The sequence below is a fragment of the Hylobates moloch genome, unplaced genomic scaffold, assembly GCF_009828535.3.
Source record: "Hylobates moloch isolate HMO894 unplaced genomic scaffold, HMol_V3 SCAFFOLD_11, whole genome shotgun sequence".
In the NCBI taxonomy this organism is placed as follows: domain Eukaryota; kingdom Metazoa; phylum Chordata; class Mammalia; order Primates; family Hylobatidae; genus Hylobates; species Hylobates moloch.
Genome location: NW_026652286.1, coordinates 11,199,449 through 11,343,627, shown reverse-complemented (window position 1 = coordinate 11,343,627; position 144,179 = coordinate 11,199,449). Strand labels below are relative to the sequence as shown.

The following is a 144,179-nucleotide window of genomic DNA, read 5'->3' as shown; positions in this document are numbered from 1 at the left end:
ATCCTCAGCTTATTTGCCCTTGTTGCCCATCTGTAAGTAATAAACCCAATTCATGTAACGGGTGTGTGCGTGAGGCATATTGGTAAGCAGTGCACAGTGCACCTACTTAACATTCAGGGGCATTAATTTTATATGCACTTTACTAAACTTTTATGAATTCAAAGACTTTTCAGTTTATTCATAAAATGTCTAAATAGGCAACCATATGGAAGAAGAATGGTAATTTTGTCTCTTCCTTTTCATGGAGTATTTTTTAGTTCTGTTTCATGTCATGATCTCAGCTAAATGTTTAGACAATGTTGAATAATGGTGAATGTGTTTTCTTTCCCTTATCTCCCTCTGTTTTTAAATGGGGATGCCTCTATTCTTTCCTTGTTAAGTAGTATTCTGGCTGATGTTTGATTTGCGATAGTAATCATTATTATTGATATTGAGATAAGCACCCTTCACTTTTGATTAAGGTGATCATATGTATGATATTAATTATATTTAATTATTTATTAGTTTCTAACAGATGTCCTAATATCCATCCAACCATCCAGATAAAATTTCCACTTTTTTAAGTAATATTACTTTTTTCAGGTTTTGGTAAAGGTTTACACTTGATTCCTGAAGGTATTTTTAGCTCTTTAAATAACCTAAATCAAATTAATGTATCATTATAATTAGTTTTTTCTTAGAATTTTGAAAAACTCATTGGTTAAAAAAAAATTGATCCCTGAAGACTTTTTGGAGGTAATTTTTAAATATTTATATCTATTTCATATTTATAATTATTCCATAATTGCTCTCTTCAGATAGGCTACTTCTTAAGCAATTTAAATTATAAGCAATTCAAATTATAGTCTTAGAAATTTTCCTACATTAATAAAATTTTCAGATTCATTACCAAATAATTTTGTATGATACAGCAGGAACAGGCAAGATCCTTGCTTTCACGAAAAGTATGCTCTAGTGGAGAAAGAGAAAAAAAAGCGACAAGAAACAAAGATTATTTCATACAATAATAAACACTGTTTTGCTCACCAAATGTTTCTAGTTTTCCTTCTGACCATGGGAAGGCTGTACTGTCCTGCCCCCTTGGAGTTAGGTGTGGTCACATGACTTGTTTTCCCAGTGAAACATGAGCAGAAGTCACATGTGTCACTTTAGGATGTACAATTTGCCATAATGGATATTTTCCACTGCCATGGCAATCCTCACTTCTGCCACATTTTATTGACCAAAGCATGTCAGAAGGCCAGTCTAGAATCAAGGAGTGGGGAAATAGATTCTACTTCTTGTTGAGAGGACGTGCAAAGTTACATTGCAAACGATGTAGGGAAGGGTGAAGAATTGTGACTGTTTTGTAATCAATGTGTCTACCACATTTATTTTCTCCTTTCATTTTTCTTTCCTTTTTAAAATTTATTTAATTTTTAAGCCTTTAAAAATTTTCAGTTGCATGCCTATTTCATTTATATTTTAAAAACTTATACATTTAGGTCTATCAATGTACATTTTAGTACAGCTTTTGGAGTATCCTACCAGTTCTAACATGTGGTAGTGTTGCCCTGTAAATGGACTAAAATTGTAATTTTACTTCTTTCTTTGACCTAATAGCCATTTAGGGTTATGTTTTAAAACATTCAGATCATCAGAATTTTCTCTTTACCTTTGACTACATTATATTACATTTTGACTGGAGGACTCTTCCATAGAATTGTGTCATTTTGGAATACATCAAGGTCTATGATGTGATCAATTTTTGTAAATATTTTTACAATTTTTGTAAATATTCCATGGATTCCTGAAAGAAGTTGTTGGCATTTTTAAAAAATAGGGTGTAAAGTCTGAAATATATCTATTTCAAGTTCAACAATTCCATGGATTCCTGAAAGAAGTTGTCAGCATTTTTTAAGAATAGGATGTAAAGTCTGAGATATATCTATTTCAAGTTCAACACATTAATTATAAAATATGCATTGTTTAAATATATACACGCATATAGGCCAGATGTGATAATCCCAGCACTTTGCGCGGCTGAGGTGGGCAAATCACCTGAGCTCAGGAGTTCGAGACCAGCCTGGCCAACATGGTGAAACCTTGTCTTTACTAAAAATTCAAAAATTAGCCAGGCATGGTGGCCTGTGCCTGTAATCCCAGCTACTCGGGAGGCTGAGGCAGAAGAATTCACCTGAACCTGGGAGGCAGAGGTTGCAGTGAGCCAAGATAGAGCCACTGTACTCTAGCCTGGGCAATAGAGTAAGACTCCCTCTCAAATAAATAAATAAATAAATAAATAAATAAATAAATAAAATAGATACACACATATAATTTATTATATAGTAGTGTGTTTTCTTATTACAAGTGAATTTCTGTCCATTTATAGTCTTTTTTTTGTTTTAAATATTTCAATGCTATGTCACTAACCCATGAAAGATAATTATTGTTATCTCATCATTGTGGATTATGTATAATTTAATTTCTGGTCCTTATCAGGCATTCATCTCTTTCAGATCTGCTAGACCAGGTGGATATCTATCAAGTTCTCTTTCTCTCCTACAGCGTTAACTAGGTGAATCTTTCACTTCTTAGGGAAGCTAACGTAATAAAAAATAGAAACAAGTGAATCATTTGTAATAATAAATATAAATGGATGGAAGTCACCTATTACAAGGGAAGGATAGGATTAAAACATCAAATCCAATTGTAAACAACTTACAAAAAACCTAATGAAATGAAGTACTATTAGTTAAAACTGGAAACAATTCAAATGGCTACCCACTGTAAAATGCTTAAGTAAATTTTGATATATTATACAATAGAATATGGCAATGAAACCGAGTAAAATAGACCTGTACACAACAAATGGGCTGAATCTTAAACATCATGTTGAATGAAAGAAGCCAGAAAAAAACACTTATTGCTCTTTTATTTACACAAACTTCAAAAATCTTGCTCTTAGGGAGGTATTTCTAGGTATTAAAAGTCTAAAATAAAACCAAGAAGCATTTACTCTAAGATGTGAGTAAAAAGGAGCATCTAAGGTGCTGGTAAGATACTATTTCTTGATTTGTGTGGTAGTTCTATGGGTATTTGCTTTATAAACATTCATCATATGGTGCATAAAAACATTTTGTATGTGTAATATATTTCAAAGTTTTTTAAAAAGACAAATAAATTAAGAAGAAAAATAGCATAGGTAGGTGAAAGGAGGAGGATATATAAAGTAAATGAAATATTTATATTTTATAAAGTAAATAAAAAATTTATATTTATACTACATATATAAAGTAAATTAATTAATTAATTAATTTATTTATTTATTTATTTATTTTTTGAGACGGAGTCTCGCTCTGTCACCCAGGCTGGAGTGCAGTGGTGCAATCTCAGCTCACTGCAAGCTCCGCCTCCCAGGTTCACCCCATTCTCCTGCCTCAGCCTCCCGAGTAGCTGGGACTACAAGCGCCCGCCACCACACCCGGCTAATTTTTTCTATTTTTAGTAGAGACAGGGTTTCACCGTGTTAGCCAGGATGGTCTCGATCTCCTGACCTTGTGATCCACCCACCTTGGCCTCCCAAAGTGCTGGGATTACAGGAGTGAGCCACCGTGCCTGGCCAATGTATTTATTTTAAATACAAAACAAACAACAACAACAACAATAAAACAATTCAGAGGCAGAAATCATTTTCCTAACTTTAGTAGAAATAAAAAATCTTTATACCTATTGAGCCTCAGTTATGTAAGATGAGTAAGTTCTAGAGATCTGTTGTACAATCTAGTATCTATAGTTAACAATATGGTATTGTGTACTTTAAAATATGTTTAAATAAATATGTTTAGGCCTCATGTGAAGTGTTCTTCACACAAAAGCAAAACAAAACAAAATGTAAAAGAACATAAGAAAATTTTCGGAGTCGATAAGCATTTCTAGGGTCTTGATTGTGGTGATGGTATCATGGGTGTATATACATGTCAAAACTCATCAAATGTATACATTTTTGTGCATCAATCTGTATATCAATTTATATATTTTTAAATTATCAGTTATACCTCAGTAAAGCTTAAACAGAAGAAATCAAATGTCAAATAGCATAGAAAAAGTCATTTTATATTATCATACTTCCTTATCTTTGTGCTTCAAAAGTATTTTTCTTTGAAAAAGATTTTTTCAAGATCCCTAGTTATTCTTTAAATTTTAAAATTTTAATAGCTTATGCCTTGAGGAGATCTCTGTTCATTATCTTTATGAGAGTATGGTGATAAGCCCTGAAAAGCTAAAGCTTTGTTTTAGCTCTGGAAAACTGACTTTAATTACATCTTGAATAATAATTGCATTCCATTTCATTTGATTTGATTCAGTTATTTTTGGGGGAACACCCACCATTTCTTGGATGTCTTTTCACCATTTCACTTATCCTATAGCATCTGTCTCCATTTTTTCCCTGATTATTTTCATCTCTTTATTCATTTCTTATGCGATCCTAGATTGTTCCTCCAGTTTGTCTTCTCCATTAGAAAGCTGTAAAATTGTCTTTTAAAGCATAAATTTATTTTACCCCTTCTGCTTGGGAGTTAGTTTCATTGTACTTTCTTCTTGGCTGATCTTACCAAGGCCCTTACTTGTTCAATGGAGGCAAGTCCTTATAGGAACAAAAGTAAAAGTGTTGCAATTTTTCTTCTGTTTTAGAAAAAGCCTTTTCTACCAAAGTATTTGGTCATTAAAAATGTTTTTCCATGTACTGTAGAATTTCTTCATAGATATCACATTGATTTTGTTCTATTATTGATCCTTGAAAGAGGAGAATTCTATGTAGAGCTAGTAGTGTTAAAGAACAGTATGCTGCCTATTTCTCCTGTCACCATTCAGGGTGCCGTCCAGGGGCCAGCTGCAGTCCCAAATGCTAGCTGCAGCTCCTGCTCAGGTGTAAAGCCCGAATCTACCACATATAGGAAAGGCAATGCTAGCTTTCCTTCCAAATGCAAAGGCAAATAAACTCACATTGAAATTGTTCTTGCTCTATTCAATAGGTTATTATTTGGAAGAATAAGAGCAAATGGGGTAGGTTTTTGGTTTGTTGTACATTTCGCAGGTTCCTTTTAGTTTCACGCGTTTTCTTTTAGATGGTAAAACAAATACATGTTCATTGAACTCAGCATAAATCTTACATGTGTCTAAAGGTGCAGTTGCAAAAAGGCACAGTGAAGTTTTAGAGCGGTTTTTTGAGGGGGTCTTTAGCCTTTTTCCTCTGGCTGATTTCTTGGTTAGTGCAGTGATGCGTGGCTGAAATAAATTTTTATTCTTGCCTTTGAAGTCTGCTTCTCAAATACTTGTGACAGCTTCTTATCTGAGGCGGATTTTCAATTCAGCTTCATGCTCCAAAGCCTTTTTGCTCTGGGCTGCCCGGTTCATCAGGGTCACCTCCCTTCCCACCCATCTCCAAGCTGGAACCTGTCCATGGGGCTGTCCTGTCGCTCAGGAAGAGGCCTCAATTCAATCATTAATGCACTTTCTCTTTTCTCCCTCCCCTTCCTTCTCAGTCTTTTTCTTCTGTTTTTCTTCCAGGCAATTTTCTCTGCAAAAATTGATGAATGGATTGAGACTCTTGTGGATTGAATTGTGTACCCCTCACATTTGTATGTTGAAGCCCAACCCCAGTGTTATTGTATTTAGAGATAAGGCTTTTAGAAGGTAATCAAGATTAAAGGCGGTCATAACCCAATATTGGGGTCTTAACCCAATAAGACTGGTATCCTTATAAGGAAAGAGAGACACTACCAGGGATGCATGCACAGAGAAAGGGCTATGGAAGAACGCAGCGAGAAGGCAGTCATCTGCAACCCAAGGAGAGAGGCCTCAAGAGAAACCAGGCCTGCTGACACTTTCGTCTTTGTCTTCCAGCCTCTGGAAGTGTCAGAAATAAATGCTTGTTTAAGCCATCCAGTCTGTGGTGTTTTGTTATGGCAGCCCTAGGTGACTAATATAGACTCTGTCTACCCATCATCTGCTAATCTTTAGAGACTTCTTCTGGGGATCTTGCCATATGTCCAGTTTTTTTTTGTTTTTATTTTTTTTGAGACAGAGTCTTGCTCTGTTGCCCAGGCTGGAGTGCAGTGGCGCCATCTCATCTCACTGAAACCTCCACCTCCCAGGTTCAAGCGATTCTCCTGCCTCAGCCTCTGGAGTGGCTGGGACTATAGGCACCTGCCACCACGCCCGGCGAATTTTGATATTTTTAGTAGAGATAGAGTTTCACTACGTTGGCCAGGCTGGCCTTGAACTCCTAACCTCAGGTGATCTGCCCACCTTGGCCTCCCAAAATATTGGGGTTACAGGCGTAAGCCATTGTGCCCAGCCCCAGTTTTTATTACTAATATCAAGTACTGCTGAAATTTTCTCTCCTTTTGAATGTAAATCACAGGTATTTTAAAGGGACATTTGAGAAAGAAGAATTCATTTGGTCTTCTATGAATCTCCTCTGAAACATTTCTTTTAGTTTCTGTTATGTCACTTAGCAGTTATGTTCTATTTTGTTCCATCCATTAATAGCAATAGCTTTAATATCATCTGCCAAATTAACCTGTAGCTTGCAAGCAGCAGGTTATTGTGTTCTATAATTCCTGTCTAGCACAATGTTTATGCTTAAAAGTGCTAGAGGGCTGGTTGTGTGAACATTGATCCTACAAATTGAGTCATTCTTGTTATACCTAACTCAAACAGTCGAGAAGCCGGGGGGAGAAGTAGTCAGAACACATAACATTGCTCCAAGAATGTAATTCTCTGCAAACCTGCCTACTGAAATTGCCTGCTGTAATCTTCAACCAGTTTTGTCTAATGGTTTCTGAGACAACCTGCTGCAGCTCTAAGATTACTTTTACTCACCGATGTCACTCACCAATTGAAGCTTGCCAGCCCCCCAGAGCCTTACTAGTGCCAGTGAACTTTTCAAAGAGCAATGCTTAACATTTCTTTTCTTTATTGTATTTATTTATTTATTTTTGAGACGGAGCCTCGCTCTGTCGCCCAGGCTGCAGTGCAGTGGTGCAATCTTGGCTCACTGCAAGCTCCGCCTTGCGGGTTCACGCCATTCTCCTGCCTCAGCCTCCCGAGTAGCTGGGACTACAGGCGCCCGCCACCACGCCTGGCTATTTTTTTTTTGTATTTTTAGTAGAGACGGGATTTCACCGTGTTAGCCAGGATGGTCTCGATCTCCTGGCCTCGTGATCTGCCCTCCTCGGCCTCCCAAAGTGCTGGGATTACAGGCGTGAGCCACCGCGCCCGGCCTCTTTTCTTCATTTTTTAAAATGAAACCTCCAATCTCCTCTGTTGTTTGGACATACCAAAGACTGCCCAGTCTCCGTGTATGGTCCGAACTGCAATTCTTTCTTCCCAAATAAAATATTACATTTCAGAGATTCGTCTCTCCATTTTATATTTTGACTTTGACAGTTCATTGGTTTAAATCCTCAAATTGGACTCAGGGGCACAATGATCTTGATCCTTTCTGTTTCCTACCTAGGTTTAAACGTGAATTCAGATTCCACAAGGTGTGAGGGCAGAGGGGCTGGGGCCCTCTCCCAACAAACATGAGTATTTAGGAGTCCCCAGTTCCGGTTTCCATATGACATGATATGCTGGTCTGTTGTTTTCCTCAGGGACCTAGAGGCAGATGTAGACAAATAGCAGGTGAGGAGGAAGGGTGGTGCTGAGCTGTAAACAACAGCTGCGGGCTGTAAACAATGGAGCTATATTAAGAAAGTCCTGCATCTGCAGCATTCGGTTCAATCCTGCCACCCACTGGGCGTACTCCTGAATTGACTTTCCATTGTCAGCTGATCAGTGATAGATGTGAAATGACTTGTTACACACACAGGTCACATTGGGAGGATTCTTAGACATCATATTCTTTGGTGCTTCACAAGGTCTTCTTGTGGCACATGAAATGATTTCAGATGGTGCACAAGATGATTTTACATGGACACATATTAATGTTGAACACACATTAACACTGAATTGCATTTCCAATATTCTTTCCATCTTTTTGGTTTGGGGATGGAGAAAGTATCTGTTTAGTGCTGGTAGGCCTTTTGACACTTCTGTTTATATTCACTAAAAGAAATAATGTATACAGTGGTCCATATCCAAGACAAAGTGCCTTGAATTGGCTTAGGTCAGCAAACGACATAAGAAACAGGCAATATAGGCCTCTGCTTGGATAGCCAATGCCTGCTTGTTGGCCTCTCCCTTCTCCCTCTTGCCCCCCACTCTTAGTTGCCCTCACCTGAACCAAAAGTTTAGTCTAATATAAAAGTGTACTAGCCTGCAAAGTAGCTCGTTCCGTCTGTTCTTAATCAGCCTGCCCAGCTACTTAGGTCATAAATCAAATACTTGAAGAGCTTCTGAGCTAACTAGGACTGCAATGCATTGTGGGCTTCAAAAACATGCAGCAAGACAACCCTAAAAAAAACCCACCTACCACTCCTACCTAACAATCAATAGGCAACATCTGGGAAGATTGTGACCCCATAGTACTAAGCCTATGAGGAACAGTGGGAGGGACCTGTGCACTAGGGGATAAATTGCTTGTTGAAACTGTGCTGGGTGTGCCTGCCTATCAGACACCCGATCTTGCAAGACTGTCATTAAAAGTCTCAGTTTCACTGGTCTTGAGGCCTCTGAGTTCATTGTTTGGGTTTGGATGGCTGAGTTTGTTTCTCACATTCACTATCTTCCCTCTCTTTATTAGAGAGCATTTTCACTCCTACATTGCATTTCTGCTACTACCATTTGATATCATATAAAAGTCCTTCTTTATATAAATTAATTTAGCTGAACAAAGTGAGTCTCTTTAAAGACAAATATTAAACACATAACGCTGCAGGTGATATCTGGATAAGGGAATGATTGTGAAGGTGGTACACAGGGTAACATAGAGATGCTGGCATAGTTTATTATCGACCTCTATCCTCTCCCCTTTCCTTCTACACACAAAGAAACTGAGGCCTCTTTTGGAATGTTTTGCTGAGAGGCTGAGTTGGGAAAGTTGGGATAGACAGTGAACTAGTGGCCTCTGTTATGACCAAGATGCCCAGTTTTGACTTTGACTGTAATCTTCAACCAGTTTTGTCTAATGGTTTCTGAGACAACCTGCTGCAGCTCTAAGATTACTTTTACTCACCGATGTCACTCACCAATTGAAGCTTGCCAGCCCCCCAGAGCCTTACTAGTGCCAGTGAACTTTTCAAAGAGCAATACTTAACATTTATTTTCTTTATTGTATTTATTTATTTATTTTTGAGATGGAGCCTCGCTCTGTCGCCCAGAGGAAGAGGGGCTGCCCCAGAAGTAACCAGAGGTTGGCACCTCTATGGATCTGGATCATGCCTGCTGCACAGAAAAGGTCTCTGACCAGCCACTCCTTTGCTTGTTCCCAGAAGACAGGGAGAAGAACAGTGAGAGGAGAATTGGGAGTGTGGCCTCCATGGCATTGAATGGTACAGAAAACAGGGGACTTTCAGTCATATGACCTAGCAGTGCCACATGAAGGCAATGAAGCTTGGTGTCAGTGGTTGTTGAGCTTGGGGCCATGAACCATGTTTTGAATTTTTTCATTTTAATCAATCACATAATTATTGCTCTATACGTTATATACCTCCAGTGTAAAAAAAAATAGAAAAAAACCTTATAGATAAAATTCACATGCAAAATATTTACAGATCTCAGTTGTGCAAATAAGTCCATTTCTTTATTTTCCTAAGCCATCTGAATCTCCATTAGGAATACCCATCAACTCAAAGGCAGGAAAAATGAATCTAATCAATGCCTCGTTTTCTCTGTCACTTCAGATTTGAACTAGTCACTGCTGGATCTTTCTTCTTCCCCCATCTCCTTCTTCCTTGGTGACTCCTACATTTCGGACATTATGGCTCAGGGATGGCAGATAGGGAACTGGCTAACATCCTCTCAGGGTCTCAGACCCTTGCCGACCCTCTCAGGGTCTTAGGTATAGCCTTGATTAGACCCCAGTCTCTGTGGACATCACCCTGGTCATCTGACTGTACCTCTGCCTCCTCCTCCTCTTTGGAAGTGTGAGGTTGCCTCTCAACTACTTCTGTGTCCTTTTCACCAGTCCAGCATCAGAGAACCCACGGTATGCTTGCCTCATCCCTCTGATGCCCTGTACCCCACACAGCTTTACTGCCTCTGCTGCTGCCAGGCCACATGCTCACTTTTCCAGGCTCTACCCAAGAAGTCAGACCCTCCCCGCCCTCAGATCCCAAAACTTATTGGGAGGTGGTTCTGTTGTGGCACTTACCTGCACTTGACTGAGTTAGAAGTGCAGCTTGGGCACAGGGGCCCCTTTTGGAGGCTCTTACCAACCTCTCTCTTGTTTGGCCTCTCCCTTCCATCTCTCCTTCTAAACCTCCTTCTCTAGCTCAAGAAATATTGATCACATGTGGGAATAAAACGACTTACCTCTTGGTCCAAATTTATTATTTATGGAATACACTAAATTCAGAAGGCCTAGGTTAAGGCAAATCAAGCTTTTTTGGGGGGGAACTTCTTCTTTTCTGTGTAACGAGTGTCAACAGACTAATTAGAAGATGCTATAAAGATTTGTGGACAAGTTTTTATGTGGACATAGTATTCATTTCTCTGGGATAAATGGCCAGAAGCGCAATTCCTTGGTTTTATGGTAGTTGCATGTTTGGTGTTTTCCAATTTAATAGACATTAAAAAAGAGTTTCAAAGATACAGAGAAATTGAGAAGATAGTACAGAGAATTCTCTCATAGCCCTACCTGGTTTCCTTTATTACCAAAGTATAGTCATATGGAACATTTTCCACAATTCATGAACCAGTAAACTTCCTTTAGCCATTTTTTTAGGGTAGGTACAATTGGCTGAATAATGGCCCTCAGAGATATCAGGGCTTAATCCCTGGGACCTATAAATGTGGCAGAGACTGCAGATGTGATCGAGTTAAAGATTTTAAGTTAAGGAGGTTCTCCTGCATCATCCAGATGGACCCCAAATACAATCCTAAGTGTTCTTCTCAGAGAAGAAGGGGGATTATTAACATAGAAGGGTCGACAAGGAGACCACTGAGGCAGAGATTGGAGTGATGTGGCCACTTTGATAGAACACAAAGAAAGCAGCTCTAGGGGCTGGAGGTAAGGAACGAATTCCACCCTAGAACCTTTCAAAATTGAAATGGTACCAGAGGAATCCAAGAATTTCTCTCTAGTCTAGTTCCCCTTTCTGAAGACAGCCAGTGTTAACAGGTCCTTGTGCATCTTTCCAGAGATATCTGATGCATATATAAGCAAAATATATGTTTATATATTTTCCCTCTCTTTTCACCCAAATGATGTCATGTACATTGTTCTGTATCCTGCTTTGTCCCACTAACAATAACTCTTGAAGACCATTCCATTTAAGTAGTTTTCTTTTCCTTTTTAATGGTTGATATGGTCTGGCTATGTGTCCTCACCCAAATCTCATCTAGAATTGTAACCTCATGTGTAGAGGGAGGGACCCAGTGGGAGGTGATTGGATCATGGTGGGGCTTCCCCCATTCTGTTCTCATGATTGTGAATGAGTTCTCATGAGATCTGATGGTTTAAAAGTGTATGGCAGATCCCCCCTCGCTCTCTCTTTTCTGCAACCGTGCTTCCCCTTTGCCTTCTGCCATGATTGTAAGTTTCCTGAGGCCTCTTCAGCCATGTGGAACTGTGAGTCAATTAAACCTCTTCTCTTTGTAAATTACCCAGTCTCAGGTAGTTCTTTATAGCAGTGTGAGAATGGACTAATACAATGGTTGCATTACATTCCGTTGAAAAGATAGATTAGAATTTATTTATCCAGTGACAACTTTAGCTGTTCTCAGTATTTTATTATTACAAACAGAACTTCAATAAATAATTTTTTACACATATCTTGTTTTTGGAATAAAGTATATCTGAATACTCAGGATAAATTAAATAGGTGTGGAATTTGTAGATCAAACGGTAAGTGCATGGGCTGAATTGTGTCCCCCCAAAATTCACATGTTAAAGCTCTAACCTCCAATGTGTCTGTATTTAAAGATAGGATCTATGAAGAGGGAGTTAAGATTAAGGGAGGTCATAAGGGTGGGCTTGAATTCAATGTGACTGGTGTCACGTTTGTAAGAAGAGAAAGAGACACCAAGAAAGTGAGTCATAGAGAAAAGACCATATGAGGGCACAGAAAGATGGTCATCAGCAAGCCAAGGAGAGAGGTCTCACCAGAAACCAATTCTCCTGACACCTTGACCTCCAGAACTGTGAGAAAATAAATTTCTGTTATTTAGGCCACCCAGACTGTGATATTTTGTCACAAAGCCCTAGAAGACAAACAGTGCATATGTAATTTTGACAATTATTGCCAAATTGCTGTCCATACAAGTTGGATCACTTTGTACTTTTTCCAGCTTCTGTTCTTCTATTGGCAGACATTTAGGCTATTTTCAATAGATTATAACAAATCATGCTGCAATTAACATTATAAACTTTAAAAAATAAGGTTTAAGCTGTGTCTTAGAGATTCTGGTACGTTATGTCTTTGTTCTCACTGGTTTCAAAGAACTTATGCTTTAATTTCATTATTTATCCAGTAGTCATTCAGAAGCAGGTTGCTCAGTTTCCATGTAGTTGTGCAGTTTCAAATGAGTTTCTTAATCCTGAGTTCTAATTTGATTGCACTGTGGTCTGAGAGACTGTTTGTTGTGATTTCCATTCTTTTGCATTTGCTGAGGAGTGTTTTACTACCAATTATGTGGTCAATTTTAGAATAGGTGCTAAGAAGAATGTATATTCTGTTGATTTGGGATGGAGAGTTCCGTAGATGTCTATTAGGTCCACTTGGTCCAGAGCTGAGTTCAAATTGTGAATATCCTTGTTAATTTTCTGTCTTGTTGATCTAATATTGACAGTGGGGTGTTAAAGTCTCCCACTATTATTGTGTGGGAGTCTAAGCCTCTTTGTAGCTATCTAAGAACTTGCTTATGAATCTGGGTGCTTCTCTATTGGCTGCATATATATTTAGGATAGTTAGCTCTTCTTGTTGCATTGATCCCTTTACCATAATGTAATGCTCTTCTTTGTATTTTTTGATCTTCGTCGGTTTAAAGTCAGTTTTATTAGAGACTAGGAATGCAACCCCTGCTTTCTTTTTGTTTTCCATTTGCTTGGTAAATCTTCCTCCATCCCTTTATTTTGAGTCTATGTGTGTCTTTACACATGAGATGGGTCTCCTGAATATAGCACATTGATGGATCTTTACTCTTTATCCAATTTGCCAGTCTGTGTCTTTTGATTGGGGGCATTTAGCCTGTTTATATTTAAGGTTAATATTGTTATGTGTGAAATCATGCTGCTATAAAGACACATGCACACGTATGTTTATTGCAGCACTATTCACAATAGCAAAGAGTTGGAACCAACCCAAATGTCCAACAACGATAGACTGGATTAAGAAAATGTGGCACATATACACCATGGAATACTATGCAGCCATAAAAAATGATGAGTTCGTGTCCTTTGTAGGGACATGGATGAAACTGGAAAACATCATTCTCAGTAAACTGTCGCAAGGACAAAAAACCAAACACCGCATGTTCTCACTCATAGGTGGGAATTGAACAATGAGAACTCATGGACACAGGAAGGGGAACATCACACTCCGGGGACTGTTGTGGGGTGGGGGGAGGGGGGAGGGACAGCATTAGGAGATACACCTAATGCTAAATGACGAGTTAATGGGTGCAGGAAATCAACATGGCACATGGATACATATGTAACAAACCTGCACATTGTGCACATGTACCCTAAAACCCTAAAGTATAATAAAAAAAAAAATTATGGAAAAAAACAAAAACAAAAACAAAACAAAACAAAAAAACAAATACTGTACTCTGCAGTGTACTGTATTCAATAAATTACATGAGATATTAAAAAATATATTGTTATGTGTGAATTTGATCCTGTCATTTTGATGCTAGCTAGTTATTTTGCTCATTTGTTGATGCAGTTTCTTCATAGTGGCAATGGACTTTACAATTTGGTATGTTTTTGCAGTGGCTGGTACCGGTTTTTCCTTTCCATATTTAGTGCTTCCTTCAGGAGCTCTTGTAAGGCAGGCCTGGTGGTGACAAAATCACTCAGCATTTGCTTGTCTGTAAAGGATTTTATTTCTCCTTCACGTATGAAGCTTAGTTTGGCCGATTTGAAAATTCTTTTCTTTAAGAATGTTGAATATTGGCCCCCACTCTCTTCAGGCTTGGAGGGTTTCTGTAGAGAGATCCACTCTTAGTCTGATGGCGTTCCCATTTGTGGGTAATCCGACCTTTATCTCTGGCTGCCCTTAACATTTTTTCCTTCATTTCAACCTTGGTGAATCTGACGATTATGTGTCTTGGGGTTGCTCTTCTCGAGGAGTATCTTTGTGGTGTTCTCCATAGTTCCTGAGTTTGAATGTTGGCCTGTCATGCTAGGTTGGAGCTAAAGCAGTGTTTAGAGGGAAATTAATAACACTAAATGTCCACAGGAGAAAGTGAGGAAGATCTGAAATCGACACCATAGCATCACAATAAGAAGAACTAGAGAAGCAAGAACAAACAAATTCAAAAGTTAGCAGAAGACAAGAAATAACTAAGATCAGAGCAGAACTCAAGGAGATAGAGACACACAAAACTCTTCAAAAAATCAATGAATCCAGCAGGTGGGTTTTTGAAAAGATCAACAAAATAGATAGACTGCTAGCCAGACTAATAAAGAAGAAAAGAGAGAAGAATCAAATAGACACAATAAAAAATGATAAAGTGGATATCACCACTGATCCCACAGAAATACAACTACCATCAGAGAATACTATAAACACCTCTATGCAAATAAACTAGAAAATCTAGACGAAATGGATAAATTCATGGACACATATACCCTCCCAAGACTAAACCAGGAAGAAGCCAAATCCCTGAATAGACCAATAACAAATTCTGAAATTGAGGCAGTAATTTATAGCCTACCAACCAAAAAAAGTCCAGGACCAGATGGATTCACAGCCAAATTCTACCAGAGGTACAAAGAGGAGCTGGTGTCATTCCTTCTGAAACTATTCCAACAATAGAAAAAGAGGGAATCCTCCCTAACTCATTTTATGAGGCCTGGTCATCATCCTGACACCAAAACCTGACAGAGACACAACAAAAAAGGAAAACTTCAGGCCAATACCCCTGATGAACATTGATGTGAAAATCCTCAATAAAATACTGGCAAACCTAATACAGCAGCACATCAAAAAGCTTATTCACCATGATCAAGTCAGCTTCATCCCTGGGATACAAGCCTGGTTCAACATACGCAGATCAATACACGTAATCCATCATATAAACAGAACCAATGGCAAAAACTACATGATTATATCAATAGATGCAGAAAAGGCCTTTCATAAAATTCAACACCCCTTCATGCTAAAAACTCTCAATAAACTAGGTATTGATGGAATGTATCTCAAAATAATAAGAGCTATTTATGACAAACTCACAGCCAATATCATACTGAATGGACAAAAGCTAGAAGCATTTCCTTTGAAAACTGTCACAAGACAAGGATGCCCTCTGTCACCACTCCTATTCAACATAGTATTGGAAGTTCTGGCCAAGGCAATCAGGCAAGAGAAAGAAATAAAGCATATTCAAATGGGAAGAGAGGAAGTCAAATTGTCTCTGTTTGCAGATGACATGATTGTATATTTAGAAAACTCCATCGTCTCAGCCCAAATCTCCTTAAGCTGATAAGCAACTTCAGCAAAGTCTCAGGATACAAAATCAATGTGCAAAAATCACAAGCACTCCTATACAGCAATAATAGACAAACAGAGAGCCAAGTCATGAGTGAACTCCCATTCACAATTGCTACAAAAAAAATAAAATACCTAGGAATCCAACTTACAAGAAATGTGAAGGACCTTTTCAAGGAGAACTACAAACCACTGCTCAAGGAAATAAAGGAGGACATAAACAAATGGAAAAATGTTCCATGCTCATGGATAGGAAGAATCAATGTCGTGAAAATGGCCATACGGCCCAAAATAATTTATAGATTCAATGCCATCCCCATCAAGCTACCACTGACTTTCTTCACAGAATTGGAAAAAACTATTTTAAATTTCATATGGAACCAAAAAAGAGCCCATATAGTCAAGACAATTCTAAACAAAAAAACAAAGCTGGAGGCATCACGCTACCTGACTTCAAACTATACTACAAGGCTACAGTAACCAAAACAGCATGGTACCGGTACCAAAACAGGTATATAGACCCATGGAACCAAACGGAGGCCTTAGAAATAATGCCACAGATCTACAACCATCTGATCTTTGACAAACCTGACAAAAACAAGCAATGGGGAAAGGATTCCCTATTTAATAAATGGTGTCAGAAAAACTGGCTAGCCATATGCAGAAAACTAAATCTGGACCCCTTCCTTACACCTTATACAAAAATTAACTCAAGATGGATTAAAGACTTAAATGTAAGACCTAAAACCATAAAAACCCTAGAAGAAAACCTAGGCAATACCATTCAGGATATAGGCATGGGCAAAGACTTCATGACTAAAACACCAAAAGCAATGGCAACAAAAGCCAAAATTGACAAATGGGATCTAAGTAAACTAGAGCGCTTCTGCACAGCAAAAGAAACTGTCATCAGAGTGAACAGGCAACCTACAGAATGGGAGAAAATGTTTGCAATCTATCCATCTGACAAAGGGCAAATATCCAGAAGCTACAAAGAACTTAAACAACTTTAAAAGAAAAATACAAACAACCCTATCAAAAAGTGGGTGAAGGATATGAACAGACATTTCTCAAAAGACATTTATGCAGCCGACAAACAAAAGCTCATCATCACTGTCATTAGAGAAATGCAAATGAAAACCACAATAAGATACCATCTCACACCAGTTAGAATGGCGATCATTAAAAAGTCAGGAAACAACAGATGATGGAGAGGATGTGGAGAATAGGAACTCTTTTACACGGTTGGTGGGAGAGTAAATTAGTTCAACCATTGTGGAAGACAGTGTGGTGATTCCTCAAGGATCTAGAACCAGAAATACCATTTGACCCAGCAATCTCATTACTGAGTATATGCCCAAAGGATTTATAAATCATGCTACTATAAAGACACATGCACATGTATGTTTATTGCAGCACTGTTCACAATAGCAAAGACTTGGAACCAACCCAAAAGCCCATCAATGATAGACTGGATAAAGAAAATATGGCACATGTACACCATGGAATACTATGCAGCCACAGAAATGGATGAGTTCATGTCATTTGCAGAGACATAGATAAAGCTGGAAACCATCATTCTCAGCAAACTAACACAGGAACAGCAAACCAAACACTACATGTTCTCACTCATATGTGGGAGTTGAACAATAAGAACACATGGACACAGGGAGGGGAACATCACATACTGGGGCCTGCTGGGGATTGGGGAGCTGGGGAGGGATAGCATTAGGAGAAATACCTAATGTAGATGATGGCTTGATGGGTGCAGCAAACCACCATGGCAAGTGTATACCTATGCAACAAACTTGGATGTCCTGCACATGTATCCCAGAACTTAAAAGTATAATAATAATAAAAAAAGGTTTTTGGTTTTCCAGTAAACAATTGTATACCAAATCAAAAGATTGTCAGGTAATTGCTTTAATCAGGAATCCAAATTTGACCTACCATAAGAGAAAAAAAGAGACTTATTTAGAACATCAGAGAGGCTCTAAAATTCCAAACATACCATGGATTGACCTGAATTTTTCCTTATGAGGCGACCCCACATTTTTAGAAAGGCATAGCTTCTAAGGACTGTTCACAATGGCAGAAGAAAAGATCTTCACATATATTAGTTAGGACTTACGGTTTTGAGGATTAGATGACCCAAATTCAACTTGGGTTAAACGGGAAATGGAATTGCTTGACTCTTATTACAGAGAAGCCTGTGAAGTTGGTGTTTATTTCAGGCATAGCTGCGTCCAAGAGTTTAAATGATGTCATCAGTCTTTTCTCAGTGCCTTTTTCCTTCTCTTGCCTAGTTGGACTTCATTCTCATGTAGGATTTTCTCATAAGATAGCATGATGGACTTTGGCAGCTCCAGGCATATGAGACCCTTTGGTATCACAGACCAAGAGAGAAAAGTGTCCTTTCTCGCTGTTGTTCATATCAATCCCACAGAAGTACTCTGCCTACTTGGGTCATGTGACTAACCCTAGATCCATCACTTTATCTAAGGAATTGGGAACTTTTGATTGGCTGGCCTTGGTTCAGTGAAGGAGGCAGGGCCAGATGACTGATAGCAATGTCAGATTTACTATGAAAGAAGAGGTTGTTCTCAGTTGGCAAAAGTATTGGACAGATGGGAAAGTAACTGATAGCAACTCTCCCACAGAATATCAAATTGTAGTCAGAATGTTGCTTGGTGAGAATGCAGTCAAAGCAAAAGGATTTAGTTGGATGATTAAAAAGTGCAGTAAATTCAGACAATGATAGTTTTAGGTATTCTTCTAGCTGTATGTGCCTCAATGATAAGAAAGTGGCAGTTTTTGGATTTATGACTCCCTTCCTTTGGCATGTGTATGTGTGTATCATAGGTCTTTCTGATTATAATTTTCTAAGTTTCCACTAATGGCTATATTAGTTTTCTAGGGCTACCATAACAAAGTATCATAGAGTAGGTAGCTTAAACAACCAACATTTATTTTCTCACAATTTTGGAGGCTAGAAGTTTGAGATTAAGGTGTAAATGGAATTGGTTGCTCTGAGGTCTCTCCTTGGCTGGTATGTGGTCATATTTTCTCTTTGTTTTCACATTGTCTTCCCTCTGTGTGTGTCTGTGTTCTAATCTCTTTTTCTAAGATCGCCAGTCATATTGAATTAGGTCTCACCTAATGACCTCATTTTAACTTAATTACTTCTTTAAAGAGTTGAAATGCAGTCACATTCTGAGATACTGGTGGTTAGAAATTCAACATATGAATTTACAGGAAGGGGATACAATTCAACTCATAACAATAATGAACCCTCTCACTTTGGTTAATATCTTTGTTTCATATTTTAGTATGTATCCTCAAGTTCTGTTCAAGTTGGAAACCACTGCATTTTGTCTTTTTAATATGACCTTTCATGTGTCTGTTCTGATCTATTATGGATCAAACTTTATAGTATATTGATCTTATAGTGTAAGTCTCAGGAGGTGAACTTAATTCCAATATTTTTAGGGGAAGGGTACCTTTTCATGACTTCCATGTAACACTTAATGTTTATTAAATACCTACAAATCCCAGAGGCTTTGGTATGTTGTGTTTCTATTTTCATTTCTTTCAATAACATTTAAAATTTTCAGTTTCCAAATTTCTCTTATTACTAATTTCCAGTTTTATTCCATTGTGGTCAGAAAAGATACTTGATATGATTTCAGTTTTAAAAAATTTGTTGAGACTTGTTTTGTGGCATAACATATAATCTATCCTGGAGAATGTTTCATGTGCTGATGAGAAGGATGTGTATTCTGGAGGTATTGGATAAAACATTCTGTAAGTGTCTGTTAGGTCCATTTGGTCTATATTGCAGTTTAAATCCATTTTTGGTTGATTTTCTATTGTGATAATCTGTTAAATGCTGATACAGTAGGCTGCTGGTGTTTCCAACTATTACTGTATTGGAGTCTGTCTCTCCCTTTAGATCTAATACTTGCTTTACATATCTGAGTCTCTGGTGTTGGGTGCATGTAAATTTATAATTGTTGTATCCTCTTACTGAATTGATTCACTTGTCATTATATAATGGTGCCACCTCTTTTTACATTTTGGATTTAAAAGTCTATTTTATCTAATATAAGCATAGTTACTCCTGCTTACTTTTGGTTTCCATTTGCATGGAATATCTTTTTCTATCCCTTCACTTTTCGTCAATGTGTGTCTTTGTAGCTGAATGAGTTTCTTGTAGATAGCACATGGTTATGTCCTGTTTGTTTTTGTCCATTCAACAGTCTATATCTCTTAATTGAGGAACTTAATTCATTCATTTTCAATGTTATTATTGATAGGTGAGGACTTACTTCTGTCATTTTATTGTTTTCTGGTTGTTTTGCATTTCTCTTCCTCGTTTCTTTATCTCTTACTGTTTATCTTTGTGTGGTTTGCTTGGTGACAAAGTTTAGTTACTTTCTCATTCTCATCTGTGTATCTGCCCTACTAGTGAGTTCTATACTTTTGTTTGTTCTCCTGATGGTAGTTATTGCCCTTTGGCTTCCAGATATAGGGCTCCCTTAATCATTTCTTGTAATACCAGTCTAGTGGTGATAAATGTCCTCAGTTTTTGCTTCTCTGGGAAAGACTTTGTTTCTCCTTCATTTCTGAGGGATAGTTTTGCTGGGCATAGTATTCTTGACTGACAGTTTTTTTTAATTTACTTTTAGCACTTTGACTATATTATCACATTGTTTCCTTGCCCACAAGATTTCTGCTGATAAATATGCTGTTAGTATAATGAAGATTCCCTTATATTTGAGTTGACACTCTTCTCTTGCTGTTTTTACACTTCTCTCTTGCTGTTTTTACACTTCTCTCTTTGCCTTTGAATTTTGACAGTTTGACTATAAAGTGCTTCAGAGAGAACATTTTGAAGTTGAATCTGTTTAGGGGCATTTGAGGTTCTTGAATTTATATGTGTACATATTTCCTAAGACTTGAAAAGTTTCCAGCTAATATTTTATTAGAGTTTCTCTGCCTTTTCCCTCTCTTCTTCTTGAACTCCCATAATTAAACATTAGTTCACATAATGGTATTTTATAAAGTACATAGGCGTTCTTCATTCTTTTTTATTTTTCATACTCTCTCTCTCTCTTTTTGTCTGATTGGGTTGTTTCAAAAGACTTGTTTTCAAGTTCAGAAGTTCTTTCTTTTGCTTGATCTAGTCTGTTGTTGAAGCTGTTGATGATATTTTTTATTCAATTTATAGAATTCTTCACCTCCAAGATTTCTGTTTTTTAATGGTATCTATCTCTTTGTTGAATTTCTCACTAAGATCATGAATTGTTTTTCTGATTTTGTTAAATTGTCTATCTGTATTTGCTTGTATCTTGCTGAGTTTTCTTATACTCATTATTTTGAATTCCTTTTCAGGCATTTCATAGAGTTTCTTCTTTAGGGTCTGTTACAGGAGAATTCCTTTGGAGGTGTTATATTTCCCTGCTTTTTCATTTTTCTTGTGTTCCTTTATTAGCATCTGTGCATCTGCTGGAGCAGTTGCCTCTTCCAATTTTATGGACTAGCTTTTGTAGAAAAAGACTTTTTCCTGTGAGTCTGTCCTATAGTGTTGATTGGGTAAAGTGGTTTGGATTTGGTTACCGGTGGCTGCAGCAGTGTAGCATCCATGTGATTTCTTTGGCTGTAATCAATATCAATGGTGTTTGTAGAGACAGTGATGTGGCTTTGCTGGGGTTGGGGAATGATAGGTAGACTGGTTCTCAGGCCCTGGTAGGGTATGTGTTGGGCATGGTAGCTCTGCTGGTCATCAGTACAGTATTGCCAGTGGTGGCAAGCATTGGGTGATCAGTCCTTGGGCAATGGGGGCATACATGGCAGTGACCCTGGTCTTGGGGGAGGTTTATTTCCTATTCTAGACTACCTGTTTCTTGGGGTACAGGGCAATGTGTGGGCTTAGGTTCAGGGTTTACAGCTGAACCACTGAATCTAGATGGAGTCTTGGATTCCTGGCTTTGTAATCTTTTGTCTGGTGATGGTGGAATGATGGCAGGGCTCCAGGTATGTGGATATGCCAGGACACTGGCTTCCAGAACAGAATTTACTTTATCAGTGGCTCTGTTCTCAGCATGATGCAGTTCCATAGTAGCTTGGGTCCTGGGGAGTGAAGAACCCAGCATGATTTCCTACTCTGGAGCAATGGAGCTGTGTGGACTCCAGGCAGCTTTTGTATACTGGGCTTAGGGACTGTGAGGACTGTGGGGACTGTGGGAGTCTTTTGTAGCTAGGATTTCAGGCATCTGCAGTGATAATTAGGACTGCTAGGAATCTCCTGACTACCTTTCCCCCTTTTCCCCACTACAGGGAATCCGTCTTGGCTCTGAGCTGATCTTGGCTGGGTGCTTCATTTCCTTCTCTATACTGCCATCTTGAATCTCTGTGATTCAGAGGGTTTCATCACTTCCTTGCTGAATTCCAGTGTTCTGCATTAGACACTCTACTCAAAGTGTAGTTATTTGTTTGTTGTTTTGTCCTTCTTTGTGGAGGAGGTGAGCTTTGACACTTCTAGGCAGCCATCTTGTTGACAACATCTCCCATGTGCCTTCCTTAGGCACAATTATACTGTCTCCCTCCTGCCATACTCAGGTACTTATGGTGTTGCCCAATGTCTGGATTATACTGGAAGCTGGAGGTTGAGGGCACTCTGGTGATGCAGTCCAAAAGGCTCATCCACTTGGAGCACAATGTGGGGCTGAGGAAGGAAAAGATGGATTTTCTTGGGGCTTCTTTACACCTTCCTTACCACACTGTACAAGGTGTCTGGTTCTCCAGGCCTTGTAGGCAGATGGGTGAGCATGGTCTCCTATAGCTTCCTTTTCCCCGGAATTCCACAGAGGGAACTGAGGATGAGGTGGGGTCTTTGGATGGCCTACTCTTCAGCCTTTGATTCAGATTTCATCACTCTTGATTCACAATCTCGTTAGCTCTTTCTGCCCTACCAATTACTCCAGGTTTGTTTATTCATTTTTTTTGTGTCAATATGGCTGGATCACAGAGTGCTGAGATATTTGGCTAAACGTTATTCCTTGGTGTGTCTGCTAGTGTTTTTCTGAATGATATTAACATTTAAACTATTCGACTGAGTAAAGCCCTGCCCTATGAGGTGGGCATCATGCAATTCATGGAAGAACCAAATAGAACAAAAAGGAGGAGGAAGGGTAAATTTTTTTCTCTTTCTACCTGATTGCTGAAGTTGGAGCTGGGAAATTATTATTTTCCTAGCCTAGGACTAAGACTTGTTCCTGCTCCTCAGACTTTTTTATTGGTACTGAAACTATAACACTGACTTTCCTTAGTCTCTAGCTTGTGGATGGCAGAGTGTGATAGCCTCCATAATTGTGTGAGCCAATTCCTCATCTCTCTCTATTTTATTGGCTCTGTTTTTCTGAAGACCCCTGACTATACAGCAGTGTCTAATGTGCCTAAGGTAATATTTTAAGCAGAGAGAATGGCCAATGTCAGCGTATCTGGACATTTTGAGGACCAGCAAGGAGGCTACTGTGGCTGCGGATAAGTGGGAGAAAAGATGGAAAAGGTAGGGAGTCATGTTCCCTGTTGGCCCTTGAAAGGCCTTTGGCTTTTATTCTAACCATGATGGGGAACCATAGGAACCATAGGAGGGTTTTGATTAGAGAAGTAAATTGATTTGACTTATAGTTTTAACAAGATTAGAATTTGTTGACTGACTGGGCATGAGGATTTAGAGAAAGAGATAAATGAAAGATAATTCTAAGAGTTTGCCTTGAAGTGTAGAGTTGCCATTAAGCAAGCTGAGAAAGACTGTAAGAGGAGTGGGTTTTGGAGGAAGATTATGAGTTCTTGAGATAACATTGTATTTAACAGTGTTGAAGCACCTCAAATGTTTTAACTCACTTAATTCTGCCAAGAACATTACCAACTTCATATTATTATTCTCATCTTCAAATGAGAAAATGGAGTCAGAGAGGTTATGAAATGTGCCCCAAATCACACAAGTTGCAAGAGGTGGGGCTAGAATTTAAACCAATGTTAAGGCACTCCAACACCTGGGTTTTTAACCAGTACCCCACACCACAGCTCAACATTAGATGGATAATAATGGCCATGATAATCATACTCACTCGTTAAGAATGAAGCCCAATGAGTGTCTTCCAACTTGACCTCTTCTTCTCCCTCCTGGGGTGGGTGGATGAAGGAAATGTCCAAGATGAGGGACCTGATCCCCACTGTGCTAGTTGGCTTGGGCTACCATAACAAAATACCATGGACTGGGTAGCTTAAATAACAAAAAATATATATTTTCACAGTATGGAGGCTTGGAGTAGAAGATCAAAGTTTTATTTATTTATTTATACCAGTGGTTTTCCTGGTTCTCCAGCTTGAAGGCAGCAGATTGTGGGACTTCTCAGTTTCCATAATTGTGTGATCCAATTGCCATAAGGCAGGTTTGATTTCTCGGGAGGCTTCTGCCCTTGGCTTGCAGACAGCTGCCTTCTTACTATGTCTTCACCTGGTCATTCCTTTGTACACACACACTTCTGGTGTCTCTGTGTGTATGTCCAAATTTCCTTTTCTTATAAGGATACCAGTAAGATTGGATTAGAACCCACTCTAATGACCCCATCTTAACTTAATCAACCCGTTTAAGGCTTGTGATTGTTAGTCTTATGTGTCAGCTTGACAGGGCAAAGGGATACCCATATAGCTACTAAAACGATTCTGGGTATGTCTGTGTTCATATTTCCAGAAGAGATTAGCATTTAAGTCGGTAGACTGAGTAAAGAAGATCTACCCTCACCAATGTGGATGGGCGTCACCTAATGTGTTTAAGGCCCAAATAGAACAAAAAAGTGGAGGAAGGGCTAATTTGCTCTCTCTAAGCTGGGATGTCCATCTTCTCCTGCCTTCAGACGTCCGTGCTCCTGGCTCTCAGGACTTTGGGCTTGGACTGAATTACACTACTGGTTTTCCTGGTTCTCCAGCTTGAAGACAGCAGATTGTGGGACTTCTCGACCTCCATAATTGTGTGAGCCAATTCGTGTAATAATCTCTCTCTCTCATAGCAGATTTTTGTACAAAAATAATCCGAAAATGATGCTCCTTTTCCATCTCTCTCCAGAAGCACTAACTGTTCATAAGTTGAAAGTGAATATAATTTTTAATTAAAATTTATGAAAAATTTAGCAATTGTTCTCATTATATATAAAACAAAGCCACATAGTTATTATAGTTTAAACACAATTAAATTAAATTAAAGCTAAAACTCCTTTGTCTTAAAAACTAACCCTTTCTTATCCTCCAAAAAATATTGTGAAATTTGAGAGCCCTCACTTAGGCAAACTGGGCAGTTGCCTAGTTTGGCTTTTTATAAAGACATTTATTGGTATCCTGCAATTAGGCATTCAGGCCATTATGTTTACTGTAGAGTTGAGAAAGCTTATTCCCCAAACCTGTTTACTAGCGCTGAGAAATTTAGGTCATGTTCCTCCTATGTCAACGTTTGAACTCAATCTGCGATCTTATGCAGGTAAGTAGGATGAGGAGGCAAAACAATGCCTCGATATTTTGCAAGGTTTGGAAATGGAACAGATGTCTCCTGATTAGGAAGGATATTTAGCAATCTTATACACCGGCCTTTACTCTCAGCTCTTCAAATTTTCTCATGAAGACATGGTCCTCATGTCTTCTCCTGTTTGAAGAATAAGGAGAAGGCATTTATTACATGTTTTCTGGGACTGGTCAGGATTAGCAAGACAATGAGAATGGAGTTCTGTGTTGTCTCTTGACCTTTGTGGAAGACTGGAGTTAATGAAGTGTGGAGTCTTGTGCAAGTTACTTTGACCTTTTAAGCTTTTGGCTCTGTTTCCTAGTCTATAGGAATTATGGGGGATTTCTACAAAGGTAAGTGATGGTGGAAGAGGGGGTAGGGAGAATAGAGATTGGGATAAGGGGAAGAGGGAAGAGAAGAGAAGCAAATACATGATTTCTTCTTAACCAGTTCCTGGATTCAACAACTTCTGAGACTTTTTCTCATGGCTTTTTCTGATAGTCAAGAATATAGACTTTTCTTTGCCCACACGATGGCACTAGCTGCTTAGAAAACAGTGTGGCTAAAATCAGAAAGCCCGCAGCAGCACTCCTGAAAGCATGGACAGTGAGCTGCAGCCGACGTTTAGAGCAATTAATAATGCATTAGAAATTTTACTAACAGGGGTAATTCACACTGAGTTAATTAGAAAACAATTTTAAGACAGAGAAAGTGGGGGAGAAATGAGTGTGTGGAGACACTGTCTCTCTGCCACCAGTGCAGGGTGGCGAGTCTGCATGCTCACCCAGGGCTCCGATCTAGCTATGACCTGTTAAGGTTCTGCTCCATTGCCAGCTTGAGTTTCTTTACCGTCTAAGATGCAGCTTGGATGGGTTAGGGAGGGATGTTCCCTTTTCAGTGTAGTGGAAAGAACGTTGTCCTGGGAGCTGGGAGATCGGATTTGTAATGCTATTTCTGTTACTAATTCCCTTCTGTGACATTGAACAGGAACACTTTGCCCTTCAGGAATAAATAAAACACATGCGTTGGGGCAAGTAACCTCTAAGTTCCCTTCTAGTTCTGGCTTTCAAATTGGTGGTGTTAGAAGACAAGAGTTTTGCTAGTTAGAGATGTATAGATCCATGCTTATGTATGTAATCTCAATGTCCATAAACTGCATCTGCTTAATTATGATAAGAGCTCAAAATGCAGTGTTCACACACTCAGACCATGGCTGCAGGAGTAGATTTTGATTGTTATCAGCAACTGGAACTCATTGCTGTCTGGGAAGAAATTGAATTTGAAAAGGTCTCTTAAAAGGGCCTTTGGGAGCCAAGGGGAATAAGTGTAGGCAACCTGCTAAGGGGGGTTGGGGCTTGGATGGAGACGCAGGTGAAAGCGGGGATGCAGGGAGCACATTGCCTGGAGGAGCAGGGCCAGTGAAGGGCCTGTCAGCACTTCCAGGACTAACCACAGCTAATCACTAGTCTGGGAGGTCTGCGCTCAAGGCTAGAGCTTGGCACCAAATTGTCCAGGCTCTAGTTCACCCTTTTCATTCTTTGTCTCTTGCAACAATTGGCCAATACATGTCAGCCGTGTTTTATTTTTAATTTGCTTGGAACAACATGGATCCTAGGCAGCTCTGACTTTGCTATTTTATGATGCAAGTCAAGGTTCGCTTGTCATATGGAAAAGATTTGAAATAAAGACAGTGAATAAAATGTTAGTGTCCAGGCAGAGGGACAATGGGCCATCGTTTAACTTGTTTGTTTTCCGGGTGATCCAGGGGAGGTCTCACTTCTCAATAGGAGACAAGTGACTTGATTTCAACATGGATGGGAGAAATTGGGAGGTGAAATTGAGAGAAACATGGAAATACTGGTGATGTATACAAATCAAGACTTTTATCAAACAAAGCAATTAGAAAACTGTGTCTTCACATGTACCCAATATTTTGTTATGTCTCATTTAAAATTCATTGAGTACTTTATTTGTAAATATTGTGATTTTTCCTAATCGTAAAAGTATACATGACTGATGAAAAGTTGAGCAATACAGAAATCTTTGTTAAATATGATTAAAAAAAGAGAGAGAGAGAGAGAGAGAAAACTCCTCCATTATCTGTTCTGAACTTCACACCCCCACCATTCTTTGATGAGTCCATTTGACCAGCTTACTTTTCCAAGAAAAATCGAAAAGGATTCCATTTATAAATTTTTGAGCTCAGAGAAATTTTCTAACTCTGGTTTGGAGGTTATGGGCGACCAACCACCTCTGTTCACCTTAGACTCTCAGTGCTAAACCAAGGAAAGTCCAAAACAAACCCGCGCATTTTGTCACTTTAGTTTCATATAACTTCCAAGTGAACCTGCAGAACTGAAGCCTGATCCTTAAACTTGCTGCTTTGTTCTAATACTGTGAGATATTATTGTTTTGCTCTTTCCTTCAAGGGGAAGCATGAACATCTGGCCTTTTCTTTTTCTTTCTGGAAGTCCATTGGAAATGCAAGATTTTAAGGAGCAGGAGGATGGGCGGGAAGGACACCCTCTTGCATGTAAGTGATGTTATGACTCCTCTCTACTTGACCTCATTGTATAAAGAGGGCCCAGGGCCACAGAGCTTGCTTCCTGATGGTCCTGTTGAACATGAACACTGTCTTCAGGAAATTCTTAGCTCTCACCTGCCTTTTCTCACCATGTTGCCTCAAATATGATCCTCAGGTAAAGGCTGCATTTCCTTGGGGAAAAACAAACTGAAGCTCCTAGAAGCCACAGACCAGTTTCCACTCTTCCCCAGTGTTACTGCAGTGGCTTCTGCCTTGTCTTTAGTGAGCAGAAGCTGTGGCCCCAGGGCTGTTGTGTGGTTAGACAGGTCCAAATGCAAAAGAGTGGGAGATGGAAGAAGAGCATCGAATGAGGGCAGTACAGAACAGTGAAATCCTTGCACCTGCCTCCTTGACAGTTTTTGCTGAGAATCAGACAAGCAAGGAATCTCTCACTTACTAGCTGAACACAGAAAGACTTTGAGGATAAAGCTGGTCTGAGAATTATAAAGGGGTTTTGAAACAGACACAGAGGTGTGTATACACCTATTCATTCTTGAGTTATCCTTAGACTATTACTACAAAGTGGCTTTCATTATTCTTCTTTCATGGTATAATGGACTGATTAAGAACATGAGCTTTGGCCATGAGATTCCTGGCCAGGGATTGTGATAATATTCCACCCCACCTTCACTAAGTAGTGGCTGTGTGACCATGGGCAAGTCACTCCATTGCTCTGAACTTCTGTCGCTTCTTTTTAGAGATAATACTATCAAATGCGTATGATTGTTATGAAAATTAAATGACACATAAAACACTTAGAAGCCTGGCCCATTGCTCTCAATAATGGGGACTAATGTTATCAATCTTAGGTTGCAGGTGATGAGATTGAGGTTCATAAAGTTTAAGCAATGAATCAAAGGCCTGAGTCAAGATTTAAATCCAGGTCTGTTGACTTCCATACTCGAGTGATGTTTAAACTTAGAGTACTTACAAGGAGCATCAACCTTCCTCAGCAAGATTTGACTAGGTTGAAAGGTTCTGAGATTGTTTGGATACCATTTCAAGATAATAATAAAGAAATTCCATAGTGTTGTTAATATCTGATGAACATCTACAAAGAGGCAGGCATCGTTTCAAGTATTTTCCTATGATAACCCTCATTGTATAACATTATTGACTCTTTGAGGTATACACTACTAGCATTTCCTTTTTACAGATGTGGAACTGAGGCACAGAGATATAGAACCCTGGCAAAAGCTGGGGCTTATACTGACTGACAAGACCATTTCCAACCCAAACATTCTCAGGGAAGGAACTGGCAGCTGGTGCCCCAGCAAACACTCACACATGGTTCTACACTCAGGCCCCCCTGAGCTAAGCTTCCTAAAGAGCCAGGTGGCAGCTGGAGCTGGGGTCTCCTGGCCCATGATTGGCTGCCATCATTTGTGGTTAGCCCTCCATGGTGGGGGAGGCTGGGAAGGACAGTGGAAGCTGATAAACAGCTCAGCAGCATGTTCTGAGAAACGAGAACAAGGAGAGAGCAGAGAACACACTTTGCCTTCTCTTTGGTATTGAGTAATATCAACCAAACTGCAGACATCTCAACACTTTGGCCAGGCAGCCTGCTGAGCAAGGTAACACTCATACTTTTCATGCCTTGAGCCAAAATATTTATTACATTTTTATGTTTCTAACTAGAAGTGCTTGAGCTTTTTTTTCTTCCAGGTGATGAGGGGATGGAATGAGCAAAGCTACATCATTTTTTTTAATGTATGAAAATACAAAAGGTACAAGAGGCCAAGTTTAGGGCCACTGAAGGTTCATAGAAAGATGCAAAATATCTGAATTACTATAAATGAATGCTATTGTCAGAGGAAGGGTTTAAGGAGTGCTTCTTGAATGAATGTGTACAAATCAGCAGAAGGTAAGGTGTGAGACTCTTGGAAATAAATACTGTTAGTTCAGGCGAGAAAAATAATCAGGAACATAAATTCTAGGGTGGGAGGAAATGTCTGGTTTCCCAGGTATTAACAAGTATTGCCAGGCATTTCTTGAACTAGATTGGCCTAAGTGGGAGACCAGTGTTTCTCAAAATATTCACTCATTTCAGAATCACTGAATGTTTAAAAATGCAATTTCTGGATTCCTTCCCAAACAGCCAGACTCTTTGGGACCTGATGATCTGCATTTCTTTTTAAAAACAAACTCGCTCATGATTCTGATTTGTATGAATTTTGAGAATTGCCATGGTAGAGACCCTGCTTTGAGGTTATGTTCTTGAGTCAGAATTCCTGGCCAGGGATTGTGATGATATATTTCTCTTTCTGAAGTGGTTCATGCAAGAGGTTGTCTGAAGGAAGAGCAAGAATTGTAGTGTTATTTTGTGGATACTTGAGACTTATAAAAAGGCTTTTTATTTTGTCACGTTTTTGATGCATGATGTTTGGCAAAAAAAAGATGATAGTATTTGCAGAGTGAATAAGTGGAACAGGTGTGATAATGAGAGGTCACAGTTGAGCACACAGTTATTACTTGGAAATTGTGTACAAAGTTGAAGATGTTAGGAGGGAAGATTGTGGGCCAAGTAACGGGGTATATGTGTGTGTGTGTAGGGTGGGCAGCTGGGATGGAAATGGGGGGCTGCTGCTGCTGCTGTGCCCTGGCCTCCTGAACTAATGATATCACCCACCAGAAACTACTGTTCCTGCACTGTCCAAGCCACCCCAAACTAGTTTGTCCAAATGAATCTGTGCTGTGCGGAGGGAGGCACCTCTGTAGCTCTGATGTCAGATGGCAATGTTGAGATGGCGGTGGCCGGTGGGGACAGGGCTGAGCCAGCACCAACCACTCAGCCTTTGAGATCCCTAGGCTGGTCTACTGCTGAGATCTTTTGTTAGAAGAGAGGAGATCAAGCGTTTGCAAGGTTTCTGAGTGTCAAAATATGAATCCCAGATAACTCTTTCACAATCCCAACTTCATGCTGTCTACAGGTCCATATTTTAGCCTGCTTTCTCCGTGTCTATCTGAAAAGAAAGAAAAGCTAACGGTGGTAGTCAGATTTGAAATTAGCCAGATCTTAAGCTTTTCTGGGGGAAATGTAGAAGAAAATATGGAAAAGTGACTATGAGCACATATACATCTAGCCTTTAAAACAGTTTTATCCAAAATAAATGTATCACAAAATTAATAAAAATAGTACTTGCTTGTTTTGAATAATTCAAATTTTTTTTTCAGAAATTAAACACTGTTAAGATTTTAATGCATATCCTTTCAGAATTTCTGTGATTTCATATATGTACAAATACAAACATATATACATAAAGAGAATCCTACTATACTTGCTATTGTCATTCTATTCTCTGCTTTTTCACGTGAGCATCTTTCCATGTCACTGATGCATACAGAAATTGCACATATGCATCAGTGCATACAGAAAATTAAATTTTCTGCATGGTTTTCCACTGTATGTCTGGACCATAGTTTATTTAATAATGCCCTTTGGGTAATTATTTATATTGTTTCCTGCTTTTTCAAAGTAACAGTTTCTGAAACAAATCTCTCTCTCTGTCTTTATATAAATATTGTTGCATTCCTGTGGAAATGTTTCTATTGGATAACTTCCCAAAAGGAGATTTATTGCACCAAAGATAATATATTCAAAAATTTTAAAGACATTGCTAAATTGTCTAGTGGGCATTTTATACCAATTTATACTCCTCCCAAGAATGTATGGAGATATCTTAATTTCTCCGTGCCTTCATTAATGCTGAACCATATAAGTAGTTTTAATCTTTGCTGATTGAATAGATAAAAAATATCTAATGTAAATCTAGTTCTTAAAAGTTCTATCTTCTGCCGAAAGTAATACACGTCTATTTTAGGGAGTAAAAATCACAAGTAAGGATAAAAAATAGTGTGGCAATAAACATAGGAGTGTAGATGTCTCTGAACATACGGATTTGATTTCCTTTGGATAAATACCCAGTAGTAGGACTGCTGGATCATATAATAATTCTATCTTTAGTTTTTTTGAGGACCTCTGTACTACTCTTCATAGTGGCTGTACTAATTTACATTCCTACCAACTGTGTATGAAGGTTCCCTTTTCTCCACATCCTTGCCAGCATTCATTATTGCTTGTCATTTGGATAAAATCTATTTTAACTGGGGTGAGATGCCATCTCATTGTAGTTTTTGTTTGCATTTCTCTGATGATCAGTGGTGCTGAGCACCTTTTCATATACCTGTTTGCCATTTGTATGTCTTCTTTTGAGAAATGTCTATTCAGATATTTTGCCTATTTTAAAATCAGATTATTAGATTGTTTCCTGTAGAGTTGTTTGAGCTCCTTGTATATTCTGGTTATTAATCTCTTGTCAGATGCATAGCTTACAAATATTTTCTCCCATCATGTGGATTGTGTCTTCACTTTGTGGATTGTTTACGTTGCTGTGCAGAAGCTTTTAATTTGATGCAATCCCATTTGTCCACTTTTGCTTTGGTTGCCTTCCACAGGAGTAAATAAATGTAGTTTGGTAGATTTTGGTATAGTAATGCAGGCCAGTGGAGTCAGGGGAGAACTGTGTAGGGAAGTGAGATAGTTCTAAGGAACCTACAAACATACCTTGTGATTGACTTACTCAATGTGAAAGTCAATATTAAACTTGATGAGCTCTAGAGACGGTCATGCATTTTAAAAAGAATTACTCAAAATATTGTCTTAGAATACCAGAGAGCAAATGCTTTAAATATAGGCTGGGAAGTAAAATGCTAAAGGAATGAGAAGGCATTTGGGGTTGAGTTCAACCTAAGAGGTAGGGGAGCCACAGGGAAAGACCTAGCACCTGCCACAGAAGAGAATTAGGAAGCAGAATTGAACTATAAGCAATTTTGAGGTGTTCGTTGGGCTGCAGTTGAAATATTTTTTGAGGTTAATGAGACATTTGAAATGGCTGTATATTGTTTAACTCTTGCATAGACCTGCACAGGGAACAATCTAATAGGATTTCTCTGTGAATCAAGTCTTAGACATTTGCTTTTAATTTTTATGAAAAACACCCATTTCTTTGTTTTTGAGACAGAGTCTTGCTCTGTCATCCAGGCTGGGGTGCAGTGGCATGATCTTGGCCCACTGCAATCTCTGCCTCCTGGGTTCAGGCGATTCTCCTGTCTCAGCCTCCTGAGTAGCTGGGATTACAAGTGCCTGCCACCATGCCCGGCTAATTTTTTTTGTATTTTGGGTAGAGATGGAGTTTCACCATGTTGGCCAGGCTGGTCTCAAACTCCTGACCTCAAGTGATTCACCCGCCTTGGCCTCCCAAAGTGTTGGGATTACAGGCATGAGCCACTGTGCCTGCGCCCCGAAACACCAATTTCTGATGTGTAATGCATATAAGATGGAACAAACTTCAGTAAAGCAGGGACTTGAAAAGAGGCTTTGGTAGCAGCTGTCAGCATTAACCCTGGCCCCTCCGTACCTCCTAATCCCACCCCTGCTCAAAGTATGTTCATCTGAGAATTTGTCTCCATAACTATGTGACCATAAAAATTCTCATCGATTTTGTTAGTTGATCAATTGAGGGAAAAATATATGTTACTTGATATAACTGGTGGGTCAAAAGAATTAACCCAGGCAAATTTGAGATAGGTGGATGGGATGATGGATTGAAAATACAGTTGCTCTTTTTCCAATTACGTACTAAGTAATTTGAGAAAGATTGATCTAATTGGGTCTAGAGAGTACACCTCACATGGCATTGTTAGACTTTTTTTCTGCATCACTAGCAATCTGTGCACTACAACTCAAATCAGTAGGGTTTCCTGGCATATATAATTGCCAATGTTTTTTACCAGAAGAGAAACATTACTCCCACCTCTTCTTATTATGTTACAAACTATAGTGCTAATGACCATCGACCAACAATGACTTTCAGGATGACCTGTGTGAGTTTTATCTGAAACCACGTGAATTTTTCATCTTAAAAGTCCCTTAGAATCTCAGTCTATGTACACTCTGGTTTGTTGCAGGTTTAGAGTTCTGTGTTTTTTGTTTCTAATGTAGACACAGCCTTATAATTTACAACAGCATTCACTAATTAAAATTGTAAGCATAATTACTATCCATGATACTTATTATTAGTTTGCATTCATAAAGCTCAAAATTCACTTCATCCTTTCAAGTAGTGAATAATTAGTTTCTTTGAGTTTGCAGCTTTATCATCCTTTTATGACCCATTTGGAAGAAATAAACAACCAACCTCCTGGAAGACTGCTTTAAAAAGCTGGAAATATATTGTCCAGCTAGTGCAATGAGGCTAATACAATGTGGAAAATATTACTTTTCTTTGATTTTAGTAGCCTGTTTATCTTTACATTTACTGAACAAATAACTATTGAGCACCTAATGTATACTGGGACCCTTGGGGAGGCAAAGATGAATCAGAGATTCTGTCCTCAAAGACCTTAAGGTTTTTCTGGAAGGAAATAAAACTTTACATATATATATTTAAACATTTATATGTGTGTAACAGGTATAAGTAACCATAAACACTGTCAGAAGAGGAAATAGCTCTATGATCAGCACCTAACATGATATATTAAGGTAGAAGATTTAATACATGAATAAATAATTGAATGTATTCATTTTTATTATTTATAAGATACATCAGTGGGATATTGATATTGGTCTTCATATGACTTGTTTTCGTTGTTCTCAGATACCTCAGCCAGCATGGCGGCCTCTTTCCCACCCACTTTGGGACTCAGTTCCGCCCCAGATGAAATTCAGCACCCACATATTAAATTTTCAGAATGGAAATTTAAGCTGTTCCGGGTGAGATCCTTTGAAAAGACACCTGAAGAAGCTCAAAAGGAAAAGAAGGATTCTTTTGAGGGGAAACCCTCTCTGGAGCAATCTCCAGCAGTCCTGGACAAGGCTGATGGTCAGAAGCCAGTCCCAACTCAGCCATTGTTAAAAGCCCACCCTAAGTTTTCAAAGAAATTTCATGACAACGGGAAAGCAAGAGGCAAAGCGATCCATCAAGCCAACCTTCGACATCTCTGCCGCATCTGTGGGAATTCTTTTAAAACTGATGAGCACAACAGGAGATATCCAGTCCATGGTCCTGTGGATGGTAAAACCCTAGGCCTTTTACGAAAGAAGGAAAAGAGAGCTACTTCCTGGCCGGACCTCATTGCCAAGGTTTTCCGGATCGATGTGAAGGCAGATGTTGACTCGATCCACCCCACTGAGTTCTGCCATAACTGCTGGAGCATCATGTACAGGAAGTTTAGCAGTGCCCCATGTGAGGTTTACTTCCCAAGGAACGTGACCATGGAGTGGCACCCCCACACACCATCCTGTGACATCTGCAACACTGCCCGTCGGGGACTCAAGAGGACGAGTATTCAGCCAAACTTGCAGCTCAGCAAAAAACTCAAAACTGTGCTTGACCAAGCGAGACAAGCCCGTCAGTGCAAGAGAAGAGCTCAGGCAAGGATCAGCAGCAAGGATGTCGTGAAGAAGATCGCCAACTGCAGTAAGATACATCTTAGTACCAAGCTTCTTGCAGTGGACTTCCCGGAGCACTTTGTGAAATCCATCTCCTGCCAGATCTGTGAACACATTCTGGCTGACCCTGTGGAGACCAACTGTAAGCACGTCTTTTGCCGGGTCTGCATTCTCAGATGCCTCAAAGTCATGGGCAGCTATTGTCCCTCTTGCCGATATCCATGCTTCCCTACTGACCTGGAGAGTCCAGTGAAGTCCTTTCTGAGCGTCTTGAATTCCCTGATGGTGAAATGTCCAGCAAAAGAGTGCAATGAGGAGGTCAGTTTGGAAAAATATAACCACCACGTCTCAAGTCACAAGGAATCAAAAGAGACTTTTGTGCACATTAATAAAGGGGGCCGTCCCCGCCAACATCTTCTGTCGCTGACTCGGAGAGCTCAGAAGCACCGGCTGAGGGAGCTCAAGCTGCAGGTCAAAGCCTTTGCTGACAAAGAAGAAGGTGGAGATGTGAAGTCCGTGTGCATGACCTTGTTCCTGCTGGCTCTGAGGGCAAGGAATGAGCACAGGCAAGCCGATGAGCTGGAGGCCATCATGCAGGGAAAGGGCTCTGGCCTGCAGCCAGCTGTTTGCTTGGCCATCCGTGTCAACACCTTCCTCAGCTGCAGTCAGTACCACAAGATGTACAGGACTGTGAAAGCCATCACAGGGAGACAGATTTTTCAGCCTTTGCATGCCCTTCGGAACGCTGAGAAGGTACTTCTGCCGGGCTACCACCACTTTGAGTGGCAGCCACCTCTGAAGAATGTGTCTTCCAGCACTGATGTTGGCATTATTGATGGGCTGTCTGGACTATCATCCTCTGTGGATGATTACCCAGTGGACACCATTGCAAAGAGGTTCCGCTATGATTCAGCTTTGGTGTCTGCTTTGATGGACATGGAAGAAGACATCTTGGAAGGCATGAGATCCCAAGACCTTGATGATTACCTGAATGGCCCCTTCACTGTGGTGGTGAAGGAGTCTTGTGATGGAATGGGAGATGTGAGTGAGAAGCATGGGAGTGGGCCAGTAGTTCCAGAAAAGGCAGTCCGTTTTTCATTCACAATCATGAAAATTACTATTGCCCACAGCTCTCAGAATGTGAAAGTATTTGAAGAAGCCAAACCTAACTCTGAACTGTGTTGCAAGCCATTGTGCCTTATGCTGGCAGATGAGTCTGACCACGAGACCCTAACTGCCATCCTGAGCCCTCTCATTGCTGAGAGGGAGGCCATGAAGAGCAGTGAATTAATGCTTGAGCTGGGAGGCATTCTCCGGACTTTCAAGTTCATCTTCAGGGGCACTGGCTATGATGAAAAACTTGTGCGGGAAGTGGAAGGCCTCGAGGCTTCCGGCTCAGTCTACATTTGTACTCTTTGTGATGCCACCCGTCTGGAAGCCTCTCAAAATCTTGTCTTCCACTCTATAACCAGAAGCCATGCTGAGAACCTGGAACGTTATGAGGTCTGGCGTTCCAACCCTTACCACGAGTCTGTGGAAGAACTGCGGGATCGGGTGAAAGGGGTCTCAGCCAAACCTTTCATTGAGACAGTCCCTTCCATAGACGCACTCCATTGTGACATTGGCAATGCAGCTGAGTTCTACAAGATCTTCCAGCTAGAGATAGGGGAAGTGTATAAGAATCCCAATGCTTCCAAAGAGGAAAGGAAAAGGTGGCAGGCCACACTGGACAAGCATCTCCGGAAGAAGATGAACCTCAAACCAATCATGAGGATGAATGGCAACTTTGCCAGGAAGCTCATGACCAAAGAGACTGTGGATGCAGTTTGTGAGTTAATTCCTTCTGAGGAGAGGCACGAGGCTCTGAGGGAGCTGATGGATCTTTACCTGAAGATGAAACCAGTATGGCGGTCATCGTGCCCTGCTAAAGAGTGCCCAGAATCCCTCTGCCAGTACAGTTTCAATTCACAGCGTTTTGCTGAGCTCCTTTCTACCAAGTTCAAGTATAGGTATGAGGGAAAAATCACCAATTATTTTCACAAAACCTTGGCACATGTTCCTGAAATTATCGAGAGGGATGGCTCCATTGGGGCATGGGCAAGTGAGGGAAATGAGTCTGGTAACAAACTGTTTAGGCGCTTCCGGAAAATGAATGCCAGGCAGTCCAAATGCTACGAGATGGAAGATGTCCTGAAACACCACTGGCTGTACACCTCCAAATACCTCCAGAAGTTTATGAATGCTCATAATGCATTAAAAACCTCTGGGTTTACCATGAACTCTCAGGCAAGCTTAGGGGACCCATTAGGCATGGAGGACTCTCTGGAAAGCCAAGATGCAATGGAATTTTAAGTCGGGCAACCACTTATGAGTTGGTTTTTGCAATTGAGTTTCCCTCTGGGTTTCATTGAGGGCTTCTCCTAGCACCCTTTACTGCTGTGTATGGGGCTTCACCACCCAAGAGGTGGTAGGTTGGAGTGAGATGCTACAGATGCTCTCAAGTCAGGAATGGAAACCGATGAGCTGATAGCTTGAGCCTTTTAGTGAGTTCCGAAAAGCAATAGGAAAAATCAGTTATCTGAAAGCTCAATAACTCAGAACAGGAGTAACTGCAGGGGACCAGAGATGGGCAAAGATCTGTGTGTGTTGGGGAGCTGTCGTGAAAATCAAAGCCAAGGTTGTCAAAGAACAGCCAGTGAGGCCAGGAAAGAAATTGGTCTTCTGGTTTTCATTTTTTGCCCCTTGATTTATTGTATTTTGTATTGAGATATGGTAAGTGTCTTCTATTTCATTTTTGAATAATTCTTCATTTTTATAATTTTACATATCTTGGCTTGTTCTGTAAGATTCAAAAGAGCTTTTTAAAATTTTCTAATAATATCTTACATTTGTACAGCACGATGACCTTTACAAAGTGCTCTCAATGCATTTACCCATTTGTTATATTTATGCAGAAATATCTTACATCAGGACAACTTTGAGAAAATCAGTCCTTTTTTATGTTTAAATTATGTGTCTATTGTAACCTTCAGAGTTTAGGAGGTCATCTGCTGTCATGGATTTTTCAATAATGAATTTAGAATACAACTGTTAGCTACAGTTAGTTATTAAATCTTCTGATAATATATGTTTACTTAGCTATCAGAAACCAAGTATGATTCTTTATTTTTACTTTTTAATTTCAAGTAATTTAGAGTTTCCAAATTTAGAGCTTCTGCATACAATCTTAAAGCCACAGAGGTTTGTAAAAATATAGGTTAGCTTGATGTCTAAAAATATATTTCATGTCTTACTGAAACATTTTGCCAGACTTTCTCCAAATGAAACCCGAATCAATTTTTCTAAATCTAGGTTTCATAGAGTCCTCTCCTCTGCAATGTGTTATTCTTTCTATAATGATCAGTTTACTTTCAGTGGATTCAGAATTGTGTAGCAGGATAGCCTTGTATTTTTCCATCTGCTAAGTTTAGATGGAGTCCAAATGCAGTACAGCAGAAGAGTTAACATTTACACAGTGCTTTTTACCACTGTAAATGTTTTCACACTCATTTTTCCTTACAACAATTCTGAGGAGTAGGTGTTGTTATTATCTCCATTCGATGGGGGTTTAAATGATTTGCTCAAAGTTATTTAGGGGTAATAAATACTTGGCTTGGAAATTTAACACAGTCCTTTTGTCTCCAAAGCCCTTCTTCTTTCCACCACAAATTAATCATTATGTTTATAAGGTAGTATCAGAATTTGTTTAGGATTCACAACTAATCACTATAGCACATGACCTTGGGATTACATTTTTATGGGGCAGAGGTAAGCAAGTTTTTAAATCATTTGTGTGCTGTGGCCCTTTTGACAGAAGAAAGCAACACAAAAGCTCCAAAGGGCCCCCTAACCCTCTTGTGGCTCCAGTTATTTGGAAACTATTATCTGCATCCTTAGGAATTTGGGATTTTCCAGTTGCTGGCAATGTAGAGCAGGCATGGAATTTTATATGCTAGTGAGTCATAATGATATGTTGGTGTTAATTAGTTTTTTCTTCCTTTGATTTTATTGGCCATAATTGCTACTCTTCATACACAGTATATCAAAGAGCTTGATAATTTAGTTGTCAAAAGTGCATCAGTGACATTATCTTAAATGGTATGTATTTGGTGCTTCTGTAGGGATTGAACTCAGTATCTTTCATTAAAAAATACATCAGTTTTCCTTGCTTTTTATATAAGAATATCAAAGTCATTTCTAATTTAGTTGTCAAAAACATATACATATTTTAACATTAGTTTTTTTGAAAACTTTTGGTTTTGTTTTTTTGGAAGTGAATGGGCTACTAAGCCACCCTTTCCCTTCATCCTGCTTAATCCTTCCAGCGTGTCTCTGCACTAATAAACAGCTAAATTCACATAATCATCCTATTCCCTGAAGCATGGTCGTGCTGGTTTATAGATTTTTTTACCCATTTCTACTCTTTTACTCTATTGGTGGCACTGTAAATACTTTCCCGTATTAAATTATCCTTTTCTAACACTGTAGGAACTATTTTGAATGCATGTGACTAAAAGCATGATTTATAGCACAACCTTTCCAATCATCCCTTAATCAGATCACATTTTGATAAACCCTGGGAACATCTGACTGCAGGAACTTCAATATGTAGAAACGCTGCCTATGGTTTTTGCACTTATTGTTGAGATTGCAATATCCTAGACCCTAGTTTTATACTAGAGTTTTATTTTTAACAAAGCCTATTGCAAGTGCAATTACATACTCCAGGGAAATTCACCACACTGAATTGAGCGTGTGTGTGTGTGTGTGTGTGTGTGTGTGTATGTGTGAAGTATATACTGGGACTTCAGAAGTGCAATGTATTTTTCTCCTGTGAAACCTGATGCTACAAGTTTTCCTGCCAAGCCACTCAGGTGCATTGCAGAGATCAGTGGTAATGGCTGATGAAAATTGGTGATTGGTCGGTGAGGTCAAAAGGAGCCTTGGGATTAATAAACATGCACTGAGAAGCAAGAGAGGAGGAGAAAAAGATGTCTTTTTCTTCCAGGTGAACTGGAATTTAGTTTTGTCTCAATTTTTTTTCCCACAAGATATAGATGAAGATAAAGATTTTTTTTTGGTTGAGAGTGCGGGTCTTGCATTACATCAAACAGAATTCAAATTCCACACAGATAAGAGGCAGGATATGTAAGTGCCCGTGGTAGTTGGGAGGAATAAACCATCATTTGGATGCAGGTGGTTTTTTATTGCAGATATGTGTGTGTCTTCAGTGATTGTATGACAGATGGTGTATTCTTTTGATGTTAAAAGATTTTAAGTAAGAGTAGATACTTTGTACCCATTTTATATTTTCTTATTTTAACTACAGTAATCTACATAAATATACCTCAGAAATCATTTTTGGTGATTTTTTTTGTTTTGTAGAATTGCACTTCAGTTTATTTTCTTACAAATAACCTTACATTTTGTTTAATGGCTTCCAAGAGCCTTGTTTTTTTTGTTTGTTTGTTTGTTTTTTCTGTTTCAGAGAAAATTCAGGTACCAGGATGCAATGGATTTATTTGATGCAGGGGACCTGTATTTGCATGTCAAATGTTTTCAAATAAAATGAAATATGAGTTTCAATACTTATTTTTATATTTTAATATTTCCATTCATTAATATTGTGGTTATTGTCAGCAGTTTTATGTTTGAATATTTGAAATAAAAGTTTAAGATTGAAAATTGTATGTATTATAATTTCTATTCAAATATTAATAATAGTATTGAGTGCAGCATTTAAAAATTAACATCTTTTACTTTGAGAGAAATACAGAATAAATTTGGTGGTCTTTGGATTAAAGGACAATAGAATAATGATTATGTGTAAAATTTATCCTAATGTAGGGTGAGACAATTTCCCCCAGATACATAGGATAAATAGTAAATCTTTTTTTGTGTTTTTTAACTGTTTTGAAACTGGTGAAAATACAGACTTATTCTCCAGAAAATTCACATACTTATTATATTAGGCCATTCTTGCATTACTATAAATAAATACCTCAGATTGGGTAATTTATAAAGAAAAGAGGTTTAATTGGTTTACAGTTCTGCAGTAAGTATGGCACTAGCATCTAATTCCCCTTCTGGTGAGGCCTCAGAAAGCTACAATCATGGCATAAAGGGAAAGGAGAGCAGGAGCGTCACACAGAGAGAATGGGAACATGGGTGAGGAGGTGCCACACAATTTTACACTACCAGATCTCATGTAAACTTGCTGAGCAAGAACTTGCTCATTGTCATGAGAATAGCACCAAGCCATCTAAAGGGATCTGCCCCCAGAATCCAATCACCTCCCATCAGTCCTGACCTCCAACACCGGGGTTACATTTCAACATAGGAATTGGAGGGGACAAATATCCAAAGCATAGCATTCTGCCCCTGGCCTTCCAAATCTCATGTTCTTCTCATATTGCAAAATACAATCATCCCTTCCCAACCGTCCCCTAAAGTCTTTATTCATTCCAAGTATCAACTGAAAAGTCCCAAAGTCCTAAGTCTAGAGTCTCATCACTGGATACTCAAGGCAAATTTCTTCCTGACCCTGTAAAATAAAAAACAAGTTATTGACTTCCAAGATACAATGGTGGTACAGGCATTGGATTGACATTCTCATTCCAAAAGGTAGAAATTGGCCAAAAGAAAGGGGTAATAGGCCCCACACAAAACCCAGAAGGGCATACATTAAACCTTAAAGCTCCAAAATAATGCCTGTTGACACCATGTCCCACATCCAAGGTATGTTTCTGCAAGTGGTGGGCTTCCAATGCCTTGGGCAGCTCCACCCCTATGGCTGCACAAGGTGCAGCCCCCATGGCTGCTCTCAAGGGTCGGAGTTGAGTGACTGCAGCTTTTCCCTGCTGAGGTTGCAAGTTGCAGGTAGCCATACCACTCTCGGGGCTAGAGGGTGGTGGTCCCATCCCACAGCTCCACTAGGCAATAACCTGGTAGGGACTTTGTATGGGGGCTTCAACCCCACATTTACCTTCTGCATTTTCCTAGTGGAGGCTCTGTGCAAGTGCTAACCTGTAGAGTAAGCTTTTGTTTTAGCACCCAGGTTTTCTCATACATCCTCTGAAATCTAGGGCAAAGCTGCCAAGCCTTCTTCTCTCCTGCATTCTGAGCACCTGCAGGCTTAAAGCCATGTGGAAGCTGCCAAGGATTATGGCTGTGCCCTCTGAAGCTGCAGCCTGAACTGTATCTGGGGCCCTTTGAGCCAAAGCTAGAGCTGAATGGCCTGAATGCAGAGAGCAGTGTCCAAAGGCTATGCAAGGTAGCAGGGCCCTGGGGCTGGCCCCTGAAACCATTCTTTCGTCCTAGGCCTCTGGGCCTGTGATGGAAGGGGTTGCCTCAAAGATCTCTGAAATGCCTTCAAGACCTTCCCATTGTTTTGGATAGTAGCATGGCTCCCTTTTCGTCATGCTAATCTCTTTAGCCAGCGGTTGCTCTGTAGCTGCTTGAATTCCTCCTCTATCACAAAGCCAAGCTGCAAATTTTCCAAACTTCTACTTTCTGCTATCATTTTAAATATAAATTCCAAATTTAAGTCATTCCTTTGCTCCTGTATTTGATCTTAGGCTGTAATAAGCAGCCAGGCTACATCTTAAATACTTTGCTGCATAGAAATTTCTTCTACTAGATACCCTAAGTCATCACTCTTAAGTTCAACCTTCACAGATCCCTAGGATGTGGACACAATGCAGCCAAGCTCTTTGCTAAGGAATAACACAGGTGACCTTTACTCCAGTTCCTAGTAACTTCCTCATTTCCATCTGAGACCTCGTTAGCCTGGCCTTCACTGTCCATATCTCTATCAGCATTTTGATCATAACCATTTAACCAGTCTCTAATAAGCTACAAAGTTTTCTTCATTTTACTGTCTTCTTCTGAGCCCTCCAGGCTCTTCCAATTTTAACCTCTTCCTGTTACCCAGTTCCAAAGCCAGTTCCACATTTTCAGGTATCTTTATAGCAATGTCCCACCCCTTGGTACCAATTTTCTGTATGGGGCCATTCTTGCATTGCTATAAAGAAATATCTGAGCCTTGATAATTTATACAGAAAAGAGGTTTATTTGGCTCACAGTTCTACAGGTTGTAAAGAAAGCCTGACGCTGGTGTTGCATACTTCAAGTGGGAGCAAGGGGTGGGAGTAAGGTGCTCCACACTTTAAACAATAAGATCTTGCATGAACTTTTAGAGCAAGAACTTGCTCATTATCATGAGGACAGCACCAAGCCACTCGTGAGGGATCTGTCCCTGTGATCCAATCACCTTTCACCAGGTTCCACTTCCAACACTGGGGGTTACATTTCAAGGTGAGATTTGGAGAAACAAACATCTGAACGATATCACTTATATACTCAAAATTTTGGTCAGAGTTGTTGACTTTTCCAGGGTCACTCAGAAAATGGCAGAACTGGCTACAGTCCAAGTGCTTTTAGTCAGTGCTTTCAATAATAATAATAAATAATAGTAATAATAGCTACCATTTTCCAAACTTTTTTTGTGCTAACCACTTTGCATACATTTTCTTATTTGATCCTTTTGGAGTGGATACTCCTATTATCTCCATGTTACACTTGAAATAACTGAAGCTTATCTCAGCTAGAAAATGGCAGAGCCACATCCATACATTTTTAACTACCATAGATCCACCTTAGCTGGAGGCTTCCCAGCTCCCTTCCAGCCAGGGCTGAGATTCAGTCTGGCTGTCTCTCTACAGCTATACTGTTTTTAAAAAAATATTGAAACATGTTTGTATTTGTAGGTAAATAGCCTGTGGCCCAAGACCCAAGTGCCCTTATGCTACTCTTGCAGCCCTACTCCATCTTTCAGGAACTGTGGATCACTCCACAATCCAGCAAGTAAATTGCAGCACTGCTGGAGGCCTCTGGACCTGGGTTTTTAAATATTTGAATATTTGAGTGCTATCTCTACCTTTCAGAATGTAGCACCTTCTTACCTTTTAAGACCCAGGTAAGGTCTGCATCCTTCTCACCCTTTCTAGTTACTTCAGCCTATATATTCAATACATATTTGTAAGATGCCTTCTGTGGGCAATGTGGGCTTGGCACAGGAGATACAGTGGTGAAGAACATAGACAGTTTCTGCTCACAAACAGCTAGGGAGAGATAGACTTCAAATTAACGATAGGACTCTAAATGCATAGCCACACACTCTAGTAGGTGTTATGAAGGAAAAACACTAAATGTGATCAGAGCACAATAGGTGCAGTATGAAGTACAATAGGACAATAGAATTTTACCTGCAGTATCAGAGAAAGCATCTAGGAAGAAGAAACTTTTCAGTGGAGACTGGGAGAATGAGTGGGTGAGGTCAGGTGGGTTACCTGGAGTGAGAGACCTGGAGTAAACTTAGTCTGTGGGAAGACTCTGTGAGGAGAGAGCAATTGTCAGTGTTTAGGAACTGAAGGAAGGTAAGTGCACAGGAGCAGCCTGAGGGAGGAGCTGCTTTGGAGAACCAGGCAGAGGTTTTATCATGCAGGACCTAATGGACTTGAGTCCTACCAGAAGTGCAAAGGAAAAAACCACTGAAGAGTTTGAGGCAGGCCAATGAGTCAATCCACACCACACCAGCAGTGGGGCACAAGTGAAATGCTTTTGGAAGCTATAAAGTGTGAGGGAATTGATCCAAGTTTGAGAAGGGTTATGCATATAAAGCTAAATGACGGAGTAGCAATTTCAAGCACTTTTTTTTCTCTTCAATGATACACTGCCTCCTAATTCACATGTCTCACTTCTTCAGATAACTGTGCCCAACTTGAGGCAGGAGGAGATGAAGGAAGGTTCTGCAGTCCTTGACAGCCTCATTTTTAAAAATGAAGTCAGTGTTTCTTTCTCTGGCTTTTTTCCTTGTTTCTTTGCAAATTTTCTTTTTTCCCTCTTTTGGCCTTTATATAATCTTTTTCTTCTTTTTGATGATGACAACATATTTGTGCCATTGCAAAATACATACCAACTTACTTGGAGGCCAAGACCTGCAAATTGTTTTTATACTGAGGTCTGATCAAGGTCTAAATAAATACCTAATCTCACGTAGATTTTTTTTCTTCTTTTTCCTCAAGAAACTAATACGTTTTCATAATAGAAAATTGATGATTATCCATCGTTTGCATACACACAAACCCTGCCTCTTTTGTGTTATCACTATGCATTTTGCATAGCATTTCAAATAGTCTTTTCTACATTTCCAGTTATCTTGGTCACAGCATCTCTTCAGCAGGGCAAAAGAAAACAAAGGAAACTTAGAAATATTTTAGCCCAATTTCTTAATTTTCCCAGTATATCCCAAGTTAAAGGAAAAATGAACTGTTATTGCATGGACAGCCTGGGCTACACAGTTTCAAATTTGTCACCCGTTGCTATGAGTTTATTATTTTATTGTCCACAACTCTCTTGTCCTGCGCCTTTTCCCCATTCTATAGTGAGAGTATTAATTCACTAAAGGTGAGTCTTATGTTTTATATTTCTTTTGCAGGTCTCATGGTATTTAATGTGAATCTTGGATTTTCAGTAAATGCTTACTGATGGATACCCTGAATGAGCCTACTGGTAGAGGAATTGAGCCATAGGTTCAGGGGATTTTTATTCTTAACCAGCCTCTTAAAAGGACTGGTATTGATAACTTTTCTATTCTCACAAATTGTGATTTAAGTGAATATACACATTTTATGGATTGATGTCTGGAGACAGGATGAAGAATTGCTTTTCTTAGAGATAAGTGTGCAATGTTAGATGTTTCTTGACAGAATTAGGTTTGGAAAATGTGCTATCATCTATGGTAAAGTCCAAGTCAAAAAGCAGTATTCTATGCTAGAGTGGAGTTTTGTGGCATATAAGTAATTTGGAATTCTTGTCACTGTGTATTACAAAGGCTGTCTACTCTATTAAAATTTACCATGATACCTATTTTAATCCTGTGTGAACTCTTTTCACCAGAAAGGAGAATAAATATAACCTAAGAGCTCATCTCCTTCTGTGAATTTTGCTATACTTTTGATTTCCAAGTTCTGTGAGATATTTTAATTGATCAAGATATTTGGAACACATAATTTATTTCCACAGCTCCTCCTTCATATATTAAGGAATCAGAAAGATAGTAAGACAATAGCTGCAGAAGTGAATAAATTTCAGTCTCTACAGAGTGAACTTAATTCAATTCAATGAACATTTATTGAACAGCTATAATGTATGAGAAGCTATGCCTTCTGTTGAGAACATGCAACTGAGAAAGAAACTTTCCTTTCTTTTAAGGAGCCCATTGTCAAATAGCTTCTCTATTTGAAGATCAGGCATATACATAAATGTTTGTAAGTTGATAGGTGCTATAAAAAGAGATGGTTTGGATAGAGAGGTGAGTATTCCACACTTTTTAAACGAACGGCTTTACAGAGAACAACTAAATCTTGAAAGATGATAGTTATTAACCAGGGAGAAGGACTTTTCAGGTGGAGGATTTCCAGCATTGATAGAGAATAAGTACTAGGGGTGTGTGTAGAGGGAAGGATGGGCCTACAGAATCATATTTTGCCTTAGTGAGACATTTGGATTTTTTTTCTCATGGAAGATGGGAAACCACTGAAGAGTTTTCATCAATGAAACATCAGATTTTTATTTTTGAATGTTCATTGTGGTCTCGGCACAGTTAGAGGATTGGAAGGAGACAAAGTGAAGGCAGGGAGACCAGTTAGGAGATTGTTTAAATAGGAAAGGCAAAAGGTAATAAAAGGTAATAAAAGCAGTGGCAATGAATATATACAGCGTGTATATTAGTCCGTTTTGACACTGCTGATAAAGGCATACCTGAGACTGGGTAATTTATACAGGAAAAAGAATTTAATGGACTTACAGTTCCATGTGGCTGGGGAGGCCTCACAATCAAGGTGGAAGGCAAGCAGGAGCAATTCATGTCTTACATGGACGGCAGCAGCAAAGAGAGAGCTTGTACAGGGAAACTCCACCTTATAGAGCCATCAGATCTCATGAGACTTTTTCACTATCATGAGAAAAGCAAGGGAAAGACCTGCTCCTGTGATTTGGTTACCTCCCTCCAGTTCCTCCCATAACACATGGGGATTCAAGATGAGATTTGGGTGCAGACACAGCCAAACCATATCACACAGCATGTACTTTTGTTTTAGCTTACATGAGCTATTTTGGTACCTTTCATTACTATTTCAGGGTAAATGGGGCTATTGCAGTTGGGATGTTTAAAATATATACTGTGTCAGATGCTGTCTAAATGCTTGTCACTTACAGTTCCTTTTTATAGACACATAGTTAAACTACATTTCCCAGCCTCCTTGCATCTAGGTGGGGCCATGTGACTAGCTTTTGCCAATGAAAGAGAAAATGATTTTATCATTTTCAGGCTGAAACATTTACAAGTGAGTTTGCCTTCCCCACATTTTCTCTTTCTCTTTCTTTCCTTTTTTCTTTTTGTATCTGAAGTCTTGGGGGACACATGATGGAGATAAAAATGGTAGAGTTGCCAAACAGAAAAAGCCTGGATCCCTGAGACAAATCTTGAAGGTGAGTCACTCAGGTGAATAACCTGATAAGAACACCTGCATTGGATTTTCCATGAGCAAGAAATAAACTTTAAACGACTTACTGAAGTGTTTCAGAGCTTTTGTTACAGGAGCTAGTGTTAATTACCCTAATACGTATTTTCCTATTCTTACCTTTGCCATCAGCCAGAAGTTTGTTGTTTTCATTTAAGCTCATATCCCTTGTTTCTTCAGTTGCTTTAAGCTTTTACTCTCTCTCTCTCTCTGTATATATATATATGTGTGTGTGTGTGTGTGTGTGTGTGTGTGTGTGTGTGTGTGTGTGTATCTGCAATATCTATATAAACACATGTATATTTAGCACTTGGCACTCTGCTGGATACTGGAGATTCAATAATAATAAACAAGATATCTGTCATGATGGAATTAAGAGATAAGAGGAGGAAAAGAGAAGTTATAAATAATTAAAGTAATTATAACAAATGTAACAAAGTATAATTAGTGTTCTGCTAGATAAAGGATACGTCACTTTGGTTACTCACAATAAAAGACAGATGCAACTCAGTAATGTATTTAATTCAATTCAGCTTAACAGCACTTTGCCTAAGGTATACCAGGCATTATATTAAGTACTTGACATAAAAATTATAAAAAACATTGTTCTAGTCCTCATGAAATGCATAGTTGGTTAGAAGAGTCAGATACTTAGAATATTTACCAAGTAGTACTTTTTTACTCATTTAGGTGTAACAACAGAAATAATTACAAGGTGTTGAAGAAGTACCAAGGAGGATGTGATGGACCCTGTGTTGTATAATACTGTGAGATAGTACTTGACCAGTTTTCCTCCTAGATCTCTCTTTCATCCAAGATATGACTGTGAAAAGTCTATGCTTTGGGAGCTGGTGCATTGGCTTATTCCCATAACCGTAGTACTTTGGGAGTCTGAGACAGGAGGATTGCTTGAGGCCAGGAGTTCAAGATTAGCCTAGGGAAGATATGGAGACCCCGTCTCTGCAAAAAAATAAAACTATTAGCTGGGCATGGTGGTATGCACCTGAAGCTCTAGCTACTCGGGAGCTGAGGTAGGAGGATTTCTTGAGCCCAGGAGTTAGAGGTTGCAGAAAGCCATGATGGTGCTACTGAACTCTAGCCTGTGTGACAGAGTGATACTCCATTTCTAAAAAAAAAAAAAAGAAATCTAAAAATAAGAAAGAAAAAGAAAAGAAAGAAAAAGAAAAAATAGTCTATGCTTCATGGGGAAATGGAAAAAATGGAAAATATTGGCATTATGTTTTGAAGAGTATCTGATGAGTACGAGCTATTCTGTCATGCCCTCAGTCATTCAGTATTCATTCTTTCATGCAATAAATATGCATTTGGTAAGCATGATGACCAGAAACTGTTTCCATACCTAGATAAAGATTTTTGAGAAGTGAATTCGAGACAAAGATGGAGTGAGTAGACACTGTGGGTCCCAGGGAAAAGAGCTCTTTGTACAATATACCTTGGGCTGAGCTGTGGAGTTGGGAAGAGCAATAGGAATCCCAGATTAGTTTCTGTGAGTCAGGAGCAGTGAGGATGTGCATCTTACTTCTGTGATAGGGCCCAGGAAACCAGTAACATCCAGAGATGAAATGGTAGTGATGTGTGTTTAGCCAGTGATAGTTCGGATGAGAATCTGTGGTCCAGCAAGCTGCAAGAGTAGTAGGATGGGCCCGAGAAAGGTACAGAAATAGACAATTTCCTAGATGGTCCCAAAGAGACCATGTGGCCATGCTGGGAAAGGAAGAGGCCAAATGATCTCCTTGTCATCATGTGAGCCCACCAGAGACCCAGAAAGCAGCCTAGAGAGGGCTAGACATAAGGACGACTTGCAGTGAAGACTGGGCTGCAATTCAGGATCATCCTCCAAGTCTGATAATGGCGATGAATGTTGTAGCTGAAGTTAATAAGGAGGAATGATGACCCTAAGGACCAGATACTTCACCCTTCCTCACCCATCTCCTGACAACTCAGCATTATATTTCTCTCTGGAACCTGGATGAAAAGTTGGGTGAAAATAGTTAGAACTCTAAAATTGTTGAAATTGTATTTCCAGCATACAGTCAAAGAGATGCATAATACAATGCAAGCTGAGTTAGAGAAAAATACAGCCAGGTTTATTTCTTGCACCCTGAGTATGTAAGCTGTAAAAGATAGTGGTGTTCAGAGAGGGCTTCTAGAGGGAGGAGGTATCTAAATTAGGATGTAAAGAGTGAATAGAACTGGGCCAGATGGACCAGGGCATTAGCAGGAGCTGCAAAGTGCAAGAGGGAAAGTATTCTCTGCAGAAGGAACAGCTTGCTCAAAGGCCCTGGGGTTTAAAACAACCGGGGGGACTCACTAGGAGTGTTATCAGTTTGGCATTTTGGAAACAGCATAAAGTGTGAAGTGAGTAGTGGGGCTAAGAAATAAGCCAGGAGGACATAGGTCAATGGACCATTCATACTATGCTAAATGAGTGATTTATCTCTTTACCAAACTTCATGTTCTTCGTTTTATCAATTTATGGTCTACCAAAAAGAATATTATTTCTGACAAATCTGATCTTATAATTTGACTTTCAATGCAAGATGAGATCACATACCATCAATTATATCTTCTAATCTAGATTGTTTTATTAATCCTCTTATTAACCATAATTCAAGACCATTAGTCTTCCTCCCTTCAGGCTACCTAAAATATTTTTATGTAGTCCTTGATGATGTGTCATCTATATTTTGTATATGTCAGTTGGAATGTGTATTATGTATGTTTATTATGGTAAAATCTCTGGCAAATACCCTCTTAAATAATTTTTACTCAGAGTGTCTGGATTTATTTCATAATGATAGAGAATAATGAATCTATGTTTTTGAACACACGTATAGCAAGAGTATACATTGTTTTTCAGTTTATAATAATGTGCTTGGCCCTTATAACTGCTTACTATATGGGCAGAGCAGAATATGATTTTATTTAACTGATGAAAAATTGGATCCCTGGCCCCTGCCTGCCTCTCTGGGCTCATGCCATTCCACCCCTACTTGTTTACTGTGTTTTAACCAGGCTGACCTTTCAGTTCTTCAAATGTAACAAGCTTCATCTCTCCGCAGAGCCTCTGGAATAAAAATTTCTTTTTCTTTATACTTTCTCTTTCCCCTAACACATTGAACTCACCTGTACTTATAGGTGTGTATAGTCCCCTAAAATTATTACCTTGGGAAGCCATATACTTATTTCTTGATACTACTCCTGTAGTCTTGTGCAAACAATTTGAGACTTTCCTTTAAAACCCATTCATAAGCCATATCAGAAAATCCATTTTGTTAGCTTGTATTCACACTTTGTTTTTGACCTAAAGTAGAAGTGTAATACTGAAAATCTCACTCTGCTAGATTTCAAATGACACTTCTCTGTTTCCAGAAATTAAACCCATCTTTAATGAAGAAAGGGGTACAGCTGTTGAACATCTTCAAAGGAATGCATCATGGATTCTGAAGGTGATTGATTGAAATGTGAGTCCCTGAAACATTTTAGGCAAAGGAAATATTGTTGAAATAGGTGTCTGCTCTTCTAACATGGCTCATTTGAAAGTTTGCGTTAGCTTATTAGAAAAGCAGTGACCATTATCTTAAAGTCACATCGAATAAACTGATTGCTGAGATGACATAAAAAAGACTTAATTGTACTCAAATACATAATCTGTATAACCAATCTGCATGCTCTTGAAACACGTACACACACACACACACACACACACACACACACACAAAGGCACACACACATCCTTCCCCAAAAGTAGCTATACCGGTGAGATCTGAGTTTGACTATGAAACTCAGTGAGTTCACAATTGAAGCACTTAGATTACCATATCTGGATTTCATTGGCTACAAATAAATATGTGGTAATAATTCTTTAGCCACAAAATCACTGCAGACAAATCAAGAAGACAGAATATACCTACTCCTTGGGGAAATTTCACTTTTGGACTCTGTAAAGGATATTTTCGCTCCAACTTGTGCCATTTTCTACTAACAAACAGAAAAAAAAATCAAAGTGGAGTGATCCTGAAAAGATTACTTTAATTTTGCCGTTATTTAGGTAACATATCTTAATAATTAGAGTAAATCAATATAAACAGAAGATTTTTATATTTTATTATTTTTATATAGGTGGCGGAAACAACAAAAGATCAAATCAATGTGCAACAATTGTTCAACAGGAATATTCAGCGAGCGACATTATTGAAACAGAGTGAACATGATTCAGTTTATCAAAGTTAACTTCAGTATCTGGGACATGGAACTTTCAGCAGAAGAACTTGTGCTCCAGCATTTCATCTCTTGTATAATTCATGTTCCCCCTAAATTTTCTAGTTGTACTTTACACACTGTAGACTTTCAGTGAAGAGTAAGAGTCTTTACTGTAACTGTGGCTGAAGCTCTTAAGGTTTTTCCAGAATTTTTTTTTTCAGGAAAATATTTCAGGAGGAAAGACATTTGTTTCTAAGGTCATCTAGTTATCAACTGATGTCTTGAACCCTTAAAATCAACAGTCATTTTAACTAGTTTCATCCTAGTGAGTGTCTAATTAAACCTTGGCAAGATCACTGATTTTATAATATTCACTGGCAGCAATCTCCACATGTTAACTACACACACACACACACACACACACATGCACACAAATACATTTCTTTTCCTCCATTTAAATCTTCTGCCTGTAAATGTCATGAAATTCTTTAAACTTATATTATTTTGGGAAATAATATTATTCTTCTCCATGAGATTTATTTGGTGGTCCTTTCTTATTGTATTCTTATTCACTTCCTTTTTCCAGAGTACTAAGTAGCAATAGGCTCCAGTTTTCCATGAAAACTCTCACAAATAATTAGTTCAAATGACTGACTTTGGCACATCATTCATGCATCATATAATGGGGAGGGGAAATCCTTAAAGAAAATGCATGCAAATAAGTCAGGAAAACATATCAAACTTGATGTAGATTCTTTATTTCTTCTTTCGTGTCAGTGGAGAACATTATCTATCTATATGTATACGTATATTTATATTTATATCTACATCTGTAAAGCTACGAGAAACTAACTTGTTCATGGGCATAATCCAAGGGGTTGCTTGAAGGTACATAAAGAACACTAATGTGGGATGTAGTAGATCTTGCTTTTAAGTTTTGGCCAACTGCCGAATTGTTATGTTGCACAAAATAATCAATTTAATTCTTTTGGGTGTTAATTTCTTTATTGGCTAAATTTGTCATAACCACTCTATAGGTTATTTGTTACCAAGACTCATATAATAAATATAAACATACCTTGATGATTATTACTGCTTCTGGGTGTTTAAGGTTTGTTGAATAAAAAAATCAGATCAGAAATTATCAGTTAAGAATAAATTAGTAAATTGAGTATTTGGGTAAAATATTTTCAAAATGTATAGGTTCTAGAATGACTTTATTTATCATTGCATTATAAACACGTTTTTCTGGCCCTTAATTCATGTAACTAAAAGAAAACATAGGCATTTTAAATAAACAAAAACATTTTTAAAATCAATGTTATGATTTTAAAAATAGGTTCAAAAATTTCATACACCTGAATCTGAAAGGCTTTTGCAAAACTAATCAAACAACCTTCTAAGAAAGGATTTCTTGGCAGGAGTCAAGATTTTTCCAGAACCTTTTTTACGGAGGGATTTCATTGGAGGCTTTTTTAAGGGCAGGACTCTTTGGGGAGTGTGTAGAGCTCTTGCTATCTCCACATGCTCATTGCAGTAATACTTGTTGCTTCCTGCTGACAGATGGATGAGTGTGCGTTCTGCCAGATCCATGCACTGAGCATGGACCCAGTGCCCATCCCCATGAGAGCAGTAGATCATGGCAGGTTTGTTGAGCTCGGTTGAATAGAATGGTACCCATGTGTTGATATCCACATCACAAGTAGGGCAGCATGTAATCCAGTAGCCTGTCTCAGACTCATCTTCTTCATCATCTTCATTATAGGTGTCAAATTCATCATCACCGTCAAAACTATTTGCTTCAGCACTGAAACAAAATTCTTCGGAGTCTTCAAAAGGAGTGGAATCCCCTGGATCTTCTGTTGATGTCTGACTGTTTGTGAATATTGTCTGCTCTTCATTCGTATCATCTTCAGCACATTTCAACGTATAGAAATAGAATGCTTCTGAAACAACTTGTTTGTTGTCTCCTGGTATGCCAAGAAAAACAGTTCCATTTCCCATGTTGCTTCCAAACCATATCTTGCTGTGCTTAATGTCTGGAGTCCAATCTGGGGTCTCCATCTCACGAATTTCTATCTTGTTGTCCTCTAAAGAGATGATGTTGCAGATCATTCTTTTTTGATTTTCAAGCTGATAGCCACCAACAATAACAAATTCATCATTGTTAGTTTGAGTCAGGATTGCACTGGAGACAGAGATTCCTCCCGGCAAGACTGTGCAATTCACAGCTGGGCTACCCAGGGGAAGATCAACCCTTATTCTGTACAGGTTGGCAGGCCGGATATTATTGGCAAGTGAATGTCCTCCTAAAATATAGATGGTGTCATTTTTGGCAATAGAGACGTGAAAAGATAGCCCATCCTGAAGTTCTGGAAGAATGTATGATGTAGCACACCCAAATTCAAAATCCACCAGGAAAACATGGGGCAGGCAGTCAGCTACACTATTCCATTTTTCTGTGGTTCTGTGGGTAGAAGGCATGTATGAGCGTCCTCCAAAGAGAACACCCATACTTTTCCCTCGGCTATACACCACATTAATGGAATGACCATATCGGCCCTCAGGAACATCTCCTACCAAGTCTTTCTCTGTGCAGCGAAAAGTAACCTTTTTGTTGTTCTTGCAAACAATAGACATGACATAAATCTTATCTGAAACCTCATTGTTTGGTGTTTTCCCTCCATGGATGATGTATTGATGCTTTTCAGACTCCAAGCTGCCTTTGAATGTGCAAGTGGCTGGGTAGCGAAGAGGAGGGAGGTAGCAGGAATCCTTAGAGAAAATTGTAGGCTTCAGTTTGACGTGGTTATGCTTTACATCCAGATGGAAAACTCCAGTGGGGCAGGATCTTTTGGGCCAGCCTTTTTGTCCAAAGAAGAAAACTTGTCCATCAAAATTCATCAGTGAGAAGCCTGGTTGAATTAAGGCTATGTTATTACTGACTGTTACCATCTGCAGAGACATATTTTCTGATGGCACGTAGAATTTTGTCTGAAAGAATTATAAAATAAAATGACTTAGAGATCGCTTCATATAATCATTGTATTTAGATTCCTTCACATGTGAATAGCATTTTTTTAAGTCGTCCCACACGCTTGCAGTGGGACTGAATGAGGAAAATCCAAGGAGTTAGGTCAGTAAAGAGCCACAGAACCTTTACTGCCATTCCATCCAAGAAGCTGGGACATGTTTTAGCCACGGACTATGCTCCCTAGGATTTCTGGGAATTGTAGTCCTTTTCCTTAAAGAGTCACCACGCGTCAGCTGAAAGAACCACATTTCCCAAGAATCCGTTCTCTCTGGGATGTGTCGCTCTGGAAATCTGTCTTTGTTGCTCTGGGAGAGGGGACTCCTGGAATGTGTCTGTGAATAAAGACTAGCCGAAGGTGTGAAGTGACTAGATGGAAGCAAAGGAGGAAAACTAGGGAATGGAAGGTGAGAGTGGCTGACACCGACCCAACGTCCGGGTTGCCGGAAGGCTGCAGCGCCCGGAGCGGTGTCGGGCAAACGGCTACCCTGGTATTGCAGGAGCCTCTCCTGGGGACTTTTGAACAGCTGACCCGGCAGGAAGCGCAACTGCTTCTGTTGGAGTGCGGTTACCTGGAGACCGCAGTCTGAAGGGACTCCCGGCAGAGATGTCGTTACGGTGTCCTGCCTGTCTGGATGCTTAGGAGCGCGACTCAAAAGTACACCCCTGACGACCCTGGAGGTGCTTGGGGCGGGAGGTTGAAGGCGGCACCGAGGTTACAGAAGCCGTGACTGTCTTACAGAACCGAAAGATGGATCTTTGAATCCCTAGAGTGCAGGGGAGACATTGCCTGTTAATGATTTTTACCACTTCTACATTTAGTAATAGAAATACAGTTATTAGGTTTTAACGAGTGCACTTTAAAGGCCCTTTGTTTTCTTCACTGTTTTTACTACTGTTTTTAGGGTTCTTTTAGGGAAGCAGAGAATGTTCCTAAACACATCTCCTTTTCACCTTCATTCTAGGAAAATAGAGTGAGTGGCTTTTTCACATCTTTCCAGTCCAAGAACTTATAGGTAATACTTTAATAATTCTGTAGTAAGTAAGCAGGGACTAAGCATAGAAGTGTTTGAATTATTCAGGATTTCATACTTGTGTTACAACAAAAAGAATATTTACTAGACGAAGGAAGCTTGATAAATTTCTATTTTATTATTGTTTACTTTAGAGAGATGTGGAATACACTCCCTGTTTGCAGTGTGAAGTCCTGTGCACCAAATGTTAAAGGAAACAAAATAGCACAGAATTAATTCTTAATATGCTTCAAAAGCAGTATAAACAATGGCTAAGAGTATGGACTCTGAATGCTTACTGGCTGGATTCAAATCCTGGCTCTGCCACTAACTACATGACTTTGGGCAAGTTATTTAACCTCTGTGTGCCTCAGTTTCCTCATCTGAAAACTGAGATAATAATTTTACCAACCTCATATATTGATGTCACTTATGATTAATAGTTGAATATACATAAAGTACTTAGAACAGAGATTTGCATATAGTAGATGATAGTTATGATTATTTTAAAATTTACCAAAAATAAGGTCTAGTGCATACACATCTGCCAGTAATGGCAGTTAATAAGGTTGGAGAGGATGAGAAGGGGCTTTAGGATCTGGGGATCAGGTCAGTGGGTATAGGTAGATAAACATTTGAACTAAAAGAGTTGGATAAACATATATGATGAGGGTGTTGGTAGTAGTTAATTTATTAACAGAAGATAGTTAATATTTTATTCTTCTTGTCACCATTTGTATAACTGGGGATAATCTTGGTATCTATTCACTGGGCCATTTTGAGAAATAAATGGGATAGCACACGTAAATCACACAGAACAGTGCCTGGCACATAAACACTCAATAAATGTTAGTTGATACTATAATTTATCTAATTTATTCCTCCTGCAAAGATTCCTTGGACTATTTAGAGTCTCTGGTCACTCTAATGAGATGTTGGTGGTTTTTTTTTTTTTCTTTTTTGCTTTAAAGAGCTTCTGTAGATCAGCTGTAATTTACTGCTAAATAATCTCTTGTTATTATTTTTAGTCTGCTTGGGAGACTCGTAAAGGGGTGATCTTTTAACAATTATCTGGTGGGTTATTAAAGCAGGTGAGGAAATGGTGTCTGAGAAGGATTATTATCGAAGTTATGAAAACAAGCCTCTCTCCCTCAGTTGTACATTCAGCAACCTGCCCTGCTTATAAAATAATCTGGGCAGTGTTTTATTTATATCATGGCCTACCCAAGCCTACATGAGAGAAGGCATCTGAGCAACTATGAAAAATGCTATTCATAGAAACTAAAAGGAGACATTATTGACCCTCACTTCAGAAAACTGTAGGTGATTACACTCAGCCTGAGTGATTATGATCAGAGAGTTGTCCCATTTTGGGTGGGGGGAACACTGAAGCCAAGGCCTGCTTGTTTCAAACACCTGTGATGACTGTTACTGAGATACAAGGCAAGCCATACCGTGGTAATGGATTCCAGATCCAAAGGGATTTCTCAAGAACACTTGTTTTAAAACAATGTTTTCATTGTCGCCCCTTGGTTTCATTTTAAGTTTGCTGTAGGAATTTTGGCTTCTCATAAGTGAAAACATGATTATTGTAAATTACACAGAAACATTTTCTTGGGCAAGACGTAAGGAGGATTATCCATTTTTGTAGCTTACTTTAGGCCCCTAAAGATTTTTGAAACAGGGCTTTTGACCTGTTTTCCCTTTGATGCTCTGCTTTTGGCTCATTTCATAACTTCAAGGCCCTAAAAACAGTGGTAAAGTTTCTTATTGCTAAGATGAATTACCTCCTCTTGTAACACAGTTCAAGGGTGAGTAATTAATCTTTAGATTACTTACTTTAACCAGATGATGTATGCATTTAAAGAATAAACAAGAACATTGAAAGTGTTTTCACATTATTTTGCCACATTTAGTTTTTGAAATTTTGCTTTATTGACTTGAATATATTTTTCACTGGAGTAGACTATTGTATCTCTTCCATGGTTTCAATATGACTGTATTAGTCACACCTTGGTTTTTAAAAAGGGTTTTTAAATGATTCTACTATATCTAAAATAACCTACTGAAGTCTTTTCCTTTTAATAGGCTACGTAAAAACAGGCAGATTTAAAAGAATAAGACCCTGTTCTTCAGCTGAGGGAGGCTTCAAGGTCAACACATTAAAGATTCTTTGTAAAGGACAGAAATATAGGACCAATAAATATATACAATTTTCCCAACCCCATGCTAACATTCTTCAGCAGGGAGATTTTCATTTATTCTCTCTGATGCTAGGGCATAGTTGAGTATAATAAAAGGACTCATAGTATGAGGTCTGGGTTTATAGTTCCCCATATCTGAACTGACTTTTTCTTTTCCAAAGAAAGATACTGTACTCTGAAACAGTAAATCTTGCTAATCCGTGCTGCCCGTGTTTTCCTGATTGCTCCAGAGTTAGCAGGTAACCTCATGTAAATAACTTCAGGCATTTAATGTGTGAATAACACTATCTTGCACTGTTAATCAGGTTTGAGGCATATATTATTTTATTTCTGCTGGCAGTAAAACTAGGATTAGGTCTTCTTTCCTATACTTAGGCCAGAGAACGATTTATATACTAAGATTAATAATAGTGCTCTACCTAAGAATTAAATCCCTGAAGCAGCCAGAGAACAGATAGCTCCACATTTTCCAAATTCTACTCATCCCTTCCCTATCTAGACACCAAATCCACTTGTAACTAACACACTGCCGAAGTGTGGCATCTTCATTCCCTTAAAGTTTACTAACATAGGCTCCCATTTTTTAGCTTTGGTAGAAATGAAGGTATCAGACCTACCTGAAGGCCAGAGGGGCTGCTCACGCCTCTCTGAATCTTTGCCGCTAAGCCAGGTATTAATTGTCAGCACTTGGGGAAGATTCACTGACTGCCCACTATGACTGTGGCAAGCAGAAGGCTGACTATAAAGAGAGGGTGTATGTGTGCCTACAGATGTTCTTATGAACACTGATCGAATGGGAGTAACTGACTGTGACCTTTTTTTTTTCTTTCTTTCTTTCTTTAGATGGTTGAGGGAGATACCCGCCAGGGTGTACCCTCAGGATTTAACTCTTTCACTACTAGCAACAGTGGCAACACAATTCACTATTTGTACAGATAAAAAGAAATCTGGTCAAAACTTGATTTTTAAAAATTAAGAACATTTTAGAAAAACACAGAAGAAATACATATAGTTTCTATGGTTTAAATAAACACTATTTTGAATCAAATGAGACAGTATTTGTCCTAAAGCAGAGACCACTAATACCAATACTATTCATTTTAACTTTGAGGTACTCTTTTGTGGTCTCATTTTCTTTAATGCAAGGCTCAGAAGGAAGGATTTGTAATTATTCGAGGCCCTCTACCGACTTTATATCAGGCAGCTACTGAGTAATAATACAGTGTAATGATTAAGAAAATGGGCTTTTGGGGTCAAGCTCACCTGGTTTTCTTTGCCAGCTCTGCTATTTTTCAGGTAATAGAGTCATCTTAATCCTTAAGCCTCTGTTTTTCAGGTAGAGTCATCTTAATCCTTAAGCCTCTGTTTCTCTGTCTCTGAAATGAGGATAATAGAAATATTTACTTCAAAAAGTTGTCGGGAAAAGATTAAATGAGACAATGTATGTAAAGTGTTCAGCCAAGGAAGAGTTTAATATTCCATAGTGATCTTGATAGCAAAAACTACCTTTATAATTTCTTTTCTTTTCTTTTTTTTGAGATGGAGTCCCGCTCTGTCTCCCAGACTGGAGTGCAGCGGTACGATCTTGGCTCACTGCAACCTCTGCTACCCAGGTTCAAGCGATTCTCCTACCTCAGCCTCCTGAATAGCTGGGATTAGAGGCACACGCCACCACACTCAGCTAATTTTTATATTTTAAGTAGAGATGGGGTTTTGCCATGTTGGCCAGGCTGTTCTCAAACTCCTGACTGTGGGTGACCCACCTGCCTTGGCTTCCTGAAGTGCTGGGATTACAGGAGTGAGCCACCTCGCCCAGCCTATAATTTCTAATAGTAGCATAATTTCTAAATGCAACCTAATTTACCTAACCTTCCACTATTGTTGGTCATTTGATCAGTTTCCATATGGCTTAGATGATAAAATGTAATGATCAGAGCTAGGCAAATCTGGGTTTGAGTTTCAGTTCTGTGACCTTTTTGAGTGTCAGTTTTCTTATCTCTAAAATGGGAATAATAACTACCTTATTAGAAGGATTAATGGATTAAAATGTCTATAGAATGTACATAGTAAATCTTACCTAATGATGAAGATGCTGTAAATATATTTGCATAAGTGACTAATTTTTTGCAAAATTTTAGTGTATATTTTCAGGGTCGAGTTTTTTTTTTAAACAGATGTGTGTAGCTCAATTGGTTGATTCTCATCATTTGAAATGTCAATCCGTCCTTTAAAAAGCATCATCATCTCTTCTAGTTCCTTCCGTGATGATTTTTTTAATCTGCAAAAGGATATTGGGTTATTTCGCTAACCTATTTATGTGTTATATAAGGTGTTGTATAATGATTAAGATACTTGAAATTATAGCAACCATAAGGACAACTGTCATAAAGTTGATATATTGGATATCTTCACTGTAAATACAAAGTAAGAAATGCAAAAATAGAAACCATGGATAGATTTAGATGTGTTTTAGCCTTTGGATTTTACTAACATCAAAAAACAGGCAATTTTTAGCATAACAATTAGTTGCTGAATGGGTTAGTTGTCTCTTGACAAGACTAGAAATTAGTAGCACATTTGAAAATGGGTTTTAAGACTTCAAGTCCTTGCTATACCATTAGGAGAGCATTAGACTTACAGTGATCTCATACAAGGTTCCTGATCTCCAAAAGTCCTCAGTATTGAAACTAAATATAAAATAGTAAACTATACTTATTGAGCATCTACTATGTACAAAGCCATGTGGAGAATTAGAAAAAAAATCAGACACAGGTCTTGCCCTTAAAGCAGGGGTTGCCAATCCCTGGGCCACGGACAGGTACAGTCAGCAGTCTATTAGGAACAGGGCTTCACAGCAGGAGGTGAGCCGCAGGCTGGCAAGTGTTACTGCCTGAGCTCCGCCTCCTGTCAGATCTGCTATGTGGCATTAGATTCTCATAGGAGTGTGAACCCTGTTGTAAGCTGCACACGCATGCGAGGGAGCTAGGTTATGCGTTCCTTATGAGAATCTAATGCCTGATGATCTGAGGTGGAATAGTTTCATCCTGAAACTGTCCCCCTCGCTCTGGTCCATGGAAAAATTGTCTTCCATGAAACTAGTCTCTGGTGCAAAAAAGGTTGGGAACTACTGCCTTAAAGAACATATGTGATAGTAGAATGAAGCAACTTTTGGTTGCAGACGAGCATGCCTTACATTCTTCCCACATTCAGCTTTTCTTAAAAGTTCTTAGAAGTTCATTAAGAAATCACAATTATAAGTTGCTCAGCCCATTTTTAAGCCTTGAGGCAAAATCAAATTCAAACTCCTATAATAACATATTGATTTATCCTTCCTTACATTTAAAAAAAAAAACAGTACACCATCAAAGTATACAAGTCAGTGAAGTTACAGAGTAAAACAACCTTTATCTTATGGGAAAGATAAAAACTTAATAATGGGATATCCTGGCCTAGTAATTGGACAGAAAAGGAAACATAATTGGAAAAAAAAAGATGGAAGCCAACCTCAAGCCCAATCCCTTTATTTTTACATTCAAACTACTCAGGATCAGAAAAGTTTACATAACTTGACAAGGGTAACACAGCTGCAGTGGTCTGTGGATATGGTGGGTCGGAGGGAGGCAGAGGAGAAACACTTCTGTGAACTCATGACAGTGCATTTCAAGAAATGTAGTACATCTCTCAAGTGTTTCCATCCCCATTTTATAAATGGAGAAACAGCTTAAACTTCATTGTCTCTCAGTGAGTTAACAAGTGTTTGGAATAAGGTCAGTGGCAACTTTGCATAGCTTTAGGATAAGCATAGACAATGATTAGTGTTTTACTAAGTGGCAGATTTTTGAGGAAATAAGATAAATTATGTTGGAAAGGGAGATGTTTGCCTTGTTGAATGAATTCCACAATAGGAGCCACAACTGAAACTGACAAAGAGAAGAGGAAGGAAGAGGAAATGTATAGAAGGAAGCAATTTACAGTTAGTATGATGGGTTGTCAAGAGAAGAACATGACAAGTGACTTGACATTTTTTATTTAAAGCAATTAGTTACATATGGCCACCTGACCAGAATGACTGGTATCTTCCTAAAAAATTTCATGATCTCTGATTTAAAGTGGATTCTTTTCTTGAAAACAAAATAGAGAAAACATTTCAGAGTAGTTTTGCTAGAAAAATTTTCTTGCTAGAAAAAATTTACTGAAATACTTTATTTTTAGAGAAGGAAAGGAGTTAGGAGTTTGTGATTCTTTTTATTTTTTATTTTATTTATTTATTGATTTTTTTGGGGACAAGGTCTTGCTCTGTTGCCCAGGCTGGAGTGCAGTGGCATAATCTTGGCTCAACTCAGCCACCACCTTCTGGGCTCAAGTGATCCTTCCACCTCAGTCTCTCAAGTAGCTGGGACCACAGGTGGACGCCATCATGATCAGCTAATTATTTAATTTTTTGTAGAGATAAGGTCTCACTATACTGGCCAGGTGGTCCTGAACTACTGGGCTAAAGTGATCCCCCTATGTTGTCCTTCCCAAGTGCTGGGGTTACAGGCATGAGCTATGCACCTGGCCTGATTCTTAATTTCTATCTTTAAGTATAGAAACCATATTGGCAAAAAGAAATTATTTATATATGTATGTGCATGTGTGTGTTATGTTTTGTACATTGAGGCAAAATTGCAAATAAAGTGTTGAGTGAAATTGGAAACTGGGGAAGCATTGTATTACCTCTTACAGCCCATTTATTATTCCACAGTCTTAGGAATTTATAATTCAAAATAGCTGGGAAACAAATCTAAAATCTTACTTCTTTTAAGAGAATGCCAAGTGAAATAAAGGTTGATTTTATTTGCAAGATCTGGTATTTTGAAACACTTAGAAATGAACTACTAGGTGATTTAGTTCAGTTGATCTACACCTGCTCCTAACCAGCTGTGTGGGTTTTGCTTTAGAGTAGGCTTCTTGGTATTGTTTAAAGTCCTGTGCACTGTGCAGGTGGCTAACAGGCTCAGGAAGTTGGAGAGAAGGGGACAACTTTAATTAAGAGTGGATGCCTTTGTGTCATAGTATGTAGTATAGATAAAGTAACCACTAGTGGGACATTGTATCTTATGTGAGGGTGGGATTAGGTTTGAGCTAATAAATCTTTTATGATTGAAATATTGTGTGATTATAGAGCTATAAAGTTGACTCAGAAACCCTACTGCTTTATGGATTCACAGTTTTATCAGGAGTCTTGAAAAAAGTGTTCACTGAATTACTCGCCGTTACTACCCATAACTCATTGATATAGTTGATAGCATTTCTGAGGCTAGGAGATCACTTTTGGACATGGTTGAAATATGTGTATGGCAAATTTTTCTTGATAAATGTCTAGAGGTCAGTTAGTGTGCTTATAGGAGTTTTGTTAGGGGGTGAAGGTAGGGTGTTTACTTGTAATTCCACGCAACTCTAAATGATTAAAAAAAAGAAAACAAAGAAGCAAAAATGGTAGTGAAAAGGCATTCTTTTTGATTTCAAAAACAATGGATTTCCTGAGATTTGTCATATGAGTATATTCTACAGAGTCCATGTACACAGTTAATCTGTTTTTAAAAAATGATAGGGAGTGAGTGGGGAGAGTTCAAATGCTTAATTGGTTTGCATTTTTCTTTATTTAATAGAATTAATAACTGTGTAATTGAAAACAATCTAATAGTTGACCTGCCTCAGTGAGTCAATGCAGACATTTCTGGATTGACTTAAACAGCTAGGAGGAAGAGTATACTTGGGGAAATAAAATTGGTATTATACAATCTGCTGGTGAACAGAAGGGCTTAATGAATGATAGCCTCAAGAAACCTCATTAAAGTAGCTTGGGTGAATGAAGAGGAAAGGGAAGCAAATCTTTCCAGAGGGAAGTTTCTGTTTATGCATGTAATTTTATAGATTAGTATTAGTCTATCTCCCAGAGCTTTCTGTAGGGGGAAAACAACACACCTGGTTCCAACATTCTTGGTAAACTTTTAGTGATAATTTTCTTTTCCTAAATATCTTTTGTTTTAATTGACTTATCCTTCTTTTCTGTTTCCATCCCCCATTTTTAAGCTAAAAAAAATTATAGATTCACAAGATGAATTCACAGGAGGTTCCAAAGAGGTATATAAGGAGGTCCCATGCAGCCTTGGTCCAGGCTTCTGCAATGTTAACATCATGCATAAGTTTAGTATAACATAAAAATCTGAGTTATTGCTATTACAAAAATGGAGTATTGTATAGAATATGTAAATTACAGCCAGGCATAGTGGCTTATGCCTGTAATCTCAGCACTTTGGGAGGCCGAGGTGGGCGGATCACTTGAGGTTAGGTGTTTGAGACCAGCCTGGCCAACATGGTGAAACCCCGTTTCTACTCAGAATACAAAAATTAGTCAGGTGTGGTGGTGTGCGCCTGTAATCCTGGCTACTCGGGAGTCTGAGGTAGGAGAATCACTTGAACCCAGGAAGCAGAGGCTGCAGTGAGTAGAGATTGCACCACTGCACTCGAGCCTGGGTGACAAGAGCAAAACTCAGTCTCAAAAAAAGAAAAAAAAGTCAATATGTAAATTATAAGTCTCCTTAGGGAAGGACCTAGATCTGTTTTTGTTAAGGCATCCTTTGTGCTATCTTTGTTTATAATCTGAACCCACATTTTAAAAATTATATGCAGTTCTTAGGATGGATGTGCTCTCTTTTCCTTTAGGTGAGAATTTGTCAAGGAGAAATATATAGCTATTAAGACATACTTCTATTACTGCTACATGGAATGCAATTCATCTCTCTCTTAAAGCTTTGTAGTCAACAATAATCCCCAAACTTTTCCTACCTCCTTCCAAATACTTCTTTTAATATTCACAGCAAAGGGCTATACCTAGGGGAATTTAGTAATATATGGAAGTCTGGATGCTTATACTATCAACTTTTTTGGTGATAATGAAGAGTGCTATGCCTTTTACATGTTAGAAAAGGCTGCTGATAAAAGCTCATAACTTGAAGTGCAGTGCATACTTTGATGCTAGGATTGTATGTTTTTTATTTCATCCTGATGAAAAACAATAAGAGTGTAGGTTCTTTTCTGTTTTGTAAGAGATGTTTTGTTTTATATTCTGCTTTCCCTTTATTCCTTTTGTTTCTTCTTTTGTTTTCTCATTTGTTTTGGTAGGTCTCTAATATATAATGATGTAATATGTGCTCAGCCTCTGGCCTTTTGAATGTTATTGGGGTATGGAGCATAAATGGAGGCATGAATATACCTGCCAGGGTAAGATTGCTGCTTTGTGCTTAATTTCCTGATGGCTTCAGATATACCTTAAAGTTCATAATCATGAGCATCTCATGACTATTTATGATGAGAGAACCACCCATTACTGCTCATCAATAGAGTCATTAGTTGACAGAAACCCCACATGAAGTTTCTTTCCCATACTCATTTATTCTCTATGATTGGACTAGATAACCTTCGGGTTTCTCTCAAGTCACAGAATCTGAATTTCTCATTGGATGTTTTTCTTTCTTCTTGATATTATCTGAAAGACAAAAAAATTAGAGGATGCAAAATTGTTGTAGTTCAGTCAAGGAGGAAGAAATCAGTTCATATTAGGCCTGTTCTAATCACGTCTGTGTAGTCTTATTAAATCTCTGCAGTTAGAGTACAGTTTGGTCTTTTGGAGATTTGACCATTTACACAAATATAAAAGGACACACACCTTGTGCAACTGTTGAAGTACAAATGTTGATGGTTTTATTTCCTTAGGCAAAGTGATAATATTTTGATAATATCCCATCTTACCTTTCAGTATAGCAGTAGATTCTTACTGAGCAGAAGAATACAATTTTGAGTAAGTGGGCTTTGATAGACCTGCAGAACTCTCAGAGTCTTTAACCACCTCCCCACCGCCCCCTTTTTTTTTTTTTTTTTTTGCAGACATATAACCCTAGTGCTGTTAAAAAGTACCTGTGCACTTTCAGAGAAGCAAGCTTGTGGTGATTTGCTTTTTTAGGTCTACTACTCTTATGTCTGAAAGTTGCATTTTGTTTGAGTAAGTTCATTAAGCAGGGATCTGAAGGTAAACATCAAAGGTGTGCTGAATCAGTGGTGACAATTTCATGTACCATATTTCATAATAATGTTCTTTCAGAGAGCACATAACATTAACTAGCTTAGGTGGTTGTTAGCTTCATTATTTGATAGCAGAAAACAAGACTTTAGGGAGGTTATATGATTTTTCTTTCTCTCAGTGACTTGGTAAAAAGTGAACCCTATTCCTAACCAGTCCTGTGGTCTTCAAGTGAAGTGTAGTAGTCCAAGGAGCAGTGCATGCTCCCTGTATTTCCTTCTGGGGGCCGTGATTGTGAAAGTGTTGCTTGTGATTTACCAGCAGATATTTATACACATTTACTTATCACAAGACGTTTTGAGTCGTTCTTGTGGAGCTCAAAGCCTTAAAACATAAAAACCAAACCAAAACAAAGAATTCTGTTATCCAGGCAAGTGTCTCTCTCTCTCTCCCTCTCTTTTTCTTTTAGAAAAATACTTCATGATAAAAACACAAAAGTATGTGAATGGTAATTGAAAAAGCATTGCTTCCTTTTAGAAACCCACTAGGATTTGCATAAACCACTTGGCTGTCTGATAAGTCATTATCTGTTCTGTCAGTCCCTGGGGACTTTTAATATTAGGTTTGTATTTTTATAGAAAAGGCAAGTTCTAAATTTGAAGATGGGTATTGTTAAACTCTTCAAATAATGACAGTTTGTGAAACTGCATGTTCCAAAAGTCCTTTAAAAAGTCAATAAGGCCAGGCGCAGTGGCACACTCCTGTAATCCCAGCACTTTGGGAGGCCAAGGCAGGCAGATCACCTGAGGTCAGGAGTTCGAGACCAGTCTGCCCAACATGGCGAAACCCTGTCTCTACTAAAAATACAAAAAAAATTAGCCAGCCATAGTGGCAGGCGCCTATAATCCCAGCTACTCGGGAGGCTGAGGCAGGAGAATTGCTTGAACCCGGGAGGCAGAGGTTGCAATGAGCCGAGATCGTGTCAAGAGTGATACTCTGTCTCTAAATAAATAAATAAATAAATAGTCAATACAAACATGTCATCTCTGTATTGGGATAACCACACAAAATTAAAGGCCTAGAAGTATTTTGAATTTGTGCTGGCACAATCTGTTAATTGTTTGCTTTCAGTACTACTGAGATGTGTTGGATAATGCTCAAAATATGCCAGTCTGAGAAGTGGAAAAGAAGTTTAAAGGAATTTCTATTAACACTCTTAAAGCATTATGAGAAGACATTTACAGGAATGGAAACCGCAACCTGGCTGCATCTGTTTGGTATTTGTTTGCTGAAGTAACTTACCAAAGATGATTTTAAAGAAGAGATTGATAAAATAAACTGTTGAAATTTTTCTAGGCTCCAATTCTGGAAAAGCAGATTGACGTTGAAATTCTTGTAATTAAGTATACATCCTACTGTAGTGAAATAATAGCCACCTTTGAGTTTACTTATCATTATTTACTGTCTAGCTACTGCAAACACAGTTTATTCAGCTTTGCATTGCTAAAGCCTGGCAGTGTTACAAGTAAATGTGCATAAGCCATAACCGATGCCTTTTCATATATCTAATTTTTTTCAGGTACAAATAGCTTGAAACAGTTTCTTTTGTTTTAAGTTGGTACCCGGCTACACTTTTAATTTTCACTCAGTCCTCTACAACTCCATGCTTTATCTGGGGTTGTAATACAAGAGGAATTATCTTGATTTATCTTTAGGTAACATCGCTGCCTTCAAAGTTGAGTGGGCATAGTTATAACAGGTCTTTGTGTAGGCAAAGGACGAACAGTAAGACTGATCCATCATCATTATCGTCATGGCTAACATTTTTTGAGATGCCATGCATACTCATTTAATTTTCATAGTAATGTTGTGAGGCATGTGTAGTTTCACGATTCTTTATTTAAACCCTCAGGGTCAGATGTGCTTCAGAATTCAGAACTTTTTGGAGTTTAGAATGGGAATCAGTGCATATGCCATATATTATACAAAATCTCTAGGCTGGTTCTGGGAAAGCATCTTATATGCAAGCACACTGGTATTTCTACAGGGAAATATATGAATAGTAACGCAGAGTAGAATAAAAGCCGTAAGTACTCTCATGTTAATTCAATCAGGTCTTGTCCCCAAATGCATTTGGGCATTATCTTATGAAAAATTTTTTTTCTCCTGAGCTTTTTAGTATTTTGGAATTGAGGTTAAGGAAATACAGACCTGTACAGTTGTAATCCCCGCCGCTTTTCTTTTTATTTTTTTTGAGACAGAGTTTCGGTCTTGTTGCCTAGGATGGAGTGCAATGGCGGGATCTGGGCTCATCGCAACCTCTGCCTCCCAGGTTCAAGCGATTCTCCTGCCTCAGCCTCCTGAGTAGCTGGGATTACAGGCATGTGCCACCATGCCTGGCTAATGTATTTTTAGTGGAGACGGGGTTTCTCCATGTTGTTCAGGCTGGTCTCAAACTTCCAACCTCAGGTGATCCATCTGTCTTGGCCTCCCAAAGCGCTGGGATGTAATCCCTTTTTATAGATACGGGGAAACAGAGACCCAGAGAGGTCAAGTAACTTGCCCAGTGCTACACAGGAGTGGCAGAGCTGGGCTGTGACTATACAGCTGTTTGACAGAATAGGCTAGATCTGCATATACTAAAGTGATCTGTGTATGGTAACTTATTAAATTAAAGCTGTAAAGAATAACATATAATATGGTTCCATTTTTAGAAAAAATCTATTATTCTCTATAAACATTATAGGGAAAGATTTAGAAGTACATTCTTTAGACTCTTGACAGCATTTACCTCTGATGGTTGGGAACTGGCAGAGTCAGGAGATACTTAAAGGTTTTTATAATTTTATATCATACACATGCTATTTGTATTTTTAAAATGATAAATGTATAAAGGAAAAGTGGGAGAAAAAGTTAACATGTTTACTCTTGTTTCAGATAGAAGGAAGCTTGGTGCTCTCCTTTCCTTACATTATTGGAGAAACCCCTACTTTTTATGGTCCCCCATGTAGTATACTGGCTACTTAGGCAGTAATTACATGTCTGCTTTCTGTAGATAATTTTCTCAAAGCTATGTAAGAAGAATACTTTATACAGAATGAATGGAGTTTAACAAGGTGAAATATCATAAGTGAAAATGAAGTCCAAACTGTGCTTGGATTGAGGCATTGTGTCTTAGCTGACAGGTTTTCAGTTAGCACTGTGCTAAATGAATGACAATGTGGAATGGCCACTACCAGTGTGAATGTGAGCTCTAGCTGTATAGCATGAGCGGAATATTGAGAATGTGAGTTTGTCTAATCTCATCGTATCTGGAGTCTTGTGTTCAGTTGTGGATGGTATATATAAAGGGATGCTGTCAATGTGAAATTTTTTCCAGATAGATTGATCAAGAGGATTTAAGGACTTGAAACCATGTCATATAGGGCACAGGTGAAATAATTGAGCAAGTATAGTTTAGTGTTTTGCCAGCTTCTAGCAATACTTGACTGTTGTACTTGCTCAAATGAGTAATGTTAGCTTAATATTGATTGACTGCCAGCTCTATGCCACATCCTGAGCTATCAAGCATTTGGGATACAAAGATGAAGAGATGTGGAATCTGCCTTTTATGTCTCTGAGTCTAGTAGAGAACACAGAAATGTACACAACTGTTTCCAATACAGCATGATAAATTTAACAGTAGACCCTAGTACAGAAGCAGCACAGATAAATTAAGATTAACTCTTCCTGCAGTAGTGGGAGATGGGAGGATAAAGTCTTCAGAGAGAAACGGAATTCTGAGCTGGGTTTTGAAAAATAAATTTGTTTCCATGAATGAAATGAGAAGATTGACAAAGGACGGTATAACCTTGTTCAAATATTTGAAAAGATGTCATGTACAAGAAAGACTGAAATTCTTCCGTACAATCTCAGGGGCTCAGAAACCAGTTGGGGTAGAGTACAGGGAGACAGATTTAGGCTTAATTTTAAAAGTTTTTAACAGAGCTGTCCAAAGTCTTTTTTGGAATGCTCAGAGTTACCAGTCCCTGGATGTGTTGATGCAAAGGCAAGTCAACTCTTTGCCAGTGATAGTAGGGAAGAGGGGGCGGGGTCACCCGATGAATAGAGTGACAGATAGTGAAGTGTTTAAAGGCATGGTTTCTAGGATCAGACTTCTTGAGCTAGCTCTTCACCGTACTGACTCTGTGACCTTATCTAGGACTGTTATGATAACTAACAAAAAAATTGCTCAGAACAGCACCTGGTACACAGTAACTGCTAAATAAGTCACTAAGCTATTGTCATTGGATGGGTGGTTAGTTGAGTACTCTTTAAAGTTCCTCCGACCTTGAAAGACTTTGAGTTTCTAATTGTGTAATTGGGTGACAATATTCATATGAATATATGACAATATTCTTATGAGTTAAGAAGATAGTAATAAGCAAACTGAAGCAAAAAATAAAATTGTGATAGTTAACAATTCAACAGCAAAGGTATGAGTAAAAGTCTGGTCTCTTGAACTAGAGGTCATTGCTCTAGTAACTATCTTGATCTTTGTTTTGGAGCCTTGGAATTTTTCAACCTACCCATCCGGAATATATTCAAAGGGGCTGGTATTGCCTGATTCTCTCTAGCTGGTATTTTTCTGTCTTGCAGATGCTGTGGCCTCGTGAATAGGAATGTCTGCCCATATGTCAGGATTGGAAATAATGGATGAAGATCAATTAATCAAAGAAGTCTTGGATAAATTCCTTAATTGTCATGAGCAAACATATGATGAAGAATTTCTGAACACTTTCACTCATCTTTCACAAGGTAAAATGGAGAAGTAAACTTTCTGCAGCAATGGAGATAAATAATTTTATTATAAATGTATGTTTTTGCTGCCTCTTAAGAAAGACTATTTAGTGAACATTCATTCCATTCGTTTATCAGGTAATTCTTACTAGGGCACTCGTGACTGATGCCCTAATGTTACTGATGATATAAATACCAGTCTTCATACATCCAAGAGTTGTGTGATGGTGTCAGAGCCACAGAATTTGATAACTAAAAATGACTTGAGAAATCATTTAGTATAATCCTTTTATTTTTTAAGAAAGCCAAATGCAAAGAGTGGAGGTTGTTAAAAGCCTACTTTAAAAAATTTCAAAGAGAAATAGTGTAGTATAGACTATGGGATTACACTGCACACTTCTGGATCCTGGGATCACCACTTACTGGCCATGTGATCATGGGCGGGGGTAGTTTTTGAGTAAAAGAGGAATAATAATAGTACTTCTCTCAAAGGTTGAGAAAGGTTAATTGAGATAATCCATGTGAAACTCTTAGTGTAGTGACTAATACATAGTAAGTACTTACTGAATGTTAGGTATTGGTATTGCTGTTGTGATGCTGCTGCTGCTGCTGCTGCTGCTGTTGTGGTTTCTGTAGAATGGAAACAACTCTTCAGGCTGGATGTGATGAGGCCAAACCCATGTTGTGTTTTTCATTATTTGTTTTGTTTCCCTCATCCAGTGTTATTGCTTATTAATTGAGCCAACATTTGAAAGTTGGGTAATTTTACACGAAAATCTTGATTTGTGTTTTTTTTGGGGGGGATCCAGTGAGAAGATCTGTTACTTCCTCATGGCAATATCAGCTAGAGCTCAGGAGCCCTTGCCCAGTGAGCTCCTTAGTTTGTCATGCTCTCTGGCACTCACACAGTCTAAAAATGTGAGCTTACATTGTCTGCTTCATTTATTCAAGTGGCCCCCTAGGCATTTGGGTTGTTATCCTCTTTCTGGGTTCTGCTTGAGATTGCCATCAGCTTGCTCTCAACCTTGATCCTTTCTGGGTCATTGATCCACATTTTTGAGACCATTGGTTCTCTACCTAGCTATACGTTAGACTCACCTGACTTGCTTTTAGAATGTATTGACATCAGAGCCCACTCTAAAGCTCAGCTAGGATCAAGGGATTCGTATTTTATTAAAAAAATCTCCTTTGGTGCTTCTAATATGTACTCAAGGGTGAGAACAGGGAGTTCCCTAATCTTAAGATACCTGACTTCATGATTTGAGTAATGATTCGTGTGTCCCAAAGAAATGTAAAACAAGAGTAGTAGTTATAAGGAAATTATAGTTATAATGTAGAAATGTAGAAGAAGAGTAGTAGTTATAATGAAAAGAAAATGTGATTCTAACCTGTTTCTTTTATCAGGCAAGATATAATTGATATCTGTTTTGTTTACACTTAAACAAAAAACATAGATGTGGTGGTTTTTGTTTATACTTAATGGAAATGAAAAATTTAGGAACTAGCTAGTTAACTTTGGGGCTGACTGTGAATGATCTGTTTGGACATAACATGTAGATCAAATTAATCTTGATAATGACCAAATTATCTTTTAGTCTGTGAACCTGGGTTTAGGAAGATACCTGCTTTGTTTGAGACTAGTGATTTAGTTTGTGTTTTCTGGACCCAAACAGCAGTATGAATGGCTGTGGTGGGGTGGTGGAAACAAGGGTAAAATTGGCAGAATTAATGAATTTTGGTATGCTAATGACATTTTGATAATTCATATTATTTTGGAAATCATTTGTAAGGCTGACTTTATTTTTGTACCCTAGAAGAATAAAAACTTTTTGCAAGGACTTTGACATATTTAGGGGGTTATAATACATTTACTTTTGTGAAAAGGGGTCTTACTCTGTTTTCAAATTCCAGTATGATCATTGCATGCTGAGAAAGAAACTGTTGCAGATGTGATAACTTCATTTTGGGTTCAGTTTTGGACCCCAAATTGATCTGAAATAAATGATGATGCAAGTCACATAAACTGCATCTCCAAGCACGCTAGTTTTTTTTTTTCTTTCGAAATATCCCTAGGCACCAGTGCACGTTATAAACTAATGACCTGAAAAAATTCCTCTTAAAGCACAAAGAGTTATGAGTGTAAAAATGTGTCTTAAATCAGTAAGTGTCCTTTTTTCGCTTGAAACATTTAAATACCTTCTGAGAAACCAGGACTTAGGGACAAGCCTAAGAGTTGAGTGATAGCCAGCAGAATTGATCAAGGTAAATGTGGTTAGTTCTGTTTAAGAAAGACATTAAAGGTGTATTTCCAAAATTCCTATTTTCCCTGCTTCTTTCCAGGCCCTTCATTTGTCTCAATGTGTTTAGTTGTTTTGTTGATACACACTGAGCCTTTTCTCTGTTAAAGTGGTTATCACCATGCATACTTATGTACATTTCTTTAGTTCCCAAGTCCATTACCATTTCCACTGATTGACTGTTCCATTTATTTTTATAATAGTTGTACACCAGAATGCTTATGGGATTCATTTTCTTTCTAACAGTGTTAAAAGGGTCAGTAATCCTATTAAAAATACTTCTCTGGAAAAAATTAAATTATAGCCTTGTTGAAAGAAATTCTCATTACTGCCTCAGACTCTTGGAAAACATTTGGAAACTGTTAATATTATAGCATAATTCTCACTACAGTACATTTATGTTGATTACATTTTGTGGTTTTTTCTTTTTTAGAGCAACTAGGTTTTTAAAACGTGGTACATGATTGATAGTAAAGACAATGCTCTATCAAAATGTTTAAAGAGACATATTAATTATTAGTTTTAAACGGCCAATTGTAAGTGAATTCTCAATAGTATCTTCAGTTCAGGAGGGTAAATCAAATTCTAAGATATGTATTAGAAAATTAGCATGCAGATTTTTTAAATAATTGGTAAAGACATTGTTATGTTGTTGACATTGTGGACAAAGATAAGCAGCTAAGTTTCAATCTTTTGTATCTCAGTTTCTCTGTGAATGTAACGAATTTATAGGACTTTCTAGAATATCTGTTTAAAAGGAAAAAAAGTCTTCTTTCTTCTTGCCTGTCGTATTTCTATCATGTTTTCTAGGTTATAGAAACACTGATGTGAATACTTATATTTGATTTTTTATTTAATTAATTCATTATTTAATTCTGTGAGTGTCTTGTTATGGTCCAGATATCATTTTAGGTGCTGAAGATTAAAAAGTAAATAAAATATAGTTTGTGTTCTCAAGCACTCATAATCCAGTGGTAGAGATAAATAAGCAAGCAGGAAATTAGACTAATGCATGACAAGTATCACAGTGGAGACTGAGAGCTTATAGGAGGGCCACCCAGCCTGTGGTTGGAGGGAGGGCAATAAAGTCTAGTCCTCAGAGGGGCTGCTTGAGATGAGTCTAGGATAACTGCTGAACCCAAACTTGCCTTGGGCTTCAAGACATTAAGTAGAACCAGGAAAGTTTGACAGAAAAGAGCTGAAACTGAAAGATGTTAAAATGCCTCCGTTAGTGATGGTTCTTTGGGTCATGGTTGCATTGATTTTAGTACTGATATATCTCTATCTTCTTTAAACAATACATCTTCAAGATGAATATGTAGCCTTGTTTTAGTAAAGTTTAGAGTTACTTCTAAACTGCTGAAAGAAAAAGGCAATTTCTTTTAATTGCCTTCCACACCAGGATTACTACATGATCCCATTTTTTGGGAAGCATTTGCTCCCACCTTTTAGAGTGGTAATTACTGCTCATGTTGCTGTCACATAGAAATTGTATAATTAAGAAGCCAATGACTTAGAAATTGACATTAAATCTTTTCAACTCCTTTTTATTACATATGGTAACTGTTGGGAGTTACAGTAGTTATTTCCAAATCTCTCTTTCTCTCTCTCACATGCCTAGGATCCAGCTTTCCAAGTGATTCTGGAGTTTTTATATTGCCACATAATAACGGCTTTCTATTCACTGCCATAGTTGTCTACTTTAACCTGTTTTCTTCTGTGTAGATCAAAGATTTTATTTCAGATTTTGATGTGTAATTTCGTTCCTCGTTTTCTTTATGCTATTCTCATTTCACTTGCAATACTTTGTGCTTTTAGCGTTTTATTGTTCTTTTAACATATCTTTGAAAAAAATTCCTGTCAACTCAACCTCCCTTTTTCTCTTCATACTTGTTAATATTTGAATTGATTTTCCTATTAGGTAGAACATTGTGTGTCTGAATGTTCAGGACAAATGGCTATGCCTGTGGCTTTATAAATTGGTGGAGGGCTGGCCTTTGATAGTTCCAAACTCTCAGAGTGTCAACACCATTGAATAGGTTTCAGTTTTTCTCAGGTTTTAATAATATTGTATAATCATGAGATTAATCTATATTTACTTAATTCACATTGAGTTATTTAAGGAGTGATGCCAGTGCTTTTCCAGCATTACAAATTTCATGAATGGTGTAGTAACCGTATGATTTGTGATCATACAGGCCTGCACTGTCCAACACAGTAGCTACTAGCAACATGCAACTATTGAGTATTGGAAACATGGCTAGTGCTACCCAGGAAGAGAGTTTTAAATTTTAATTACTTTAAATTAATTTAAATTTAAATAAAAAACTGATATTCAATTCATTTATTAGAAAACTTTAAAAGGTGTTTGGGACAACTTGGGTAGGTGAATCCGTTTTTTTAAAATGTAAGTTTTATGAAATCTAAATACAGATCAAGTATTTCTGATGAAAATTTACTGTCTGAATTGAGACATGCCATAAGCATAAAACACAGTGGATTTTGGAGACTTGTATAAAAATAGAATGTAAAATATCTCAATATTTTTATATTGACTATATTTGAAATGATAATATTTTAGAAAATTGATTTAAATAAAATATATTATTTAAAATGGCATTACTTTTTATTTGTATATTTATTTTTTAACATGTCTACTTGAAAACTTAAAACCACATATGTAAGCAGCTCTACTATAGACAAGTAGTTCTCAAACTTGGCTGAATATCAGGAAGACTTTTGTGATGGCATACTTTTATAAAAGTATAGATTTCCAGGCTTTTGGCTTATTAAATGAAACTATAGCAAGGGGTCTAAAATTTTTATATTCTCAAGGCTCTCTAGGTGATTCTGATGTACCACTAGTTTTGAGAACCACTGATTTAGGCTACAGATTCTCATAATGCAGTCTGTTAAAAAGCAGGACTGTCTGTACTGCTTTAAAATACCAGATAATTGCTTAAAGTGTGTTTCTGTTTAAATTGTAGAGTTGGCAGAGACTGTCTAGTGCTCTTTATTTTAGATTCATTTATGGATATATTACTAAGTATTTGTCTCGAGTAACTTATTTAATTGCCACAATGATGCAAAGAATTAGCTATTATTCTTCCTTTTTATAGCTCAGGGAACTGAAAGTCATTCTAGATTAAATAATTTGCCTGAGGTCAGATCAAGGATTCAAACACCAGACATCTGACCCTCCTCTGTACAATTATACTTCTCTCACAGAAACATCTGGGAGTGAGAGATTATTAAAAAACAAGTCTAATTTACTACTGATAGCAGCTAACATTTATTAAGTTCTAGGGATTAGTGCTTAGCTCTTCACATGTATCATCTCGATTAATCATTATAATGACCTAGTGAGTTTTTTCTTACATTTTAATTTTTATCATTTTATTATTTTTAACTTACAGATGAGGAAACCAAGGCATAAAGTTAGGTAACTTGCTATTATGGACTGAATTGTGTGCCTTCCAAATTTACATGTTGGAGCCCTAACCCCCAACATAGAATGTATTTGGAGATAAGGCCTTTAAAGAGATAATTAGGGTTAAATGAGGTCCTAAGTGTGGGCCCTAACCCAACATGACTGGTGTCCTTATAAGAAAAGATGGAGTTAGACTATGGTCCTAGTCAGATTTCAAAGCCCACACCCTGAAGCACTTTGTTCTCTGCCTTCCACAGGGCATCGGGCAGTTCTTCTCAAGACCTGGGGTCACTGGTGTGTAGATAATATATGCCAACAGGAATGGATGTGCTACCTCAAAATACACTTACCCTGTCTTCTCTAGAGTATCAGCTCCATGCAGCTGGTGTCTTGTGGATTTTCACCACTATTACACTAGTGTCTAAAGCAGTGCCTGGTGGGGCAGAATGTGTAGATGCTTAAATATTGGTTGAATAAATGCAGTGAAAAGAAAAGAAGAGAATACAGAATGACAGGCTGGCAGACAGGAGGGCCTTAGGTACAAGCCTGAGGAACACCCACATTTAGTGGATGGCACAGAAGGGAGAGCCTGAGAAGGAGGCTGTGTAATGATGCTCAGGTTTGGATTTTGATATACTAGGTAATTGGGAACCATAGTAGAATTTTAAAACAAACAAGCAAAACCCAATAATACACATTGCTCATGATTTTGAAAGGTAGAGCAAAGAAGAAGTGGAGAAACATCTGGAGTCAGGGAGACTAGCTGGGGGCTAAGCAGAAGTACATCGCTGGAGATCTGGACTAGGGTAGTGGGGGAGAAAATGGAAAGCAAAAGGGCCTAGGAGATGCTGCCAGTGAGGGAATGACTGACAGCACTTAGTAACAGGGTACTGGCAGAGGACTAAGGAGAAGAGAGTCAAGGAAGAGTCACAAGTATTTTGCCTGGGAGATACTGAGGCCCACAGAGGCCAAATGACTTCTTCAAAGTTACACAGTTCTCATTTCAGGAGTCTTTTAATTTTTTTTTTTCTTTATTGAGCGTTCATTCTGTCAAGAGCTTAGAATCTTGGGTTGGGATTTGGTTTACACTTCTGGACTGATAAATTTTGAGTTGCCATTTCAGCCAAAAGAATATCATTACTCATACTTGACAGCTTCTAAAAAATATAATTAAAAATGAAACCAGTGACAGCACATAAAACAACACATTTCCGAAGTTGACATATCATCTTGGTCCCCTAAGCTATTTTGAATTTGAACATTAGCAATGCATCTTTAAACTTCCATGAGGCTACAAAGAGAGGCTTTTCCCAATCTGAAGAATGAATTTAAAATCTGCTGTAGAAAAATACCATAGAGAAAAATATAGAAAGCAGCTGGCCCTCTTACCAATTTCAGAGCAGGAAAGAAATTTCAGTAGAGCATAAAAACAGCTTTCTCTCGTGAAAGAAAACACAACAAGAAAAATAATCCTTGCTGTGTAGCCTTTTGCAGTTATTTTCTGTCGTGTGTTAGATAGAGACCAGAGGGCTTAACATTGTTTTGATACCCTTGCATCTGGCAGATTGCCTGTCAGAGGAAGTTGGAAACGAACTGACCAGCTTTATGCTTCCAGGTGGCACTGAAGCCACATTTTCAGTGCTGTTGTTATCAGTCATTTAATTCCCTACTGAATATTGAGTGGTGTTTTTAGTTCACAGGCCATTTGCAGTGCCTTTCTGTTTCCTTTTTAACGTTAGCCACATTAAGAAAAAAAAAGGCAACTTGGGAAGCGCTTTTGCGAATGTGAATTTAACAGTAAAGAGAAGATAATTGAAAATATCATGGCAAATAGCAATAAACTTACTTTAACTGAAGACACAGGCCATGGGACATAGGCCATGGGGATAATGTTACCTCGAGAGAAATTTGCAGAAGACGTCATATAAGGACTTGCTAATAAAAGTAACTGGGCAATTAAAAAAATTAATTAATCTTGCATCCCAAGGGAGCAAGTAAGGAAGTGGTGTTATTTTAAAGCTTTTTATTGATGTGTTTTTTAGCATTACCAAAAAGAATAAAAGGGTAAGAAAAAATGTTGATAGTTTTATATTGATCATAAATTCAGTAACTATGTGTATGTAATCTCTTTATCACAACATAACATCGAACATCACACAGAACACTGAAGGAAAAAAATATTGAATGAAGTGAACTAATTTATAGCAGAGTCCTGTGGAGGAAACAGCATCAGTAGCATTAACCTGTTTTTTCTCTTTGGGGGAACATCTGCAAGCTGTAATTAAGCAATTTTCATTTGTTTCCCTATTTCTTTTGTCATCACTAAATCACTACACTTAGGGAACAAATTGACAAATTATGAAACACAAAAAAATTGCTGGTTCAGTTGCAGAAGGAAATTTCCCCTTTCAAATTATGACAGATTTTGAGCTGATCAAGCCATTTTGTTTTAGATATATTAGCATAAACCTTCAGCTGAAGTTGTTATAATTCATATTCATTTCAACATGAATATTTGGTTCATAGATAATCATTTGTTTTTTGTGACTGCTGTAGTTTACACGTAATTGGATAAGGAAAGAAAATGTATTTAAATCTGCATGACATTTTGAATTATAATCATTAAATTTATTTTTGGCAGTGTTTTCAATGCATAGTATTTTGTTCCAATAAATACCTTTTCTAATATGCTTTCTCAGTGAAAACGTGGGAATTAAAAAATTTATTTTTCATACATATAAAAGAATCATTTTCTCTGATTCTTTGAAAAGAATAAAATTGTTTGATTTACTTGAAAAGATACACATCTTTTCAATTTATATATATATTTGATAATTTTATGTGTACATATAAATTAGAGAGTTGAACTTTTGTAGACAAATGGGATTTTAAACTTTTACAGAATGAAAGAGAACTACTAATAGCTAAATAAACTTTTAAGGTGGTCATTATCAATCTTTAGCCAATTTAAACAATATTAAGTGGGTGCATATTTGTTTTATATGCATTTCTCTTTAACTTGAGACATTATTTTTATTCGTTGTTGCTAAGTGTATCATTACTTACAGGGAAAGGGTAAATTGTTCCACTTGAAGCTGAGGTGGTCATAAGACTGTGTCCTTTGATTCAATTGAATGGGCATGTTTCAGATCTGAATGGTTTTAGCAAAATGTTCTTTTATCTGTGAAACAATAATATTTTCTTTGAAATGGTCAGCTAAACCCAAAGGGATACAAACAGGAAACTTTATTTTAACCAAACCCTTATATGAAAATCAAACCACAATCTGTCTAGTATGTGATTTTTAGTGTCTTTTTTTTTCCTTAATTTGGATTCGTTCCAGAGGAGGTAGATTTAAGTGACGCCCATCAGCTTACTCTTCTTGCAGTTCATTGCATCCTTAGCACAGAGAGGAATCATTATACCATTTTCATGTGTTTCCCAGACTTAACTTGCCTTTTGCATTTGATTTTGTTGTATATGAACTACTGTTTAGAAGATTGGGGTTGTAGGGAGTCATCTAATTCTGAGTGTTGAGTTTAGTCCCTAATTATAGTGTCAATCCAGGTCTTCTTGCTAATGTTGAGGTCATTTTAGTATTGACGGTTCCTTCTGTGTTTTAAGCATTGAGCTAGAATCTGGGAATACTCAGATGAACAAAACAGGGTCCCTACCCTAGAAAAATTCATCAGCTGATATGTCATTCCTATTCCAATCTGCTTATAAAGGATGATGTGACTCCCAAATGCTCTGAATGTGTGAAGGCAGAATAGCAATCTATATGTTTATAGATTGTATAGTTAGAGGTTGATTTGGTAAGGCAATATTAACTGTTTGCGTAGTATTGATTAACATCATATCCAGAATATTGCCATTGGTTTTGGGGTCTCAGTTTTAGATTGAATAAACAGTCTATGAGTTAATAAAATAACAATAAGAGTAATTAGAACAGTGGATTTTCAGACCTTTTCCTTCTTATTTTACTTTAAGCTCTTATTCTGTTTTTTTTTTTTTTTCTTTTTTTGTGTGTGTATGAAGGCTGTCCTGGAGTTTCCTGAAAAAATGAGAGAATGTAAAAGGCATGTATAATTTAAGTCTCCTCTTGAACTGCTCTAATGCAACATGCCAATGTTTGAGTCCTATATTATTGCAAATGTGTTCAGCAGATGTTATTCTACTTTAGAAAGTTTGAAAACTTCTTCTAAGAAGCAAATACTTCTAAAAAGTATTTCGCTTTTTAAAAAAGAGGGAAAGATTACTCCTAACTTTCTCCAATGTAGGTGAGTTAAAGAGGTTGCCTTAAGTAAATGCAACTTTGTGCGGGTAGGCAATAGGACATGATCTTAGGGTGAAGGAAAATCTTTTAGGTTGCAGATATTTAGTTTTATAAATAATTTACTATATTGCTTTTTTAGTTCTCATTTTGTTATGAGCAGGGCCAGTGTAATGGGAAGGGACACTTCTATCCTTGGATTCAGAAGACCTGGGTACTAGTCCAGGCATATACTAATTTCTTAAGACGACGGGCCTGTCACTTACTCTCTGAATCTGTAAATCAGGGCTAATTCTGCCTGTTTGGTATGTCTGAAATTGTTGTGGTGAGAATCAGATTAAATACACATGAAAGTATTTGGTAAATTTTAAAGACTTACTCATGTGTAAAGTTTTATGATTAGGGGTTCCATTTCTCTAATATGAAAGAGAAAAACATCAAGGTTAAATATGAAAGGAATCTTGAATGTAAATATAAAAAATGTAAAATATTGTCTACAGTGTTAGTTGCTATATACCCCATTTCTTGAAGTAGTTAAAACCAACTATGTATAGTACATGTTGTATTGTGTACATGTATGTGGTATATTGTATGGTGTAAGAGTACAATTCAGGGAATGATCCTACACTGGCCTCTGGTGGATGGACGCAATACTATGTCTACATATAATCTTCAGGCACATGTATTTACATGCTTTGACCAAAGATAAAGTATCAGATTCTTCTTTTTAATTATCATTGTTAGATTTTACTTCATGGAATCTTTACTTGGGAATTTTACCTTATGTACACATCACCTGGGAGGTACTTATTAAAAAGCAGATTCCTAGGGATTTTGCCCCAAGATTCAGTAGTTCTAGTAGTGTGCAGATCAGGAACTTTGACTTTCAGACCAGCTTTGAGAAAATACTCTAAGTGAAGGGAGGAGTTTAGGGAGATAAATGAATTTTTCAACATTTTATACCCATTTTTGTATATATTACATTTTTTCTATGAATAAGGTCTATAGCTTTCATGAAATTGTGACATTCCCCCCCACTCAAAGCATAAGAACAATTATTTTACTTTAAATATGACATTTCTGTTGAATGTCACCATTGTATATTATTTAAAAGGCATTTTGACAGTGAAAAAGGTTGATGGGTTATAGGAATAATTTTACTGTGATCTTGCTGATCGCAAATACATAGGCTAGGATATTATAGCTTACAGAATTTTAGGATGGGCTTTAGTTCAGCACACGTTCTGTCCCAAGTCTGAAGGATTATAGTGCATGTGTCTATAGGTCAAAGCTACTCCATCACAGGGAAATGTCCTTGCTACTTCTGTCTATTGCTGCCAGATCTGTGTTCTTTGTGAGTGTTTTGCCATTAGCAAGTGCACAGACAAGAGACTAGGGAGACCACACAGGCTGTGGAGGCATCTTATTGCCTGTACTTTCAGGAAATGCCCCTCCAATCATTTCGCTGTTTCTGATAACTTTTCTGTTGTATATTTCATACACGAAGGTACTTGGTAGTTTTAAAGACTTACACAAGAGTAGAATTTTATGATTAGGGTAATTATTTGTGATTTAAAAGAGAGACATCAAAGTTAAATATTAAGAGAATCTTGACCTACAATAGAAAAAAATGTAAAATTATATATATATGTGTGTATATATATATATGTGTGTGTGTGTATATATATATATATTTTTCCTCCTTCTTCATTATTTCCAGGAAAACCATTTTAAGGAGGAAGAAGATGCATGTAGGTATTCTCCCTAGATTAAAGATTAGAAACTTCATTGGAAGAAATGCTTTTTTGCCTCTACAAATAAAAGTATAGTTTTTGGTTTTTTTGTTCATAGTAGAAAAATTAGAAAATACTTAGAGGCACCAACACCCACACACCCATGCACACACTCACACCCACACACACACAGCAAAACAATAAACATGCTCTTTCTATAGCAGTAGAATTTGTATCTACTCTATGGCCAGCCAAAATAAAGATTACATCCCAGTCTTCATTGAAGCTGGGTATAGTCATTTAACTAAGTTTGTGCCAATGAGATGTGAGGGGCACTGGTATGTGCAACTTCTGGGTCACATCCTTAAGACACGTGCACTCTTTTTATCATTTTCTTCCTGGCTGGAAATTGGGAATCATTAGAACAACTCCTTTAGACCCAGACATGGAGGCCATGTGCTTAGAATGACAGAAAACTCCAGCAGCCTGAATCCCTGGGTCATTTCATGGAACAAAGCCTACCCACCTTTCCTAAACTGTTACATGAGAGAGAAATCAAATTCTTGTTTGAGCTGCTCCATTTTTCAGCTTCCTTGATATGGTAGCTGAAATCAGCCTTAGCTAATTACAGAGAAGTGAGATATGTGCTTTCTTCTTCCTTTTCTTCATCCTCTTGCTTGGAACAAGGGTTTGGGGGGGTGTCATCCTGGACCATGTGGAGAAGGTTGGTGCTGTAGTCATGGCAGAGTAGAAAGATAGAAGCCTGGGTCAGATGACTTTGTGGAGCAGAACAATCATATTATCCTTGGAATATCTATATCTCTTACTGTTGCGTGAGCGAGAAATAAACTTCCATTTTGTTTAAGCTGTTGTTACTTTAGGTGTCTTTTTATGTAGGCAAACTTATATGCAGTTAACTAATAAAGTCATAGTTTATTGTCCTATAGATAAACCATGGTTGTATGCATCCTTTCTGAAATTTATGTTTATTAATATGTATATATGTATTCAGTTGTTAGTTAAGAACATGGAAGTTGGAGACAACCAAGATTTGAATCTAAACTCTGTTACTTTCTAACTAGGTGGTCTTGGGAAACTTACTTAACATTTCTGAGCTTCAGTTTTATCATATGTAAAATAGATATAATAACTTCTACCTCATTGAGTTGTTATTAGGATTAAATAAAAATAGATAAAATGCACATAAATATGTTTATTTATATTTATAGTACCTGAATTATTGTAAAGGCTCAACTTAATATTTTCATTCACTTATATATTCAGCAAATTTATTATAATTATTTTATAAAAGTGGGCTCGTAATACTCATAGTTTTTGTAACTCACTTTTTCCCCTCACCACTCTACAGATAAGAAGTAACTTGCTTTTTCATGTAACATTATATTATGAACACCTCATAGCAATAAATATTATTTACCAGTGTTTTGATGACTTCCTGGTATTCAGTTGTATGGATATTTGTTTAGCCATTCTCTTTTTGTTGGCTATTTGAATTATTTCTAATTTTTGGCTATTACAAATGATGTTACATTGCACGTCCTCATTCATTTGGTAAATGTTTGTTGAATATCTACTATGTGCTAAATGTTACTCACAGAAGTGAACAAAAGACACAAAGATCATTGCCTTCAGAGAAATTGCATTCTAGAAGGGGAAACTGAAATTTGTATTCTAGAAAGGGGGAAAACAACCAGGGCACTGTTTAGGGAATCATGAGTGCTGGCAGGAGGATTTAGGGTTGCAATTTTATATAGTATGATCTGGTAAGGTAAAATTTGAATAAAGTTGGAATGAGGTGAGTCTGCAGATATTTGAGGCCCAGAGAACAGCGAGTGCAGAGGCCAGGTCATAGCAGCACCTGCCCAGCTGAGGACCAGCCAGGAGGCCAGTGTGGCTGGAGTTGCATGAGCAATGGTGAAAGGAGTGGAAGCTGAGGTTAGAGGGCATGGAGGTAGGGAAAGATCGGGCATGGATAGCTTTGTAGGTCCTTGCAAGGGTTCTGGCCTTTGTTTATTTGTTGATTGATTTTAGTACCAGTGTCTTTGCACCCTTCTTATTTATGGCCTTTGGATACATTTTCACCCATGGAAATGCTGGTTCAAAGATCTGCAAAAATATATGTCCTCGATTAAATAAAAATGTTCAAGGGAATAGATGAGACATTTTTGGCTTTGCAGTGAAATCTTTGCCCACATACTTCATCATTTCTTTTGGATACATTCTTAAACATGGAAATGTGAGCTGAAAGATATGTAAAATGTTATGTCTTTGAGTGAGTAAAAGTTTTAAGGGACTAGATTATATGTTTCTTATGAGCAGCGGCCATGTCATATAATTTTCTTAACTCTTCTTCCAGCCTAGCAGAGTGTTAAGCACATAGTGAACTCTCAGTGTGGAACTTCCTGGTTGAAGGGCTTAATATAAATCTATGTTTCAGTCTTAATTGTTACCCATCCTTTAGAGTGGAGAATGAATATTTTACTTTATAGGAACTGTGAGTGAGTTCCTGACAGTGAGATCCCTGCTCTCCTTAGGGATACATTTTAGTGGGAATAGACAAGCAATGAACAATTTAGGAAGGTAATTTCAGTTTATTTCATATGAATTTGAAGAAAGCCCATGTGACCCATGTGATAGAGAGTGACCTGATCCTATGACTCTGATGGTACGGTGGAGATAAGGTGATTAGAGAATTATAGCCTCAATGAGCATCAGCATTTCTACCATTGGGTGTGGAGGGAAGTTAAACTGCATAGTTACCCTGTGGTTTTATTTCGTCATGTGGGGCAGCATGGAATTGGATTAGTTATGACAGTCCTTAGGTCAAACTCAGTGTCATAATTAAGGGGGTACAGAATGTGGAAACACTCCAGATGTTTATCAACTGGTGAATGGAAAAATAAAATGTGGTACTATTCATACAATGGACTATTATTTGACAATAAGAAGCGAAGTGCATATTCCAACAGACAAACTTCAGTAATGTTATGCTAAGGGAAAGAAGTCAGGCTCAAAAGACCACATATCATATGATTCCACTGATATGGAATATCTAGAAGAGACAAATACATAGCAACAAAAAATAGATTAGTGGTTGCCTGTGGTTGGGAGTAGGAATGGGGAGTGATGGCAAATGGGCTCCAGGCACCTTTTTGGGGTGATGGAATGACCTAAAAATGGAATCGTGGTGATGGTGGTACAACTTTGTATACTTCCTAAAAATCATTGAATTGTACACTTTAAATGAGTAAGCTTTGTGATGTGTAAATTACACCTCAGTAAAGCTGTAGGGAAGTGGAGGTATTGTTCATGGATACTTAGATCCTCCCTGGGTTCTTCACTAGATTAGCATGTGTCCTTGTGATCCTGGGTTTGGCTCAAGAACTAGGAGGATCCTGCTTGTCTGTAAATATCACCTATTAAGAAAATAAATCAATTGTGCATAGACTTGTAAGTTTAGTATAGAAAAGGGCTGTGGTGCAAAAAAGAAACAAACTTGGATGTAACAGATTCTACCTTGTGTTGACATTGTCACCAGCAGCTGTTGCTCTGTTAGGAATTCTGGAGCTGTAGGAGGCTATGCCCAAATATGTTGCATCTGTTCCCAGTGTGGGCCACCTCTTTTGTGGTCTTGACTAAGTCAGTTGGGAAGGTAAGCTCATTTTATGGGATGGGTATGTGTGGCCTCTTAGCACCAAACTGTTATCTACTTGACAGGTTGCTATCATCCTGTATTTGCACCCACCATCACTGAGATTATTTAAAAAAAAGTTATCTAGGGCATGCCAAATTATATGTGAAAGTACGGTACAGATTGCAGTGGAAAGATAACGTGATGATTCTGTGATACCTGGAGAGGAAAAGTAACCAGTTGGAGATAGTGCCTTCATTTTTGTTTTAAGAACAAAAGAGAACTCACTTGTGAACTCTTTTTTTTTTTCTTAATCTCTTCAGGCCACCGTAGCTGAAGCTCCCCTTACTTCTCACCTGGGTTACTATGGTAGCTCCACACTTTCTTGTCTCTAATACCTGAACCACTTTGATCCATTCTATCCATTTGTCTTCTTAGAGCACAGCTCTAATTTTGACTCCCCAGGATGTAGGTCAAGTACAGAGTTTTTGTCAGGCCCTCCAAATATACTCCGTCCATGTGTCCCCAAATCTTCCTGGAATAATCGGCGATTCTTACTCAGGCCTTGTGTGTTCCTACCTTGAGGGCTTTGCTCATAGAATTTTCCCTTTGTAAAATGACCTCTTCACAGTGCTCACCTGTTGAAATTGTAGCTATCTTTCAAAGCCCAGCTCAGATGCCTTAGTTCTATGTGAAGCCTTTTGTGATTCTCCCAAACCAATTATGATTTTACCATTCTTTGTCTTTGTATCTCTCTTATATCATCTGCCATCGGTGCCTTCTATTTTGGTGGTTTCCATATATGGCTTAACTTCCTAGTTTGTAAACTCTGTAAGGACAAGGACTGAGTCTTAACCATCTTTGTCACCTTGCACATAGTTGATGACCAGGATATAACTTTTGGATTGAATGAGCTCTGTAACTCAGCCACCACACAGAATTTTTTTGTCTGAAAAATAAGCTTTCAGAAACATTACACTCTCTTCATATTTTTCTCTCTGTAAGTGCCTAACACTGGACATTTCAAAAGTTTCAACTTACTGCTATTGTGTCCCTCATCTGGGGCTTTTCACGCACATTTTTCCAGGCCAGGGTTGTGCATTTGTGCCTTGGCAGGTTGATGGCTATGACTGTGAATAATGAGTCAATTATCATCCAGCCTCAGGGAAAGCACAGTTATTCCTGACTGGCCAGACTGAGGTAATCCTGTCCTCCCTATGCCCTTTCAAATGAGGAACATAAAACTGTTGGGATTCAGAGCACTGCAAAGGGAATTTAGACAAAGCATTTGTCTGCCGAATTTAGCTTCTTTGGATTTATTCTGATTTATGATTGATTGGTTTTTAAATTGCTTATTTAGTTCGAACGACTATCGCTCCAGGGGAGGCCAGATACCAAGGAGCATGTGATCAAGAAGCAGTGGAGTGAAGTAGTTTGGCTGGACAAATCAAGAGCAAATATTATTGTCCAGAGAAACACTGCTCTAGGCAAGGAATATAATGCAAAAATCACGCCCTGACTTTCAGACTACCCAACCTTGTTATAAGCATGATGGCTTATCCCCTATTCTCTGTGCAGAAGGATTTTTGCAATTGCCTAGTGTTGCACAGAATTGTCCCCCCATGAATTTTTTTTTCCTTCTAGCAATATATTCAATGTCTCCTCTCAACTGAGAACATGCTCTTGATTTATATTGCTGTTGACCAGAGTGTGGAAGAACAGACACTCCGAGGTTGCTGGCAGATTTGGTTGTGAATTCTAATGTTGGTTGTGCTGATCTGTGAAAATTCTCCTGCAAGTGTGATAATGCTTCTCATTGCATGGGCACTAGTCTGGCTTTTGTACAGATTAATTTGAATTTTTAAAAAAGTTTCTTTCAAAATTGAGTTCTTTAAAAAAATCACTTTTATCTGGAAGGTATATAATCAATATGTGGTTAGTGTTTAATTTATCAAGACATCAAAAGTTTCAACCTTTTCAAGGTGTGTAACCTTTTTCTTTGGTCTGAAATTAGACCCAGTAGGTGTAGTGGGGGCCTTGTAAGGGAGATCTGTTGGAAGCTTGTCTGTTTGGTATCAAAAGGAAATTGAAATTCTGTTGCTTCAGAGTAATGAAACCTCGAAAAACCTTTAGAAAAAAACTTTCGTCTCATCTGTATTGAAGTTTTGACTCAGAAATGCCCAAAGGAACGCTTTTTCAGGTCTCAATAACCTACTTGTTCTCTGAAATATTGCTGTTAGATTTCTAAACCGTATTATGTCTGACACTTATTTCAAAGCAAGAAACATTAGGGATAAGATGAAAGGGTGGAAGAGGACCCTGATGAAAAACAGAAACAGAAGAAGATGAGACGAACACTTGGGTGGCACATTTTTATTGCACCAGGATTACTATAGGAAGCGGCATCTGGCTCTCTAGTCAGGCTTTCAGCCACTTCAGATTCTGGTCTGTGCCAGCATCTGCCATTTTGACATTATCATATTGAAAAATAACTTTTTTCCCTATCTCATTGTGCCAAGATATTTATTATTTGCTGGATTTTAAAAACAACGATAAAAGCCTTTAGAAGGAGCACTTCTGGGTCTTAGGAGGGATATAGCATATATTCTTGTGAAACTAATTCTGAAATTTAGAAAGGAGCCTTAAACTGTAGCTTTTGTCAGAGAGTGAACAAGTTCTTTTCTACATCATCCAGTCTGTTTTTTAAAAATGAAAACTTTGTGTTTATAAAAGGAGAATTTTAAAAAGAGTGGATGAGAATTTTTGTTAGATCTGAGATCCCAATAATAGTTCAACATGAGGATCAGAAGCTGGGACTTCATTATATTTTGCTCTTTATTTCAAAGGAGTTTCATCTGGTTACCTGTCACATAACCTGGGTGTTTTATTGGAAATAGTAGAGTACACTGAGTGATTGTGAGAACAAATAGAACTCGTCCTTGTAGAACATCTTTGATTTTCAGACATTGCTGTGCTTTTCAAGTATTTAAGTCAATAGATTATTACAATAGTGTGCTGGGTACATAGTATTTTCTTAGTAATTACTAGATTTAGGTTATACTTGATTTAAAGGATGAGCAGGGAAAACTGAAACTGTTTCACCTTTTATTAGAATAGAGCACTGAGGCATGGCAGTAGCCACAGGAAGTCTGCTTTCCTTTGAACATTGATGAAGTTTGAGGAACTCTTTCATCCCTCAGTTAACTCCTATTTCCAAGTGTCTCCATGCCTATCTTGCTCTACTCTGCTACCAATGCTTTTTGCCCTAGGACTGATTCAGGACATCTCTGTGGCTGTAAAAGTGGAAGAAGTCAGGGAGACTAAGTCCTAAGACCATTTCTTCCTCATTTATCTCATCTTGTATAGGGCTGGTTACTCCAGCGTATTCTTAGCAACCCTCCCCACACTTTGCTCAGCACCCCTCAGCCCTCCACCCGCAGAAACCAAGGTTGGGTGCTTCACACCAGAATTTCCAAGGATTTATTGAGGCAAAAGGCAAGGGCCACCTCTCCCACTAGTAGCTAGTTAGAAGTCACTGGTGCTGGTGCAGTAGGCAGTAGTAGAGAGCTGGCCTGAGGGGGTGTTATTTATGGATATGACCTTTTTAAAGAGAACGTGATGCATTTCATATTTGTGTTTTCCCTCTCTGGCTTATTAATGATGTGTTATAGATTAGGTCACCTTATCTCTGTTTCCCATCAGTATATCTGTGTTTTGTCCTAAAGATACCCTCACAAGTCTTAATTCTACCAATGATAGGGTATTCAGAAGCAAACAAATGATTTTAACTGGATTTGTACCAGGCTGTGATCATTACAACAACATGAATCTCACTGATTTTGATGCCATGCACTGACAGGTCAAGAGAAACAAAGATGGGCACTGTGCTGGGTTAGGCTATCTGTAACCCCTTCAGTTAGGGATGTTCCTAAGGAACTCACAGATAAAACAATTGCTGAGTCTCTGCAACATTTTTATAGTAGAGGCTAGTAAGGGGATGGAGTAGGATTCTCCAACCCAACAATGGCTTGATTTCTGCCACTTGACTTTTTTGAATTCCTTTATCACTCTTTTAGTGATCGTTGACGTAGGTTCCTGTACTTGCTGTTGTCAGAAGAAGCAAGTTTCAGTTCTGGAATGTACCCTGCACCCTTAGTTCTTCTTCGACTATTGTAAACCATTCTTCCTTGTCTCCTTTCTCCTTTCTGGCTCCCTGCCCCCACCTTTCTGCTTCTTTTTTCCTCTATTCTCTAAAGACCTTTTCTTTTCATTTGCTGCATTAATGCAGGAAGCAAGGCACAGTGGTTAGGAGGATAAGTTCTAGAGTCAGAAGGCGTGTTCAGATCCCCACTCTGCTACTTAACCATCTGTATAGCCTTGAGCAAGTTACTTTCTCTCTCTGTAGGCCTTGGTTCTCTAATCTGTAAGGTGAGGATAGTAACAGTGTCTACTTTTAGTGGTATTCTGAGGATTAAATGAAATGATTCATGAGATGCTCACAAAAGAGTGCCACTCAATGAATGTTAACTCTGATTATTTTAATATTACTATTAATATTAAAAATAATGTTATGGCTTAAACTATTACCTCAGTGTAATTGATGAACAGATATTTACCTCCTGTGAAATCTCTCCCAGATTTTAACCTACATTTGCAGCTGCCTTTGGGTCATGCCCACTACAATTTCAGCTGGCACTTCAAATGCAATATGGCCAAAGCTAGATTCATTATCTTTTATCAAAATTATTTCATTTTATTTCCCCCACATTTCTTTTAATAGCATCATGATATAATTGTCTTAGTCTCTTAATTTAGGATTACTCGTAGATGCTTTCCTCAGCCTAAGTAGATAATCATGAATGTACATGGATTTAGTACAAAGATATTCATTGTTTATAATTTTAAACAGTCAAGAATAAGGAATTGGTCAAATAAACTATCTTACATTTATATAAAGGAGTTCTTGATAACTATTAAAATTACATGGAATATTCAATAACCTGAAAAGAGATACTGCTGGCAAGTTGAGTTATGTACAGTATGATTCCATTTGGATTTTTAGAAGTGCATGGATACATAAAAAATATTTATGTATCCTGAAAAAACTTTGTTGTGGCCTTTCTGGCTTGTAGGATTATGAGTTATTTTCATATTTTACTTTTTTCCCCTCATAAGTTTTCTGAAATCATCCATACCTTGCTTTCATATAAAGAAAAAATCCCTCAAATTTAGAAAAAGATGGGATAGCTCATGTCTAAGAGTCTCACAAATACTGTATTTTATTAACTTTTTAACAGCGACCAAGAACAGTGCTGGATATGTAATAGGCACTCAATAAATATATGTTGAGTGACATAATGTTATTTTTCTATCCAATTTTAGAAATCACTTTTAACAGTTCAGAGTGCTTAATGCCTCAAGGGTTCGGTTTGTAGAGTTCTTTGAAAAGTATTCTTTTTTGTTGGAAGAAACTTTCTCAATATACACAAAATAAACCAGATTTGGTGTTGTGGATGTTTTCTAATAGTGCATAACTTCTTATTTCAGAGGATCATGTGTCCAAAAGGGGAGTGTTTGGAACTGATTCTTCAGAAAACATTTTTACCTCAGCAAAAGTTACTCATAAAAATGAAGCAAATGACTACCATCTTAGAAATAAAACCATCTTTCTTCATACTTCATCACAATGTTTGGAAGAACAGGTAATACCAACATAGTATGTGTATAGAAACAATCTGAGAAGAAAAGAATTCTTCATGAATCAAATAAAAGAGACCCTACTAAACACTAGACAGTTATTAGATCTGTAATTCCTAATTCTAGAAGGAGTGCCATTGGGGCACTTTATTGAAAGTCATCATCACATGTATTTCATATTGTTGACAGCTATTGTTTATGATGATAACTGGTTATCCCCAATTTTTGTTCAAAAGTTCTTAAGGATCTGCCATCTATAAATTATTGAAATTATTTCTTTTAGCTTGTCTTCTATTTGGGACAAAAGAGTTCCTTTCTATAATTCTGTGTGTAAAATGGGACTTTCTTTCACCTGTCCTAGATTCATCTCTTTCAAACTCAAGGTGGAATTGATTATCTTGTTTTTCTCTAAGATTTGGTCAATAAATGTTAGATACTCTTTTTCTAATCTTGAAGACTTTATAGACTCTTCACATTCTCCTCAGCTATGGTTTTTAATTATCAAGGAATTATAGTGGAAACTGTTCTGCTTTTTAAGCCATTTAAATTTCTAATTTCTGCTTCATCATGTCTTCCTTGCAATATTGTGGACAGAATTGTATATTGTATTTTTTTTTAACAAGGGAACAAAAATCTCTGTGTTAGAAATATGTTTATATACAGCAGATGCCTGTAATTCTTTATTTCCTGAACTTGCTTCCAGAGAGATAATTGTGGGATATGAAATTTTTTCACTCTTTACTGGCAATGACTGACCATTGGGATTATATTATATAGAGAGTCTTTAACCAGCATTTGAGAAACAAGAATGGTTGAATGACATTGTTTTCTAATAACTTGAAAATGTTGTGTTAGCATTCTCTGATTTGTTCATCAGAGGTTCATTGGGATGGGATAGGAGTGGGGAGTATTCCTATTTTACTCATGAGAAGACTGAGGTTAAGTAGTCTATTATAGGTTACGCTGTGGATGAGTCTACAGGACAGAAGTAGAATCAGAGCTCCTGAAACCTATTCCCTGACCTCCGCTATGGCTTACTGAATTTGGTCTGTTATGCTTAGCTAATTAACAAAAACGGGAAGGGGAGTTTTGTCATCTGAAGGGCTACAAGAGCAGCTTCTTTATTTTCAGTTGTTTCATTTTTCCATCAATATGTGATGGATGAAGGCCAAAAAGTATTTTTTCAGATAGTGATGGATGAAGCCCAAAAAATTGGCAGTTCTTTTCAAGGTGATCTGAATTGCGCAGAAAAGGTGAAGGTAAGGCATGTTTTAATTTTCTTGGCAAAAACCAAAAGCACAACAAATAAACTAAAAACACAGGACTCATTTACTGTCCCTTATACAAAGTTGGGGAATTCAGCAGATTTTTTCCTTACAATTTTTTTTATTAATTGATGTTTGAATATCTTAAACTATCCTTGGTCAGCTGGGTTCTGGATCTTTTTTCCTTAGAGCTTAATAAATGAAAGGGGTGCTTTGATAGAGAAACATGACTCCAGTCCCCCTTAGCATACACCACTAAGTAAATAACAATATAGTATGAGAGAATTTCAAAATTTAGTAGTGAAACCATTATGTGGAAGATAAATTTTTGCCTTTACTTGGATGCCAGATAATAACTGCAGGTACGTACTTAAAAGCAATGGCAGTACCATTTAAAATTCCTATGTAATAGCTATGGTCTCGCAAGTAGAGCTGGGGAAAGAAAGACCCAGCCTGTCTTTTGAATTCCAATTATGAAATGTAAATTTGTAATTTTATGGTGTTTTGTTATGCACATGTTTAGGTCATGAGCATGAAAGGCATTGCAACCTTATTCCTTTACTAGGTCTCATTCGTGCCAGTGGTGAGATCATTTTCTTATTTACACTCTTTGATATTCACTTGAGATGAATTAGTTCATGTCTAAATGTTACCATTTTGTTAATCTAAAATGTCTCATTGTCAGCTTGCAGTGGAAAGCAGTATTCCATGTGGAATAGTTTTTCATTGAAACGCTGCTATTTTGTCTGTAAAGGTCATTTGCCCTGCTTTTTACCTTTGAAGTAATTTTCAGTTTTATTTGCTCAAAAGAGAGAACACTTGAGTTTTTGCCCTGCTCACCTCTCTTGTGATTTTGTTTTGAATGAACTTTTCTCTCCTGCTTTCTTTGGTTTCTTCTCTCTGGCTCCTCAGAGTGCCATAAGAAAGCACGGTGTTATGACAGTAGCCAGAGCCACTGCCACCATTTGCTTGACAGGCAAAAGCAATAAAACGAAAACAAAACCCAGAAACACTGTTTTCAGCTGTCATGGTGGTGGTATATATTCTGGGACAGAATCTGGAACAAAGTCCCTTTTAAAAAACTCTCAGACTGCTTTTTTCCCTTTCAGTGCAGAGGCCTGACTATGGTGCCTACAAAATCCAGGCCAGCTTTCAAATTTACTGCTTCTATCAGATGTCTCTTGGGAAAGCACAGTGACCACAAAAGCCTTGAGCTGGGACTCAAGCGTTAATGAGAAAAGTGGATTCAGCTGTTCAGTTAGGTGTTGTGGAAGTGGATTCATTGACTTTTCACTGCAGTTTTTCTTTAGGTCTATTCTGCTTAAAAATTATGTTAATTCTTTTTTTCTAGGTAGATAATTTCCTAGATTTAGAAGATTTGGACATGGATGAAGAGATTAAACCCCAAATGAGTGAGGGTATGCTTTCTATTTCCTTTCTATACTACCTGACCTCTTTCTAGAAACTACAAATAAGGCTTTAGACAGCTTTCCTGTTTTTGGCAATTCTTACCTCCACCTCTCCTAAGATAGGAAAAACTAAAGTTGTGAGCTATTTTTTTCAGTAACAAAAATTTCACCTGAAAGGTCAGAGCTTTTTGAAGATTGTGAAACCTTTGGTCTTAAATGAAATAAAGGTGTGCTCTCCCCCTTAACAATTCATCACAGGATTGATTCTTAGGTAATTGTCTCAAGTGGAGCCATTGTAAGTCAAATCTTTGTTTCCTAGATGTACAGTCTTGTAAACTGAGATTATCTTTGAGGGACACATAAAATACCTATTAATCATAAAAATCATAAAAATATCAGAATTGATCACAAAAATAAGGCTGTCTTGCCTGGTATTAAAGGTTACTGAGGCTGAACCAAGTTTCAGTGGACTTGAGTGAACTAATGTCAAGACCTTCCCACATGTAGAATAACATGCAAAGCCTAGGCTGAAAATCTACGCAGGCTTCAGTGAGCTATTCTAAAGAAAATAAAAGAAAATCCATTTTTTTGCTTTTAAAAATATTTATTATGTAAATTAAACCTTTAATACTAAAGATATATTGTAAATGTTTCTTCTGAGGCATTTTTCCACATGGGCTGGATTGAAAAAGGCTTCATGTTAGTCTGTTGATGTTTATTTAGAGGAAAACTTTTTTCTTTCTAGTTAACATTTCTGGATAGGCATAGGTATTCTTTGTTTCTCGAAGGACGTTTGAAATATGTTCAAAATCAGGAGGTTTTTTTTTTTTTAAACACTCATTCCTGATTTAACATGCAAGAATATATCAAAGTCAATGCCTAATGTTACAGAAGGGGCAGTTTCCACGGAGGTTTGGTTGTTGCTATTTAACTATTGTTTACTGTCTTTAGGTAGTCATAAACATGTTTTATGGTCATTAGTGTTGGGGGAGGATGGCTTATTTATAATCAGACAGAAGTTAAAGTGACTAGGTAAAGTTGGTTTAGGGATGGTGACTATCTGTACATTGGTTGTATAAACCTCTACTCTAGCTTCTTCAGCTGCTTGAATTTGAAAGGCTTTGGTAATTGGAAGAAATGAACATTTTTTTTCTGCTTTCAAACATCAGACTACTCCATGAAGGGATTGCTTCTCAAGCACACCATTAACCAGTAGATGTTGCAGATTCTTTAATTACTTATTTGGTTAAGTGAGATCAGAGGTCTAAAGGGATCACATCCTCCAGGGAGAGGTTCTCTAACTTTAATACCCTGAGTGGCTCTGAATTTCTATAATGAGAGCAGCACAGGGACTCCAGTTGGATTAGAAGGGAGAGCTAAGGACTTGTCAGGAAGCTACCTTTGTAGAGGAAGCACACTGTTTTGGGTTTTGGGTGATTTGGGGGAGGGAACCTTGTTAAAAATGCAGATTTCTGGATCACCCTCCCAATAGAGAATCTAATTCAGAAGGTCTTTGGTGGCATCTGGTGATCTGCATTTTAACCAACACCCCAGACGATTCTAATGTAATTAATTTGAGGATAACACGTGGAGACAAATGGTTCTAGTCTGCATGTAATACATATGCAATATAAAATAAATTTCATAAGAGGGCACAAAAGTACATGTTTTGGGTGCTTTTGTGATGGTTTAAATTTTTCACTTCTTGCCAGTATGAGAACTCTGTATATTGACATAAACCAACATAGCCAACAGATCTGATTTTTGTTATGTCAATCTTTTTTTTTTTTGAGACGGGGTCTCACTGTCGCCCATGCTGGAGTGCAATGGCACGATCTCAGCTCACTGCAACCTCTGCCTCTCAAGTTCAAGCAATTCTCCTGCCTCAGCCTCCCAAGTAGCTGGGATTACAGGTGCATGCTGCCACGCCTGGCTAATTTTTTTGTATTTTAGTAGAGACAGGGTTTCACTGTGTTGCCCAGGCTGGTCTCGAACTCCTGAGCTCAGGCAATCCACCTGCCTCGGCCACACCCCGCCCCACCCCCCCGCCTGAGTGCTAGGATTACAGGTGTGAGCCCTCTCACCTGGCCCATCAATCTTTTAAATTGCCTTTTTACCTTCTCCAGTATTTTCACATTGTTTTCTTTAAATATTTTTTTCAAGTTGCATTTTTCAATTACTAGATTTATTTTAAAATATTGATAAAAACATCTTACTAGTATGGTTTTTCCAGAAATCAGATAACAAGCCTTCTTGTATTTGTGTATAAAAGATTACTGAGGCTGAACCAAGACTTGAATGAACTAGTCAAGACCTTCCCACACATAGAATGATGTGCGAAGCCTATGCTGAAAATCAACCTAGGCTTCAGCAATCTATTCTAATTACTGAAAAAGGCCACCAGGGCTTTACAATTTTCATAATGCTCAATCTGGGCCATTTAAAGGAAAAAGAAATTAAATAGTTTGTGCCAAGGTGAATTTTAGTTTGGGCCTAATTTGTTTTACACTTCAGGAATGTGAGCAGAAGGCAAATATTTATATCAGATGGGAAATGTGACATTTTAAATAGTAAAGTTGCTTGTATAATTTTGGCAGCTGGGAGGTTTACTGATTAGATTCTGTTGTTATTGTTTAAGCAACAGATTTGCCTAGGGCAACAAGGAAGTGGCTTGCATATTGTTTTTCTACCATTGACTTTATTTGTTCACCCCATTCACTCTCATAAATATTCTCTAAGATTTAGGAGCGTGATTCTTTTCTAATATTTGTTTTATCATTTGGCAGCCCAGGTGGAAAGATTGGAGATGGTTTTTCAGTGGAGCCAATTCTATTAAGCAATGGTATTAAGCAGTTTTCTCAGGGTAGCGTCTGCCACAGAGTTTGGTGCACTGTGTTTATTTGACATCAAGTTAACCTATTCTTCCTTTTTTGAATTTGAGATAAGGTAGTTAACCTGGTGACTGTCATGCCTCAGACAAACTGGCTCAAACTTTTACTCAGCACAATTATTGTTTGGATTAGTTATTAGTTATTGTGCTGAGGCCATTAGAATAGGAAGATTTTCTGTTCGTTTTTATTTTTATGCTTCCTCAGTGGGCCCAGCCCAACCTCTTTTCTGGTCGAGTGCAAGTAGCTCAAGAGACTTTTTTTTTTTTTTAAATCTACTTCTGAGATTCATACTGTCTTACACACATCTCTTGGTCAGCAGGTGTACTTATGTTGTGGCTGATTGTATTGACTGAGAATGGGCACTGATTCCTGCTCAAAGGTTTGCAGCCTTGTTTGATTTTTATTTTCAGGTTCTCCAGTACTGTACTTCTGCCTTAGTCCATTTATGTTGCTGTAAAAGAATACCTGAGGCTGGGTAAAGAAAAGAGGTTTATTTGGCTCATGGTTCTGCAGGCTGTGCAAGAAGCATGGAGCCAGCGTGTGCTTCTGGGGAAGCCAAAGGGGAACCACATGTGCAGAAACTGCACGACGAGAGAGGAACCGAGAGAGAGGGAAAGAGGTGCCAGGCTCTTTTCAACAATCAGTTCTTTTGGAAACTAAGAGTGAGAACTCAGCGAAAACTCACTCACTCTGGAGAGAATGGCACCAAGCCATTCTTGAGGGATCCACTCTCAAACCAAGCACCTCCCTCCAGTCCCTACCTCCAACAATGGGGATCAAATTTCAACATAAGACTTGCTGAGGCCAAACAAACCATATCCTAACCATAGCAATGTCCAGTCATTTTTAGTCCATTAATGGGATTAATTGCCATTAATGAGCAAGTGCATACAAATGATGACATCAGTTACCTCTTTTTTGAAAAAAAGTTCTTTCCTGATTTGCAACTTTAAGCAGCTTTAGGCCACCCCTGAATGACTAGGGACTCTTAGTTGACAAATATTTAAGAACTGTGGCTGAAATCCTGGTTCCTCAAGTCCTAGGCTACCCTGGTAGTTCTCCAACACCTTTAAATAGTTGATTTTTGTAATTTATCTAGCTTTTCTAGTTGTTGATGGTGGGAGGGTTGGACTGACATTAGCTAGACCAGCAGACTCCTGAAGATGTGGTCTAGGAACCCCTCAGAAACCCTGAGGTTGGCAGGTCATGTGTTGATGTTTGCATTGAAGTTGGAAAAGCAATGCTGGGTGAAGATGCTGGCACCTTATTGTGAATCAAGTTTGTGGCACCAAATTATACTAGCAATTGTCATCTTCACTGTCATAAATTTATAATCAAAAACAAATGCTAGTTTCCACTGAAAATTTCTTGAAGTAGTAAAAATTATTAATTTTATTACATCTTGATTCTTAAGTATACCTTTTTTTAATGATTTTTGTGTCAAAACAGTAAGTATTCATAAGGCACTTCTGTTACATACTGAAATACAGTTGTTGTGGAAAAACACTTGGGTGATTGAGTGGTGTGCTGAACTAGTTTATTTTTCTCTTTCATGAATCACCATTTTTATTTGAAAGTGTAACTGACAAACTATATTTCTCAAAAATGGATAAAGTGAGCCTGTCTCTTCAAGTCTAATAACTAATAGTATTCGTTGCCAATGATAAAATTGGCAATGGATCAAGTGAAAATTAGATTTTTAGAGAACTTGTATCTAGTACTGTGAGCTTGACAGCTTCTCAATATTTAAAGGCTTTTCTGGCAAAATTGGTGATATTAACTAATGTGATTTTTATACTGTATAATGAAATATGTCAACATTTGGAAGATCTACATAACACAGTGAACCAATATTTTCCAAATGACCAATTAATAATGTTTACAAAATTATACATAGGGGAAAGATCCATTCAGTGTACAAGATAGACCAATGGATTTTAATGTAGCAGTACAAAAAGTTCACTGACAAGTTTTCAGAATGCTCATGGAAAATAACCTTTGAAAACTTTATCATTTTTCAGATCGTGGTGTAGTATCAAAGAAAAATATCCACAACTATATAAAAAGACTATTAAAATACTCCTCCCCTTTCCAACTACCTATCTGTGTGAATCTGGATTTTCTTTGCATCAACTAAAATAGCATATTTCAAAAATTGAATGCAGAAGCAAATAGGGAATCCAACTTTCTTCTGTTCAGCCAGATATTATAACAGATTCGAAAAAATGTAAAATAATGCTTCTCAATATTTTCTGTTTTTAGAGAATAGATTTTTAATAAAAATACTTATTTTAATATGTAATTTGATTATTTGTAATGATTCCAATATACAAATATTGGAACACTTGTCAGTTTTAATTCCTGATATGGTGAGTGTTGATAGACATAACCCATATAAACAAAAGCTCTTTGAGATCTTCAATCATTTTTAAGAATAAGAATTACTGAACAAGACTATCATAGCTGGAAGCTCTATTTAGAAGTCACCTGTTGTCATTGGTTTCAAAGAACGTCTTTATTTCTGCCTTCATTTCGATATGTACCCAGTAGTCGTTCAGGAGCAGATTGTTCAGTTTCCATGTGGTTGAGTGGTTTTGAGTGAGTTTCTTAATCCTGAGTTCTAGTTTGATTTCACTGTGGTCTGAGAGACAGTTTGTTATAATTTCTGTTCTTTTACATTTGCTGAGGAGTGCTTTACTTCCAACTATGTGGTCAATTTTGGAATAGGTGTGGTGTGGTGCTGAGAAGAATGTATATTCTGTTGATTTGCGGTGGAGAGTTCTGTAGATGTCTATTAGGTTCACTTGGTGCAGAGCTGAGTTCAATTCCTGGATATCTTTTTTAACTTCCTGTCTCGTTGATCTGTCTATTGTTGACAGAGGGGTGTTAAAGTCTCCCGTTATTATTGTGTGGGAGTCTAAGTCTCTTTGTAGGTCTCTAAGGACTTGCTTTATGAATCTGGGTGCTCCTGTATTGGGTGCATATTTATTTAGGATAGTTAGCTCTTCTTGTTGAATTGATCCCTTTACCATTATGTAATGGCCTTCTTTGTCTCTTTTGATCTTGTTGGTTTAAAGTCTGTTTTGTCAGAGACTAGGATAAAATTGATAGACCGCTAGCAAGACTAATAAAGAAGAAAAGACAGAAGAATCAAATAGACGCAATAAAAAATGATAAAGGGGATATCACCACTGATCCCACAGAAATACAAACTACCATCAGAGAATACTATAAACACCTCTACGTAAATAAACTAGAAAATCTAGAAGAAATGGATAAATTCCTGGACACATACACCCTCCCAAGACTAAACCAGGAAGAAGTGGAATCCCTGAATAGACCAATAACAGGCTCTGAAATTGTGGCAATAATTAATAGCTTACCAACCAAAAAAAGCCCAGGACCAAACGGATTCACAGCCGAATTCTACTAGAGGTACAAGGAGGAGCTGGTACCATTCCTTCTGAAACTATTCCAATCAATAGAAAAAGAGAGAATCCTCCCTAACTCATTTTATGAGACCAGCATCATCCTGATACCAAAGCCTGGCAGAGACACAACAAAAAAAGAGAATTTTAGACCAATATCCCTGATGAACATCGATGCAAAAATCCTCAATAAAATACTGGCAAACCAAATCCAGCAGCACATCAAAAAGCTTATCCACCATGATCAAGTGGGCTTCATCCCTGGGATGCAAGCCTGGTTCAACATACGCAAATCAAAAAACATAATCCATCATATAAACAGAACCAAAGACAAAAACCACATGATTATCTCAAGCGATGCAGAAAAGGCCTTTGACAAAATTCAACAGCCCTTCATGCTAAAAACTCTCAATAAATTAGGTATTGATGAGACATATCTCAAAATAATACGAGCTATTTATGACAATCCCACAGCCAATATCATACTGAATGGGCAAAAACTGGAATAATTCCCTTTGAAAACTGGCACAAGATAGGGATGCCCTCTCTCACCACTCCTATTCAACATAGTGTTGGAAGTTCTGGCCAGGGCAATCAGGCAGGAGAAAGAAATAAAGGGTATTCGATTAGGAAAAGAGGAAGTCAAATTGTTCCTGTTTGCAGGTAACATGATTGTATATTTAGAAAACCCCATTGTCTCAGCCCAAAATCTCCTCAAGCTGATAAGCAACTTCAGCAAAGTCTCAGGATACAAAATCAATGTGCAAAAATCACAAGCATTCTTATACACCAATAACAGACAAACAGAGAGCCAAATCAAGAGTGAACTCCCATTCACAATTGCTTCAAAGAGAATAAAATACCTAGGAATCCAACTTACAAGGGATGTGAAGGACCTCTTCAAGGAGAACTACAAACCAACTGCTCAAGGAAATAAAAGAGAACACGAACAAATGGAAGAATATTCCATGCTCATGGATAGGAAGAGTCAATATCATGAAAATGGCCATACTACTCAAGGTAATTTATAGATTCAATACCATCCTCATCAAGCTACCAATAACTTTCTTCATAGAATTGGAAAAACTACTTTAAAGTTCATATGGAACCAAAAAAGAGCCCACATTGCCAAGACAATCCTAAGCCAAAGAACAAATCTGGAGGCATCATGCTACCTGACTTCAAACTATAGTACAAGGCTACAGTAACCAAAACAGCATGGTACTGGTACCAAAACAGAGATATAGACCAATGGAAAAGAACAGAGCCCTCAGAAATAATACTACACATCTACAACCATCTGATCTTTGACAAACTTAACTAAAACAAGAGATGGGGAAAGGATTCCCTATTTGATAAGTGGTGCTGGGAAAACTGGCTAGCCATATGTAGAAAGCTGAAACTGGATCCCTTCCTTATACCTTATATAAAAATTAATTCAAGATGGATTAAAGACTTAAATATTAGACCTAAAACCATAAAAACCCTAGAAGAAAACCTAGGCAATACCATTCAGGACATAGGCATGGGCAAGGACTTCATGTCTAAAGCACCAAAAGCAATGGCAACAAAAGCCAAAATTGACAAATGGGATCTAATTAAACTAAAGAGCTTCTGCATAGCAAAGAAACTACCATCAGAGTGAACAGGCAACCTACAGAATGAGAGAAAATTTTTGCAATCTACTCATCTGACAATGGGCTAATATCCAGAATCTACAAAGAACTCAAACAAATTTACAAGAAAAAAACAAACAACCCCATCAAAAAGTGAGCAAAGGATATGATCAGACACTTCTCAAAAGAAGACATTTACGCAGCCAACAGACACATGAAAAAATGTTCATCAACATTGGCCATCAGAGAAATGCAAATCAAAACCACAAGGAGATAGCATCTCACACCAGTTAGAATGGTGATCATTAAAAAGTCAGGAAACAACAGGTGCTGGAGAGGATGTGGAGAAATAGGAACACTTTTACACTGTTGGTGGGACTGTAAACTAGTTCAACCATTGTGGAAGTCAGTGTGGCGATTCCTCAAGGAGCTAGAAGTAGAAATACCATTTGACCCAGCCATCCCATTACTGCATATATACCCAAAGGATTATAAATCATGCTGCTATAAAGACACATGCACACGTATGTTCATTGCGACACTATTCACAATAACAAAGAGTTGGAACCAACCCAAATGTCCAACAATGATAGACTGGATTAAGAAAATGTGGCACATATACACCATGGAATACTATGCAGCCATAAAAAAGGATGAGTTCATGTCCTTTGTAGGGACATGGATGAAGCTGGAAACCATCATTCTCAGCAAACTATCGCAAGGACAAAAAGCAGACACCGCATTTCTCACTCATAGGTGGGAATTGAACAATGAGTACACTTGGACACAGGAAGGGGAACATCACACACCGGGGTCTGTCGTGGGGTGGGGGGAGGGGGAGGGATAGCATTAGGAGATATACCTAATGTAATTGACAAGTTAATGGGTGCAGCACACCAACATGGCACATGTATACATATGTAACAAACCTGCACGTTGTGCACATGTACCCTAGAATTTAAAGTATAATAATAATAATAATAATAATAAAAAAGAAATGGCCTGGATGGCTAAAGTGTTTTTTATCTATATCCTTTTTGTATTAGGATGCCCAAACTTTCAGGAAATGTTGGCCATTTTATGTGGTAACAAATGAACAGATTGGTTAATTTTATATATATGCCAGGCAGATTAAATATTATTGTATATAAATTTTCAGATGTCAAGTAGATGGCCCACTTTGTAACACTGTATTAGATTACATGGCTGTAGTCTTTGACTTGCCGATCATTGACAAAATACAGGGACAAATGGCATGAATAGCTACTTTTTAAACAGTAGAATTTCTAAACATGTGGTTGATAAAGAAGAGATTAAAATACTTCAACCAGTCTTGCCGTCCAACCTCAAGATTCATTTTTGAAAGTGGCCCTGACTCTATAATGCCAAGATGGTCGCATTTCATTAAGATGAAAACAAAGCCTTTGATTGTTTTAGAAACAACAACTATATGATCAGATTAAGTCTCTTAAAGCATTTCTGTTTCAGAAAGTTATACAGAGAACTTGAAATTTCATTTCCTGCCATGAGTGAATACAGTACTTTTTTTCTCCTGAGAGAATATGAGTATATATAACCCACCCACGATTGTAAAATGGCTAAATGATTGCAGTAGTTTTCTTTATAACATATGCCTTGCCAGGCTCTTCTCATTTATATTGTTTTTGCCCTTTTATAAATCTGTCATCTTTAGAGTTAGAGCCATTCAATTTTTTCTTGATTATTCTTTGATTGATTTTATATATGAAAGTCTTATTCCTGTAACGTTTAGTTTTTGAGGGTAAGGGCTATACTCATTTTACATCATCCACAACATCTTATTGGCAGGCAGACTCTTGATACTTGCTGTTGAGTTTAAAAGTTGAGGTGTACAAAATTCATTTTCTGTCTCCAAGTATTTGTTGAGAATTCACTATGTATAAGTTGCTGTGTTAGGCACTAATAGATATGCATTGGTGCATTTTGCTTTTACTCTGAAGAAACAAATGGCAAGAATTTAAGACGTGGAGTATACTGAGTCTTGTTATTTTGAAAGAATTGTGGCCGGGCGCGGTGGCTCACGCTTGTAATCCCAGCACTTTGGGAGGCCGAGGCGGGCGGATCACGAGGTCAGGAGATCGAGACCACGGTGAAACCCCGTCTCTACTAAAAATACAAAAAATTAGCCGGGCGTGGTGGCGGGCGCCTGTAGTCCCGGCTACTCGGAGAGGCTGAGGCAGGAGAATGGCGTGAACCCGGGAGGCGGAGCTTGCAGTGAGCCGAGATCGCGCCACTGCACTCCAGCCTGGGCGACAGAGCGAGACTCCGTCTCAAAAAAAAAAAAAAAAAAAAAAGAATTGTTCCCATGGCAGTAGAATTATTATGAAAGAAACCATTTTTGTTGAAAATCCTACCTTCTTGGCAAATAGATTAGAGAAGTGAAGTTTCAGTAAAGAAATTGCAGAGTTATCCTCCTCACTGCACAATACTGTCAGCCAGAATGATGATTTTAAATAGCCCTGAAAGCAGAATTGATTTTGATTTCATATTTGAACTGACGTTTGCGCTGTCAGCCAATGGGTCAGGTAGATAATGGTTTTCGTGTCGAGAGGCCCAAGCCTGTCTCTTGTTGCTTTCCTTGTTGGTGGGTCCCTCACCAGATTTGTACCAGTCCTGGGCTGTTACATGAGGACTCTCAGTGAGGGAGTTTGGCTTTGAACTCATAAATAGGTGCATTAGAAAACTAGTCTTCCCACCAACCTCATTGAATTTTAAAATGTTGTTTCTCTGGGTGTGAAATGTTTGGGAAATGTACTTAATATTGCCTAACCATGCTAGTGTGTTATAGTACTGACATTTGTTGGTTCTAAGTTTGAGTGTTTAATTTGATCCAGTAAAATAAAATATGTTAACGAAAATGCTTATTTAAAGAAAGTTCGTAATGTGACATTGTAGGAGAGGAGCATGGGCTGTGTAGATAGACTGCCCAGCTCTGCCCTTTTTAGCTGTGGGATATTGAGTGAGGCTACTGTCTGTTAGCTCATTGTCTGTAAAATGGGAAATAATAGAGCTTTTGGAGTATTAGCTGAGCTAAAGCATATAAAATGATGAGTATGTAAGTGTTGGCTATTTTTATTGTTTTTATTTCTGCTAATTAATGAAATCATAGTCCAAGATTTCAGTAATTAGTCATAGCAGAATTACCTTCTTTGCCATTTCCCCTCCACAATTCTGTTTCCTGGCTGTCTGTGTTCTCTGTTGCTGGAATCATAAGAATTTTGTAATTAATTTTTTTGTGAAGGGGATATCTGTAGTGTTGAGGGATTCATTTCAAATAAGATTCAGTTTTTGAATATCAATACCTGCTCAATTATCTCCCTATACATGCTGCCATTTGCAGCAGTCGTCATGCCTGTTATTAATTAATCACTTCCACTGGGAAGTTAATTAGTGCCTTAATTAGGATCATCTTTGAGAAGTAGGCAGCATCATCCAGAGTCGACTCCAAGTTGTTGGCTAGCTCTTGCAAGCCCTTCTGGTCCTATGAAAACAGACTGAGGAGGAAACCTGTTGTGCTTCTATTTGTTTTTTTTGTCCTCCTTAAAGAAAGCTGTGGAAGATCATCAGTTGTCTGTGATGCATCCATGTATTATCATACATGCAAAAATCAGGAGATATATCTGCTTATAATGGATCAATCAGAAAACCAAGATTGGTTATTGAATTCTTGAGATTGTGCTTAACAAGCAGGAAACACGTTGCTGTTGTTCTTTGCAAGTGTTGAAAATTAGACCATGCATTCTGAATATGACAGAGTATTTCATTTTTCTGCCGAAAGTTAAAGTACTTTCCTTCTGGCATTACTGTTTTTTAATATATATTTTTGAAATATTGCCATATTTTTACAGGATGAAATCAGTACTCCATTTTCTTTCTCTTTATCCCTCCAGGAAAATATGGGAAAATGAAGCAAAAGTAACATCTTATCACCTTATTTTCGTATAAAAGTAGAAATTGAGTTGAGAATAAAAGGACAATCAGGTTACTCCAAAAACAGTACTCCTCCAGACATTTTGGGGGGACTCTTACGTTTGCAAAGATGAAATAAAAATAAATGCACTAATGGCTTCTATTATGAGGAAAGGGCAATCCCTTGAGTCCAGTTCCCAAAGGAGGACAGGCATTGTGAAATGGACCTACTTTACATGAGCATATTTGCTTCATTTTCTTCGACTTCTGGGCATTTAAATGATTTAGGTAAATTGTGAACTTGGCAAAAGGCTCAATTGAAATGTTTTGTATCCAACAGATTTGCTGCTGCTTCCGGGAGAAGTGGAGCAGGATGTAAGCACAAGCATTCCTTCCTGTATCCCTTTTGTGGCCCAGCCTCCTACCTGTGAAGTGAAGCCAAAGCCCGCTGTAAAAAGAATGGACAAACAGACGGAAGAGGTACTCCACAGGGAATTCAGTCATTCTCCACACTGCGTTGATTTTGTAATTCATCCCTTCAAAGAAATGCTGTATGCTTCTGTATTTCTCTAAGATTTGGGAAAATATAAAATTGAAGTTGCTTAATTGGTCCCTCTCACAGCCATCTATCTCAAATGCATACATTTCTTTTTAAACACATAGAGCAATTATGTTTTTATGTGGAAACCCATTTTTGTTTTACAGTGTATGCCGTGCTACAGATCAGTGCTACCCAAGGACTGCACAATAGAAAGGATGGACAGTTTTCTTGCCCTTTTTAGTCTGAACTGGCTGTTTTTATTATTATTGATAAGGTTCTATAAACTTTTGAATTAGTTGAGGTAAGGCCAGGCTGCTATAACAGAGAATCCTAATAATAATTCAATGGCTGAAAAGAGATGGATGTTTATTTCTCTTATTTACAGCCTGTATAGAGCCCTTAAAATGAGCAGGTGGCTCCTTTTTGGGGGGTCATCAGGGACCCAGGTTCCTTCTTTCTGGATGTCCATTATATTTTAGGACATTGTCCTCACCTGCATGTTCCAGGTCAGGTCATCATCATACCTGGAGGGGAGGAGAGAAGAGCATGGGGGCAGCATGTTTCCCCAAGGCTTAGGACTCAGGGTCCTTAATTTCAGCTCACATTCCACTGGTGACCACTTAGTCACATGTTCATACTGGCCACAGGGGAGGCTGAGAAATGTCACCTAGCCGTGAAAATGGAATCTGTGCCATATATTTACTCGCAAATGTGCAACTTGAAAGTCATCTTTTGCTATCATTTTGCAGCTCTTCTACATATGCTTAATAAACATGTATCAATACAGGCTGTTGCTATCGCTGGTAGTGACCTTTCTCACTCTCCTTACTGGAACACAAAGCAGGATCAAGCTCAAGTTGTTGTTAAGGGCTCTTTATTATTGCTTTCTAACAAAATCCTTAGGGTCTTTTTGGATTATTTAATCATGAGGTACTAGTCTTGTTACTAAAAGATATTCTGTTATAGAATTAGCCATTCAGTCAGAAATAATCCACACACTTCAGTTTTAAATTGCCACTTTCTAATAAGTACTTTTGTTCACTGACATCATGAAAGTATATCCAGGATGCGTGCAGGCTTATATTAAACTCCCAAATTGATTACCAGCTAAACTGGTAGGGACAGCCACCTTTCAATATGCTTTTTGAATTATAGATTGCTTTCTCTGAGTTGTAAAAAGCTAAAATTATAAGGCTATTTCTAGAAGGACTCAATTTCTTTTTTAAGATTTGTTCATGCTGTTGACTTCACTTGTGGCCATACAAGTTATTGGACCAGCCAGTAGGCATGGCACCTAGTACTTTTATAGAAATACAATTTTATTTCAGTACAATTTGAGAATATATATAATCTAGTACAATTATAGAAATTGTTACAAAGTGGTTTTAATTAATGGGTTAAGAAAACTGAATGATTTCTGGAATCTATCAAATAGCAGTATAATTCAAGTTGAGACCCCATATATGGTGGTATATTTAAGAGGAATATAAACTGCTTACCAGAAATGTGGACATTTTAAAATGCTGGAATCAAAATGATACAAGCCACAGATGAAAAACTTTTGCTGTTTTTTGAATATCTGAAGTAACATCTTGGTTGGGAATTTTTATTTCTAATTACTATTTTTTAGAGTAACTTTTCACAACTGTCTAGAATCACAATACAGGTTGAACATTCCTAATGGGAAAATCCAAAATGCTCCAAAATTTGAAACTTTTTGAGTGCTGACATGATGCTCAAAGGCAATGCTCATTGGAGCATTTTGGATTTCAGATTTGGAGATTAGGGATGCTCAACTCGTATATATTCTGCAACCCTTCCAAAATCTGAAATCCAAAACACTTCATCTCAAGCATTTTGGAGAAGAGATACTCAACCCGTACTGTACCAACACTGCCTTGGTTTGATAACATTCATCTTATTTTAAAGTACCCAGTGCTAGTAAAAGAACATAATCATTAATTTACAGCAAATGGGTTGTGAAGGGCTTACTGAAAGGCCATTTTGAGTTAGAGATGATAGTTTCCTTCTGTGATTTCAATCTGAAAAGCTGAAAATGTATTCTGGATGTCCTTCCTAACTTTCTCTTAATTGCCTGTTAAGAATCCATCAACTTTCTGATATGAATTGGACCAACTCAATGTTTTACCTAATTTTGTTTTTTAAATTTTTTAATTAACATATAATAATTGTATATATTTATGGGGTATAGTGTGATATTTTGGTACACATATATGTGTGTGATCAAATCAGGGTAATTAGCATATCCATCACTTCAAACATTTAACATTTATTTGGTTCAGATTTTTTTCCCTAATTTTACCACTGGTTCTTTTTTTTTTTAAATATATATATGTTTTTATTATACTTGTAAGTTCTAGGGTACATGTGCACAATGTGCAGGTTTGTTACATATGCATACATGTGCCATGTTGGTGTGCTGTACCCATTAACTCGTCATTTACATTAGGTCTATCTCCTAATGCTATCCCTCCCCCCTGTCCCCACATCACAACAGGCCCCAGTGTGTGATGTTCCCCTTCCTGTGTCCAAGTGTTCTCATTGTTCAGTTGCCACGTATGAGTGAGAACATGCGGTGTTTGTTTTTTTTGTCCTTGTTATAGTTTGCTGAGAATGATGGTTTCCAGCTTCATCCATGTCCCTACAAAGGACATGAACTCATCCTTTTTTATGGCTGCATAGTATTCCATGGTGTATATGTGCCACATTTTCTTAATCCAGTCTATCATTGTTGGACATTTGGGCTGGTTCCAACTCTTTGCTATTGTGAATAGTGCTGCAAATGGTATTTCTACTTCTAGATCCCTGAGGAATCGCTACACTGTCTTCCACAATGATTGAACTAGTTTACAGTCCCACCAACAGTGTAAAAGTGTTCCTATTTCTCCACATCCTCTCCACCGTCTGTTGTTTCCTGACTTTTTAATGATCGCCATTCTAACTGGTGTGAGATGCTATCTCATTGTGGTTTTGATTTGCATTTCTCTGATGGCCAGTGATGATGAGCATTTTTTCATATGTCTGTTGGCTGCATAAATGTCTTCTTTTGAGAAGTGTCTGTTCATATCCTTTGCCCACTTGTTGATGGGTTTTTTTTTTTCTTATAAATTTGTTTGAGTTCTTTGTAGATTCTGGATATTAGCCCTTTGTCAGGTGAGTAGATTGCAAAAATTTTCTCCCATTCTGTAGGTTGCCTGTTCACTCTGTTGGTAGTTTCTTTTGCTGTGCAGAAGCTCTTTAGTTTAATTAGCTCCCATTTGTCAATTTTGGCTTTTGTTGCCATTGCGTTTGGTGTTTTAGACATGAAGTCCTTGCCCATGCCTATGGTCTGAATGGTATTGCCTAGGTTTTCTTCTGGGGTTTTTATGGTTTGAAGTCTAATATTTAAGTCTTTAATCCATCTTGAATTAATTTTTGTATAAGGTGTAAGGAAGGGATCCAGTTTCAGCTTTCTACATATGGCTGGCCAGTTTTCCCAGCACCATTTATTAAATAGGGAATCCTTTCCCCATCTCTTGTTTTTGTCAGGTTTGTCAAAGATGAGATGGTTGTAGATATGTGGTATTATTTCTGAGGGCTCTGTTCTTTTCCATTGGTCTATATCTCTGTTTTGGTACCAGTACCATGCTGTTTTGGTTACTGTAGCCTTGTACTATAGTTTGAAGTCAGGTAGCATGATGCCTCTAGCTTTGTTCTTTGGCTTAGGATTGTCTTGGCAATGCAGGCTCTTTTTTGATTCCATATGAACTTTAAAGTAGTTTTTTCCAATTCTGTGAAGAAAGTCATTGGTAGCTTGATGGGGATGGCATTGAATCTTTAAGTTACCTTGAGCAGTATGGCCATTTTCATGGTATTGATTCTTCCTATCCATGAGCATGGAACGTTCTTCCATTTGTTTGGGTCCTCTTTTATTTTGTTGAGCAGTGGTTTGTAGTTCTCCTTGAAGAGGTCCTTCACATCCCTGTAAGTTGGATTCCTAGGTATTTTATTCTCTTTGAAGCAATTGTGAATGGGAGTTCACTCATGATTTGGCTCTCTGTTTGTCTGTTATTGATGTATAAGAATGCTTGTGATTTTTGCACATTGATTTTGTATCCTGAGACTTCGCTGAAGTTGCTTATCAGCTTAAGGAGATCTTGGGCTGAGACGATGGGGTTTCCTAGATATACAATCATATCATCTGCAAACAGGAACAATTTGACTTCCTCTTTTCCTAAATGAATACCCTTTATTTCTTTCTCCTGCCTGATTGCCCTGGCCAGAACTTCCAACACTATGTTGAATAGGAGTGGTGAGAGAGGGCATCCCTATCTTGTGCCGGTTTTCAAAGGGAATGCTTCCAGTTTTTGCCCATTCAGTATGATTTTGGCTGTGGGTTTGTCACAAATAGCTCTTAATTATTTTGAGATACGTCCCATCAATACTTAATTTATTGAGAGTTTTTAGCATGAAGGGCTGTTGAATTTTGTCAAAGGCCTTTTCTGCATCTATTGAGATAATCATGATTTTACCACTGGTTCTACACACATACATAATTGTGTATAGAATTATGTGTATAGAATTACCTTGCCTTAGTTACTTTATTTTGATGAAATTTGGAAGTGTGAAGCTGCTTCAAGCTGCTTTGTTCTGTAGACAGAACAAAGAGAATTGTTATTAGGAGGATGAAAAATTGGGATACCTACTCTCTCCCCCTGAAAACTGTAGAAGAGGTCATAGAAGAAACTTGTGTGGTATTTTAATAGGAACTCTCCTGTTTTTCCAATTCATAATAGGACTCTAAAAATTTTCACCTATAAAGACAGTTGATTTACCATATTACTTTGTATAGTAGCCTACAGCTAAATGCCGCCAATATTGATTTAAGCATTAGTTCTATTTTCTTTAATTTACCTATGTGATACTATGAATGAAAACAATCTCTCCATCAGCAGTGTCTCTGTTAGAGTAAGTCACATGAGCAATTTTAAGGGGACTCAAAGTTTTCCAACAGTGTACAAATTTTATTCCCTGAGAGGCAAAAAGGTTTCAATTAGATTTGAAATTAGACACCTGAAATCCACATATTTCTTTCAGCTCCTTAGGCAAAAATAACAAGTTAATAACTTAATTCATGGTTGTTTTTTGTTTAGCAGCAGGGGACTTGGTGTTCCATTGCACAAAGTCTTTACTGAAATGAATCATAATTTCAGTTTGTAATCTAAAAACCTTGGCATCTTATAGCTTTGAACTCTAACATGAACTGAACTTGAAAGAAGAGAATTTCCAAAGTATGCCACAACAGCCAATAACTGAAATATATACATAGAAATGCAACCTTTCTGTATTTGAAAAGCTGTCATTTAGAAGACCACAGTGATATCTTCTGAATTGCAGTGTGCACCTACTTGGGCTCACTTTGAATTACTTATGTGTCTCCTGTCTTGGAAGACTAAATTCACTCATGCATGTCATCACAAGCTTACGTAATTAACATGCAAAGTCAGAACTAGTGGCGAGCTCAGTGCCATACATATAGTAGGCATACGGTAAACATTTATTAAATGAACACATAAATAAACAATAAACGTCACCACTAAATGGGAGTGATTTTCTGGTATACAGTAATAACGTGGTTGGGGTCATTCTCTATTTTCTATTTGTTCATTCCCGTCAACATGTAAACATGTTTAAGTCTTTCCTATCCTTAACAAAATGAAACAAAACAAGGAAAACAAGCTTCCCTTCATCTTGGACCCCTCTTTGGCTACTGTCTGTTCTTATTTCTCTCTTTTCATCCAGAATTGAAAAGCTATTAGACTCTTCAATATATTGTAAAATATCCTTGGCTCCAATTGCCTGCCTGGATGTTTTCAGAATGAAGGCATCAATTGCTTTATGATTGCCAAATCCAGCGGACACTTTCCAGTCTTCCTTTTAATGGATCTCTCTACCATGTTTGACACAATTGACCTTCCTCTGGCACTCTTGCTTCATTGGTTCTCACTTCACTTTCCCCTGTGATTCTTTATTTTATTTTATTTTTTTATTTTTTATTATACTTTAAATTCTAGGGTACATGTGCACAACGTGCAGGTTTGTTACATATGTATACATGTGCCATGTTGGTGCGCTGCACAGGAAGCCAAATGTCCATCAATGATCTCCTGTGATTCTTTATGTATTTCTCAAATTGTGTTTTCCCTGACTCCTTTGGGTTTTCTCTCCATCCATCCCTTAAGAGTTGGTGTTCCTTAGCGTTCTGTGCTTAACCTATAGTTGTTCCCAGCCTACATACTTGAATCCATCTTCATCTCCAAATTGGTATCTCTAGCTTCATACCTTTTTTTTCAGTTTCAAGTTTGTATATTCAATTCATCTAGATTTCTTCAGGTACATTCAAATTGAACTGTGCTTATCTTTACCCACTTCCCTTTCTGCATTCTTCCTTTTCTTACATTTCCATATCCAGTCGTTTATCGAGTGCTGCCAATTTCACTTTCTACAGATTTTTCAAGTCTCTCCTACCAGTCCTCTGTTCTCATGATATCTTACTGAACTGCTTTAGCAGGTTCCTGAGTACTCTTCTGGCTCCAGGCTTATCCCACTCAAATCTACCTTCTGTTTAACCTTCATAGTGATCTGTCTCATATAATCTCCAACAGGGCAGGGCATTTTTTTTTTTTTTTTACTCCAGCACCTGTCTCATTGTAGGTACTTAATAAAAATTTAATGGATGAAGGAATTTATCTGAAATGCATAGATGACCAAGTGTTTTCTCTGCCTTCAAAAAATTCTTCAGTGACTTTTCATCATCTCTAGGATGATTTGGCACCATATTTGTCTCTTGCTACTCTCCGACTTACACTTTGTGCTCTGACAATGCTCACCTACTTTCAGACTCACAAATGTGAAATTCTGCATCTTATTTCCATGGTCTGCTCATGGAGACTCCCCCTGTCAGCAAAGCTCTCCTTCGTCAACTTGTAAACTAATGTTTACCCTTTAAGAGTCAGCTCAGATATCACCTGTTCCAAGACGCCTTCTCTGATTCCTTCCCAATCCCCTCCAACTTAGTCTGGGTCAGGTATTCCTTCTGTGTTCCCATCACCCTGTTCTTACCACATTTTACTCTAATGATTTGTTTATGTGTTTATCTCATTGTTTGTGATTTCATATAGGTCTTCATCTTTGTATCCCTAGCACTTAACACAGTGACTAGAATTTAATAGGAATGTAGAGTTTGTGGAAAGAATGTAAAATATCTGAATGACTGCAGAGGCTATTCCTCTGACATTTCGACTCAGGGATGTACTGGCCACATTACAGTATATCCCCAAAATGGTTTAGAGTGTCCTGAATGTCATGTTTTGGCATTGCAAATGTGACATTATTACTATTCTTTATTTCTTGCTTTAATATCTCAATATCTAACTGATTGCCTAGAAAATCTAATAGCTGCTGTTGATAACCCTTAATTTCTTAGTGAAGAAATTTATATCTTTAATTATATTTTTATACATTGAAGGATATTATAAATGAATAATCTTCGTGTTGACATTATCTTTACTGACTTGCTGAAAACTTTATTCCATGTTATTGTTACGGTTAGTACCAAGTGACTGATGAAGAAAATCATCCTCCATGACAGAGAAGAATGTAAATGTATTAAAAAAAAAAAACTTAAAGGAAAATAAGATGTTTCCATTTAAGAATAAATTTCTACATCTCTAGTACCATAAGTCTGGATATTATAGCCACAAGGTAGTTTGAGACCTCAGGGAAGGGAGAATCTTAAGAAGGCAATGGGTTGGGCCGTATCTAGAACCAACTTGGCCATGGGAGCCCTGATCAGAGTTTAGAAGTAAGTCCGAAATACTGGCCTTACTTTATCTGGGTTGCTAGGATGAGGTAGGTAATAAGTGAAGTGATGTGTGGGGAGGCTAGCAGGATTTTCTGGAGAGTGGCAAAACTCAATCAAGAGTAAGAGGCCAGGTGCGGTGGCTCATGCCTGTAATCCCAGCACTGTGGGAGGCTGTAGTGGGTGGATCACTTGAGGCCAGGAGTTTGAAACCAGCCTGGCTGACATGGCGAAACCCTGTCTCTACTAAAAATACAAAAATTAGCCAGGGCTAGTGGTATGCACCAGTTGTCCCAGCTACTCAGGAGGCTGAGGCAGGACAATTGCTTGAACCTGGGAGGCAGAGGTTGCAGTGAGCTGAGATCATGCCACTGCACTCCTGCCTGGGTGACAGAGGGAGTCTCTGTCTCAAAAAAAAAAAAAAAAAATAGAAGAGTAAGTGAAGCTTCTGCACTTTCCTCTCTATGCTTCTGTTTCCCTTTTTTGCATTCCTCTATTGGAGAGCACAGCACGTGATACTGAAATCATTCCTATACTTCTGTCTTCTCCTTGAAGTTATGAAACCTTATAGACACGGATTTTGCTATAATCACTTTATGTTCCCAGAATCTGCTATATAATGTTTATTGAGTGAACAGGTAAAGGGAAGGGAGGTGGGGATTGAGGTTATTTGTGTTCTGTAGAGGGAGTCGGGGGCATGGTATGGTGTCACTGAGATTTTAACATGGCAAATGGATTTGTCTAATTTGAAATTATATTCTAACCCCTAAGTGAGAGTTGGGTGAAGACAAAGTGACTGCATCTAGTGAGGATGGCTAGTAAGGTGTAGGCAGGTTTTAGAGGCTTGAAGGTAGAATTTAAAGACCTAGTATAGGGGACACATGCAGGTATGGGCAGCTTGAAGCTTAATAGACATGTGATGAAAGGCCTTTACCCAGGCATGAAAGGGCAGCAAAATTCCCATCAGACTGAATATATTGGTGAAAACAGGGTGTCCTCCTTATGTTTTGCCAGGATCAGCTAGAATCGGCTCCGGATGGGGTTGTGGCCAAGCCTGCAGGCCTCAGTACTTACTACTGAGTAGAGCTGGAGACAGCAAGAACGCTTAACATTCAGGAAATGAACATCTTGTGTCATTGTGTGTGTGTGTTTCTGCATTTGAGCCATCTAAGCAAGATTGTCCCACTGTCACTTTGGCTGTGTTGATGATAAATTTGATCTCAGAAAGTGATCAAAATGGACTGATCAGCCTTGCAGGCTGATTTGCTTTTTGTGTACAGCTGGGTTTTAAGATAGTCATAGTATTACTTATAGCCTTGAGTACAGTTTTCTAATGGTAGGCTGTGAGAATGGATCATCTTATTTAGAAAAGGTCTTCTCTCCAAAGAGCTATGACTTGGCTTAGTGAAAACTTCAAGGTTGATTCTTGCTGGTGTTTCTGTTGAGCAGGTGAGGCTTTATTTGAAGCAGATTACCCTGGATCCAAATATTGCTTCTCTCCCTTACTAACTGTGTATTTTGGGAAAGTTACTTAACCTTTTAGAGCTTTATAAGGTAGGGGTAACACTGACTACCAGCAGGGTTGTTTGAATATCACTGCTGTTGCCACATGGTTCCTAGTCTCAGGGCTGACACATGGTGGAAACTCACCATGGCAAACTCACTATGGAAACTCAGTGGCAGTTTTGTCAGGAAAGCACTAAGTTCCTTTCTAATAAAGAGGAAATGAACACATCTCCAGAAGTTGTTCTCCTGCTGATTTTACTAAGAAAGGATGATAAATGGCTGAGCGTTTGCTATTAGAACTGCACACCTAACTTCAAAACATAACTTGTGGAACAGGTAGGAGATAACTACTTATTATTTTTTCTTTCACCTTTAGTAACAGCAGATAGTTTTTGAGCTACATGCTACATTTTTACCAACATTGCATAGGCCATCAATGAGATCATCTTCCATGCAAGAATATTTAAAGCTGATTATAGCTTTGGGACATTTTTTCATTCTTGCATAAACCATAGTTTTCGATTATTTCAGCATCACTATGCATATTGTGGAGCTACATAGAAGTACTGGATGATTTCACTGTATCGCACACCATTTGTTTTTGGAGAGGCTTTTTAGGGGGCGATACAAGAGATTTAAGGCATACTCTTGGTTTACTGGAAAATATGCTTTTTTATCTGCCTTCCTTTAGGAAGTCTTTAAAACTCACAAATTATGAATAGATTCAAAATTATTACATCTCTTTGTAACTACTTATAGATAAACTGTAATATTTTTAAATTCTTGTTAAAAAAAAGAGATCCTGGACTTTTAAATTTAAAACATGTTCCAAGTTTTACTCTTATTAGCCAAGAGTTATAGGTATTATCTGAAGAAGTATATTCAATGTAGGGTATTTTTATCTTTAAAAAGTACGTTTTATTAATATAGATCTTTTTTAGCAAATAGTGAAAATCTATTTAAGGTTGATAAAAATCTTAGTGTATATTTTTCTCACATTTTAATATAACTGTTGGTTTTTCTGTATGCTTCTGTAGTCTTGACACTACAAGTGGTAAAATGTATAATGAGTATATGCAAGGGAGACTTTCTGATTCTTGCCTTGGGCAGCATTGGTTAATGATATTCATTCAGATACAGCATGGTACAAATGGGGCATATTAAGAGGCTTAAATTAGGTCAAATTGAATAATTGAATTCATTCTTTTACTTAAAAACAGCTTAATCAGCTGAGAGTGCTGAAGTCTGAAAAAAGGTTTAATTAAATATTAATAGGGAGTTAATTTTTCAACTTTATCTTCATTTACAATGATTGTGTATGTTTTTTCCTCTTTTGTTACCTTTTATAGATACTTGGAGATGAAGTTCAACCCTTTTCACTTGATGAAGAATTTGATTATGACAATGTGACGCTAACCTCCAAGTTTAGTCCTGCAGAGATAGAGACCATCAAAGAGCTATGCAAGCAGAAGAGAAAGGACACCAGCCCAGACTTAGAGGAATCCTGTGACTGATTCACAGAGGCATGTTTTGTGTGTGTGCTTATTTTAATTTTGTTCTTATTCAAGCAACATTAGAATAAAAGATAAACCTACTATAATTCCCTTTGTGGAAATTTACATGTGTGCACTCATTTATCAGAGTTACCTGTTATTAGGGATATAGAGCAACAAGGCCAAAGAGATTGCTGCCCTTACAGAATTCTCTCTCGCCATGTTGTTGCTGCATCTTGTGGCTGGTTGGAGGAGATGGGAGTGGGAAATGGGAACAGGAAGCAGCATCTACGGAAGGATCCATTTTGATGAAAGCATTGCACTAAGCGATGTGGGGTGCTGTATCAAAGGTCAGAAACATGATCCCACTTTCTTGAGAGTAAAGGACAATTGCACATGAAAACACATTGTAGCACGTTAGAGAAAAATTGCCAATATGAGTAGGTCTGGGTCCTAGCTGTCCAGAGATAGTGCTATCAATGTGAGTGTTGTTGTGAGCTTAGGCTTCTGGAATTGATTGGAAAAGGCTTTACTTAAAAAAGGATCTGAGAATTGATGATATGTCATATATTAAATTCTTGCATTTCATTATTACCATGAAACCATGTGTGATAACGGTTACAAAGTTCAAGAAATGATCTCTATCTCCAGAAGCTTAAAATACAACTTGAGAAGGCAAAACAACTAGAGAATATAAAAACACATGATGAAGTGCTAATTATGTAGCATACCCATACATGCGTTAAGAGAGGGAGAAAAGAGGGATGAAGGCCCAGAGGAAGGGGGAGTAATATGTTTCAGTTAATTTTTATTATTGAAGGAATTAGTAACAAATTGAATGTACTTAACTGATTTTCTTTTCTCTTTCTTTTAAGTACACTTTGTTTTTCAGAGCAGTTTTATGTTCACAGAAAAATTGAGGAAGACAGCACCGTTTTCATACAGCCCCTGCGTCTCCCCGACATAGACTCCCTTACTGTCAATATCCCACACCAGAGTTGTTTTTTTTTTGTTGTTTTGTTTTTTGCTATTAGTTTTTGTGTGTGTGTGTGGTAAGAACTTAACACGAGCTCTACTCTCTTGTTTAAGTACAATACAATCTTGTTACCTATATGCACAGTGTTGTGCAGCAGATCTCTGGAATGTATTCATGTATAACTGAAACTATACCCGGTGAACAGCAACTCTCCATTTCCCCCTTCCCCTAAACCCTGGAAACCTCCATCCTACTTTCTGCTTCTATGAGTTTGACTTTTTTAACTCATGTAAGTGGACGTGAGGTATTTGTCCTTCTGTGATTGGCTTATTTCACTTAGCATAATGCCCTTCAGGTTTGCCCATGTTGTCGCATATAGCAGGATTTCCTTCTTTTTTTAAGGCTGAGTAGTATTCCATTTTATGTATATACTACATTTTCTTTATCCATCCATCAACGAACATTTAGGTTGTTTCCATATCTTGGCTATTGTGAATAATGCTGCAGGCCTGTGCTTGTATGCATGTACTTGTGCTTGTGTGTGTATGAGGAATTGTGTGTGTGTGTGTTTGAGTGTGTATATGTATTCATAAAAATGCCATTTATATTTTTTACAAAAGAATGCTCTTGATTTCATGTTGCCCTAGAGTCAAGTGACTTCCACATTTATTTTTACTTATTCAACAAAATTTCATAAAGCTCCATTTGTGTGTTCAAGCTTTAGGCTAGGCAGTGGGGAGGATACAGGCAAGTTAGACATGGTCCAATTAAGTAGGGAAGAGAGATATATACACAAATAATTACAATAGAGCTATGTTGTCCAATATAATAGCCACTAGCTGCATTCTGGTACACTAGAGTACTTGAAATATAGTGACTGAGAAAGTAAGTTTCAGCTGTTGTTTAATTTTTATTTCAATTTAAAATAAAAAACTAATATTTGATTCAGGTATTAGAAAACTTTCAAGTACATTTAGAACAATTTGGGTATGTGAATCTACTTTTTCAATTATACATTTTATAAAATGTAAATGCAGATCAGTTATTTTGGAAAACAGTTTAGTGTATTAGGGTTCTCTAGAGGGACAGAACTAATAAGATACATACATATATATATATGTTACATTCACATATATATGAATGTATATATAATATATATACATTCATATATATATATATATGAAGGGAAGCTTATTAGGAGAATTGACTCTTACGATCACAAGGTGAAGTCCCACAATAGGCCGTCTGCAAGCTGAGGAGCAAGGAAGCCAATCAGAGTCCCAATACCTCAAAAGTAGGGTAGCCGGCAGTACAGCCTTCAGTCTGTGGCTGAAGGCCTGAGAGCCCCTGGCATATCACTAGTGTAAGTCCAAGCATCCAAAAGTGGAAGAACTTGGAGTCCAATGTTTGAGGGCAGGAAGCACCCACCACAGGAGAAAGATGAAGGCCAGATAACTCAGCAAGTCTGCTCTTCCATCTCCTGCCTGCTTTATTCTAGCCACACTGGCGGCTGATTAGATGGTGCCCATCTAGATTGAGGGTGGGTCTGTCTCCCCCAGTTCACTGACTCAAATGTTAATCTCCTTTGGCAACACCCTCACAGACACACCCAGGAACGATACTTTGCATCCTTCAATCCAATGAAGTTGACAATATTAACCATCACAGCTTAGTGTCTGAATTTAAAATATGCTGCAACTATAAACTATGTATTGGACTTCAAAGAAAGAATTAGTAGTGAAAAAATTGTGAATTTCTTGTTATATTTTTTGTATTAGTATATGTTGAAATGGTACTTTTTGATTAAATAGTTAAATATTAAAATTCACCAATTTCTCTTTACCTTTTTCATGAGACTACTAGGAAATTTGAAATTACACATGTGGCATGCATATTTGTATTTTACAGCACTTTAGTCGAGGATAACCTTTGTTGTGAGACTGGTGTATACCAAGAGCTACTAGGACAAAGCATGTTGGAGTTTTTAAATTATGCTTTGGAGAACTAGGGACTTCTCACAGAGAAACTGATATTTAAGCTTGGCTGTAAAGAATTAGTAGAAGTTTTTGAGGCAGAAAAGGGGGAAAATCATTACAGTCCAAGGGAATAATGCACAGAGGTGTAATGGAGTCTGACAAACTATTGCTTGGTTAAAGTAAAACCATAGTTTTCTAGTGTATGGGATAAACGGGATAGCTGCAGGAGAGGAAGTTGGAAATATAGATTGGGGCCAGATTCTGCAGGACTTGTGTGCTGTAGACTTTATTCTTTAGTTGATATGGAGCTATTTAATGTTTTCATGCAGAGGAATAACACGATCAAAAATGTATTTCAGAAAGATAACTTCAGCGTGAATGTGAGAGGTAAAATGAATATAGGTCAATCAGGGAGACAAGTTTGAAGGATAGTCTGTGTGGGTAAAAGTGGAGGGCATAGATTTGATGAGATTTGGGAGCAGAAGTAGCGAGGATTTTTGACTAGTGCATTGTGGAAATGAGAGAGCAATTGTGGGGTTAAGACAAGATCTTAGTGTGCAATCTATGTACTCTCTGACTTGAGATAACCTTGTTATATAATTTTTCACAGGATTGGATACTCTTTTGGCTCTCTCTATATAGCATTTTGGTAGTTTCAATAAAAAAGACTACTTTTTTTTGAGACAAAAGTTCTGTCACTCAGGCTGGTGTGCAGTGGCACAATCATAGCAGTCTCGAACTCCTGACCTCAAGCAATCTTCTCACCTCCACCTGCTGAATAGTTTAGGACTACAGGTGTAAGCCACCATGTCTGGCTATTTTTTAAAACATTTTTTTTTTTTCATAGAGTCAGGGTCTCACTATGTTTCCCAGGCTGGTCTCTAACTCCTGGCCTCAAGTGATCCTCCTGTTTTGGCCTCCCAAAGCGCTGGGATTACAAGCGTGAACCACTGCACCCGGCCAAGACTTCATCATTTTTACAACATCTCCATTTTATGGACTTAAATAGTTTTATAATAGAAGAAACAAAACCACCTTTTTAAGTGTTTACAAAGAACTACATTTCAGTGAAGTATTTCATTACTTAACTAGGCAGAGAAGACGGCAGGTGGAACATTTCTTTCTGTAGGGTTGGTATACTATGTCTTGGCTTCATTCCTCTTGACAATTTTTGATCCCTGAATTATTTGAGGGGAAATTGTGTATTATGGCAAAAGTGACAGTGGAAAATGAGTCCCTTAAAACCTTTGAATGAAATTGTTTTGTCTCCATTGTACCATTACCCTTGCCCTAACTAGCAAATACTTCTTCATGACTGCCTTTCAGTCTTAGCAATCCCTTAAATTGATGGAAATGGTATGTTTTACACTGGTTGGCAAACCCTAACCAAGTAATCCTGCACTTGTAAGGATGGAAAATGCTTTCCTGGATTAGGCTGTGGCAACAAAAATAAGATTAATAAAGAGTAGAATATAAGGAGAAACCTCTGGGTGTATACACCGAAATGGGAGGGAAGAACACGAAAATTTGAAAAGTACCTTTAAATAATGTGACCATTGCAACACGAACTAAATCAAAGTAGAGCAAATATCACTTGAAGCCTGTCGCACCAATCCTGGCTTGTTCAGCATGGTGACACACTGAGTGATCTTACTACTTTCACGATCCATCTTGTGTGGCATAGCACAAGAAAAAGAAGAAAGATTCTGCTCCAATGTTGAATTTCCTCGACTCCCTTTGTCAAGAATTCTCTTTCATTTTCCTCCAAACACAACTATATTCTCATTTTGTTTATTTATTTAGACACAAATCTCCCTCTGTCACCCAGATTAGAGTGCAGTCTCATGATTATAACTCACTGTAGCCTCGAACTTCTGGCCTCAAGCGATCCTCCCACTTCAGGCTCCTGAGTAGGTGGTACCACAGGTGCATGCCACCATATCGAGCTAATTTTTAATTTTTTTACAGAGACCGGGTCTCACTATGTTGCCCAGACTGGTCTCGAACTCCTAGGCTAAAGTGATCCTCCCAACTTGGCCCCCCAGAGCACTGGGATTACAGGTGTGAGCTACTGCTCCTCGACAGTATCCTCTTTTTAAAAAAGTTATTTTAAAAAAACTTTTCCCTATGTGTTAAGTTACTGTGGTTGAATTAACATACAAAAAAGTTAAGGGAAAACAAATTTTCATTTCATTTGCTTGCTTCTTGGAAGTTGATGGTAAGTGAACACAGTAGCATGTGAAATGACATGAAAGAGACAATCTTACTGAGAATTTTCTAGAAAAATATTTCTCCATATGTAAAAAAGCAATCCATGCTCCTCACCATGGCTTACCCAGCTTTATGTAATATGGCCCTTACGTGACTCTCCAATCTCATCTAGCACCATCTTCCTCATTTTTTACTGTGTTCTGGCCAGTTTGTTTTTTGTTTGTTTGTTTTCCAAACACTTTGCCTTTTTTCCACCTTAGGGCTTTCATTCTTGTTTTTCCTTCTCATTGGTCTTCCCTGGTCTTCATTTGGCTGAATCCTTGTTATTATTCAGGCCTTAGGTGAAATATATCTTCCCAGAATCTCCCTCTGACAGCCCTATTTAATCTTTTTCCCACAAGCCTCCATCCCTATCACTGTGCACCCTTGTTTTGTTTATTATCTGACTCTCCCTTTAGAACAGGAGCTACCAGAAGGCATGAACCCAGTCTGCCTTTACATTGCAGCTGCCCCAACCCCTGAAAATGCCCTGCAATAAAGTAGGGGTTCAATAAATATTTACTAAATGAATCAAACCTAAAAATATAAGCTTAGTAGCTTGAAGAACTTGGAGGCCCATTTCATCAATTCAATTTGGTTAGATGTATATTGAACACTTTTTGTATTCAAGGCATATATAAGTTTTTTACTTCCTAGACCAATCTGATGGCCAATGCAAATTTGGGAAGCCTGGCCTGTTGTACAGAACTGTTCCATGTTCAACAAGTTTCTTTCTTTTATTCATCAGAATCCCATAGAGAATTGAGAGAAAGTTGGTTCTCATGGGAACTTTACCCACTCCTCAGTTGCTCTTTTGAAACCTTGTTATGACATCTGAAATTGAAAATGCTATTCAGGAGCAATTCATGTGATGTGATACTGATATTAATACAAGCATTATTAAGAAATTATTTTTAGGCAGCTAGAAAGGGTGAAAGTTCTCAGTGGAATTTTTATTTTATTAAAAAGCGACCCCCAAAACATTTCTTTTCTAACAAAAAGTGGCTTGAAAAAACAGACCTACAATCATTGATATGCCAATGCCAGCAGCTAAAAGCCAGGTCCACCCAATATGGCATCTCCTGCCCTCTTTTCCTTGTCACCATGTGTACCAGGTGTTATGGCAGCCTCCAGATAAAACCATGTGTACTGGCATCATGGCCGCCACCAGATGGAGGCCACATTTGTATAATAAAAGACTAGGGTGGGAGGGCCAGTCTTTTCACGGGCTATGTAAATGACACACACCTGGTCAACCCAATCCCCTGAGGCCTATGTAAATCAGTCACCGCCCCCTCAACTTTCTGTACAAACCAATTGCATTCCGCCACAAACGAGGCCCTCTTCCACCTGCTTTCTCAACACGAGGAAGCATTTTCTCTCTCTTTTCTTTTTCTGTTAAACTTGCCGCTCCTGAACCCAATCCTCATGTGTGTCTGTGTCCTGAATTCTTTCTTGACTAGACCAAGAGCCAGGGTATATACCCCAGACAATGAAGCCGTTTCATTTTGAGTTCTCGCCCAGGAGCTGGATCAGAACAGAAGATAGACACATTGGAGTGGTGAGTATGGAGCGAACCTCAAATCCATCCTTTAATCTCAAGGCTCTCTTCCAGCTATCCTGTTGCTAAGTTTTCCTTTCTTTTCTATCCGCGGTTGCTACGTCTATTCTCTGTGTATGTGATGTGTGGAAATTTTTACAGTTCAGGGAAACAGGTCTGTTAGAAAAGATTGGCAAACGTGGCAGGCAGTAACTTAGTAAGCATCTCGCTCTACCCATGTCTCTGGTGAGCACACTGTATTTCTAAGCCAAAAGCGCCCCCTAGTGGAAATAGAAATCCTCTTGATGAGGCATGTTGGGGGTCCTTCCTTTGCCATACAGTGCACCTTCCTTTTGCACCACCAGAAATCAGGCTCTAAGCCCCCCCTGTGAACAGGAAAGTTCTGCCTTCAGCAGTTAGGAGTAAAATGTCCTCTATAGCCAAATTTTAGTTCTGATCCTGTCCCAACGGCAGGAAAACGGCCATTCAGTCCCTACGTTCTTTTAAGAAACCTAGTCTGTGTTTCCAGTTAGAACAGTACTTAATTAATCAGAGGATTTTCAGTTCAGAGGTTAATGGGAACCGTTTTTCTAAGGGTAAATGCTTTAGCAAAGGGCCATAATAGGAGAGTATAGAGTTCAATCTAGCACACCCCCCATTAAAGGGGCCTTGTCCAATTACTTAGTTTTTCTTGAGATTCATTTTTTTTAAGGGAGGCACATGGGTTGCACAGGTCTAGGAATTCAAAGGGAAATCATAGCAGAGGACTACAGCTGCTTGGAGGAGCACAACTAGGTCCAAAAGCTTAGTTCCTCTGGTGCCGTGGCTTGGAGGGTCATGCCTACAATCATGGGTGGCACATTTAACATGGTGCCAGGACTTGGGAACCAAAAAGAGAAAACAGTTGTGGGGATGCTCCCACTGTCTTCCCCTCCATCCTGGGTCACAAAGAAAGAAAGGAGACTAAAAGGATGCTTTTATTCTTGCTTCTCTTTCTAGATGGGTACTATCTTCAGCCTGCACTCCCCTGAAGTGCATTCTGAGGTGCTGGGGGTATCTTTCACCCTGAGACTTTAAAGAAAAAGCAGCTCATTTTCTTTTGCATAAAGGCATGGCCTTTTTACTAGACCTTTGCAAGCGTTGCAAAATCAACCCAGCTCTTTTAGCAATCATATCAGGCAGGCCCAAAGGGAATAATTCTCTGAAATTAGAGAAGCAAGTTCCAGGGAAACCATCTGAGGATCCCCCTTATTTGGGACCCCTTCAAGTTCCCTTCTCATTACGGGACCTTAGGCAAATAAAAGGAAACTTAGGCCAGTTTTCTGATGACCCTGTTAAGTATATAGAAACTTTCCACAACTTAACTCAGGTCTATGGTGTTTTTCCTTCTTTCACAGTTTAAAATGGATCTTTTATAATGTTCTTCCAACCTGGGAAATGTTAATTTTCCAAACCTTAAAATGCTTGGCTTAGAGTTGAGCTAGGGGGAAGGGAATCCAGAAGCCTGACATGCTGGAAAAAGAGTAAAAATTTACCAGTCGAGGCTGAGCGCAGTGGCTCACGCCTGTAATCCCAGCACTTTGGGAGGCTGAGTTGGGTGGGTCACGAGGTCAGGAGTTTGAGACCAGCCTGACTAACATGGTGAAACCCCGTCTCTACTAAAAATACAAAAATTAGCTGGGTGTGGTTGCAGGCACCTGTAATCCCAGCTACTCAGGAGGCTGAGGCAGGAGTATCGCTTGAACCCGGGAGGCAGAGGTTGCAGTGAGCCGAGATCGCACCATTGCACTCCAGCCTCGGCGACAGAGTGAGACTCTGTCTCAAAAAAAAAAAAAAAAATTTACCAGTCGAGCTTTTGGCTTCCCTCTCCCTGTGCAAACTGGTAAAAAAGATCATAAAAATAATGAAAAAGGATTTGTGAGGTTGGTCTTAAGCTGTAGCCAATCTGGTGTGCTTTGTGTGTCTTTCTGTATGGTTCTGTCAAAAGAAAGGGTATCTTAGCTTAGGATGCAGGCCCAGGACCCCATAAGGCTGCTGTTCATGCCAGCTCAACAAAATAGTAACAAACATGGCTACAGGCCTCCATCTTGTTTCAAGTCCTTTGGAACATGACCTGTAACCACATGGGAATTCTTTGTTTTAGCCTCTGCCATTTTAAATGGTGGCTGTCTTCTTGGGCTAAGTCAGTTCCTGGGTGAAGGCCACAAAATCCGATAAGCCACTTTTTCGATTTGGGTGGTGCCAGCTCAAAGGTAGGGCTTACAAAATATCTTAAGCACTGATCTTGAGAGCAGCTGAGGGAGGATCGGAGTTTTGTAGCCTCCAGCTGCTTGGCTCCTGGGCCACGGTTTTAATCTTGTGGCTAGTTTCTTGGTCTGGTCCCCAGGCAAGAAGGAAGTATATCTGATGAAGTGGCTGTTATCATCTTTGTTTTAGACTATAAACTGTAAATCAGGCTCTTCCCAACATTGGTTTGGCCCACCCCCAGGGATGGGCAAGGACAGCTTATGGGCTGGAAACAAAATGGAGTTGGCTGGGTTGAATGTCTTTCACTGTCTCAGTGACAATTTTGCAATGATCGTTTCAAAAATTGCCTATCACCCACTTCGAAAATATCTTGTACACTTATGGTTAATCATAACCTAATTAAGGTTTGTTGGTTTCACCAGTGAGGTTACCTTTTGTAAAGTTCAAAAGCTGAAAAATCTTAACTGCTTGGCATGGCTAAAGTAGAGTAACAAGGGATTTAAAAGGATTTTCTTAAAGAGCACTCAGCTTAATTAAAAGTGGATATTCAAGTTATAGGTATATTTAAAAGGCCTTTATGCTTTTCTCTTCTTGGATCTTGTTTTGCTGGAAAAAGGTTTTATTTTTTCTCAGTCTGCTGAATTATTTTTCTCCATTTTTTGTCTTGCCACTCTTAATGCATGCATGAGAGGCCCTAAGATAACTTCTGGTAGCATGGGACTCCGTGGGAAAACAGAGGAGGTGCCACAGACTTTGTTTTGGGGAAAAAACCTCTGTTTTCCTCATGAAACCCCAGGAATTAAAAGCAGATAGTTCCCTCTCAAAATCAAAGGCTCTGTTCTGTTTTGCATTGTGTTATCTGGCCATTTTGAGTTTTGGGGGGTATCAAATTACTTCACATTAGGAGAGGGCTTTGGTGTGTAATAATTAGGTAAGAAATACACACTTTAAAAGATGGCTCTCCCTCCTTTTGGGGATCCAAAATCCAGCATAAAAAGGCATCCTTAATTTTCTGGATCTGTCTTTGCCTTTAGCTGTGCTTGCTTATTAGACCCTAAAAATGCATGCCATCCTGGCCCTATTCCTCCAAGGGCTCCACCCTGAAGCCAGTAATCCAGTTATGAAAGTGTCAAATAAAAATCTTACAAGTGCTGAATCTTCTGTCTGTGTCACTGTGTATGTGTTGTGTGTGATGTCTATAAAAAGAGCTCAAATTAATTGGCTTAAAGAAAAAATAAGCACTTAAATATTTTTTAGTTCATGTGACTTTAATATTTAAGCTGGTACATAACTAAAATCACTTACTGGCTGGGCGTGGTGGCTCATGCCTGTAATTCCAGCACTTGGGAGGCCTAGGTAGGTGGATTGCTTGAGGTCAGGAGTTTGAGACCAGATTGGCCAACATGGTGAAGCCCCGTCTCTACTAAAATACAAAAATTAGCTGGGCATGGTGGCAGGTGCTTGTGATCCCAGCTACTAAGGAGGCTGAGGCAAGAGAATTGCTTGAACCCAGGAGGCGGAGGTTGCAGTGAGTCGAGATCACGCCCCACTACACTCCAGCCTGGGCGACAGAACAAGACTGTGTCTCAAGAAACAGCAACAAATAAAAACACTTACTAACCAGGTTTTTCACCAAAAATAAAAGTTGCTAAGGGTTAAGAGTGCAACATGTATTTGAGATCATTAAACAGTTTTACATTCAAGGCATATAAAAACAGTGAAATGTGTTTTTGAGTAAAAGATTATAAGAAAGCATGGAAATGTAAATTTTGGCCTGGGATAAGGGATTATCTTACATTTAATAAGATAAGCTAAATGTTTAAGTAAGTTGTGGAAAGATTGTAAAAATTAATCTTGCAAAAATGTGTAAACATAACTAAATTCAAAAGCATATTACATGGTCTTTTCATAAATCGAGCACTGAAATAAAAGCACAACAAGGGTGTCTTAAGACACTAATCTGCCCTTTAGTAAAAGAGGTTATAAAGGGCTTGTAAAGCTTTCACCTCATGGTCAAATTGGTTAAGATTAGATGGAATCATCTATAAGCTTTCATTTAAACAAATTGGGATTGATATTAATAAATTAATGCAAGGGTAAAATTTGGCTTTGAACAGGATTTTCATGTAATAGTAAAGGCTAATAAAAATTTTTGCTTTTTGAGTCATCGTTTTGGCAAAATAAATAATTTATGGCAATTTGGAATTCTAGTTCATAACATCAAGTGTTTTAAACCTCTAACATTTAACAGGCACCCCAAAATCAAACTTTAAGTTTCAAAATTATCTTTCTGGTTGCCTGGCTTTCTGGATGGTTCAGAGGGCCCCTGAAACATTCGGGAAACAGGTGAACAGGATTATTTGACATGTTTCGTCACATGAAATTGCCAAAACGATGTCCAATCTTCTTTAAGTTATATTTTGGTGAATAATACTAATATATGTTCCAAAATTGTATGGGATTTCTAAAATTTTAAGGTCTAAATATATGCTATCAATTGTAATTAAGGGTAAAGTTATAAGCCATGGAAATAACTACATTTCTTTGTCAGTCATATTTTTTTTTTTTTTTGAGCTGGAGTCTGGCACTGTTGCCCAGGCAGGCGTACAGTGGCACGATCTCGGCTCACTGCAAGCTCTGCCTCCCGTGTTCATGCCATTCTCCTGCCTCAGCCTCCTGAGTAGCTGGGACTACTGGCACCCACCACCATGCCTGGCTAATCTTTTTGTATTTTTAGTAGAGACGGGGTTTCACCATGTTAGCCAGGATGGTCTCGATCTCCTGACCTCGTGATCAGCCTGCCTTGGCCTCCCAAAGTGCTAGAATTACAGGCTAAGCCACCACGCCCAGCCTGTCAGTCATGTTTTTAACTGTAACTATCCTGGAAATTTTGTCATTCGAAGACCATTTTGTCTTGCTTTGTTCCTTCTTAAAAGATAGGTTATAATCAAGCTATAAAACTTGAACAGGTGTTCTCAAATGTGAGTTTTTAATAGCCTTGAAGATTGTAACATTGGAATAGAGAAAGAATGTATGGGACTCATGAAGAACTGAAATGTTCACGAATGTCAAGCAATACAAGAGTTAACTAAATGGACTGCACTCAGAAAGTTAAAGCAAACTTTTTGACTTTTACTTGGAATATTGCTGATCCTTGTTTTGTTTTTCAGAGTTAAGAAAACTTATTTTGAACTATTTATGGCCTTTAATAATTGAGTAAGATATACTCCTGCAAACAAAATTTGGAGCATGTTTGTTTCTGTCTGCCTGGTTCCTCTAGAAGTTGGAAACTGCCTGTGAGTACTCTTAACTTACGGAAATATAGTTGTTTGCATCAGTGCAATAAGAATCCATTTTTCTTTTTCAACAGGACACAACTGGAAAAGCTAGGTATTTTACCAAAGCCTTGACCGAAAGAGTATGCTTCCCTTTAAGAGTCTATCTTTGCTTGCAGTGCTGATAAAAACCTCTTGGGGAGAACTGGCCTCATCCCTTGTCTACACGGTCCCCACACAGGGTTCCTAACCTGTGGTCAGCAAAGAATGTCACTTTCTAACAGGCCCAGGAGCTCCAAGTTTATCTTGGGACTTCAAGAGAAAAGGATCACCCAACTCACAGGATACAAACTCATGGCTGGGCTTGGCTTTAAGAGGTCTTATCTGAGATTCCTTTTGAAACAGAGTGCCATCAAAGCCAATCCAAAAGGCTTATATAGAAATAATTATTCTTACTGCACCTTATGCAAATAATCAGGTGAAATATAAGACTAAAGTTTATTCTACAAACAAACCAATACTATTATAATTTGCTTTTACCAAAAATGAGGACTAGAGAGAGAAACTATGCTCTGAAGCTTATCATTATGCTCCAAAGCTTATCATACATTTGTCATTAAATCATAGTCTCATTAATTGTTTTTCAGCTTTTTGCCTACATTTTAGACTAACCTTACTTATTCCTGTGAATCAAGTGGTAATCTCCTGCAGCTTGGAAGAAACAAAAAGGGATAGGTAATGTGAAAATCTAGATCAATATGCTAGTTCTGGGCAATTATCCTGTAAATTCTGCCAGGTAATGAGAGTGAATAGGGTGCCCATAACCCAGAGGTTTCCTTGTTTAGGGAAATAGAACCAAGGAACTTCATAGATCCCCAAAGGGAAATTCTATATCTTAGCAAGTAAAATTTTAGATGGAAATTATCTACTTACACCACACTTGCAGGAATTGCTCTACTCACTCTACTATTTGTAGTAGAGCTATACACGGTAGCACTTTTTTTTTTTTTTTTTTAGAGGCGCAGTTTTGCTCTCGTTGCCTAGGCTGGAGTGAAATGGCGTGATCTCGGCTCACTGCAACCTCCACCTCCCGGGTTGAAGTGATTCTCTCCTGCCACAGCCTCCCTGGTAGCTGGGATTACAGGCATGCACCACCACACCCGGCTAATTTTTTATTTTTAGTAGAGATGGGGTTCCCCATGTTAGTCAGGCTGGTCTTGAACCCCCAACCTCAGGTGATCTGCCCACCTTGGCCTCCTAAAGTGCTGGGATTACAGGCATGAGCCACCATGCCTGGCTGGTAGCACGTTTTAATTGAAATATTGGACAGAGAGTTTCCATTGCTATAATATTTTGTTTAATTATTATCCTTATAGCAGGGATGATAGCTGCCAACAAAAGGGAAGCATGAAAGTTTTACTGAGTTTGCTAGAACTTCTTACTGGGTTTGGTAATATGTCACATCCTGATTATGCAAAGAAGGTTATAAAGGAAAGAGATTTTCTGTGGAAGTCATGAAAGGATTGATAATTGCAGGAAAAATGTAGCCAAGGTTAACACTAAAGTTATTCTAGCCACCCAATCCAATGCCACTTTTCCTAAAAGGACTGTTACTTTTATATGAATGTTTCTGATCATGTACAGCGACATCTAGTGGAGGCAAACCGGTATTACAATTCATTGGTGTAACTAACAGGTATCAAACTCTACAGTCATAGTTCTGGTCTATAGGACCTCCATTAACAGTGGTAATCTCAATACTCATATTCTAACCCTATATTTTAAACCTTCTTATAAAATTTATCTCTTTTCACCTAGAAGCAATCAAACCCCAAATGGTGCTGCAGACAGAGCCACACATGGACACACCATTCTTCCGAGAACACTTAGATCAACCTCAAGAGGAGGCCCAACTGCTGTCCCCCAACAAGATGCCCCTTTTTAGCAGGAAGCAGCCAGAAAGAATCGTCATCCAACACCCCCTAACAGCAGTTAAGTTTATGTCTCTAGAAGGGGGGGAATAATACAGGAGTTATTAAGAAATTATTTTTAGAAGTTCCAAGGTGGCTGAATAGGAACAGCTCCAGTCTACAGCTCCCAGCATGAGCGACACAGAAGATGGGTGATTTCTACACTTCCAACTGAGGTATCCGGTTCATCTCACTGGGGCTTGTTGGACAGTGAGTGCAGCCCATGGAGTGTGAGCTGAAGCAGGGTAGGACATTGCCTCACCTGGGAAGCGCAAGGGGTCGGGGAATTCCCTTTCCTAGCCAAGGGAAGCCATGACAGACAGTACCTGGAAAATCGGGACACTCCCACCCTAATAGTGGGCTTTTCCAATGGTCTTAGCAGATGGCACACCAGGAGATTATATTCCACGCCTGGCTTGGAGGGTCCCACATCCACGGAGCGTCCCCCACAGCAAGCACAGCTGACTGAGATTGAACTGCAAGGTGGCAGCAAGTCTGGGGGAGGGGCATCTGCCATTGCTGAGGCTTGAGTAGGTAAACAAAGCAGCAGGGAAGCTTGAACTGGGTGGAGCCCACTGCAGCTCAAGGAGGCCTGGCCTGCCTCTGTAGACTCCACCTCTGGGGGCAGGGCATAGCTGAACAAAAGGCAGCAGAAACTTCTGCAGACTTAAACATCCCTGTCTGACAGGTTTGAAGAGAGTAGTGGTTCTCCCAGCATGGAGTTTGATATCTGAGAATGGACAGATTGCCTCCTCAAGTGGGTCCCTGATCCCCGAGTAGTCTAACTGGGAAACACCTCCCAGTAGGGGCCAACTGACACCTCATACAGCCAGGTGCCCCTATGAGATGAAGCTTCCAGAGGAAGGATCAGGCAGCAACATTTGCTGTTCTGCAACATTTGCTGTTCAGCAGCCTCCACTGGTGATACCCAGGCAAACAGGATCCGGAGCGGACCTCCAGCAAACTCCAACAGACCTGCAGCTGAGAGTTCTGACTGTTTGAAGGAAACTAACAAACAGAAAGGACATCCACACCAAAACCCCATCTGTACCTCACCATCATCAAAGACCAAAGGCAGATAAAACCACAAAGATGGGGAGAAACCAGAGCAGAAAAGCAGAAAATTCTAAAAATCACAGCGCCTCTTCTCCTCCAAAGGAACGCAGCTCCTCGCCAGCAATGGAACAAAGCTGGATAGAGAATGAATTTGACGAGTTGAGAGAAGAAGGCTTCAGATGATCGGTAACAACAAACTGCAAGCTAAAGGAGGATGTTCGAACCCATTGCAAAGAAGCTAAAAACCTTGAAAAAAGATTAGCTGAATGGCTAACTAGAATAAACAGCATAGAGAAGATCTTAAATGACCTGATGGAGCTGAAAACCATGGCACGAGAACTACGTGACACATGCACAAGCTTCAGTAGCTGATTCGATCAAGTGGAAGAAACAGTATCAGTGATTGAAGATGAAATGAATGAAGTGAAGTGAGAAGTTTAGAAAAAAGAGTAAAAAGAAACAAACAAAGCCTCGAAGAAATATGGGACTACGTGAAAAGACCAAATCTACTTCTGATTGGTGTACCTGAAAGTGACGGGGAGAATGGAACCAAGTTGGAAAACAATCTTCAGGATATTATCCAGGAGAGCTTCCCCAGCCTAGCAAGGCAGGCCAACATTCAAATTCAGGAAATACAGAAAATGCCACAAAGATACTCCTTGAGAAGAGCAACTCCAAGACACATAATTGTCAGATTCACCAAAGTTGCAATGAAGAAAAAATTGTTAAGGGCAGCCAGAGAGAAAGGTCAGGTTACCCACAAAGGGAAGCCCATCAGACTAACAGGAGATCTCTCGGCAGAAACTCTACAAGCCAGAAGATAATGGGGGCCAATATTCAACATACTTAAAGAAAATAATTTTCAACCCAGAATTTCATATACAGCCAAATTAAGCTTCATAAGTGAAGGAGAAATAAAATCCTTTACAGACAAGCAAATGCTGACAGATTTTGTCACCAACAGGCCTGCCTTACAAGAGCTCCTAAAGGAAGCATGAAACATGGAAAGAACAACCGGTACTAGCCACTGCAAAAACATGCCAAATTGTAAAAACCATCAAGGCTAGGAAGAAACTGCATCAACTAATGAGCAAAATAACCAGCTAACATCATAATGACAGGATGAAATTCACACATAACAATACTAACCTTAAATGAAAATGGGCTAAATGCTCCAATTAAAAGACACAGACTGGCAAATTGGATAAAGAGTCAAGACCCATCAGTGTGCTGCATTCAGGAAACCCATCTCACATGCAGAGACACACATAGGCTCAAAATAAAGGGATGGAGGAAGATCTACCAAGCAAATGGAAAACAAAAAAGGGGTTGCAATCCTAGTATCAGATAAAACAGACTTTAAACCAACAAAGATCAAAAGAGACAAAGAAGGCCATTACATAATGGTAAAGGGATCAATTCAACAAGAAGAACTAACTATCCTAAATATATATGCACCCAATACAGGAGCACTCAGATTCATAAAGCAAGTCCTTAGAGACCTACAAAGAGACTTAGACTCCCACACAATAATAATGGGAGATTTTAACACCCCACTGTCAACATTAGACAGATCAAAGAGACAGAAAGTTAACAAGGATATCCACGACTTGAACTCAGCTCTGCACCAAGTGGACCTAATGGACATCTACAGAACTCTCCACCCCAAATCAACAGAATATATATTCTTTTCAGCACCACATCACACTTATTCCAAAATTGACCACATAGTTGGAAGTAAAGCACTCCTCAGCAAATGTAGAACAGAAATTATAACAAACTGTCTCTCAGACCACAGTGCAATCAAACTAGAACTCAGGATTAAGAAACTCACTCAAAACTGCTCAACTATGTGGAAACTGAACAACCTGCTCCTGAATGACTACTGGGTACATAATAAAATGAAAGCAGAAATAAAGATGTCTTTGAAACCAATGAGAACAAACACACAACATACCAGAATCTCTGGGACACATTTAAAGCAGTGTGTAGAGGGAAATTTATAGCACTAAATGCCCACAAGAGAAAGCAGGAAAGATCTAAAATTGACACCCTAACATCACAATTAAAAGAACTAGAGAAGCAAGAGCAAACACATTCAAAAGCTAGCAGAAGGCAAGAAATAACTAAAATCAGAGCAGAACTGAAGGAGATAGAGACACAAAAAAACCTTCAAAAAATCAATGAATCCAGGAACTGGTCTTTTGAAAAGATCAACAAAATTGATAGAACACTAGCAAGACTAATAAAGAAGAAAAGAGAGAAGAATCAAATAGATGCAATAAAAAAGATAAAGGGGATATAACCACCGATACCACAGAAATACAAACTACCATCAGAGAATACTATAAACACCTCTACGCAAATAAACTAGAAAATCTGGAAGAAATGGATAAATTCCTGGACACATACACCCTCCCAAGACTAAACCAGGAAGAAGTTGAATCCCTGAATAGACCAATAACAGGCTCTGAAATTGAGGCAATAATTAATAGCCTACCAATCAAAAAAAATCCAGGACCAGATGGATTCACAGCTGAATTCTATGAGACATACAAGGAGGAGCTGGTACCATTCCTTCTGAAAGTATTCCAATCAATAGAAAAAGAGGGAATCCTCCCTAACTCATTTTATGAGGCCAACATCATCGTGATACCAAAGCCTAACAGAGTCACAACAAAAAAAGAGAATTTTAGACCAATATCCCTGATGAACATCGATGCAAAAATCCTCAATAAAATACTTGCAAACCAAATCCAACAGCACATCAAAACGCTTATCCAACACGATCAAGTTGGCTTTATCCCTGGGATCAAGGCTGGTTCAACATACACAAATCAATAAACATAATCCATCATATAAACAGAACCAAAGACAAAAACCACATGGTTATCTCAATAGATGCAGAAAAGGCCTTTGACAAAGTTCAACAGCCCTTCATGCTAAAAACTCTCAATAAATTAGGTATTGATGGGACATATCTCAAAATAATAAGAGCTATTTATGACAATCCCACAGCCAATATCATACTGAATGGGCAAAAACTGGAAGCATTCCCTTTGAAAACTGGCACAAGACAGGGATGCCCTCTCTCACCACTCCTATTCAACATAGTGTTGGAAGTTCTGGCCAGGGCAATCAGGCAGGAGAAAGAAATAAAGGGTATTCAATTAGGAAAAGAGGAAGTCAAATTGTCCCTGTTTGCAGATGACATGATTGTATATTTAGAAAACCCCATCATCTCAGCCCAAAATCTCCTTAAGCTGGTAAGCAACTTCAGCAAAGTCTCAGGATGCAAAATCAATGTGCAAAAATCACAAGCATTCTTATACACCAATAACAGACAAACAGAGAGCCAAATCAAGAGTGAACTCCCATTCACAATTGCTTCAAAGAGAATAAAATACCTAGGAATCCAACTTACAAGGGATGTGAAGGACCTCTTCAAGGAGAACTACAAACCACTGCTCAATGAAATAAAAGAGGACCCAAATAAATGGAAGAACATTCCATGCTTGTGGATAGGAAGAATCAATATCATGAAAATGGCCATACTACCCAAGGTAATTTATAGATTCAGTGCTATCCCCATCAAGCTACCAATGACTTTCTTCAGAGAATTGGAAAAAACTACTTTAAAGTTCATAGGGAATCAAAAAAGAGCCCACATTGCCAAGACAATAGTAAGCCAAAAGAACAAAGCTGGAGGCATCACGCTACCTGACTTCAAACTATACTACAAGGCTACAGTAACCAAAACAGCATGGTACTGGCACCAAACCAGAGATATAGACCAATGGAACAGAACAGAGCCCTCAGAAATAATACCACACATCTACAACCATCTGATCTTTGACAAACCTGACAAAAACAAGAAATGGAGAAAGGATTCCCTATTTAATAAATGGTGCTGGGAAAACTGGCTAGCCATGTGTAGAAAGCTGAAGCTGGATCCCTTCCTTACACCTTATACAAAAATTAATTCAAGATGGATTAAAGAGTTAAATGTTAGATCTAAAACCATAAAAACCCCAGAAGAAAACCTAGGCAATACCATTTAGGCCACAGGCATGGGCAAGAACTTCATGACTAAAACACCAAAAGCAATGGCAACAAAAGTCAAAATTGACAAATGGGATCTAATTAAACTAAAGAGCTTCTGCACAGCAAAAGAAACTACCATCAGAGTGAACAGGCAACCTACAGAATGGGAGAAAATTGTTACAATCTACCCATCTGACAAAGGGCTAATATCCAGAATCTACAAAGAACTTAAACAAATTTACAAGAAAAAATCAAACAACCCCATCAAAAAGTGAGCAAAGGATATGATCAGACACTTCTCAAAAGAAGACATTTACGCAGCCAACAGACACATGAAAAAATGTTCATCATCATTGGCCGTCAGAGAAATGCAAATCAAAACCACAATGAGATACCATCTCACACCAGTTAGAATGGCCATCATTAAAAAGTCAGGAAACAACAGGTGCTGGAGAGGATATGGAGAAATAGGAACACTTTTACACTGTTAGTGGGACTGTAAACTAGTTCAGTCATTGTGGAAGACAGTGTGGCGATTCCTCAAGGATCTAGAACTAGAAATACCATTTGACCCAGCCATCCCATTACTGGGTATATACCCAAAGGATTATAAATCTTGCTACTATAAAGACAGAGGCACACGTATGTTTATTGCAAGACTATTCACAATAGCAAAGACTTGGAACCAACCCAAATGTCCAACAATGATAGTCTGGGTTAAGAAAATGTGGCACGCTATATACCATGGAATACTATGCAGCCATAAAAAAGGATGAGTTCATGTCCTTTGTAGGGACATGGATGAAGCTGGAAACCATCATTCTGAGCAAACTATCACAAGGACAGAAAACCAAACACCGCATGTTCTCACTCATGGGTGGGAATTGAACAATGAGAACACTTGGACACAGGGTGGAGGACATCACACACCGGGGCCTGTTGTGGGCTGGGGGAAGTGGGGGAGGGATAGCATTAGGAGAAATACCTAATGTAAATGACGAGTTAATGGGTGCAGCACACCAACATGGCACATATATACATATGTAACAAACCTGCATGTTGTGCACATGTACCCTAGAACTTTAATAAAAATAAAATTAAAAAAAAAAAGAAATTGTTTTTAGGCAGCTAGAAAGGGTGAAAGTTCTTGGAATTTTCCTTTAATAAAAAGCAACCCCTAAAACATTCCTTTTCTAACAAAAAGGGGCTTGAAAAACCAGACCTGCAAGCATTGACATGCCAATGCCCGTGGCTAAAATCCAGGCCCACCCAATATGGCATCTCCCGCCCTCTTTTCCCTGTCACCACCTGTGCCAGGTGTCATGGCAGCCCCCAGATAAAGCCACGTGTACAAGCATCATGGCTGCCACCAGATGGAGGCCACATTTGCATAATAAAAGACTAGGGTGGGAGGACCAGTCTTTTCCTGAGCCAAGTAAATGGCACACCTGGTCAACCCAATCCCCTGAGCCTTATGTAAATCAGTCACCGCCTCTTTAGCCCTCTGTACAAACCTGATGGCGTTGCACCACAAAAGAGAACCCCTTCAACCCGCTTTCTCAACGTGAGGAAGCATTTTCTCTCTCTTTTCTTTTTCTATTAAAATTTCCGCTCCTGAATCCACTCCTCATGTGTGTCCGTGTCCTAAATTCTTTCTCAACTGAGACCAAGAGCCAGGGTATATACCACAGACAATGGAGCCATTTCAATATTGCCAACATTGTGCACTAAAACATGTGGACTTAGGACCATAGGAGAACTAGAAAGGGGAAGTGAAGAGGTAGGAAGAACAATTTCATTTTTGTAGCTGTCTGTAAAGCAGAATCCTTTATCCATTCATTAAGAATGTTAATGCTCGTAAGAGTTGTCAAATTTTAGAGGTGGACTTAAAGCCTAATTCCCCTGTTTTCTTTGTATTTTATGTATTCTGAGTGCAGTGTAAGCCATGAGAGGGTTTTAAACAGAGGAGATGTGTGATTTTTACTTATATTTGAGGGAAGATGGGTGGAAAGGGAGCTGGGCTTAGGGGGAGGTGATTGAGAAGAGGTGAACCTAGAGGGGTGTGCAGGGCCAGATTGCACAGGAGTTTTTCGCTTTTTCTCTCTGGAATTTTATATGATCTCAATTTTATATTCTCAATATTCTGATTATGGTGATATGTGTTGGCATAGGTCTATTTTCATCCTTTGTGCAAAGTACTCAGTAGCCTCTTAGCCTGGAAATTTAGATCTTTCAGTTTTGGGAAATTTTCTTGAAATTTTTTCTTCCTTCCATTTCCTCTTTATTATCTTTCCAGAATGTCCACTTTTTAGATGTTGAACTTCTTATATTACTACTGTAATGTTTTCCTATTTTGATTTGCTTGCTCTATTTTCTGAGATTGCCTCAACTTTATCTTGCGTATTTTTATTGCAATGTGTGTAATATTTTCTTTTTTTAATTTCATCTTATTTTAACTTTGGAGAAAAAGTCATTTCCTTTTTTTAAAAAGAGGTAACCACCAAGAAAACACACCCTTCTCTGCCAGAGTTGCAATAGGACTAGACTATCAGAACATGTCAGAACATGGAGATGAAGACAGTGTCTTATCCTTTATAAGGTTGAGTATAGTGCATATTGATGGGAAGCACATGAGTTTATGATGTTGAATAAATGAGCAATAGACATTGGGTGTATTGAAAGAGGGTCTTGGGTATTCTTATCATGCTGGAGAAAGCCTCAGGTGTGACCCAGTTGTAGCTAGGTAAGTTCTAGGATCTCTGACACTGAGAAAGGGAAGAAGTGCATGAGTGTGTTGGGTCTTCTCTGGAGAGGGCTCCCTTGTGCATGCACAAGTCATTCATATGTTCGGAACATTGTACTCTAAAGCAGCACCTCTTTCTCACCCAGATATTCCTCCATCCTGTTTACAGCACCACATTGGTGGCCAGAGCCTCTGCAAAAATAACCTTTTGATTTCAATCTCTCCTCTGTATTCCGCCTGCCATGATTCAGGCCTTGATTTTTACTTACCTCTTTTGGAAGCCTTCATATTTTCTAATTAGTTTCTAAATGCCTCTATTCTCTCAATTCTAGTGTTTTTTTTTTTTTTTTTTTTCGGATAGAGTCTTGCTCTGTTGCCCAGGCTGGAGTGCAGTGGCACAATCTCTGCTCACTGCAGCCTCCGCCTCCTGGATTCAAGCGATTCTTCAGCCTCCTGAGTGGCTGGGATTACAGGTGCACACCACCATGCCTGGCTAATTTTTGTATTTTTAGTACAGATGGGGTTTCACCATGTTGGTCAGGATGGTTTCAAACTCCTGACATCATGATCCGCCTGCCTTGGACTCCCAATTGCTGAGATTACAGGCATGAGCCTCTGCGCCCAGCCTATTTTTACTTATCTCCTTTGGAAGCCTTCTTATTTTCTAATTAGTCTCTAACTGCCTCTATTTTCTCAATTCTAGCATATTTTATATGAATCTTTGTGTTGCTATCCTTTTTTTAAAAAAAAAACACCACTAGCTGCTCGTTCTCTATTGAATTATTAAAAATGTATCAATTTAGCATTAAAGGACTCATTCTCGTGCACCCCAAGATACCAACAAAACTGACTACACGTGTCTCCTGAGTGTTTCATTCCACCTAATGCCTTTCTTCTTGTTCTCTCTTTCTGGATGGTCACCCCTCATTTCTGCCCAGGGAATTTCTGCTCATCCTTTAAGATGCATCCCAGGGGTCACTTCCTTCATGAACCTTTCAGATTCTCCCAACCAGGTGTCATTTCATCCTCTGCAGAGCGTTGGAGTGATTGTGTAACACTCTTGGCGCTCATCACATTCCGCTTTGTATTGTAGTTATTTGTTTACAGGTTTTCTCTCAACCTCAAGGGCAAGGCCAAATCTCATTCACTCTTGCCCCTTAGTAAAGCTCTGGATCTTGCAATTATTTCATCATTGACTTCATTTACCTAGAAAACCCAGGTTGAGTACCGCAGAAATGGATCACATTAAAATTTATATTCTTTCAACTAATATTTATCTGGTGTCTGGTTTCTTTGTTAACATTTTCTTATAGAATCAGATAATTAATGTCATGATTTATTAATCCATTGAATTTACAGTAAAGAAACTAATAAAAAATGTCTGCACAGGCTGCACCAGAATGTTGATTTATAGAGATAACAATCAGAAAGTTATTCTCTCTAGTACAAAAGTGGGGAAAGAAAGACCCAATGATATAATTCTAATGTAAGTAAATTTTGCATGAAGGAATATAGGAAGACATTTTAGTGTCAAAATAATGTCAAGTCAGTAACGAAGGTTATGGTACATGATATATAATTATAGTACTTTTATGTCTGCAAAAATTTATAGTCCTTCTTTTTTTTTTTTTTTTTGAGACAGAGTCTTGCTCTGTCGCCCAGGCTGCAGTACAGTGGCACAATCTCAGCTCACTGCGACTCCCGGGGTTCAAGTGATTCTCCTGCCTCAGCCTCCCTAATAGCTAGGATTACAGGCACCTGCCACCATGCCTGGCTAATTTTTGTACTTTTAGTAGAGATGGGGTTTCATCATGTTGGCCAAGCTGGTCTTGAACTCCTGACCTCAGGTGATCCGCTGCTTTGGCCTCCCAAAGTGTTGGGATTACAGGCATGAGCCACCACGCCTGGCCATGAAGCCAGCTATTTCCAAGTGTCGATAAGTTCCACAGATTAGTCTGGGTTGCCTTTTTGTTTTTCTGAAGTTGAGTTTGCTGACCTTTCTCAGGAGAAAAACATACAGAATTTGTCTTTTTAAAATTATTATACTTTAAATTCTAGGGTACATGTGCACAACGTGCAGGTTTGTTACATACGTATACATGTGCCATGTTATGGCAAGGACAGAAAACCAGAATTTATCTTAACTCCATTCTTTATTCCTTTTTATTGTTCTGGCCTGTGGGCTTTGCCTACAGCACCTGCTTCTGCTTTCCCCATTTACTGATCCACTAAGTGTAAGTGTAACATATAGAGGTCTGTGTTGGTTGCTGTTTTGTGTTCAAACAGCTGAACATCTGGCCTCTCATGTGCAGGTGCACAGAACTCAGGAGAAGGGGTTTTAATTTAAGATAAAAAATAAGGATATGTGCTAGTTGCAGATGAGGGTTTGGGTGCTGGACTGAAGATGCTTCTGTGTTCAAAAACAAGGACATATGAGTCCCTTATAGGTCAGGGACAATGTACAGTGCTGGTCATAATATTCATTTTCTGAAAATGTCTTCACTGACATAATGGCTTCTGATTTGTGATCCTGAACAAGTCTATTATATTTTGTTTAGTTATTGTCCTCAATTTGCAAGGTTCATAGAGTTTCACACAGATGGCACCCAAAGTGCTTACTTCTCATTGTGCTGAAATTAAGCTTGAATATGCTATATATCAAGTAAAGAATCCGTTCCATGCCATTACAAGAGTTTAGAGTGAGAGATGAAATAAATTTTGCAAAAAGTATGCCCACATGTTCATTTTCTCCAAATAGCATAGTCATTACATTTAAAAACAATTATTGGTCAAAATAGAAAGTATTAAGAAAATACTAAGTATCAGTTGAGGTCTACCACATGTTCAGCAACAACTTAGGTGAGATGTGGGAGCAGGAAAAAGGAATACTTTATCACATCACAGAGAGGCAGATTTTGGCACAGGGAAGAGAAGTCACTGCAATACCTCAAGGAAGCCAGTGGTGAGCTAAGAAAACACTAGTTTGACCCATTGCCTCAATTAAGTATTTATCTTTTACAGCTAAGAAGAGAAGTAAATAGCCTTTCTTTATACTTTCTAGAAGTTGAGCTCAATGTTCTTTTGGAGACAGCAGGCTTATCTCCATTATGTAGCGCCAATGACAAATACCTGTATATGTCTGTGTTTCCTTGGTCTGTCTGGCTCACCTGTTAAGACACCTTGCTGCACAACAGATGGCACATGCTTATCTTGTGGCAGTGAAGAGTTGACATCAAAGGCCAAGAAAACCTTGAAACTCATCCCTTTCAGCCCACAAGAACAGCTTCTCTCTACCACAGGCGATGAAAGCTGGAGATAACAGGGGCATTCCCACCGCTGCACTCTCTCTTGTGGCCAGCTGACAGTTAACACAGGTGGGCGTGAGGTGCTGCCCACCTTTTGAAGGTTGTCTGTTGATGGGGAACACCACCTCTCTGAGCTCAGGCCTCTGCTTTGGCCCGTGGAGCTGCTTCTGAGAAGTAACCAGATGGTGGATACCTGCCTGCTTTTCAGAAAATCTGAGGTGGCTGTCAAGACACCCACTATCATTCAAAGGCCGTCAGGTAAGGTGGCTGTTTGAGGGGCCACTTTGGTTCTTGGTTTTCTTCAGAAGTCGAATTGGATTGCCAAACAGCTTGCTCAACTGCCTCTTCCCATAAGCTAGATGGGAGGAAGGCTGGGTCTGTGTAACTTGGGGTGTGCACAACTAAAGTGCATAAAAAGAGAA

At 38.3% G+C, this 144,179-nt stretch overlaps 3 protein-coding genes across 9 annotated transcripts in view; 2 read left to right on the top strand and 1 right to left on the bottom strand.

Annotated features, from left to right (window-relative positions):
* Nucleotides 1-38,047, top strand: part of RAG1 (recombination activating 1) — a 69,937-nt gene extending 31,890 nt beyond the window's left edge. The window contains exon 2 of the mRNA XM_058446441.1: nucleotides 34,606-38,047. Coding sequence (XP_058302424.1) covers nucleotides 34,620-37,751 — 3,132 coding nt within the window. The 5' untranslated portion in view covers nucleotides 34,606-34,619 and the 3' untranslated portion in view covers nucleotides 37,752-38,047. The remainder of the gene's footprint in view (nucleotides 1-34,605) is intronic.
* Nucleotides 38,048-52,988: 14,941 nt separating this feature from the next.
* On the bottom strand, nucleotides 52,989-59,245 carry RAG2 (recombination activating 2). 3 transcript variants are annotated; one of them, XM_032166242.2, is made up of 3 exons: nucleotides 59,112-59,245; nucleotides 55,850-56,238; nucleotides 52,989-55,240 (listed from the first exon to the last, which is right to left on the bottom strand). In XM_032166242.2, the coding sequence occupies exon 3, from the start codon at nucleotides 55,211-55,213 to the stop codon at nucleotides 53,630-53,632; it is 1,584 nt and encodes a 527-aa protein (XP_032022133.1). In that variant the 5' UTR covers nucleotides 55,214-55,240; nucleotides 55,850-56,238; nucleotides 59,112-59,245; the 3' UTR covers nucleotides 52,989-53,629. The 3 variants fall into 3 exon arrangements, with proteins under 3 accessions (XP_032022133.1, XP_032022134.1, XP_032022132.1); XM_032166243.1 differs by having other exon boundaries at nucleotides 55,850-56,044; XM_032166241.1 differs by lacking the exon at nucleotides 55,850-56,238.
* Nucleotides 55,506-118,482, top strand: IFTAP (intraflagellar transport associated protein). Of its 5 annotated transcripts, none has more exons than XM_058446932.1 (7): nucleotides 55,506-55,684; nucleotides 56,243-56,293; nucleotides 71,195-71,353; nucleotides 92,268-92,422; nucleotides 95,034-95,100; nucleotides 107,315-107,454; nucleotides 118,232-118,482. In XM_058446932.1, exons 3-7 carry the CDS (start codon nucleotides 71,218-71,220, stop codon nucleotides 118,394-118,396), a joined length of 663 nt encoding a protein of 220 aa, XP_058302915.1. In that variant the 5' UTR covers nucleotides 55,506-55,684; nucleotides 56,243-56,293; nucleotides 71,195-71,217; the 3' UTR covers nucleotides 118,397-118,482. The 5 variants fall into 5 exon arrangements, with proteins under 5 accessions (XP_058302915.1, XP_032022135.1, XP_032022136.1 ...); XM_058446933.1 differs by lacking the exon at nucleotides 55,506-55,684 and adding an exon at nucleotides 55,812-55,958; XM_032166244.2 differs by lacking the exon at nucleotides 56,243-56,293.
* The last annotated feature ends 25,697 nt before the right edge of the window (nucleotides 118,483-144,179 follow it).

Bases quoted from the DNA above. Each gene is read 5' to 3' on its own strand.
- RAG2 (XM_032166242.2), bottom strand. From the start codon at position 55,213: ATGTCTCTGCAGATGGTAACAGTCAGTAATAACATAGCCTTAATTCAA.
- IFTAP (XM_032166244.2), top strand. From the start codon at position 71,218: ATGTCTGCCCATATGTCAGGATTGGAAATAATGGATGAAGATCAATTA. The intron at 71,354-92,267 runs GTAAAATGGAGA...TTCTTATTTCAG, and splicing joins TTTCACTCATCTTTCACAAG to AGGATCATGTGTCCAAAAGG. The intron at 95,101-107,314 runs GTATGCTTTCTA...TGTATCCAACAG, and splicing joins TAAACCCCAAATGAGTGAGG to ATTTGCTGCTGCTTCCGGGA.